Raw genomic sequence first — 144179 nt, forward strand, 5'->3', positions numbered from 1 at the left:
CAGAGTGTGGTGACTGCACCGAGTGTGAACTCTTTCAAGACCAGACTTGACCAACATTGGAGCAAGTTCAGATACATTCAGGAGCCGGCGTATGCCCAGTACTTGTCAACAGTGCGTATCAGAGACGCAGCCGATCGCCCAAGCGGCTAACGAGCCGAACAGTGGTGAAGAGGATAAAAGTGAAAACAGTGTTTTGCGGGTCAGGGATAATGTCCCGTATCGTGGCAGCCACAAAACACACACACACACACATAGGTTGTTGGTAATCTATCTTCCGTTAGCACTTGGCTCATTAACCCAACCTTGCCATTGGCGACTGATATTTTTCGGATCATCTCAAGATCGCCTCGCCCCCTCCCATAGCTTATTTTCATCTTAAAATTGACTACTCTAACGATAATACAAATTAACATAGCATAACCAAGGTAGCTTTATGGTGTTTTAGCATCAGGAGAAATAAACTGGGGAAGAAGGCGAATTTTCAGGTGTTCCTACTTTTCTTTAAAACATTCTATTAGGGTGAAAGTTTGGGAAGTTGGTCAATAGGAGGACTGGGAGGCGTGTTGATGACGGCCAGGTGAATTTTTAATACATATTTTTTTTAATTCTCAACCAATTCAACTAAGACACGTAGGTATACGAGAATAACTGTAGTCTTGGGAACTTCGACGCAGTACACATGGAAAATTAAACACTAGTGTAAAAACAAGCCGACGTGATTTAGAGACACGTGTTACGTTAGTTAATTCCCCAGTTAACCAGGTTGGTAACACATAAAATATAATTGGGCTTTTGGTAACGTAAACCCAATTGAATTTTCTTGTTTTATTATAAAAGTATTATGTTTATAATTCCTGAGTGTATATCAACCGTAAGTTCCACTATTTATGAGTGAATGAGGAAGAGGACGGCGTTTATGTAATATAAACGTGGATCAGCGTCCGTTCGATAAAAGTTGGTGTGAGTGACTGACGAAGGCATCCCACTAGTGCGCGCTTACAAAGAATCCATTTATATAATAATACGTTAATACGTTCTGTTGATGAGACAGGGGCCATTACACACGCACACCTCAATCACTCACCAGTACACACAAACACACACACACACATATGCACACACACATACCCGTACACACAAAAATACACACAACTAATACCACTGCCATTATTTTTTATTTTTTTATTTTATTTTATTTTTTTAACGTGGCCTCCAGCCTTTCCCAATAGCCACACCTTCACCGCCATTTTATTACCTTAAAATTAACTATCCTAATACAAAAGTAGCTACCCTAGCTGTGTTGAGTTAGTTGAGCAGCAGATCTATGCGGCATTCAGTGGCTGTTGCCTCAAAGTCGATATCTGCGACTGTTGTCGGCTTTGGGGCCGATGCTCTCGTTCCCCTGAGGCAAAGCAATGCAGACCTAAGCAGAGAGAAGGACAGTCGACATCTCAACCAGGCTGTAACATAACTTCTGGGCTGCTGCTTCTGTTCAGATAACACCTCCGCGTGTTTGGCGTAGAAGCATCTTGCACTTGCTCCCATCCCGCCAGAGGTTGTGAACACCAGAGGAGTGAAACTGACTTGATCAACGTTCTGAATTCTCTCCCCATATGCCCTAATCTTGTCGTTCTCGTTCCTCCTGTGTGCAGCATCGAGAGCTAAGTTGCGGTGACATGCGGCCATGGGATAAAAAATCCTTATGTCAAAAAAGGCTCGCTGTCCCCGCGTCCAGAATCCTTGACCACTGACGTCCACACGGGCTTCGTTGGATGTGTTTGAAGTCTTGTGACGGAGGTTCTGACCGTCCAATGGAAGGAGGGGCGGTTCCACCATGACGTCGTGGCAGATTTCCCTCAGTAGATTTGCTGTTAGATCCCTTACTTCGTCATGCCTCATGCATACGAAGCCCCCTTTCTTGCACACCATGGCGTGGTCGATGTCATAAGATGAGCCGCACACGCATTGGGAGGGCAAACCTTCTACTGGCCTACCGTACCTTAGAGCAATGGCATCTGTGAATTCTTGTTTATTAAGGATGAAGCCTTTTGCCCTTATCGGTAACGTTGTTAACCAGTTCGAGGCGCCCACCTCCTGCGCTATAGGTACTTTTCTTTTCACGTTCTCTGGCACATGTTGCAACAGTTGTTGCAGTTTATCACTTTGGTTGTGCTGCCGCTCTGTCGTAATGGACCGTCGAATCTTGTTTAATTCGTTGGTATCCACCTGACTTGATGCATTCTGAGCTATTATACAGTATGCTCAGTGAGAGCTGCCGTGAACTTGACAGAGTTCTGATGTTCTGTACGAGGAAGCTCCACTGGATTAGTCAATCCCATTCCTCCTAGTCTCGGTGGTAGTGCAAGGAGTGACCTTTCTGCTGGGGTTAAGTAAGGGGTTTTCACTAGTGTTGGGATAAAAGCGCATTGATGGCTTCTTCCAGAGGGCGGAGGAGGGGTCCGACATCAGGGATAGTGCGCATCAGGTAATTCCAGCGATGCTTGACTCCGTGGGTGAATGCCGCAAAAGCCGCATGTGGCTCTGTTTTAGCAATATCAAACAGAGCTTGGATTTCCTTCACCCACTCATTCGCATTTCCCGTTACGTACTCGGTCTTGAAGTCTTTCGTGCCAATTATCGCACCTAAATGTCTTTGGGCATCTTTTGTTATTTTGGCCTCACTTCCACCGAACACCATTGCCCGTTCATAGTGTTCTGGCTTCACAATGAGGAAGGACTTGCTGGCATTTGGATGGTACCCTATTTGTGGACCTCGTGATGTTACCAGGTCCCACCACTTTTTGATGTCCTCCACTTTTCCTGCTCCTGTTAGGTCATCGGCGTATGTCACTTGCTTGACCTCAGTTGTTTCATATTTTATTGCATGTTGGAACACAGACAGGCCTAGTGCGTACATTGCCATGGCGACAGGGTTCCCTGCGTTGTTCCCTCAGTTGACTGTATGGTGGTATCTCCTCTTAGGGCCTTGAAGCTTGTTATAAAGAGGTCTGATGGGTTCCTATAGGTGTTTTCAACATATATGGCAAAGCTTGGACACTTGATCTTGATGTTGTGCAGTGTAGCCTTGCGGTTGAGTATGTTGAATGCGTTGGAAGCATCGACCAGAAGTACCGTCTCACAATCACGCTGCTCAAATACCTTTTTTCGTGGCGTGAATGGCAGCTTCCCCTCCAGCCTGGTGGCCAGCACATAATTGCAGGTTCACTACAGCTGCCCTGGTATCATCATTTACCACCTCCATTATGCATTTTCCAACGATCCGCCTCAGTACGTCCCCCACTCCTATAGGCTTACATCCTGGATTTTTATCCAGGGGAATGAGGCGGCAGGCCGTCAGAGCATGGAGGTGATGGCAGCACGAGGTTGCTAGCTTTCTTGCAAGGGCGGCGATGGCATTGCAGAGATCACTTGCTACGGTACCAAACTTGTTAGTGCTGAGGATGACTCTCCAACCGTTTGCATCCAGGCCTGAAGGGCCAGCTTCTCCCTGAGTTTTCAGTGCTTTTTTCCAAACCATCCCTCCTGTTATTTTCTCGAACAGGACAGCATTTGGCGGGATATAGGCTCCCTGGAATCTGATGCCTTCCTCCTTATTGCAGGGGGATGTTTTTCCTTAAGTTTTTGTAATGTCTCTGTTTATTGACAGGACACCACCGGAAAATTCCTCTGTGAGCAATCTTACAGCCAAGGACACTTTTCCCTCACGCATCTTGTTACCAAATTTTCTGGCAACATCCTCGGTGTTTTGCTTTCTGTCTCCTTTGAATTTTAGACTCCTGCAGTGTTCTTGCTTCGCGTAGATCATCAAGGGCCCCTTTTTGCCACAGTGTCAATCTCCTTTTAATTGCTGCCACGTTTTCTTTGCACTTAGACCTTGCGTGTGTCCTCTGACAGAATAGATGGGGTATTATGGCCAGTATTTGAAGAGCTAATGGGGCCAGTGGGCTGTCATGATTGTAATTGATTATGACGCAAGTCATCTCCCGGATCATTTCATTGGTGGCCGTGCACTTGGGTGGTTCAAAGAGGTTAGTTGGCGACCACCTGACCGTTATTACTACTATAGACGTCATATTACATAGTAAATTATCGTTCGGCTTCATTGAAAGTTTGAGTAGATAAAAGTGGTGGTCTGTGTCCGTCTCAGAGTGATTCCTTCCTTCGACACACATTAACGGCCATAAACAAGACCATACTCTATATCGGCAGGGTGATCTACACACGCACACACACACAGGTTACTATTTTGGCCGACTTGTTTGAGTGGTATAGCTTAGGTGAGCCAGGTAGGTCGGCTCTCACTAGTCATACCATTATTATTGAGAAAATTTCACATTCAAACATTTTGAGAATCCGGTTTTAGTTAGTACGAATTTCTTATCTGCTTTAAATACGATTTCAAAAAGTTTGTTAGATATTTTTTTTCATGGCTATTAATCCCACGACCTTCTCTTTTCTCTCATAATAACAAAGATCTATTGACAGTAACCCCAGTTTTAATAATTAGGTGCGTTAAAATTATCTAGTATTTGGAAACTTTATTGACTTTTGGTATTTGATTATTTTATTGAACTTGCTGGTGTTTAGTAAAGGTATAATGTATGATCCCCTTCGTGCAGCCTTTGTTTACAGTTGGCTCTTTATTAATGAAAGCGTTTAAAGCAAGACTGTCTATTGTAAGTTAGGTAGAGATTGATGGTGTGTTAGAGAGAAATATAACCCTGCAGTATAATCAACTGATTCCCTTATTCACGAGAGGCCTTTCGTAGACGCTCAATATAAACATAACTTACCAGAACATATGTGTTAGGCCTATGATCCTTATTAATGATTTTCATGTCTTTAGTCCCTTGGTCTGCCATTGCTAGCGTTTTGTAAAGGAACACATTCTCACCCTTTGCGCACAAGTGGTATTGTTTGACCCATTTCCCGTGGAGGTCAGGGCGTGGCTCGTCCCACCTTCTTCCATTGATTTGGTATCGGTAGTTTGAAAGACCTTGTCCAAAGATATGAATAGACTGTGTTAGTGAAGCGAGACTGGATCAATGCTTGACGATCAGTTACTTAAGGGATCATTTCACTGGATAAAAGGACGCTCTATGTTGTTTTGGATCCTGTGTGTGTGTGTGTGTGTGTGTGTGTGTGTGTGTGTGTGTGTGTGTGTGTGTGTGTGTGTGTGTGTGTGTGTGTGTGTGTGTGTGTGTGTGTGTGTGTGTTTGTGTGTGTAGAAACCTTTTATATTGTGTATATGTTCACAAAAATCCATGCCACGCCAAATTTACCTGCAAAGTTTGGGTGACACTGATTTTGGGTTACAGAAACTTACTACAGTATAATTTTTTGTTCACACACACACACACACACACACACACACATTCCCCAATTATGTAACTGCATATTTTCAGCCTTCCGGCTGCCATGCTCTTTCAATAAACCGTTGATTATTATTATTATTACACATACATACAGATTATCGTGCCACTCTGAATCCCCCAAATAATCCCTTTGTAGCGTTTTTCAGGGGTCGAGCGATTACTAAGAAACACTCCTGTATATATCCCTTGTGAATCTTAGAGGGTGATAAAGAGGCTGTATGGTATGAATATAAAAAATAATAAGGGAATTGTGGCATAATAATTAGAGACTATGTACAATAAAGTACCTTTGGGCGTTGTCTCCAGCATACCACCATACCTTACTCCAGGGACTAAAAACATTCTTGCCTTACTCTACCGTTTGTGTTTGGTGAAAATTTACTGTGTCTCGGTAGGTCACAGTTTTAGAGAGTACACAGCAGTAGCTGTGGTGCCTAGTGACATATTTCAACATATTTGGGCATTCGCCAGGCCTGTCTCAATTGACGTTGGAAGGTAGTGCTGTACTGTAAGTGGTGCCTCGATTCAAAGAACCCTGCGCTTCCTCCCCTACCCCACACACACTCTTCTTGCGTGTTGACGTGCCTTTTGATTCTATATTATAACGGTTATTCTTATTATTGGCAGTGGTAGTAGTATATAGCTGATGATATCATTATCGTTTATTATAATTTCTCAGTATTTTTTTCATCATAAAGTTTAATGTGTGTACACTAGCTGCTTTCACACCGAGTAATACTGAGAAAATCAACCTAACTTTTGTAAATATTTGTTTTAATATTTTATAGATATTTACCCAATCATGTCATTATGCTATTACTGAGGTGGTCACCCGAGGAATAACAAAGTGGCATAAAGTATGAACATTAGAATTTTTCTGTACAATGGATCTGTATCATATGGGCTGAAGTCTTTTATTAATAGTGTTTAGTTTAGTTTAGTTTTAGTTTAGTTTAGTTTAGTTTAGTTTAGTTTTTTAGTTTAGTTTAGTTTAGCTTTTTAGTTTAGTTTAGTTCAGTTCAGTTCTGAAGAATCACCTAACTGGCTTACGTTAGTTTCCAGCTAAAGATAAAGTCCAGAATGGCATTAAGTTACATTAAGATTCAATTAACTAGATTCGTCTACGTAATACCAGTTATTAGACATTCTTCCTCTTGGCTCGAATTAATTATCAAAGATTTAAATTTTTGCTTTCCGTGCATCCTAGTTGAAGGTGATCAGAACATCTCCAGTTACAAGAGAAATTTCCGTAATCTTTGAAAAATTTGGGCAATGATTTCCCGGCCCTGGCATATTGTAGTGGTTTAATGTAATTTACCATAATTTTCATTTTTCATAAATTCATTATTTATCATCTTACTAGTCCTGTGGGCGGTTGGTCTGTTCTTTGATAGTTTTGTTATCACCATTATTAACCAGTGTTAGTACAGGAGGAAACCCGTGGTGTTTGTTAGAGTCACACTGGATAACACAACTATGCTTGTTTATGAACTTGTTTGCCCTGTCCAACCATCCGTTTTTCCCTCCGTTCGTCTGGGCGCTCACCGGACACTTTATGAAATTAAGTTTTCTTACAGTTGACCGATAAAGATTCTGAAACTTAAGACAAGTACATGTGTATATAATGATATGGGTCTGTCAGGGTGTTTCTTTGTTTTCATATTTCATTGTCTTTGGAGCTTAGTGGGGGTCACCGGGTTTCCAATCATCCAGTGCTTCTCTTTTCTTGTAGAAGGCCAAGAGACGTAAAGGGATGTCACTATATAAATATAGGCTTACCAAATTTACTTGATTGCCTGAACGATAAAACATTCTTAAAAATGGCCGGAATGACGAAAGTCTCTCCACACTTGGCCCTCGACCTCCTTAGTCACAGTCATACCCATCACCCAGCGTCTATTGCTCAAACATTATGACACTACAGTACACACACCACCGGCTCTCTGTAGGTAATATTGGCTCGTAAGTTTATTTCTTTATATTTTCCTTACTGATTATTATACCATACTGTACTAATTATACCATACTGTACTAATTATATCATACTGTACTAATTACTTTAAGTCATGTACAGTTTGTAAGGAAAATTGTCCTTTGATGGTGCTAATCATGTCACCACATGAATGGTCTTCCCAGTTCACAGAATAAACTACTCTACGTCCGAGTTCTTACAGTAAAGTCTCTTTGGGTCACAAAAATGTCAGACAATTGTACTTTAAATTTTTCATTTATGATGTTGCAAGACTGTATGCCGGTGGTGAGTGTTTAGCTAAAACAACTAATTCATGGATCTTTTGAATGCGTGTAGAACCTATGCGACCCGTCAATCTACCTCCACTAACTCAAGGACGTCTTTGGGTACTCACGGTGCTTTTATAATCTCACCAGGTATGTACCTCTACAACCTTACCGTTCACTTTGAAGTTTTAACATTTGATAAACAGCTGTGGCAAGGGAAAGCCCCTACCTGAACCCAGGTAGCAGTACCGCAGCAGTCCGCACTGCCACAAGTAGCCGTTGTTGTGAGCTGTTTGTTCTCAGCCATCGCAGGCAGTTGCTAGCGGAGTGCACTGATGGGAGTGTCTTGAGAGAGCAGCAAGTATAGTACCACTCCTTAAGGTTTCTTGCACGACACTGACCACGTATTGATCTCAGCTGGTCGACACGAGTAACCGCCGACTGTTAATATCTATCACTTCCAAGATTTATTATACCTCTATCAAGGAATAAACAATTGAAATTGAAATTGAATTGATTTATTATACTGTACATACAGGTATCCTAAATGTCATATACACGTATGTTAGTAGTCAGTTAAACATAGAATTTATGTGTACTGTACATGTTGTGTGTCTTTCGTAAACTCGTAAACCAAACCTGACACATTACGTCACCTAGAAGAGGCTTTGAAAACTGTTATTGTCACAGTAGATCCAAACCCATAAACATACAGCCACCTGGTACTGTTTACCTATTGGAGGAGGGGAAGGGGGGAGATACTAAACTTAATAGCATGAAGAAGCTTCTCCCTCATTTGGCTACGAACGATAATTTCTCCGATGTGGTAAGCTCATGTCCTTTTGTGTCTCCTTTTCCGAATAGCAAACTGGCAGACCAGTTACCGGCCAGATGGTGCTAGAGTGTCCCAATGGACGGCAGAAAATAACGCCTGGAGCTACACTACGACCCTCGAACTAACACTGTACAGTACAGGTAGAAACACTGGACGGACCGTCCTTACCTGGGATAATGTCCTCGTACTTGCCCATAGCCTTGTCCACTCTTCAGAATTCAAGTTACATTAGTTCATCTACAGAGTTATTCCTATAAATCAATTCATTTAATTTAATTCACGATTTTGTCAGTTAGCTTGGTTAAGTCATTAGTTCAGTTTACTCAAATTATCCCTTACCAGTTGTTGTTATTGTCTGATAATGTATCACGTAAAATCAACCATATGTGACTGTTTTTACAAGACATTCATATCATCAAACCCGTGTGGGTAGCACGTAGTGCTGATGTGCTCTAAATTCCCCTATCAAGAAGTACCCGTTATGGATGATGGACCAAACTTGTGCGTCGAAATTTCTGTCCCTGTTGTGAATGATTTTGTGAAGGTTAATGGGCATTCCAAAACACTGAGACACCACTAATAGTGACACTGTAATTTACACAATTATGAATTCCCTATTAAGTACACACACACACACACACTTCTTCAGGTAAACTACGCTCTGCAGAACACCCACTGCCGCCTCTATAACACTCACACACTACACCAACAGCATTTACCTCACCTTCCTAAATACTCCCTAATATTTTACCGTAGGATCAACTAAACACCGTTCAGAAAAAATGCGTGATAAACTTACATATTCTTACGACAAATTTGTGTGACAGACATACATATTGTTCCAGTACTGCCATAACTTAAGGGACAGCATCTTGTAATTGTGGATGAAGCTATGAATTATACTATTTGTGGTCGTGTGTATGTATGCACAGTACAAAGTTCGCTCGTACCGTTGACGTAGTGAAGGAGGTGGCCGGGTGGCAGTGGGTCGGAGGGGCTATGTAATGGCCCCTGTTTCATAAACAGAATGATTACAATATATAAATGGGTTATTACGTATTGATTTATATACGTAATCATCCCCTGTAACTTTCCACTCCACTGGCTATATATAATAAGTCATCTTGATGGCATCTGGTCGGCACTCTTCCTTATAAGGTGTGGCCAGAGACAGCTTAGGTCAGCTTTGAAACGGCCGGGCGATCGGGGCACTTTAAGCAGGCCTATTTACAAAGCCTCCGTCCTTCTCTTAACACTCATAGTTACAGTGATAAGTTACGGTTTATTTACACTTTGAAATTGTCTTAGTCGTTCCTGAATAAATGGATAAGACAACTTGGGTTTTGCTACTAAGACCCAATAAAATATAAACGTTCCGGCCTAGTAAGAAGGCCTAGAACAGCTATACTCTATAGTGTGATAAGTACCCCCTGCTCACCACACAAGCCTGGGGAAGACACTAACTACACCTCGGCCAAGGACACACACCCAGCTTGACCTTCGCCCACTTCAACACATTCTCGTCCCATACTACACATTACACCCATCATGCAACACTGTCACACAACACTACAAAGGAATATAGGAGTACCTGTACATGCACAAGGGTATCCATATCAGCTCTGAAGGTGACATCGTGGTAGTCTCTGGTGGCCTTGTCCCAGTCCCCTTGGGAGATAAGGTTACAAGTGACTTCTGACTACATAATGGTTTCGAGAGTGAATCACTATATTTCCTTTAGATCTTGGGGGCTACGTGTGATCTGGAGGAGTTGAATTAGATCAAGAAGAAAATTCGATGTATCATACAGAACATGATTATGTGGTGCATCGCTCCTCCTCCAGAGATAATTGTATTATTTTTAACAACTTCAATGCGACCACTGACAGTTAAAGAGTTAGTTCTGGGATTTTTTGGTCCCCGTGGGTGTGGTGGCCATAGTGTCATAGCTTACTAAACCTTCGCTTGGAAAAGGTCACCAATATATAAAATACACTTGCCCTGGGTTACTGTAGTACTAGACGTATCGTGAATGAGGTCACTTACATTGTTGTGGACATTTGTTGACCCCGGACTCGTTGACATAACTTTCAAAAGATTACACCGATATAATACGAAGCTGTCACTCTAAGATTTTACAGTTTAGATGACACAAGAGAAAACTATGTGTCCTGACTACAGAAAGGAAGTTTATAGTCCATCTATGGGAAATATCCAACTTGAAGGTCAAGAGGTAACCAACTTCTGGCGCAGTATTAAGCCTAGAGTTAAAGAAGAGTAATTGTCTGTAGAACGATGCTGACAACTGTCCTGTAGCCAGACTGACTGTTATTGTTGGACAACTCATGCTGCTGTTGTATGATGACGTGCACACTGCAGGGTTGACAAACTACTGTATATGGTGGAAGCTGTTGAGCAGTAGATGATCATTTTATCATTGCGGGAATATGGCCGAATATGAATATTCAGGTGTTCGTGTATTATAGAATGTTGTATACAGTAGTTAAAGTGGACTCTGTTGTGATAGAAACTGGTCTATTTGAACGACATGAAGTTTATTGCAGCTCATCTGTAAAAAACGATTGAAGGTTATGTTGTTCTAAGAGTACCAATATTAATGACAAAATAATATCCGCAGGTAAAGTCTCAATGTGAGGTATGGACGGGCGACGCTGACTTGCCTCACCCTAGTCCACACTCACGGTCTTCATTATTGTACACACACCATCGTCCGTGCTGCTGAAATATTAAACTCTTGAGTGTTTTACACACTTGTTTTGTTTTTGTAACTGTAATAAGAGTTATTTCTCATTCCTCTGATAATGGCTTTTTTTTCTCATCTTGACTTCATATGCTAGTAACCCTGAAGAATGCTAACTCGTGCAGGTAATGGTTTATTCAGACCTCCCCTCCCTCCCCTCCCTCCCCCGCAAAAAAAGAAGATATGAAAAACACTACTGTTGAGTTACACGTCATGGACTGGGGAAGTTAAAATGCTCATATTGAACAAAACTTGTGTGTGTTTAGAATATTTGTGTGTACTTCTTCCAATAATACACCAAAAACTTTACCTCAGTATTAAGGTCAGGCGGCGTCCTGGGGGGAGGATGACACTGTGTAATCCACCTCTTTCATAACCACACGTGACCTGGTCTGGTGATAATATTTCTGATTGTGAAGGTGTGACCATGAAGGCGTGGTCTTTATATTGGCGCGTTTTGATGAAAATTGGTTGTTGTAGCAGTCTGCACACTTTGCTCGCGTTTTACCTTTATTACCACTTCACGTAGGCCTATATACGTAGACACCTGATCCGTACTCTTTCTCTCTCTCTCTCCCTCCGCGCCTCCTACACTCCCTCAAAGTTTATCCTTGAAATTCCCCACCTCTGAGATTTCCCCCATATGTTAGTAGGTCCGCCTCAGAAATATCTTCCTCATTTGCCTAAGCACCGCCTACATAACTTTCCTTTTCGTGTCCCTCCGTCTAGCCCACTGCCTAGGGCTTGGGTGGGACACGGCCTTCTGAGGGGGTAGTGTGGTGTCTAGTTGGAGTGGAAGATGAGACATAAGGGAGAGAAAGAGACACATCACAGGGGTGGAGAATTTAACTAGAGATATTTAATATATGTTTTAATACTTACATAATTTAGCAAATATTATACAAGCATATTAATGGGTAGCAATAAAACATTTAAACATCTATCTGAAGAACTTTACTATAAGCGTATGAAACAGGGCTACATCAAACTTACTAACAGGCTTGCTAAGTTGGGAACTTTTGATGATAAACTTCCTAACTGGGCAAATTTTGGTTGCTATAAATATGTTAGCAAGGTTGATGTATGACCAGCCGTGTTTCTTATAAGCTTATGGAACAGTTTATCATGTGTAAACAAGATAGGTTGGTGCATGATCCTATGTTTTAATGAACGGTTAACGTATGTTAAGTGGACGGATTCACAAATATTAGTCAGAGATCAAAACCTATTAAAGCAAATTCAATTACTGTAATCAATTGGATGATTCAACATTTGATATTTGAATATGCTTATCTTATTATCAGTGTGTATGGCCAAGGTCAGAAGAGAGATTCTAGGCACATATTTGTTCATATCTAGGTCAGAATATCATCTTCACACTCATTACATGGAAATTTCTGTGCCTACAATTCAAAACTAAACCCGCATAAACTGATATCTCAGCACCACTGAATCAGCACATTGGCTTCGACGGAAGATGTCAGACCACCTTCAGTGCTTAACCTTGAATGATAGCACCGTGCTTCTAAACCAGTTGATTCCTGTATCTTGGGCGATAAAGTAGAACATGGCCTCGATCACCACACACGGGCATAAAGGAGAATGGAGGAATGTGGCCTGGTGAGCCAAGTGACTAACCCTTTTCCCTCACCCCCTTCGTCCCTTACCCCTACCCGGCTCACACCCTGTTGTAACCTTCCCCCGCCCACGTCCTCACATACATTAAGCCTTTTCTCCCCAGTGACCCTTAACCCTCCTTATACTCCATTCCCTGGGTCCTCTCCCTCCCCGTACCATTCCTCTTACCCCCTTCCCACATTCACCCCCTCCTTCCTCCAGGCGACGACGGCAGACAGCCACAAGGCATTACCACCGGACGCCATTACTTGATGTCTCGGAGTCGTTGTCTTACCCTTTCAACATACCTAGACACCATGAATCCGGGTCACACCAGCGATAATATTATTATTTACAACTGCCGCTTTGTGTTATTATAATTGCAGTTGATACTTGCAGAGGAGAGTGAATCAGAAGACGTATGTATCACTTGATAATTACGCGAGTGTTAGCATTACTTATTTTCTCGTCCTTTGATCTCTGTCTACAGAAACTGAGTCAAGAGTGACGTGGTGTCTACAATTTACTTGACTCTATAAGGCTAATGACTTCCCCCGATACATATCTTCTTCCCTCACGAGATATTGCTTTCTGATTACCCACGCTTGGTTGTGTCTATCTGAAAAGCAGCACCAGGTTATGACGGCCAAAGTGTATTACAGCACCAGGCCAGGCTGACACAACAGAGATAAGTGAAAGTGAGATGCCGGAGCGGGAGGCCCATCTGTCCTCCGCCAGGTAGACTTCCGGTAAAGGTGTTGGCGGCATTGCTTATATACAAGAGACGTTGGTTCCTCCGTGGGTGGTTCACGTGTGGCTGGAGTTAACGGACACACCTCAAACAGCCAGACACTCGTACAGACTATTAAAATGAAAGACTTGAAAATACCCTTACAAACACAACAGCTAAAATAGAAGAAAATGCTGTAAACGTAAAATAGTTTTCGTGAAATTAATTTGTGAATCCCATCGTGAATAGAGGCAACTGATCCCGAATAGTATACTGCACTGTGCTATTTATTGCATGTATCCCCCTCTCTTTTTGTTCTATCTCTCATACTTTCCTCGATTATCCTTCTCCTTTCCTTCGTATACCTTTTTTTCCTGCCCGCCCCTCTTCCCTCTATCCAATTCATTTCTTTTATTTCCAGATTCATAATCATCTCTCATCGCTTACCTTCTTCCTCTTTCCTCCTTTGTCTTATAAATTTCCCGTCCATCCTAGTCTCCTTGTCTCCTATTTTTCTTCTCCTTTTTCCTTAATCGCACTCTCCCGTTCTTTCCTTTCGTTCACCACTTTCTGATTATGCCCTCTCTCTCTTCCTACATTCCTTTTATCTTCCTTCCAGCCCTTTCCTCCTACGTCTTCCACCTCGCCTCCTCCCACTCTTTTCCATCTCCCTCCCTCTACTTTCTCACCTCTCACCATCATGGAAAAGTTCTGGTCTGCCCTCCCAAGCTGTAGAAGAATACATCTCGGTTGTCTTTGAGTTTATTGTAGTCGGTAATATATTGATAAAAAGGGTCAGTTTTGTAATGAATCTTGCTGAAAAGTTGCGATTTTCCGTCAGTGATCCAATACACAATAATGTTACAGGTAAAGGATAATATGTTCAGCCAAGTCCATAGTTTAGTCGTGTCTCAAAGGTTAACACTTACCACTGTTTTTTTTTTTCATCTAATTAATGCCATTTTGGACGATGGCATCAGGGTCGTAGGGTGTTTCTTTCATGAACATTTTAGACAGTAGTCTTTATTTAATTTGCATTAAACAACTGAAGGTTCAGTTGTGATTTGTCCAATCACGCAAACCTTCTTATAAAACAATAGATCCCACAGACATCATTCCCACCACTTGTATTGTGGAAGATAATGTAGTCACGATAATTATCTGTCTTTTGAGGGGGAAGTTAACAAATACATCCTCCCTGATGTAGGACCCGGCACCTCGCTGGTCACGTCACCACTTACATCTTTTATTTTCTCTTCGTAGTTCTAATTGATCTTCTACTTTGTACTTTAGTCCCCTGTCCCCTGAGATTAAAACAGTCAAAAAGTCAGTGCGCTGAGTCTTTTCACTGTTGTTTATATAACACGGTATTTCTGTTTGTCAGAGTGCGTCACTTATTTGTTTCCAACCTTCCCAGATGTAATCCATCTCTCATCTCTTCTGCCCAACCACGCGCGACCTCGAGATAAGCTTACAGTGGTGTGTAGGCCGAGTGGTGGCGGGCGGAGGAGACCCACGTGCTGGGGGAAAACACGAAAGCTGGCGGATTATCCTCCCTCCTAATACAAACCTGAGGGATGTTGTCAACGGGGACTCATCACTCTTCACTGCAGGTTGGCAGAGTTGAAATATTTAAAGGAGTGTAACGTTAGTGCTTGACTGCACGTAAATTTGAGATATGCAATGAAAATACATTCAAGTTTCATGTTATGGGAGGTAATTAGTGACCCTAATCTATCGCAACAACTGACTGAAAAGTTGATTGACTATATCTCAAAAGGGTAATATTTAGGTGCAGGTTGTTGATAATATAACCTATGACATTTGTATGTCTACATCACTGTTTAATCTAAGGGGTCAATTAGCGAGGTGTGCAGAGTATCACCAGATGTTGTTGTGTTGCAGTACCTTTGTCAAAGTAAGATACATTTAATGTGTTTGTTTTATGGGGTTTGGAGTCATAAAGGATAACATTCTTAGTGCTATATTTTTAGGGCCAAAAGCTCAAAGTTCAACGTAGCTCGGCGCCCTGTAATACTTTTGACAACCACGTGGTACAAGAGGTGCCCAACGTTAGTAGCATCGGAGCCTGGCGTGTGCTGACACCTCCTCCTCTAGTGCAGTTTAATTGTGATAAATTATATTCAACCCTTCTCTTTACTGGTGCTACTATTTTTTAAGTTAACAGCAGCTTCTTTTAAGGCCAAGTTGTAGCTACCAAGGATAAGTTTGCTTTGATTGTCGTACATTAGGTAAGACTTTATTAGATTTAGTGTGGTAACAAAGCTTTTTTCTGAGACGTGCTTAATAAACTAACTTTGATTAAACTTCTTCGGTAGTTTAAGTGTTAGTTTATTAATCTAATAATTTATGTAGAGATAGGTCAAGAGCACAGCTTAAGGTCAAGATTAACTACGTCAAAATATTACAGATGGGTGTAAAGTTGACGGAAAGTACAGTAGATCGTAGATGACTGAAATACAGTATATCTCACGCAGCAATAACTCTTTTTTTTTGTAATTGTTATTCTCGTGTTTCAAATCAATCCCACAGTTTCGTTTTGGGAATTCAGAAATATATGAATTGAAGATATAGCAGTGGGTGCCTCATTTATGATCACGACGACAATACCATCTTAGCTTCTCGCAATTTATCATCCATAGGTTCTGAAGTCTCTCTCAATAAATTAAGCAAAGCTTGGTTACATTCACCTTAGTTTCGGCGAAGTTGAGATGTGGTCAAGACTGCCGAGAATTTCAAGTAACTTCATCCTCAGGAAGCTAGATATTATATACTGTATATATATATAATCATTACATAATCAGAAACTTCATTCCATGCCCTCTCCTTGACCTGGCTCTTCAATATCACCTCCCATATCCTACAGCAACCGCCATGTTCGTAGTCCAGGAAAATATGGATTAGGATATCAGATAAAGCTACATTCCCGACAAAATGGTAAGTGGGTACAGCCCTCGGCGGTGAGGATGATGTGTGACAATGTAGGCGAGGTTCCACCAGTGACTACCTATGTAACCTGTGACAGCGGCTACCTTCACCTGGGACCCTCCACCAGCCCGCACGCCTCAGTCTGCTAAGGGAAGACGGCGGCGCAGGTCTTGGGTTACCATACTCTCACATGCTCAAACTTGCTAAAACTCATACCCTCCAATGTTTTAAGTTCGCTTTACAAAAGAAGAAAACCATACTCTTATGAAGACAAATCAGAAGTGTTGATTGGTGTATTACGAAATTGTGATATAGAAGTTTACTTGTACGAAAGTGATGTAAAAAGATAATTCATACCATCATCACATGTAATGTCGCTAACTAATATATCTAATTATGGAACATAACATTTCATAGGTTGTGAAGTTGGAAATATATCTTCAGTGTTTTTTTTTTCAGTGTTATCTTGGCGAGTGGCAGATCAGGGCAGAAAAACAAGACCAAGTTAGGAATTCAGCGAGTTAACTCAGGTAAGAGTACTGAATCAGCTTTACAAAATTATATATGAATGAGTAAATTCATCTAGAGAACATTTGAATATATACTTAATTTATATCTGCCCTTACTGTGTATTGTGCGTTTACGTCCACATACAGTAGATTCAGTGTCGGATTAACCATGAGGCACTGCCCTCAGGCCCCCTGACTCTAAGGGGCCCCCAAATCCAAACATTCTCAAAGTTGAAGCGTATAAAACATGAACTCGTTCAACAATGTCCTAGCAACGTCTCAATCTTCTGTCTCTTGTGAACATTGAATGTATTATTTTGCACAAGCTTAATATTGATGAAATCATTGATAAATTTTGGTATATTTTGTTCTTGCTATATACAGTATATACTGTATACCTTGATGGTAGGGGGCCCCAAGTTGATCTGTGCCTCAGGCCCAGATACATACATACGCCTCACACGCAAGATTTGGCGATGAAAATTTATCCAGTCCTAAACCCACTCTTAATTTCTCAGGTCCTGTTTACTTAAGATTATTTTTTTATCCAATAAAATTTTAATTAAAATCAAAGTGGTAAGTGATAGAAGACTGATTCAGTTTTGTTCATAAAAGAAAATCATCTCCTCCTAATACCACAGACACTTATAATAGTGTTTACAACTTCCCGTCGCGTGTTGTTTGGCCCCGCAGTCAGCAGGACTTCTCACATTCAGTCTCAAATAGTGCAGTTTCTTCATCCCGTTGGGACATATGATACGCCTCCTTACCGTTGGTACGCCCCAGGTGCATCCTCTTACACTTCGTAACATTGAATCTCAGCAACCATTTCTTCGACCATTCTTGGAGCCCACAGAGGTCCTTTTCAAGCTCTTCACAGTCCGCTTGGTTCTTGATTTCCCGAAAGAACTTGGCGTCATCGGCAAACATTTGTATGGAGGAGTGTACAACGTCAGGCATGTCATTTATGAAACAAACAAACAACAGCGGGCCCAATACACTGCCCTGTGGTACCCCGCTTGTGACAGGTACGGATGATGATTTCGTGCCATTAATCACCACACACTGCTTGCGGTCATGTAGAAAGTCTTCTATCCACGCTAGGACATTTACCCGAATTCCGTACCCTGCTCAGACCGAGAGCAGCCAGATTCCGGTACTTCAGAGTCTCCGGCGCGTACAGCACTTTTATCCTTTGCCTAAGCTAATCAATAGCCAGGTGTAAGGCGAGTATACTGTAAGTCCCGAGAAGACCATCATCTCTCAAGAAGCTTGACACTTGTAAGGGCTCCCTACCCCTCCTCACATGTTCCTTCTTCGCCGTTATTACATATGTTCCTCATCCTGTGTTCCACCAACCATCAGTATTGTTCCGCCAGACAATTTGTAAACGTCGAAGTTCTCATCCGATTACAAACTTATGATGACAAAAAAGAAACTTTAGCATCTATACCTTGAGTCCGTTTTCCATGTTATGTATTTATGAGTGTGACTTCTTTGGGTTAGCCAAAAACAAGTTATTACGTAGATGACAGATGACTGAGGCGTGCTGTGTTACACTACAGGTATTGTCTTGGTCGTTATAGTGAAGGTCTCTGGTGTAATTAAATGTTAAAGCATCCGCTTTCTCCTTCACAACAGTGCACATACACTCACCGTCATGCTGAGCGGAGATGCTACTCCTTTCATGTCCCCGGAGAAGAATATATGAAGGTCTACTACAATAATTACCATATCAAAGGGGAAAGTTGGTTGGCAACTAAACAAAAAAAAGAAGTGAAATCTATCAAAGCAACCGAGACACAGGATGTTGTAAATAATGACATGTCTGTAAATATCCTTTATATGCAGACCATTGTCTTATAACCTTTATCTGACATTGTCGGTGAGACTACAGTAGAGGCTCGTGTTGTGTACAGTATGACTTATACCATGCTGTCTCTGAAGGCCAAAATGGGCAGAATCTTACTGTTGCTACTAACGTGTGCGGTCTACCGAGCTGGATGCGGTCTTCCGTGCAGGTGCTACTATATAGTATGTAGTCTACCGAGCTAGAGTTGTGTTTACCGGGATATTTACACTGTAGTATCCATTAACCTAACCTAAACTAGGTTAGGTTAATCGATGCTACAGTGTAAATATTCCGGTCAACCAACTCCAGCTCAGTAGACCACATACTATAGTAGCACCATCTAACCTGACTGAGCGTTACACCTGACCAGCAGATGGTACAATGTGTGATGGTAAATATACTTTAATATTACATATAAGGCGTTTATTGTAAGGCGTTTATTGTAAGGCGTTTTAGGTGCACGGAATAGCTAATGCGTTAGCTATTCCGTGCATCTAAAACGCCTATAATACTCTATCTAGTCTGTAAATGACCTTTAGTTATTAACACTCAATAAACGCCACCGGGAAGTATTCTGATTTTATTTACTTTGATCCTCTTCACCACTGATCAGCTCGTTAGCCGCTTGGGCGATCGGTCACGTCTCTGTTACGCACTGTTGGCAAGTACTGGGCATTCACCGGCTCCTGAATGTACCTGAACCTGCTCTAGTGTTGGTCAAGTCTTGTCTCGAAAGAGCTCACACTCGGTGCCGTCACAACACTCTCTGGTAGATTGTTCCAAGAGTTTACATCTTTCACTCCGAAAAAGTTTACCCTCAGTTTTCTGGACCTGCGGCTTCTTCAATCTTGAGCTGTGACCCCTTGTGGGGCGAGCGTCCGCCAGCTCCAAGTAAGGACACTCGACTAAGTAGTGCCCCTTAAGATGCTTATACACCTCAATTAGGTCGCCCCTTGCCCGTCTGTAGTATAAACTAGGCAAGTTCAGGCGCTCCAATCTCTCAGGGTAGCTGAGGTGCCGAAGTGCAAGCACCAGTCTGGTGGCCCTGCTTTGAAAATTTTCAACCAACTGACAGTCCCTAGCATATCTCGGGGACCAGGCGGGGAAGCACTTCACTCTTGAAGATCGTTCAGATATCTACACGGTCCGTCTAGATATCTGAACGACCTTCTTATAAGACCCAATAATGTATTTGCCTGATTTACCTTCTTCTCGGAATGGCCCGAGAACTTCAGCTCATTGTCAACATTCACACCTAGGTCCTTCTCACATTCAGTCTCAAATATTGCAATTTCTTTATCCCGTTGGGACATATGATACTCCTCCTAACCGTTGGTACGCCCCAGGTGCATCCTCTTACACTTCGTGACATTGAATCTCAGCAGTCATTTCTTCGACCATTCTTGGAGCTCATTCCCAACTTGTTCTAGTTTGGCACCCAGCAAGGATCCAGCTTTATCTATTTTCGTCCTTAGGGAACTCGTTCCCCTATGGTTTGCAATCGCCTCTTTTACCTTGACTATACAGTCAAGGCAATACCAGCAACAGCCTTTATGCTTTACGGGACACTTGCATCGTCCTAAACACTGCATTGGTCAGGCCTGTACCATCTACATCCGTCGCCCCCCTGCGGTAATCACATATCATACCCTTAATTGTTGTTGTTGTTGTAGGGGGGGGTGCAGACTGTGTATAGATCTACACACATTTAAAAATAAAGAGAAAAAAAGTTGTTAGCTGCCCTCTGCTGGTTTTAATCTCCCCTGTTGCCTTTAGAATTGTCTTTTTTTCAGTTCACTTCGGCGATTTGTCGGTATCTATGTGCTATCTCTATGTCCACTGCATTTTGCTATGCATAACGGATTTTATACGCCCACTCAGTCCTTTAGAAACACACAAAAAGAGAAGAAAACTTTCTTTGGGCGGTAATAGAATGCCTTTTAGGATAGCCAAGCTTGTTGATTTTTTTTAACTATTGTTTCCTCATATATGGGGAATCTCAGTACGTTTATCAATTTTAAAATTCAGATAAAAATAGTGAATCTGCACACACTGGGCGTCTCCATCATGGGCAGCGTTAGTGTAGGGATGGAGGACGTTACCCCTAAAATAAATTATCAGAGGCAACCACCTCCCTAAAAAACTAAATCTGAAAATAGGGTAACACTACGATTTTGCACTGATGTTTGTAATATTCCTGTTGCTTTAAGGTGAAGGCATACAGGAGACAGTGTGAACAGAAGCTGGAGGTGACGGCCAGAGAGGCAGCACTGCATCATGAGAGGTTGTGGTGCAGTAGGTGCGTTGGTCGGGTCTCAGCACGCCGCCACGAGCGGCCTTTCCCTCCTCGCCTAAACTAAACTCCGACTCATAAGGTGAACCTCATTGTCACATGTTATAACCCGAAGAATACTTCTACATATCTGTATTCCATTATGTATACCTAACCATTATGTATATGAATTGTTAATAACAAGTGACAGTACCAACAGACGCCAGTAGCGGGAGTGTACACGGCCTCATGAGGATGCAGGTGAGGACGTGGTGGTGCATGGTAACTGTGGTTACCCTGGGCTGGGCTGCCATACCCAAACCCACATATGCCTTCACCCTTGACGGCTATTTCAAGGTAATGATAAGTGCCTGCGTTACTGTTACTTATAGGGACAAAACATCGATAACCATAAACTGAGATGTCAGGAGTACTGTACTCCGTCAGGGCCGCAAGAAGGGAGAGAGTAGGTGCTAGGTGCGTCACTCGGTAAGCCACTCATGGTGTTCATCACTACAATGACTGTTCAGTGGGTGTTAAGGATTATGGTTGATGACCTCATTAACTAGTCCGTGTCTGTTGAATACGAAAATGTCATTCCATCACGTTAAGAAGCCTCTTCATGCGACAAATACTTTTACAGCCTCATAATTCCAGGTACTGGCCTTAGCAGCCAAGAAACGGGACATTTGGAGGAAGATCTTCTTGGGCAAGGATGTAGGTAAGCAAGCTGCGGGAAACTCACCACCAAACCGAGTGGTCAAACACCAAGAAATGCCACAGATTCATAAAACATAAGATGTCATATACCACTAGTTTGTGATGAAGGGGTTACTGTGACGTATGTGTCCTTTAAACAAACTAGAGCGCATCTCACCTTGTTGCCAACCACCAACCTGCTGTTGAGTAACTAGTAATTAAATTAGCTTTCTGTGAGCCACACGAATTACACTAATGGGTTATTTCATGGTTCCAAAAGTGCCACGAAGCTATTTTAGAAAGTGTGTGTGTGTGTGTGTGTGTGTGTGTGTGTGTGTGTGTGTTAAAAAGACGATTATACCTGCACTGTGTTTCTATGGGCACACAAAGTAACATCCAAATACAACTTGAACCTCTGAACTGACATTTAAACAAGTACAAATGTTTAGGTGGTTTGAGTATATATATTATTATCCCAATTTACTTGAATATTTTACACATATTTAGAAGTCATTTCGAGGGATAGCTTCCACGCACTTCCTCTTTCTGCCACTTGTTTATGGTACAGCAAAGAGCAAGTTCTGTTATTGTTGACTGTGTGTGTGTGGTGCTCCCCTCTCACAGGCAGTCTTCGTCTTACTGTGCTCTTGGCTGGAAATGCAAATAATAATGTTATCACTCGCTTTTCCATCTTGAATTTATCAGTATTTGTATCTTCAGGGTTTGCTGTGTCGCCGTGGTTGTTCAAGGACCGCGTGAAGCCTCCCTTCGTGCCCATCGTCACCACCTTCCCCAGGTACCCGGTCCATGGTCACTATCGTAACGAGTACATCCCGCCCCCGACCCTTCCACCCATCGTCCCTGTGGCTTTTACCGGGTCTCCACTTCCTGCCAACACCTCTTGGAGGACGTTCACTTTGACCTCTCTGCCTCTTCGATGACGCATATTTCCCCTCCGCTTACCATTAGCCAGCGGAGAGACAGCCAGTGGTACTCCTCGCCGAACCTATCGTTGATGCCACCACGTTTTCACCACCACACCTACAAGATAAATGACATTTCGCGAGAGGATATGAAATTAAAACCTCCTCGTGTTATCGTTGGTAGAATGATATATAAAAGAAAAACATTACCAGTTACTGCAACCCGGTGACAACACTAGGAAGTAAGCCATGCCTCTTGTGATATTAAGATCATAAATGACTCTTAAGATAAAATGTACTTAGATTTATAAGTAAAGACAGTATTTTAGAGGAGAAGAGTATCTTTAATACTGTGTTTCCCTCATACAAAGGGTTCAAAGTTTTAAAACTTTCCTCGAGTACAGTTGCAATTATACTGTGCGCAACATAAACATTTTGTTTCAGATTTGATTTGTAGAAGGAGAATAAACAGTGCAAAAAATCTTTTAGTACCCTATCCAGGCAAGTATTACGAATTAATTATTTCATAATTCCTTCTCACATAAAGAAAAATACATACAGTACTTTAGATTATTAATAATACACAGTGTTGTGAAGAGAATCGTGTGAGCCGGTCGTCGCAATGTGCTTTCAAAATTATTATTTTGAAAAAGAAAAACTTGAAACATCCTTCCAAGAACTAAATGAGATAAGACATAGAGTTTATAATAGTAAAAAAAAGATGAAGGGCTAAGTAATTCGAGTAACTGCAAACTGAAACATGTAAGTGGGAGGCAGGAGTATCCTTTTAGGGTACAGTATAGTGAACCGAATAATGTCAAAGCAAAACAGGAAAAGTAATAAGTGAAGGAGGTATAAGACCTGCCTTAAGTAAGCTCATGAATGGTAAAGCGCCTAGAGTGGACTGAATCACCGGTGAAAAATAAGGGATGGGTGATGGAAAAGTGATATAATGAATGTCAAACGTGTACAACCTATGAGAATGGTATAGAGGGCAAGCATAGTTCCCTAGTATGAAGGGTGAAATGTGAGTAATATGCCTGGGAACGTGTAGGGTAGAATTACAGTATATTACTAAGAGAAAGAAAAACTGTATATTATGGGAAGAGCAGTATAGGACCAGAAATGTTATAGGATGTTAGATTTGGTAAGGTTTGACCGTTTGAGGTTGAGAGGGTATGTTCTCATTTAGAAATGGGAGTGAAAAGACACCGGTGAAACGAAAAAAAAAGTGTCATTTGTTTATACTACAGACGGACAAGGGGTGACCTAATTGAAGTGTATAAACACAAGAGGTCACAGCTCGAGGTTGAAGAAGCTACAAGTCCAGAAAACTGAGGGGAAACTTTATCGGAATGAGAATTGTGAACTCTTGGGACAATCTGCCAGAGTTTAGTGACAGCACAGAGTGTGAGCTCTTTCAAGACCAGACTTGACCAACACTGGAGCAGGTTCAGGTACATTCAGGAGCCAGTTCATGCACAAAACTTGACAGCAATGCGTAACAGACGTGACTAAGCGCCCAAGCGGCTAACGAGCCGATCAGTGGCTAAGAGGATAAAATTAAAAGTAAGAAGTAAAGAACTGTGTCAAAATGCCGGCTGATAAAGTGTTTTATTTGCACAATATTTGCAGATTCAGCTAGGACTTACCAGTTCTAAAATACTCCCCATCCTTCATCTAAATTAAAATAATGTTAATTATAAGAAGTCAATTTGAATATTTTATCCATTACCTAAATAATTATATTATTATTTTACTTTAATGAGTATAAATAAATTAAATATAATGAATTATATAAAATTATATATAAATAAACTCTTGGATTATGATTTGATATTTTTTTATACAAAGTAATATAGAGAATAACGGACATATAGAACCATGTGGTTATCTTAATGACGTATTAGAGGTGGTGGCGCGAACGTCCCCTGACAACGTGGTGTCTCCTGTGGGGAATCTCATTAAGGCATTTTTTAATAACAATTCCTTTCATCCAACGAAATACCTGCAAACTTTAGGTAATTATATGTTTTTTTGTAGTATGTGGTGTAGACAGTAGATGTTTTTGGTTCCTTTGTGATCAACTGGGGGTAAAGGTTTGGCCTTGGTATGGCGTCCCGATAGGTATTTGAGTAGGTCCGTTAATACTGTTTAGTTAAGAGCATATGATAAAAGAATATATATCAGGATTTATGGTTTCATGTTGGTACTTTGTCTTGCTGTCATGTTTGGACCATCTATACCACTTGTCTTCAGGTATGGGACTTAAAAAGGAATTTAAAGCGTTGTAGTCACGTCTGGGCCAGTATGTCTGCCGCCACCGGTTGATTAAGGCATTAAACTGAATAAATAATATATATATATCTTCCCCCCTTTTCTCCACCTTTCTAGATTTTGGTAAATGTTCAGTTTATGTCTGCCATTATATAGTTTATCTCTGCCATTATATATTTATGTGTGTTGACAATGTCCTTTAATGTGTTTATTTTAATGCATAGATTGCTCGAGACTGATGACCTAGATTACTTAATTTAATCACTTGCAAACATGGTTAGGTAAAATTATCGTTTCAGTCATCCACCTATTTGGAACTGAACCTAATCTAACCTAACCTGAACCTTACCTAACCTGTAAAAAATGGGTCACAGCACTGCTTCTGAAATGCAACCTAACCTATCCTAACCTACTAAAATTCGCTGGATGACTGAAACGATAATAATACCCAAGGTTAAGATATATTAGGTGGTTGGTTTGTTAGTTGTAAAGTTGGTTTGGTTTGCAAATGACCGTATTGAGTAATCTAGGATCAGTGTAATGCGCCTTAATATCAAGTTAAGGTTCGTGAGCAGACAAATAACCACTGATTCATGTGATTTTCAATATGAAATGTCATTGAATTATTGATTTCAGTACTTGTAGTCAGCTGGGTTAATATTCGTCCATTGGCTGTCCGCAGGTTTCCAATTTTCAACATTACAGACACAAGACTGAAAAACCAAACATAAAACTTCGATATCATTTCTATTGTAAATCAATATTAACAGAGTATTTCACAAATTTCTAGGCGTAAATTTCTGTACCCGCTGTGTTGCCCCAGTCATTTCTCTCGTCTCCTCACTTTTCTCGTTCTCTCCTCCTCATTGCGACATGACAACCAATGATCTTCAAGTATTGTGTCATGTGACATGGCTGGCCAATCATTCTGAAGCAGCCATTATGAAGCCTGAAATAGCCATTTTGAAGGATCGTGATGGAGTGCAAAAAAGTGCTCTCTCTCTCTTATCTAGCTGTTATTCAGTGAGTTTGTGGCACTGGGTGTTCTGGTCACTCCGGGGTCACCATTTGTAGAATTATGAGATATTGGTTCACACTCAGGATGGGATGGAGAAAGGAAGCTCACAATGTATACATATTGTATTGTGTTGGAACAGAAAATTATCTCAAGAGTTTCTACAAAAAGAGTAGCTCGGTTATTCAAGTCATTTGGGGTGAACTTGTTTCTCCAGTCGATGTCGCCAAAGTTAAAGTCCCCCCATGATAAGGAGGTGGCTAGGGTTGAGCATTGCCGCATTGTCTATTATGGGTCTTAAGTTCCTTTGATTTAGTGGGTCACAGTTTAGGGATCTGTAGATACACCCGACAATAAGTAAGTGCCTTGAAAGAGCTCACACTCGGTGCCTTCACTGTTTTCTGGACTTGTGGCTTCTTCAACCCTGAGCTGTGACCCCTTGTAGGGCGAGCGTCTGCCAGCTCCAGGTAGGAACACTCGACTAAGTACAGTACTGCCCTTAATATGTTTATACACATCAATTAGGTCGCCGCTTGCCTGTTTGTAGTATAAGCTAGGCAGTTGCAGGCATTCTAATCTCCCTGGGTAGCTGAGGGTCCTTAGAGCAGGCACCAGTCTCCTGGCCTTACTTTGGACATTTTCAACCAATTGACAGTCTAGAATATCTTGGGGACCAGACAGGGCGACAGTACTCCAGATGGGGTTAGCACTTCACTCTTGAAGATCGTTACGAGGGATGGACCATCTAGATATCTGAACAACCTTCTTTCAGACGTACTAGTTTCATTGCTTAATTCACCTTCTCATAGTGTTCTGAGAACTTAAGTTCCTTGTTGACAAACACACCCAGGTCCTTTTCACATTCGGTCTCAATGCAGTGTTTTCGTCCTGTTGGGACATGTGATATGCCTACTTACTGTTGGTGTGACCTAGGTGCAGCCTCTTGAACTTAGTGACAATGAATCTTTGCAGTCATTTCTTCTACCATTCTTGAAACTTGCAGATATCTTTGTGTAGCTTTTCACAGTTTGTTTGGTTCTTAATTTCCCTGAATAACTTTGCATCATTCACACAACATTTGTATGGAGGAATGTGTATAACTTCTGGCATGTCATTTATGAAACAAACAAACAACGGGCCCAATACACTGCCCTGTGGTACCCCGCTTGTCACAGGTACACATGACGATTTCATACCATTAATCACCACACAGCTTGCGATCATGAAGAAAGTGTCGGATACATGCTAGGAGGACATTTCCCCGAATCCCATGCCTTTCCTATTCAATTCTCAGCCTTTCATGGGGGTATTCTTTCGAAAGCCTTGTTCTAGAATTTGAGTCCAAACATCCAGGACCTTGAGTATTTGTGTTAAACAGGAGTGTCCTGTCATAAAACCGTGTTGACTCCTTTACAAGGTTGTTTCATAGTAGATGTTCCATCATGGCATCTCTTATAATGCTCTCTCATACTTAACACACTATGCTGGTCAGGCTCACTGGTCTATAATGATTATTCGTGGAGTGATGATTGCCCTTCTTTAATATAGGACTCACATAAGCCATTTTCCAATCATCCGGGACCTTTTGCTCGTCCAGGCATTTACAGAACAGGATTTTAAGAGGCTCTGCAAGGTCATTGCACAGTTCTCTTTAACACTGGGGTGCATCACATCAGGGCTAGGACACTTATTAATCTTTATCTTTGACAATTTATTTCTTATACCCTCTTCTGAGAACACAATGTGGGTCATTGCTGTGTCAAACCGTCTTTCCTCAAATGCAGTAAGAATGTTCACATCCTCTGTAGTGAACACTGAGGAAAATAATTTTTTCAATGCCTCTCGCAATATTCCTCTGGAATTCCTTTTTTGGCCCTTTTACAATCTGACTTGGCTTGGTTCCTGGGTCGGGCATACATCCTACTATCCTACTTATCATTTATCCTAACCCACATCTCGAAATCCTGAGTTTTCTTCTTAACATTGTCGACCGCCGCATGGTTGCATAACGGTCTCCTTGTATTCCTGGAGGCATTGGGTTTGATCTTGGGTATATGTTTATCGATCTAATGGTTAACTTTGACTGGCTATGATATTCAGCATAGTGTCTGCATTCTTATATCTTAGTGAGTCAGGCCAGTGAAAACCCCTCATCTTGTCCCTCATCCCGTCATAATTTCCTTTGTAATATTTGAACCTAGACCTGCTTTTGTCATGAACCAAGTAACAGTTAAATTTGAAGGACAACATTATGTGGTAACTGGTGTCAATGGGGCTAGGTGTTCCAGATTGGGCACCATACCTTTCTTGTTAGTTATGATGAGGTCCACCAGTTTAGGTGTTTGCTCCCCCTGTAGTGAGTCGGATTTTTAACATGTTGGAATAAAAAGTTTTCTCTCAAGAGTTTCTACAAAAAGGGTAGCGGGATTATTTTGATCATTTGGCGTGGATTCATTTCTCCAGTCGATGGTAAGGTTAGTTAGCTTTATTTGGTTGGTTAAGTCAGGTTCCATTATGTTCTAGTAAATGTCACCTCTTTTGAAATACTTCCTATCATGATAAGAACATTTGTGGAAAAAATGAACGAAATCAAGCAACTCCTTCAGGTACAGTGAGTTCTGCTATAACGCGTGTTTTGATAACGCGAATTTGCTCTAACGCGATTTATGAATTAGGAACGATATTTGTATAACGCGAACGCTTGTTTGCTATAACGCGATTTTTGCTTACTATTTCTCCAATTTTGTGGTACAGTGGGGTATGCTATAACGAATCTAATTGGTTCTAGAACCTTGTTCGTTATAGCATTCGTTCGTTATAGGATTAATCTGTTCCAGGCCCCCAAATACAACCACTTAACACTGAAAAATATAATATAAAATTGTAAAAATTGTAAAAAAGTGCATAAATATGCATCTAAACCCCTGAAATAAAGAATATCATTAATATTTGTAATAAAAAAACAATAAATTAGAAAAAAAAAAATTAAATAAAATGTTCGTTGTAGGAGTTTCGTTCGTTATAGCATTCTCAATTTTATAGGTAAAACCATTCGTTATAGGAATATTCGTAGTAGGATCCGTTCGTTATAGCATACCCCACTGTATTAACTGTGAATATAGTAAAGAAGAATATCAACAAGAAGCGTTCTGGTGATAGAATTCCCGGTGATGATCGTAAAAGAAAGGATATAACACTTGAAGAGAAGCTCGATTTTATCAACCTCAAAATCACCCTTCTCCCCCATCAAGTAAAGTGTTACATTTACTGTATGATTTCATTATTAGATATGAATGTAACATTTATTTAGACTGTGCTATCCTTTGTGTTCGGCTAACTACTAAATTTTTTCGATTTCGAGTAATCTGCACCTAACCCTATTTTCTCCATAAGCCCTGTTATTTCTATTACGCGATTTTCTATAACACGATATTTTACAAGAATACAATTATCGCGTTATAGCAGAACTACCTGTAATAGCGGTGTTCTCAATACACTGCCAAGTTTTTTTTGTTGTACTGTCCTGGTCAAAGGTCCTGTGCCAGGCATTTTTCCCTAACCTGGTTATGTGGCACCGTCAGAGACACAGGCACAAACACAAATGGTTTAAAGGGCGCATTTCATACCTAGTTTGCCTTGTTGCCAGCACTGTCAGGAACAAACCAATGAATACCATTAATAATTATTTAAACCTAAATTGATTGACTAGAACCAGTGTACAAGTATTTACGAGCACAGGCGAATTGCCTCCACACACACACACACTTGTTTGAGAGCGTGCTGTACTTTCCAATTGGTAAAATTGTTTGGGTAAACGATGTTACATCACTTTTAAGTTGAATTGAGTATTAAATATTTGGTGAAATATAAGACTTTAACGTGAGGATAGGAAGAAATCACACACACACACACACACACACACACACACACACACACACACACACACACACACACACACCCACACACACATGTAACCGATCGATATTATTATTGGGGGTGTTTTATGGATGGTAACACAGTGGAAGGGCCTGACAGAATAATGAATCGGCACAAACAAACTTCAGATATTTAATTTAATACTTTCCCTGACCTGGACTGGTGTTTCTGAGATTGAGGTTAAAGAGACAATGAGTAGTGGTTTGACATTTGTTTTAACTCCTTAGCACACCCTTACATTGCTAGAAAAACATTATCTGGACAAATTAGTTCTACTAGTCCCAATGTGAGCTCACACAACCCAATAATTATCCAAGACCTGAGCATTTCCCATTACACACCGTGCATCCCAAAACAATGGATGATAATGACCTCACCACCCCGGGCAGTGCTGAGGTCAGGTGTCGTGCCTCCCAGGGTTAAACCCCACTCTCGTCTCTTTTAAAAACACAACCTCTGACAGGGCCCCTACCTCAGCATCCCCTCAACAACATATTCATAAAATATTATATGGCTTGATAATCATGAAATATTATGCTGTGATATCATTAAAGCCCAATTAACATGCACATACATAAATCATGAAATTACTGTATATGCCGACTAGTGTTGCGGCCGACGAGGAGCCACTCATGGCTTGGCAGGGGGACAGCTCACTAGCTGATTTTATGTAATTTACTCCTGTACTCATAAGTCATAGGTGCATCCTCCACCATACCCATAGCAGTGCACAGCAACTCTAGTCGAGATGTGAACACCTTACGTCTACGCCATTAAAGTCAATACATCACATGCATAGCACCAAATAATTCCCTTAGCATCCCCTGCATCCAGAGTGTAGGATCAACCATGACAGGCTATTGACCCTACACCAGGACTTGGTTAAGCAACCCACATGCACCCATAGTTCATAAAAATGGAAGTTACTTATAGAGAATCAGCATAGTCACTCTTTGAAGCCATGAAGCCAATAGTTATTCGACGCACTAGTAAAGTGGTTCCCAACCTTTTTTGGCTGCGACCCTAAATTTCCCAACAATACGGTGTCGTGACCTTACTGAGGACACCCCACGACCCTGATTTGGGTCGCGACCTGAGGTTGGGAACCACTGCACTGGTACCATGAGATTTCAGTCACCCATAAACAGGCAGGCTTACACTACACCATATTGAGAGTACACTCAGTTGTATACAGGGGCTGTTGATTCCCGTTAACGTTACGTGAGAGTGACAGAGCTAATCCTTCCTCAGTGTGTCAGATCACTGTAAGAACCAGTGGTATGCGATTCCTTGCTGGATAAGATCAGGGATGTTTATCTTTTAAATTGCTAACACAATAGAAAAAAATGTAGATGGTGGATGTTTTCTTCTATTGATCTGGCCAAGGAGGGTGGAGGGGAGGTTCTCACCCAAGAAATGTTCATAAATTTAATATATTTTGATGCATTTTAAGGGTTGTGGGGGTAACAAAATCAGCTTCTCTATTTTAATTTTCCATGTGCTTGGTTTAAGTGAAACTCATGTTGATCATTATCAGCATGGATAGGAGGCAAATATCTTACCAAGCAAAGTATCATGGAGGGTTAATATCCAGAAGTATGTGTCCCCACATTACTTTGCAGATATCTTGTCTTGGTGATGCCTAAATGTTCATTGTTAATGTAAGTCTTGTTAGATTATGTACCATTTTTTTTTGCATTTTCCTTTGCTTTATAGTTTAATTCCACAGAGTTTCTGATAAAGAGCAACTGTAAATTTGTATTATAGTACCCCTGTATAATAAATAAAATCTTATTCTATATTATTTTACAGACAGAATGCTACAGCAAGCAAATGGAAGTGTTGATGCAATGCTGCCAAATTCAACCAGTACTGTCCAACACCAGTCTGCAATTGGTTGTTTTGTACCATCTCCATCATATTCCCTACCAGCAAATGTCAGTCCAGTTAGTTTGATCTTGCCCTATGTTTATCCCCCAAATGATTCAGTTGTGACCAACATGGGGGATATAAACTGTCAAAGTCAACAACCCAATCCTATTCCCATCAGTACACCAATATATTGTGATCCCAATCCTGTTTCCCTCAGTACACCGATGTATTGTGATTCCAATCCTGTTTCCCTCAGTACACCAATATATTGTGATCCCAATCCTGTTCCCATCAGTGCTCCAATATACTGTGATACACATGGGCCTTGTGTCATGTACAGGTATATGTGTTCACCATTGCCCATATCCATGTTGAGTCCCACTGAGTTGGAAAACCAAGGTAACAGTGAGTCACTCATTGATGTGAAAAAGGAATGTGATGGTAGACTGGTTATGGAATATTCAGTCTCTGATTATCCATCCTCACCAAGTCTACTTAAATTGCAAGAGGAAAAGTCTGAGGAAACAGTTGAAGAAATGAATGCATCACCTCTCAGCTCTACAAACTTAGACCCAGAAAGTACTGGAAACAGTGTAGATTCTCCACATGAGACACCAACTGTAGCAGAAGTCCAGAGTAGTGAACCTAAAGTAGAAGAGGAACAAGAGATTGGAGTTTTTGGGATTGATGGGTGTTGGTACCCATTGCCCAAGGATGTTCCCCAGTCTTGTTTAAAAACTGTTATATCTGATTCCTTCCCTCAGGCTCAGGACAATTTGAATTTGTATTCTTCAGATTGGCAGCAATATGTCAGTGAAGCAAAGGACTCCACTTATTCACCTCACAAGATACTGAACCCTGATATTGATATCAGATCATCTTACAGTCAGAAGACACCACCATCCAAGTCTAAGATAAATAATAATCACACTCCTCTTCCCTTCTACAACCATTATCATCATCTGAACCTTCCAATTCACACCTTAGGACGACCCCGACTGCTCCATACTCATCATAAAGATGATAATGAACTGTAAGTTATATTCTTTCTATATTTCTATTTTTTACCCCCTTTACTTCGGTATACAATATGTAAAGTGGAGTTTAGAGTGATTAAAAGAGAAGAAAACAAAATATTTTCTTCCTAATTGCACCTCAGTACTTATTGGAATTTTTAAATTTTAAGACCACTATAGTGCAGTGATGTTATAAGCTCGATGTTTGCCTTTGATACTTCCTGTTCAGTATTGTAGCTCTATTTACTTTACTTTATCCTCTTCGCCACTTGTCGGCTTGTTAGTCGCTTGGGTGGTCGGTTTACATCTTTCTTACACACACTTGGCATGTACTGGCTCTAGAATATATCTACCTGAGACAGTGTTAGTCAAGTCTGGTTTTGAAAGAGTTCACACTAGGCACAGTTGCAACATTGGCAGATTTTTTCGAGAGTTCACAACTCTCACTCCAAAAATGTTTGCCCTAACAATTTTTTGAACATGTAGCTTCATCAACCTTAAGTTGTGACCCTTAGTTGTGCAGGCATATGCCAGTTCCAGGTATGAACACTCGACTGTGTATAGTATAACTTCGGTGGTTTTTATAGACTTCTACTGAGTCACCCCTGGCCAGTCTATAGGATAAGAAGAGCATCTGCAGGCCTTCCAGTCTCTCTGGGTAACCAAGGTGCACCTGTCTGGTGGCTCTCCTTTGGACGTTTTAAATCAACTGACAGTCTCTAGCATATACTGTATAGGACACCAGGTGGGGTGACAATATTCCATACAGGAAACACTGCGCTATTGAGAAGTGTTATGGGGTTCTCACCGTCTAGATGTGTGAACTCCCTTCTTATAAGACCCACTAATTAGTAGCTTGATTCACTTTCTTCTCAAAATATGCTGAGAACTTCAGTTCGTTTTCAGCAAACACACCCAGGTCTTTTTCACATTTGGTTTCGGTCAAAAATGTTTTCACATCTAGTTGGGACATGTGATATACTTCCTTACTGTTGGTATGACCTAGGTGCATGCTTTTGCATTTCGTGAACTTAAATCTTAAACGCCATTTCTTTGAGCATAGTCAAAGCTCACAGAGATCTTCCTAAATGTTTCACAATCTGTTTGATTCCTAATTTTCCTGAATGACTTAGCATTGACCACAAGCATTTGTATCGATGATTATAAACCTTTTGGCATGTCATTTATGAAACAAACAACAATGGTCCCAGTACACTGCCCTGTGGTACCCCGCTTGTCGCAGGTACACTTGTTGATTTCATGCATTAATCATCACACACACTGCTTGCGGTCGTGAAGGAAGTCTTTAATCCATGGTAGGACGTTCCCCCAAATTCAGCACCCTTTCAGTTTAGTTTTCAGCTTTTCATTGGGTACTCTGTCAAAAGCCTTTGTAAAGTCTACATATATATTATCGATATTGTCACCACGTTCTAGGATGTCATTACATACATCCATCACCTTCAGTAATTGCGTTAAGCAGGAGCATCCAGGTATAAAACCATGTTGGCACTCCTTTACGGGGTGTGTTACATGCACACACCATCCATCCCACATACATATTGTGGAAAAAAAGAAGTAAAACAATGATTGTCCTAAGGGTAAACACGTGACGGGAGAACGCAGAGTGAACGGGGAGGGGAGCATTGCTAGGGAATCGGTCTCCCGGCTGGTCTTCGTTAGTGTAGTGAAAGCAAGTACTGTAGTGTATGCAAATGGCGACTTAAACTTTTATTTGCTGAGTTTGCAATACAGAATTTTTTGTTTAACTTATTTAATTTATTTTTATTTGTTCCTGACATTTCCTGGTACAGTAGTATATATATTAATTTAAGAAAACTATGGCTACAGGAGGAAAATACGCACAAAAGTTTTTTCCTAAATACTCCCTGCTAAATTGGGGTGTTTACCTATATCTTATATGCTGTATGATACAGTACTGTATTTTTTGTGTTTTTTATGTCATTATTGATCTTTGTATACATTTAGTATAATCGTCGGAAGATATGGTCAATTGGCTTTTCGGACAGGTGGTCCCCTCTTTTAGTCCGGATCATCGAGGGTTCACTGTAAAAAATAAACCTAATAGGCAAATGCTGTACAGTACTTACAAATTGGTATATGGTGACTAAATGTAATGTAAAAGTACCAAAGCACATATAAAATTCTACCCAGATGCTTATACAGGTACCTGTTTCATTTAAAAAATATATATATACAGTATATGCTAAAGATGACTGCACATAATGTAAACGTATCAAAGAACTGTACAGACAGTTCTAGTGTGATGCTTGTGCCTGCTTCCCATCAACATGTCTGCCAATATGAGGGATAGTAATGGAGAGAGCTCAGCACATAATTTAAAATTTTTGGGCAGTTCCTTGCATATACAGTATTTTAATTTGCAAATGTGTGAAAAAAAAGAAGTATAACCCAATTTCCACGAGTATGTGGAGCTGAAGAGAAGGAATGTTTGTAGGGCAAGTTTTTCCCCTGATCTTAAAACTAGTATTTTTCTGGGTCTGGAACTAAATCATGACCAAGAGAAAATCTCACAAATACTAATTTCTCTCCACTGGAAAAACATGTCTATAAATGATTTTTATTTATTTTTTATTTTTATTTTTTATGGAATAATTGTTTGTACAATGAAATTTGAGAAAGTGCACTGTGAACTACCTCAACACTTCTGCTTTCATGAAATGATTTCCTCCTATTTATGGCATGTGAATGTTCATTTGCTTACACACTTACAAACAAAGTGATTATGGTGGTATATGGAAGTGACAGTTGTTATACAATGATGATAATGTCGCTAATAGTCACTACCACACATTACCCCCACACCACCTTAATACTCACCCAAAACACATGAAAAACAAAATTAGTGGGATATCAGAGCATTTTACTGATGACATGGCAATATTACACAAGGACATTCCAGGTATATCCTCTGGTGTACTGCTTGGTGTTCAAAGATGTACAGTACAAGGTATGTCCTCTGACTGTAAGGGTTAAGACCAGACTTGTCCAATGCTGGGGTGTGTTCAGGTATATTCTAGAGCCCATGTCTGAGCAGTACTTACCAACAGTGCATAACAGGTATATAACCAAACATCCATGCTGCTTGCTAGCCAATTAATGCCCTGCACATCCACAATGTTTCCTTTCCCAAAACAACACCTTCTAGCATCTGACAACCAACACCTCCATCCAATCTCATCCTTAATCTTTGTCGCATGCCCTCCCTCCCTATGTAGGTTCCATCTGCATTTTAGCATTTTATGCCCCAACACATTGATGCACTACTTACTAATTTAGCAAGAGTATGATTAAATATGAAATTATGTATTTCAGATGTGTTGAGGGATTGTGGAAAAAACACATGGTGATGTTATTTAGAAATCTCCCAGATGCTTGGGTGATATTTTCAGCTCGCATTGGCAAGAAGTTTGGAATTAATTGGAATTCCTTCAAAGATCTGGCAAAAGTCCGCTTCTATTGCAGGGTAAGGACTCCATTGTGTGAAACATTTATACAGTAATTTTTCTCACTTTCTTCCCATATGAATGTAGTGGTAATGTATATATATATATATATATACACTATATATATATATATATATATATATATATATATATATATATATATATATATATATATATATATATATATATATATATATATATATATATATATATATATATATATATATACATATATATATATATACATATATATATATATATATACATATATATATATACATATATATATATATATTATACACAGTATATATAAACTCATTTACTTTCTTTACAGAACTGTAGAGATGGGTGGACTAGTATGTATGGGGTAGTCCTGTTCTACTACAAATGGGATAGGAGATCTCATCGTGGTCTGATATTCTATCAGGTTCTTGGTCAGAAATGTGGGAATTGTGACCCAAAAGAGTTTGAACTACCCCTGTGGTACCCAGAGGAAGCACAAAAGGTAAGTTAATATTCAAACATTTACTGTACTGGATATTATGTACAGTATATCATGTATTTGTTGTATTATATCAGTGATGCCCTATATAATTTATGAATTGCAATTATTTCTTTCTCTCTAAAGGGAGACCTACTTGTTTTTGCTATACAGTACTTTTTTTTGTCCTTTTGTCTCTGTTCATCAAAAATTTTGAAGATTTGAAATGGTGCAAAATTAAGCTGAAGGGAAAAAGACTTGCGGGTAACATGGCCAGTCCAGCGCAGCTGTTTATGGATAATGCTGCTCCTACAGTTAGTGTCAGCAAGAATACTGGCATTTGTTCTCTTGTCTTCCCAGCAAACTCGGAGGATGGAACATAGACTACGTTGGTGAAAGTTTTCAAGTGCCTTGAGGTGCTTCCTGTATGTGACCCATGTCTCACTGCCATATAGCAGGGTGGGGGGGGACTACTGCTCGATGTACGTGCAGCTTTGTAGATAATTTCAGCTCCCTACAGCTGAAAACACGGTTTCGGAGTAAACCAAAGGCTTGACATGCACATCTGATTCAGTGTTGAATCTCTTCATCGATGACTGCGGTGGTGGACAGGTGGGAGCCGAGATACCGAAAGTGGGTAACATTAGAGAGGGTAGTACCATTAAGCTGGATGGATGGTGGAGGTGTGGCTGAACCAGGGGCAGGCTGAAAGAGAATCCGAGTCTTACGTACATTCACCTCAAGGCCGAAATTCGCATACGCAACTGTATAGGTGTTTAGGATCTCCTGTAGGTCGTGTTCAGTGTGAGTAAAAGGGTGAGGTCATCTGCATACTGAAGTTCGGTAATGGAAGCTGCCAACACCTTTGTTCTTGTCTGGAGTCGTCTTATGTTAAAAAGACCCCCCCTTCACCTGGTACTCGATGTCCACCCCGCCGGCTAAATTGGCACTGGCACGAGTAAGGAAGGCAGCCAAGAAAATGGAAAAGAGTTGGTGCCAGTACACACCCTTGTTTAACCCCCGTTTGGATGGAGAAGAACTCTGACTAGGTGCCATTGTGCAGGACACTGCCGTTCATGCCATCGTGGAGTTGCCTCACAATGGCGATGAATTTTGGTGGGCAGCCAAAACAGCTGAGGGTCCACCACAGAGCCGCCCTGTTGACCGAGTCGAAGGCCTTGGTTAGGTCGATGAAAGCCATGTACAGGTCACGATGCTGTTCTCTGCACTTTTCCTGTATCTGGCGGGCAGCAAAGATCATGTCAGTGGTGCCATGTGATGGTCTAAAACCACATTGAGATTCTGGTAGGAAATTTTCCTCCTCAGGAAGGAGTCTGTTTAGGAGGACTAGGGCAATAATCTTGCCAGCTATGGAGAGCAACGAGATCCACGGTAGTTGCCACAGTCTGACTGATCTCCCTTGTTCTTATAAATATTGACAATGGAAGTGTCTTTAAGAGCTTGGGGATTTCCTCCTTTTCCCATATATTTTCCGAGGGAGTGGAGACGGCTGGTAAGCAGAGGTCTTCCTGCTTTATACACCTCGACTGAGATTCCATCAGGCCCTGAGGCTTTGTTATTTTCCATCCGTTTGATGGCAGTAACAACTTCATCCAGAGGTGGGTCAGCTCTGGATGTTGAGGGACCTGCTGGGTAGTCAGGACATTATTATTATTTATTATTATTTACACACACACACACACACACACACATACACACGAATTAAGACAACAAGCATCCAATGAGGGTCTTGTTGTGTGACTGCATGGAGATGAATTAAAAGATCAAGGGTTGAGGAGCTTATCGCTTGGCAACACTGGTGCATGTTATCACTCCTTTCCAGTTCATCTCCCTAATCACCCACACCTGCTTTCTCACTTCATATTTTAAAATGTTAAGTAATGTAATGTTGAAGGGATACAACTTTGTTCATTTAAACTTATACTTACCACAATCTCCCTAAAAATACTTTAAGTTTTGTGTTTAGTCAAGATATCTTAAGGTCATGAAACCCACTAATCCCCTGGCCAAGAAAGGGTGACCTGACATTATATCAGAAGGTTAGTAATATGAGACTATTAATCCCCCACCCTACCTCCACCTGACATTGAGGTACGTTTTTTTTTTTTTTCTCCCAAGTTTCTCATACATTTATGGTATATTAATATTTCTGTTAATATATATATTTTTTTAACTGACACAGGTGATCACAAACCTTTACTACAAGATTGCAACCCATTTCTACAACTTGGTGACTCCGCAATACATTCGCACCAGACGTATGGGTCAGCCTTTAACTTACCACAACAAACAGCTATGCCAAGGATGCTGCCAGGGAGTATGCAAGATTGATTGCAACAAAGAATAGTCAGTGCTGCAGTTAGTTGAGTAGACAGCAAGGCTGATAAGATTAAAGTGTTCATGTTTATGTCTTTAAAGGTTTGAGTGATGTTAGTAAGACTACCAGGTACTGTATATAGTACAGTATTACAAAATCTTTACAAAAAAAAATCATTCTTCTTGATGAAACTTCAGGAGAAAAGTTGTCTCTCTGACTCTGTTTCCTTTGCTGCCATACTGCCATGTGTCCAAATGAATACTGTACTACTCAATGTTCATCAACTATTAGATTGATTTGAATATGACATATAATAGAATTGAAAGTCCAGCGATATAAGAATCCTGCCACATTAGGGCTCATTCTATCCCTTAGGTTGTCACATGGGAACTGTTCTGAGTCCCTTTGATAACCTTTTAACCCTTGGGCCCCGGGTGACGTTCCAGAACGTCCTCCTATTGCCCCCCCCCCTTTATTTGATTTTTTTTTTAGTTTTATTCCCACGGTGGGGGTACTGCAGCACCCTAACCCAGGGCTTAAGGGGGAATTTTTTTTTTTTTTTTTTTTTTTTTACTTGTGCTGTAAAACATTTAACCATATTTCAATTACAACTACACTGTATATACAGTACACCTTTGAATATTGCTCACATGATTATTTAGTTTTGTAAAATTATTACAAATAGTTGCATGATGGTGTTGCCACCAGACTCATTTTAATATTGTAATATCATACTCGTGCTAAGTACAGTAGAATCCCAGTTACTGTATCCAGGCAACCAAACGATTCAACTAACCAACACCAAATAAAAACAAGAATTCCTCCAAAATCAACTTGAATTGTAGGTTTGAATACCGCGCCCAACGGGAATGAGCTGCTATATTTATTGCTATGATAAACAATTAAATCAATACTTAGCATATCATAAAATACATATGTTATGTAAAAAAAATTGCTCCTTCCCCACTCGAACCATCCTCTCAGCTGACTCACAGACGTGTGTGGCTGCCGAGCTAGCTGTGTGTATGCCGTGACATCACTTAAGACGGGTCGCTGCCACGCAGTTATAACCCACCGCCTCAATAACACATTCACTTCCCACATATACACACCGATGCTCCTCATTTTTCATATTTTATAGTTCTATATTATATTTTCTTTATTTCTAAGTTGTTTAGAATATTGTAATGATTTTCCACAACTTTTATAGTTTGATATACAGCTCCTCCCCGACTTACGACCTACTCGACTTATGACCACCTGCACTTACAACCTGCCTCAGTTGTACCAAAATTTTGTCAAATTACCTACTTTCGAGTCCCAACGTCAGTACACAGACAAAATTTTCATTTGTAATTCACTTTAAAATGGCTGGCAAGCTTAAAAGTGAGAGCTTTGTGGTGCTGAGAAGAAAAAGAGACCCCCATTTTAGATTTTCTATGTATTATTTAAGCATTTTCGACTTACTACATGGATTTGGGTCCCTAACCCCGTCGTAAGTTGGGGAGGAGCTGTACAAGTATAGTAACAATAAATGCAGCGGCTGGCCTGGCAAGTAAAGTGATGTAGTTATAGCCCACCGCCTCCACACACTTTCATTTCCCACACATACACACCCATGCTCTTAATTTATTTTGCTTATTTTTTCTCTTCTTTTTTTTTAGTTTTATGTAATTTTTTCTCTTATTTGTAAGCCACATCATTTGTTTATATAGGGTGGAAGTGTTAAAGAAGTTCGGTTTTCTGAGACATAAATTTGCGAGGCCAGCCTGTAGCACTGTGCATTGTAGTATTTATTGGGGGATCCTAAAATCGTGTTTTAATCCCTGTAGGTGCCACATAACTGGGATGCTACTGTAGCATGTTTCAGTAAATAGTATATTTATTGAATGTGTTGTAAATTTCTTCTGTTTTGCCAGTACAGCTTATAACATTGCAGCTCTTTGTGTTAATTGCCTAAATTATGGATATACTTTAATATATGTTACTATAATGTGTAAAAACTTTTGCAATTACTGTAAAAGTACAGTGCAGTATCAGTAACCTGAGGTTTACAGGTATTTTACAATCTTTCTAGAAAATATGGAGTGTTTTTATATGTATGTTGGAGAAGAAAATGGACATTAACTTTTATTAATTTATTCATGGATATTTTATCCACTACTGTATATCACAAACTGAAGTGTGAGTCAGTACCCTACAGTCAATGTAAAAGTAAGACCAGAGAGGTGTTATGTCCCTGCAGCTAATTAAGATCATTGCAGATGGAGTGTTGATACAAGTTTATTGTAATTTAATGTAGTGGATACGATGGTAAGTACAGAAGGAAATTATTATTAGGAATTACGCTTGCTGATGCCAATATTTTTATAGCTGAAACATGTAAGAACTGTAAAATATTGTGAAGGAATTGATTGGAAAAAGAAGTTAGCAGCAGGTGATGATAAAGGTAAAATTATATATTTTGGAAGAGAGATCATAACCGCCTGTGAAATATGGTGAGTTACTGTTAGATATGGTGAGTTGGAGAAGAACTATTGAGAATTTTGCTCAAAGTACATACTGGGTAAGTATTTTTAACTAGGAAGAAGGAATGCATTCAGAGAAAACCAAGAGTTCTTATAGTTGTAGGGACAAACAGTGTGATGGTGATGAGAATGAGTTTAGAAGGATAGAACCTCATAAACTGTAGCAGAAGTTGCTCATGCATGGAAAGGAGTAGTATATACTGTAATTCTAAATTACAGAAAGAGTTAAGCAGTGAAAATGGATTTTTTTTATTATTATTTCTTGTGGTGTGAGTACAAAGAATAAGTGTGTAGACTTGAGTTTCCACAATGCTTGATGGTGGAAAACTCACTCACATACTGTACATGTACTCTTTCCAGGTAAGTACTGTATATTACTTGTCAGAGTGCGTAAAATATACAAGTTCTTAGAACAAAGATATTATCATGTTTATTACAGATTCATAGTACAAATTGAGAGTACAAAACATGTATATTAACTTTCTATTATAATGAAAATTTATATAGAAAGTTTGATACCTTAATATGCTACAGCATATACTGTAGTACAGTATGGTACAAAAGGAATATATTTTATAATCATTTAAGATATCTTTTAGATAATTGTACATATGATGAATTAAGATGTTCCATGCACTTTATAATCTTTGCTTCATAATAAATGTGGTATTACGAGTTTTTCTAGTATACTGTATGTGTGCCTTTTGGCTAAAAAAAATCTGTTGATGTCCATAGGAGACTTTTTATTTTTATTTATATATGATTACTACCTTATGAATAATTATGGTTTTGTGATTGGAGACTAAATTGTAAATTTTTCTGTTTTTGGAAGGATATCAGATCAAATAATAGAAGGACTTAAGATTTTGGTAAGGTTTTAAAAAATTGGTTAATACTCTGTAAATGGATCCAAAAAAAAATAATGGAAGAATTTTTTTACTTAACACTACTTTATGTGTATATTAAACTTTAAATTTATTTTTAAACTTGGGTTTGAATTATCTCTTCCTCAGAATTTCCCCACTAAACTTGTTTATATTAAAACCTACAAAGATACCATTGTAACTATTTGTCATGTACAGTACAGTGACCCCTCCGTTAACGAACTCAATCCGTTCCAGAAGGTCGTTCGTTAACCGAAACCATTGTTTCAATGGGTTTTTGGGTAATTGGTTCCAGCTCACCGAAAATTTCCTAAATTCAACAAAAATGGTAGAAAAGTTCACTTACTTTGAGGTGTGTATGTAGAAGGCTCCTGGATGATGATGATGATGGGATTTAGAATGGGGGTGGAGGAGAAGGAAGAAGAGAAGGCATTGGGGTGGAAGAGAAGTCACCCCATGGCGTCATTTCACCCATAAAATTTTAGCTCTCTGGTGTAATTCAAGATTATTTTCTTTAAGTCAACACTGCCCTGCATTATATATTGTCAATATGTAAAATATATTTCAAAATGACCAATAATTTGCTTGGAAACAGAAAAAAAGCATTTAGTTGAAGAGAGTCTCAAGCAAGATGTTACCTCCAGTGAAAACAGAGAGAGACTAACTCCTGTTTGCTGTGTTAAGAGGCTGGATGCCGCGCATTAAACTAGTCACTTTACCTTCAATTATGTTCAATAATTGTTAAAATGACTAAAAATTGAATATTAAACTTTTAAAATTATTGAATAGTATAAACTTCTTGATATTTACTAAAATAGTAAGGAATTTAAGCCCTAGAACCGATTAATGTATTGGCGGACTGATACTAAAGCTGGTTGCCCGGTCAGTGCAAGCGAAAACATGTTGAGGTCGGTTCGTAAGAACTTCGTTAACCGAATTGAAGGTCCTTATGGAAGGCAGTTCGTTAATCGAAATTACGTTAAACGAGGTGTTCGTTAAACGAGGGGTCACTGTATATGCATACAGAAAACCTTCCCATTCTTTTTACTTCTACTCTTAATCATCTTTTTCTCAATGTAATCATTTATTACTTCGAAAATAATTCCTAGATAGTACTGTACGCAGCATGATGCTTTAGAGATGTTTTTGATGGAAAAGAGGGTAGGGTAGAAACCACTTCAAGAATTGAAAACAATATACTGCACAGTACAGTACAGTATTCAATACAAGCAAATTTATTTTCTCAGCCCAACCATTATACCTCACTCTCATCTTTATCCATCCATCTATTATATCCAAGGAGCAATGAGGTGACCATATGAAAGGAAAAGTATACAGTAGTACAGTAAGTCCTCGTATAACGTCGCCCTGCATAACGTTTTGGTACTACGTCGCTAGGGTAGTGGAATCAAGTGTGCCGACACAGGGCCAGGGGCAGCAGCGCACCCGCCACCCGCTCTACCCCCCACCTGGGAGGTGGCACCAGCTACGCCTACCAGACAGGAGGAGGCGAGCGCCGTGTAAACAATTACATTTCTAACCACGCCCTGCAAAATACAGTGTACTTAGCAAATGCTGCAGCTTCTGAGAATGGAGGGGGGGGGGGCGGAGTTACTACTAAGAGCAGAGACGTTACCGAGAAACAAAGTCTGGCTTGAATGTCATGTACACTAATACTGACACGTTTCTTGATAAGAGAGAGGAGTTTGAAACACTACTGAAAGTACACCAACCAGATATTGTAGGAGTTGTAGAACTGTTGTACAAGAACAGGAGAATCGACCCAGAGGAATGTGATTTCAGTATTGCTGGATATGACTTATTTACGAACCTTTCTCAAGAAACTTGCAAGAGGGGTGTGGTTACCTATGCTAGGCAAGACCTTAGAGCCAGCCAAGTGAGGGTACAGGGAGAGGATGTTTGTGAGGAGTCCAAGTGGTGTAAAATTAAATTTAAGGGAAGGGACGTAATTATTGTCGGGTGTATCTACATATCCCCAAACTGTGACCCACTAAATCAAAGGCACTTAAAGACCTTAGAGCCAGCCAAGTGAGGGTACAGGGAGAGGATGTTTGTGAGGAGTCCAAGTGGTGTAAAATTAAATTTAAGGGAAGGGACGTAATTATTGTCGGGTGTATCTACATATCCCCAAACTGTGACCCACTAAATCAAAGGCACTTACGAGCCTTAATAGACAACGCGGCGATGCTCAACCCTAGCCACCTTATCATGGGGGACTTTAACTATGGCGACATCGACTGGAGAAACGAGTTCACCCCAAATGACTTGAATAACCCTGCTACTCTTTATGTAGAAACTGAGAGATAATTTTCTGTTCCAACATGTTAGAGACCCGACACATTACAGAGGAGAGCAAACACCCAGGCCACTAGACCTCATCATAGCAAACGAGGAGGACATGGTGACCAAACTGGAACACCTTGCCCCAGTTGGCACCAGTCACCATATAGTGTCATTCAGATTTAACTGTTACCTAGTTCAAGATAAGGTCAGGCCAAGGTGCAAATATTACAGGGGAAATTACAACGGGATGAGGCAAGAGATGAGGGGTATCCACTGGCCTGACTCATTAAAGCACAAGAACGCAGACACTACGCTGAATATCATAACTAGTAAAGTGACCCATTTGATCGATAAATTCATACCCAAGATCAAACCCAGTGCCTCTAAGAATACGAGGGGACCCCTACACATGAACCACGCGGTGGTCAACAAAGTTAAGAAGAAAACCCAGAAATTCAAGACGTGGGTTGGGTCAAATGATGAGCAGGACAGGAGGATGTATGCAAGAGCCAGAAACCAAGCAAAGATAGAGTGTAGAAGGGCTGAAAAGGAGTTCCAGAGGCTGGTTGCAAGCGAGGTCAAGTCAAACCCAAAGGCGTTTTACCGCTATGCAAAGTCAAAATTAAAAATGCCAGTAGGAATATCAAACCTGAGACTTGAAGATGATAGTTATGCAGATTCTGACCAGGATAAAGCTGAGTCATTGAACAGCTTCTTTTCCTCGGTGTTCACAAGAGAGGATGTGATTAACCTTCCTGCGTTTGAGGACAGACAGTTCTACACAGCACTGACCCACATCGTGTTCACAGAGGAGGGTATTAGAAATAAACTGTCCAGGCTAAAGGTCCATAAGAGTCCTGGCCCTGACATGGTGCATCCTAGAGTGCTAAGGGAGTTGAGCAACGAGCTTGCAGAGCCCCTGAAGATACTGTTTTGTAAATGTCTAGATGAAAGAAAGGTCCCCAGTGAATGGAAAGTGGCTTATGTGAGTCCTATCTTCAAGAAGGGCGATCGTCACTCCACGAACAACTATAGACCGGTGAGCCTGACCAGCATAATATGTAAAGTGCTTCAGAGTATTATCAGAGATGCCGCAATGGAACCTTTTTTACGAAACAACCTTGTAAAGGATCGCCAACATGGTTTTATGCCGGGGCGCTTCTGCTTAACACAATTGCTCAAGGCATTGGATATTTTTACCCATATTCTGGAATGGGGTGGTAATATCGACAATATTTACCTAGATTTTGCCAAGGCTTTCGACAGTGTACCCCACGAAAGGCTGAAAATCAAACTGGAAGGGTACGGAATTCGGGGAAATGTCTTAACGTGGATAGAAGACTTTCTGCATGACCGCAAGCAGTGTGTGGTGATTAATGGCACAGTCACAAATGTTCAAAGGAGGGCCACCAGACTGGTGCCTGCCCTTCCGCACCTCAACTACCCTGAGAGATTGGAGCGCCTGAACTTGCCTAGCTTATACTACAGACGGGCAAGGGGTGACCTAAGTGAGGTGTATAAGTATCTCAGGGGGCACTACTCAGTTGAGTGTCCTTACTTGGAGATGGCGGACGCTCGCCCCACAAGGGGCCACAGCTCAAGATTGAAGAAGCCGCAAGTCCAGAAAACTGAGGGTAAACTTTTTCGGAGTGAAAGTTGTAAACTCTTAGAACAATCTACCAGAAAGTGTTGTGACAGCACCGAGTGTGAGCTCTTTCAAGACAAGACTTGACCAACACTGGAGCGGGTTCAGGTACATTCAGGAGCCGGTGCATGCCCAATACTTGCCAACAGTGCGTGACAGAGACGTGACCGATCACCCAAGCGGCTAACGAGCCGATCAGTGGTGAAGAGGATAAAAGTAAAGTAAAAGCAATATTGTATCCTTGGTCTGGTTTTGAAGTAACAGTTAAATCTGAAGGACAACCCAACGTTGTGATGTGGTTCCCGCTTGCCCACCATACCCTCGTTGTTTATCCCGTTGCCTTATTAGTAGCTAGACCTCGATTTCCTTATCCACAAGTTAAAGTTACAATTAAGGAAACTATTTGGACAATAGAGGTGAGGGTTTGAGCTGTGAGCATTTAAGTGACTTTTCCAGTACGTGTACAAACAAGTTCCAGTACAGTCACACTCTACTTTTATCCTCTTCCCCACTTATTGGTTCGTTAGCCAAGAGAACCATTCCCTGAGTAACAGAACGTCCAACAACAGGCTTGCAAATTGACAAATAGCGAGGAAAATAGCGTCAAATGTTGTTGGGTAGTTAACATGGGATCACAGCACAGTCGATTTTTTTCGAAATATCAGTTTTAATCCGATGTAGTGTAAATTATCGAAAACCAAAATTAATAGTTAAAAAGATGTCAAAACTACTTTACTTATTATTAAAAAAAATTTTTTAATTTAATTTTTAGCGACGTTTCCCCTATGGAGGTGATGACGTCACAGTAAACAACCATGGCAGACTTGTTAGTGAAGAAACTGACAGCTGAGGATTATAACGCTGAAAGATGTGAGTTAAACCTTCTTCCAACGAATGTCATTGGTAGTGATGGATAATTAGGCAAAGAGGTAAATCTACGTGATCATAAGTAGTGTATATGGAGTAAATTTACGTTGGAGGATGTATAAGATATGTTGGGTATCCGCCCCCCTTACCTCAGGAGTCATGATAATGTTATGTCAAGGAAGCTGTAAAATAAAGGACCCATGTTATCCCTATACCATGAGTAAATAAGAGCTGTGGAGAGTGTTTAGCCTCTAGCTTTCTGTACTCTTTTCTGTACGGGATTTTTGGATGGGGGAGAAAACGAAAACTAGTCACCTAACCTAACCCCTAGCCAGAGAGCTCTGCCCCCGGACCCTTGGTAGACCTAGCTTAAACTAATCTAAATGTTTCAGTAGTTTAAAACTTTGGGACGCATCATGTCCGAAAGTACAATACCTTAGTTAGAAATAGAAGGACCAGGAATATGTAAGAATTGGATAAAATGATCGACTTTCTCGTAAAACTCGGCAATAAACTTAAAATAATCATAGGAGCTCAAATAAAAACCAACCTCCACCACGGCCATGTGAGACTGGTCAATGAAATTAAAATCGTAGGCTGCTTGCTTTGAAAAAAAATCATGTGATTGGTAAAAAAAAATTGCGTGATGATATCGATACATCATTGGTCACGACTGGATGATGTCAGTCAATATTGCGCATGCGTGATGCGCTGATAACATCTCCTCACAAAGAGGAAGATTAAAAACTACGTAAAATCAATTAAATTAAATTGTGTCGCTATTATCCATTTCTGCCTGGTATATATGGGGTTCAAAATGCTCAGAATAGGGAGATCTAAATGTTTCAGTAGTTTATAACTTTCGGGCGCGCTATGTCCTAAAATAAATAATACCTCAATATTTTTTGAGTATTTTAACCAACAAAATTACCATTGTTATTGTTTGTTCAAAGTGGGCAAGTCTTTGAAGTTGAGGGAAAATGTGGGGTGAAATACCTCCCCCAAAAACACCAAATAAACTTTTGAAAACCTTATCTAACCTTTAAAGATCCTAAAACTGTAGACGCTTACCTTATTCATGGTTTCGGTGTTCAGAGTGTGTTGGTGTTTTCGGTGTTCAGATGAGGAGGGATCAATAAACTCAAAAGCAGTTCTTAACAATTTTATGTGAAGAAAGGTTTGGTAAGGTTTTCAATGGCTTGTTTGGTGTTATTTTTAGTTTGCAGTGGATATTTTGCCATGACCGGCTAAGTTCCTGCTAATGCTATTTTACCGTGAGTGCTCCCTGATTGGTTAATCATATCCAAACGGTAGTGCACAGAACCTATTAGAACCCTACCTAACCTAACCACACCACACCTCACTTACCTACCTACCCAACCTCACTTACCTACCTACCCAACCTCACTTAACTTCCTAACATGTGCATGGTCATTTCTATTTTCCAACTATCATCCAAACAACATCTCCAGAAAAAATGAACGTAGTGGATATTTTGCTGTTTTGTTCATTCGGTAATGGACAATTAGCCAATCAGAGTGCATTCATGGTAAAATATCAACTGCATTTTTGGTGTTTTACCCCACATATTCTCTTCTATTTCAAAGTGCAGCCTACTTTGAACAATTAATATTGAGGGTAATTCTATCGGTAAAATACAAAAAAAAATTACATTTCCAATGGAAATGTTATAGAATAAATTATTTTTAGTTGTTTCTTTGACCTAACCAACCAACCAAAGAAACCTACGTAGCCTTACCTAACTTCCTAGCTGAGGGGGCATCATGATGTAATTTTATGTTTCTTTGTGATTTTGAGAGTACGTTCAGACTGAGCGGTTTGGTTGTAAACATAAACGAATGTGGTGACTTGGCAGATTTTTTGGAGGAGAAGTTACCAAAAAATAATAATAATTTCTTCACATATAAAGCACTTAGTGACATATGATCAGTTTTTCACCATGTTTTACCCTGCCATTTCCCCTTATCCACTACAGGTGATTTATAAATAAGAAAAAATAAAAAATAAAAAAATACTTATATCATTACTTTTTAGATCTTATAAAAGTTGACGTATTTCTGCACCTAGACGGCTTATTTTACTTTGGTAACTTAAGAGATAGTAGATTGAAGTTATGTCATGCAAACTGATCTAACCTACATAAAAGGTATTACGATGTGAATCTGATGAAGATGATGATGTTTTAATTTTTACATGGGAAATTTTATTTTACTGTTTATTTGAATGTTTTATATATACTTGTGTGAGGTACTGTATTAATAGATCATTTTTTGTGCAGATGTTCAAGATCTCAGTCATAGTAGTGTTGGGGATTTGGAGTTACGGCAGCAGAGACAGAGGATTCAACATCTGGCAGAGGAAACTAATGCTCAACTTAAGAAGAATGTTTATATGAATTACATGCAGTTCATAGACACTGCTAAAGAAATTTCATGTGAGTTAATATGTAGTAATTCTTTTGCAATTTTATAAACTATGTACAGTTCATCAAAATTTACTTATACTCTGCCTTGCTTAAAAGCATATGATTTACAATTCAAACTTACCCTGAGTAGTTACAGGATACAGTACTGTATTTGGACATTTTAGGTAGTCCTATGACTTACAGACTAAATGACTCTCTCAGAACAAATTTACTCGTGCATCCCGTTTTTATAGTACCACAAGGAATAAGATAATTAGACACTAAATAACCTGTGACCAATTCTTTTACATTTCTTAATAAATTAAAAAAAATTCATATGTCTAACAATATAGCATTGCTGTTTTGGATGGGTCATTCAGTCCCTGCCATGCAGACTGAATTCACCACACTTTTAAATTTCTCTGTTACAGTACAGTATGTACAGTACAGTACAGTACAGTACAGTATTAGTCTTTTTCTTTCATAATTTTACTCCTTTCTTGTGTCCTGTCCTACTCACAACTTTTTATTTTGTCTATTTAAAGACTCCACAAAAATGCCATCTATTGATAAGTTTCTTTCCTTATAAGTTTTATATATATACCGTATATACTATATATATTTTTTCCAAACTAAATGTAATTTGAGGAAATGAAAATTAATGCCATGCCTATGTGCCATAATAATATTCCCATTGTATTTATTTATCATTATTAAAAATTGAACTCCAGACTTCATAAAACAAAATGGTTATCTCTTGTTACAAACCCATATACAAGTACAGGTACAATCAAAGACAAAAGTCGTGTCTCGGTTTTGTCCTAAGATTAAATATAACTCGTGAAATATTATGAGAGCCCTATCACAAGGCAGAGCGCACCAAAAGTTTAGCCCTTCGGCATATGTTTTCACCAAATTTCATGACACGACTTTTGTCTTTCATTGTACACCACCGATTTTCCAGGAACTGACGGTCCGGCACCTCCTTTAATCCGGACAATATTACGAGAGGGCACTTAACGTCCCTCCCTCCCTGCCATATTTTATGTCTAGTGCAAACTGTGGGATGTTTGTACTTAAATTAATCACTATCTTACAAGAATTCCAGCAATATAAGTTATATTCTGGCAAGTCAATTCAGTGACATTTTATAAGCACCAAACTTAACTCCCTCTATTTGATAAATACGCACTTTGTTTTCTCCCCAGCAACTGTCAACACCTCACCTCCCCCCCCTCCTCCCAGCCAGTGTGAAGGCAGTTTTAGGCTTAAAGTTTTTGTCTTGTAAAATGTCACTTATTAGACTTAGCAGAATATAACTTGCATTGCTGGAATTCTTGTTAGATAGTGATTAATTTAAGTACAAACATCCAACAGTTTGCACTAGACATAAAATTTTTAGTCCTTTAGTGCAGTACATTTGAGTAGAAAGTGTGTACAGTAGAAGTCCAAAAATCCGGACTGCTTGGGGATTGGGTTGGTCCGGATTTTCGGATTTTCCGGATTCTCAGGCAGTACTTTTAAAATTTAAATTTAAGGAGGAATAAAGAAGAGATGAACAGGTACATTTTGATAGTTTATTAATTAGCAAATATAGCATGCTTCATTTATCAAAACGAGCAGTTTTAAGGAAAAAGCTGTGAATTCTAGAATTTTATTCTTTGCCTCTTTTATATCATAAATTGTAGACTTTCCAATGTCGTATGTTTCCATTAGAACAGTATTGCTCACACCATGTTCTAGTTTCTTAATTATTTCAAGTTTGTCACTCAATTTCAACGTGTTCGTCTTTCTCTTCACACAACGAAGTTTATCTACTTTAGGAGCCATTATTATGGGCTTGTACAGTACAGTACTCTGTAAATGAAAAGAGTAGGACTCAAAATTACATACGTTGTCACAGTTTGATTGCTCGTTTTAAAGTGGCGACCGCGTGGTCGCTTGTTGTCGCTGTGCAGCTGCGGCACTCACGCATGCGCACATACACACAAAAGCCCACTAAAAAAAAAATTGAATTTCCTAAAGGTCCGGATTCTTGGGTGGTCCGGATTTCTGGCATCCGGATTTTTGGACTTTTACTGTACATTAATATGTTGCTCAAAATTATTGCTTTTTTACATTTAATTTACATATAATATTTGTTGAATTTAAGTTTCTAGCAGTCCATGGTGCTTTAGAGACACAGGAGGTGTATAATTAGTGGGTCAGAGGTGTATTGTTGAGTTATTATTTTATGACCTCGGTTGGTCAGGCAAAATGGATAATCCGGCAAGGCTTTGGAACCAAGGGTGCCGGAAAATTGGTGGTGTACCTGTAACACCTAGATGGATGTAAGGTTTAGGGTCTAGACACTATGTCTTTAGGAGATTTCATTGGCTGGGTGAGTGGGGTTCTATATAACAATACAGGTGTACTGTACCTCGAAAACTGAAGTCTTGTTAACCGCCACTTCGCATAACCAACGATTACTTTGTCATATAGGAGAAATATACCCTGCAAGTTTTGTTAATGCCCTGAAGATCCGACGATTGGGAGAGGAATGGCAGAGCTGTTTTAAATTTAGTGGGCGGTGGCGTGGAGCAAATTCTTGCCACAAGAGGGCTCTGCACACTGCCATGACTTATTCCCACCATCTTTGTTCTTGTTTACACTTAACTATGTGTCTCTGACTTCGTGTTTTTTTTTTATTTATTTCCGACTTAGTGTGTTAATCAATCATGCCTAAACGCTCCAGTGATAGTTCCTTTTGTGCTGGGCAGCTTGGTGTTATGTGATAAGTAATAATAAGGTGTAATAAGAAAGGTGATGGACCAGCAGAGAGTGGTAGAGATTTGAACTTGCCACCCTAGACTGTCTCCACCATCCTTAACACAGGTAAATAACTGTCAGTTAAAGCTTTACATTGGTTATTTAAGGCTTATTATGCTTGCTTTCTGTCTGCTTTCTTTTCTTGCGTGACACTGCATGACAAAGATATATCAAGGGTAGATAGAACTTTTGGGAGGGTGGCCGGTACCTAATTCCCTGTATTTGTTATATTCTTATGGGATTAATTGCTTCGATAACTGTTGATTCACTAACCAACTACTTTTCCCTGTTCCTAAATGCGTCGATTAATGGAGTACATCTGTATCACCAAAACTGTAATTGTAAAAATTTCCCATGGCTTTAGCAGACTTGATCTAGAACCAAATTTGGGTCTGAATCTCAAAATGCTTGTGCTGAAGGCCCAACAGTAACTCTTTAAGGCAGTCACTGAATTGTGATGTCTAATTTTTATTAGATAATGAGTCTATTGTCCTCAGTCTTCCTTTCTTAGAAACTAAGATATTAGAGTGCGAAAAAGGATGAAGGCAACTAAAGTAAATACCTTAATGAAAGATTGCCGATAGTCAAGAGAATGGAAGCTCAAAGGATAAATTGCGGTACAGTATAGTACTGTACGTACTTAATATGTTTGAATTGAAAATGTTTTAACAGACTTGTGAGCTTCAGTATAGCCATAGTTAAAGACATCCATCATTATGAGAAATGTTGCCGAAGACAAAAAATGGCCAAAATTAAGAGACTCATTCATGTAGAATGACAAAGAATAATATTGAGATAGGGTACTGTACAGTACAGTATTATGAAATGGGTTAATCATGATTAACTACCATCAGGTAATCATAGCTAACCCTTGCAAGTACGGTAAATGGCTGCCAAATGGCAATGATAATGATATTTTATGTTTTTTCTTCTTTTACACCCAGATCTTGAGAGTGAGATGTACCAACTTTCTCACCTTATCACAGAACAAAAATCTCTCTTAACTTCCCTACTTGAGCTGTCTGTTACAGGTAAGTTATTCCACAGTGATTATTCTCATAACTTATCATGGCTGTGAGCATGATAAAGTCAATACACTTTGTTATTTTGGGTCTGAATATAGTGAGTTTAACAAAGATCAAGATCAGTGTTATATCTTTTTTCTATACAGTACAGTATTAATTAAAGGTGCATGTAATCTTATCCTGTGAGTCTTAAAGTTTTAAGATTTGATGCAGTTTAATGTTGGAATACCTCATCTTAATTATGATTTAGCACTCTAGTCCAGGATCCATTATACTGAAGTACACCATTCTACAAACAAGCAAAAATTAATTTAGACATCTGAAAATGTGTAACAAGCTAAGCATGTACGGGATAGAAGATTATAGATATGGAGAAAGAGTCTTTTAGGTAGTTCTAGCTATTTTACAAAGTTGATTAGCTAAGTATAGTACACAGACACAGAGAAAGTGCCACATAAACATATTTATTAATATCCTCTGTATCACACACACAAGGGGTTGAGAATGATTTGTTTATTAAAATATTTTGTTAGTCTTGCTGTGCTTGGGGTATAGTGTTTGATGGAAGTTAGATAGACATAAAAGTAGGATCACTCGAAGAATCTCCACCCCAGCTTGTTCATGTAAAGATTAACCACTACAACACTACTGTATTTAGGGGGATGAGATTAGGTTTGGGTAAGTTAGCATTAGGATGTTTAATCTTTAGGTGAAATAAGCTAGGGTGGAGATTCTTCAGGTGATCTGAAATACATAATGGTATCAGTGTACAGTAGTAGAATAAATTAGGTGAAGATTGTAGTATTCAATACCTGTATTATGTTTATCCAAGAAGTTGCTCAGCTTTGTGTTCATAATAATTTCATACCTCTTACTATTAATATTTCTGTACTGTACACCACAGAAATTCTATTTTATGCATGTTTTTGGTATTACAAATACTGTGCAAACAAACTACAGTACTCTATTCAGTGTTCTTATGTCTTCAGGAGAGAGAGGACCCGGCAGCGCTGCTCAAGAGATAATAGAGGTAAACCCACATGAGATACGGGAAAAACGAGAACGTGAGAATAGAAAGAAACTGACAGGCCTGTTGGAAAAAATTGAAGGATGTTCGGTAAGCAGTTTTTATGAATTTGCAGTGTATACTTTAAAAGCTTTTTTTGTTTCCAGAGTATTTCATATATTTTTATTTAAGCACAGACCTCAGATATCATAAATTATGAATCATAATACTGTATATGTGCTGTAACATTGGATCTCATTGGGCTGAAAAAATTCAGATGTACAACATCCAACTTTATTCTTGTGGTAATGACGTATACACCTGTGACAAGTACACAAAAACACACAAATAGTCTCCAAACTTGTCCACACTATTTGTTGTGTACAGTATATAGAGAAATGAGAGGTGTGGCCTAGCAGAAATATGGTTAGCTACAAATGCCTCGAAAAGGCATGCATTACTGAACGTTCCGGAATGTCAACCGGGGCGTAGGGGTTAATTTTAAAAAAATCTGTGGTCGAAATGTTGAAATATTTATTAATTGTCCTAGTTGTCCCAAATTATTGGTAATTAAGAATTTCATAATTTCAATCTGCACTTCTGCACCCATACCTGCTCTCGAGATTTTGAGCAAAATTGAATTTTCAAAACTTTAAGCTCCAGTGTAAAGTTAACACTTACCCTTAAATACATTAGCATGGAAAAATAACTTTAAAACTGTATTAACTTAACATTTATAAAACCTAACCATACTAACATGCTTGGGGGTAAGCGTTGACTTTACACCTTGGCAAACACCAATTAATTGCCTGGTTTGTGTGTTTCCGGAGGTGGGGTAGGAATGGACCCAGCGAAGTTGCTGGTTAGGAATTTCAAGGCTGCCAGTCTCTGTGGCTTATAAATGGCGTGAACTGTATTTATGAAACTTCCTTTGACCATCTTAACAATTTTCTAGAATGGTTTCAAGTGACAAAACGAGAAAGATGTTTTTTATGAACTTGGCCAAGTATCTATATTCTTGAATTTAAAGGTGTAGATTTACCCCAACTTTTTAATTACTGTATTTTTTTTAGCATGTAATGGAGGTAGAAGACCGTTACTTGGTGTTTGATGGTGATTTAGTAGAACTCAACCAAGATGATTACACTGCCATGCAGAGGATTCACTGTTATCTTCTGAATGACTCTTTGATGATTGCTTCGTGGTTAAGTGATAGGTAAGTATAATGTAATGATCTTGTTAAGGTTGTAAGTCTATGTCATGCTATGTTTATTGTAATACAGTAATGATTATATAGAGGGATGTAGCAATTATTTTCTCCAAAGTGAGTTAGTCATTTAGCAAGATATTAAATAAGTTGTCTTCTGTTTTCTGTGGACCCATCACTGGAAAAGTAGGAGGATTAAACAAGGGTACGTAGTACTTTGATTAGCAAGATTGAACAAGTAAGAGACAGTTGATATAGAGGTTAGATTTTATATAGGCTGCTAGTGTAGGTTTTAAAAATGTAGGATGATCATCTTTGAGCTTTAACCGGATAACTGCGGTACAGTGATTCACCGATCAACCCTCCAGTGCACAAAAAAACACGTACATTATTTTCTCGATTAACAAACTATAATTCGAGCCACCCCTTTCCTTTAAATCAAATTTCCGTTATTTTCGCTCGATTTAGCAAACTAGTTCACTAAATCTAGCGTTATTCCGTTAAATTCTACTACTGGTGCGTGGGATTTGTTTACATCCGCTCAGTCTTTATCCTGCTGCCACCGCGTGTGTTGTTCACTGCTACCTCTCAGTCTACCTCTCGGTCAACTAACTAGGGTGCTTAGACATCATGCCAAAAGCCTCACAGAGGTCTCAAAAAAGAAGTGGTATGGGGGAGAAAGTCAAAAGAGTGCAGCTATCAATTGGAAAAATGTTTGGAAATAAGAAAAAAAAATGAAAACAAACACCAATCCCCCTAGTTTAAGGTAAGCTATGAATAATGTTTCAAATGTTTCTATGTAAAGTAGTTAAAACAACTGTCTGTGCAGGTGGGGGTCGATATGCTCCGACATTTTACGTGTGACTAGTGACAGCCCTCATATACCAAAATTTATCGTCCATGTTCTCATATTGTTTCCCACAAGTATGCACAGATAGTTGTTTTAGCTACTGTACATATCATGTGTCTGAGGTGCCTTCGTAGATGTGAGCGTATTAACGGAATTAATCTCGATTCAGCAAACTAGTTCACTAAATCGAGCTAAAAAATATCGCAGAAAATTTCTTCCACTAAATCGAGAGTTTGTTACATCGGAGTCCATTAAATCGAGAGTATAATGGATATCGATTTTCTCCGAACATTATTTTGACTCTTGTAGATTAAAAAGTAGTACTGTACTGTATGTAGAAGAAAGTGGAAACCAAATACGAGTCCATTACTTACCTTAGTTTGGCTGCCAGTCTCTCATAGGATGGAAAGGGGATTCTAACCTCTATTGCTTGCCCCAACACTGAACTTATATGAGAATTTAACTAAATGTAATTATAATTGAAGCTTTCAACATTACTCTCAGTGGATCTTGAATGTTTCAGCTATAAGTAAGTACAGTATATATATCTTACACAAACACATTCGTTATTTTTAATATATATGTTGGGCTCAAAGACCGAAACTTCCACAGTGCATTGTGGAAGTTTTCAAAAGAACCAGAAAACTAAATTTTGCTTCTTGGGTTTTACCCAATTGATACAACCTAACCTAACCTGTAGCAAAATTTCGCTATCTGGTTATTTTCCAAACAACCACAATTTTTTGTGGTTTGTTTTCAATCTTTGAGCCCAACATATATGCAACATCAACATGAGATTTTGTTCGGTTTCTGAAACGGAGGAGAGAAAACGTATGTCTCAGTGGGGGACTGAACAAACTGGCTAGTGTAACCATCCCATACTTGATCCCGCGAGATATAAATTTTTTTGTGTGCTTCATTCAAAGCGCTCTGAATTCCAGAATGTATGTCGCACTCCTTCGCTTATCATTCGAGAATGTATGTTGCAGGTATCGGGTTAAAGGCCTTTATTTCTGTATGAGAAGTTTGTTAGCTGAGGTATGCAAGAATTTATTGGGCCAAGGAATGGATTACTATTTTTCCCATAAGATGTTAACTTCGGTAGAGAACAGTTGTCAAAACAGAGAGATTGGAACCTAAGCTCATTTTACATTGAGGCCATTATTTGTAGTTGTATCCCTAAAGCTTAAACAGTATTGTAGGCAATATCAGCCATCCCACTTCCACAATGACAGCAAAATTTTGTACTGCATTGCATCTTATTTTATGCTTGGGCAACACATCTATAATGCCCCAAAACTCTTTTTCATTCAGACGTGGTCCAGTACGTTACAAGTTTGAAGTGTTATACCCTCTGGATCAAGTTCTACCAGTAAATATAAAAGATCGAGGCAATACCAAAAATGCCTTTAAGGTGCTCATCTTCCCCGATACACGAGTCTTCATGGCACCAGCAGCAAAAGCCAAGGTATGGATGGTTTATTCTGTGTGTGTGGTGGATAGAGCGATGTTGCTGGGTATTAGTGGATGGTAGGTGTGTTGGTATTTCTTCAAGCATGTTTTGTATACATATGTGTGAGTATGTGCATGCATGTGTGTTTATGTATGTGTCTGTATGCTTTTACAAGGCTTTAATAAAAACTAAATATTTCTCTCCCAGAGGAAAAAACACATTCTCCAGAATTTAAGAAGAAAATATCACCTGTGACAATTTATTTATGTAAGGTGTTTGCAAATTCCTACACTTCTGGGTAACCAGCCAAAGTTTAGAGAATAAATTCTGATTTAGCTATAGTCTGTCTCATAAACAAAATAAAAACACACTAGGAATATTGTCAGGCATAATTTTTGTCTTATTTCAAAGCAAATCCAGTGGCAAAACTGGTACAGGTAAACAGCAGCATGAGCCCTCTTTTTTTATGAAGCCTCTTTGTATGTACAGTATTTGCATATGGATATGAGTAAGCTGGTGACTGTCAGATATACAGTGAATCCTTGAAGACCCAGACTAAAAGAGGAGACACACCTGTCCAAAAAAGCCAATTGTCCAAATCTTCCGGCGAATGTACTACCGTAAATGTATGAAAAAATTTAATAATTATATTAAAACACCAAAAATACAGTACATATTATCCTGACCACTGGGTTTAGTTATACAGACTTTTTCCTGTGAAATAGCCAGAATTTTGAGCAACATATTACTGGACTCACTTTGTACTCAAATGTACTGCACTATAGGACTAAAATTTTTATCTCTGGTGCAAACTTTATGATGTTTGTGCTCAAATTATTCGCTATCTTGCAAGGATTCCAGCAATGCAAGTTATATTCTGCTAAGTTTAGACTGACATTTTGTAAGATAAAAACGTTAAGCCTAAAACTACCTTCACCCTGTTTTGGGAATGCTCGTTAGGGAGGCTTCTTGGCCCAGAAACCCCCAAAATTTTGTCCGGATCTTCCAAAATCCAGATTTACAGGGTCCGAATCTTCGAGGGTTCACTGTATCGCAGATTATATTTACCCATTTTACTTCTTTTTCCATTGGTGGTCTCCTAAACATTCTTAAATTATCCTCAAAAATATTGTTGTACAGTTCTGTATTCTATCTTTTGTATACCGTATTTTATTGATTCCATTAATTTTCTGCTTATTCTGTTTTACATTGTGGTGCATCCTTTTTTCTTTTCACCGTTGTAACAAGTAGTGTAGTAATTAGTTTTATTTCTTATTTTAAGACTCCACTCTGTGCTATGACCAACCCATTTCAAATACAGGAAGTCACTCTCAATATCTTGAGACTGTTAAGTATGGTACAGCTCTGAATTAGAAATGAAAAATTTGAAATATGACAGATTTGCAACCTGTGATTTTGTAAGTTGAAGAACTAGGTTGATAGAGTGCCCTGTTCATACATTAAAAGGGCATATGGGGTCTGTATATTGAATGAGGTTAATTGGGAAGAGTATAATGGAAGTTAAATGAAAAGATATTATCCAAAATGTATGCAGAAAGGTTACTAAAAGTGCTGATTTTGCAGAGTTCATTTCTTGTGATTATTGCTTAAGCTTATGATTGACACTCTAGCTGTTGGCATGAAACGTGATTTACTGACAGTAAAGAAGTGCAACTTCCATAGCTTTCTTGAAGTATTTTTACTGGGCTTTGAGTATCATTAGTTTTTGTAGATAATTGTTCTTCTACAATCCTGTAACCATGAAATTGTATATACAGTATAATAATTTATGATCTATGCTCTGTTTTTAGCAAGATTGGCTTGATGAAATTGAACGCACTAAGGCTAACAAGGTAACTGTTGACAAACAAAAAGTGGAACGCGCTCACCTACACCAGAAGGAACGGCAGCAGTCCCTTAGTAAAGAAGATTCTCTTGACAGCAATAATCGTAAGTAATGGTGGACACTATACTGTACAATAAACCCTTGTTATTCGCGGGAGATAGGTTCCAAGGAATGGCGTGAACAGGCAAAACCGCTAATAGCAACTTATACTACCTTAGTGCACTACTGTATACCTATACCAAACAACCGACCAGACGTGGCAGCACTCATCCCCTCTTTTAACTTATCTAATAAGTTGGGAGGTGCATCAGTCTATCACAGGTATCCCATGCAGTCACAAGACAGCATTAACCAATTGCAACACGCAAGCCTAGGCCCACGTTACCCAAGCAGCCTTCCCACCCACACACCCAGCATGTGAGGATGTGGCTGAGCATGAATCAATCTTTCTTAACTCCTGGAACCTTTGTCCCAAGACCTGGAGCAGAAAACTATAGAGATTTTCTTAGAATTTTTCCAGAAATTGCACATTATTTCATCTTTGGAATTTGTTCCCAGACCTGGAGAAAAAAATGGAGAGAGTTTCTAGAATTTCTCCGAATTTTTCCAGAAAATGCGCCAGATTTTCAACCTCAGAAACTTATTTGTAGACCCAGAATTGAGAACAGTTTCCTGAAAAAATTCAAGGCCAATTTTAATTCTGTTTATTAGAGAGTTCCGGGAACCTGGGATTCTGACAAACGGAGAGGTTACTTATCATATTGATTGTCTCCACTAACTCCACAAGTCACCTGCCAGTTTGACATTTAAATATTAATTTTTTCCTTTGGCCCCCACCCGACACCAGACACTGTAGTAAGTGAGACAGTCTGCACCACCTCCCCACTTGACACTACAGTCTCTCCTCAACTTACAACGGGGTTCCGTCCCGACGACCAGGTCGTCGGTCGAATTGGTCGTAAGCCGAAAAAGCAAAAAAAAATATAGACATTCTAAAATGAAATACAGTACAGTAAAAGTAATCAATAATGAAAAATGAATAAAGTGTTACTGTGAACTTACCTTTAATGTAGCCAGCTGAATGCACACAGGGCTTCAATAATTTTTTAATTAAGCATGTAGTCTACATTAATTGGATGAAGCAGAGGAGGAGACAGGGCTGGGTGGGTCATCAAGTTTGCTTTCTTCAGACAGGCTAACATACTTGATTGCTGAAGGTATTGGATCATCTTTAGGGAGTGAAGAGGCAGCAGTGGTGGGACGTGAAGAGACAGCAGTGGGGGACTTCTTAAAAAATATATCCAATTCAGACTGCACAGTTTGCCTTTTCTTTTCATTGTAAATCTCCCTGTAGCAAGCAAGTGCATCTTGGATCAGTCTGTCAACTTTTGAAAAACTCTCAACATTTTGATCCATTTCTTCAAACATTTGCATCCCCTTATTAATAGTAGCAAATGCCTCTGCCATTTGTTTCACTGAAAACGTTTGGGGGTGCAGGTTCTTCTTCATTTTGTCTCTCTTCTTCCTCTACAATTTTCTGTGCATCCAGTTCAATAAGATCCTCGTTACTTAGCTCTTCTGCTACACTTTCCACCAACTGCTCAACATCTTCATTATCAATTTCTAACTCCAGCTGTTGACCCAACTCCACTATCTTGTTACTAATCTCAGAAATTGCTTCATCTTCATTAAATCCTTTGAAACTGTTCACATATCTTTTCAGTACCTTTTTCCATATTTCATTCATGCACTGACCTGTAACCTCATCCCATGCTGCAGCTATGTTCTTTGTACATTGCAAAATGTTGTACTCCTTCCAAAACTCTCAAAGCGTTTTCTCACCTTCAGTAGCAGCAACAGCGAAGGTTGTACGTAAATAATACGCTTTAAAAGCAGCAATAGCACCTTGTTCTATGGATTGGATGATAGAGGTAGTGTTAGGTGGAAGGTAGACTACCTTAACATCAAGGTGCAGGTCGTCCAGGTGTGGTGGGTGTCCCGGAGCAGTATCTAAAATTAATAAAATCTTGAACGCAACCCCTTGTTGCAGACAATACTCCTTGGCTCGTGGAATGAAACAACTCAGGAACCAAACCTCAGACAGTGCTAGGGTCATCCATGCTTTCTTATTACTACGCTAAAACACTGGCAGTGTGTGCTTGCTGACATTTTTAAAAGCTACATTCCCCCCAAACAGAAGTGTGATTCGGTCCTTGAATGCCTTAAATCCTGACATGGTGTTCGCCTCTTTGTGGATGTATGTCTGTTCTGGCATGCGCTTCTAGAATAAGCCAGTTTCATCCACATTAAATACAGCTCCTCCCTGACTTACAACCACCCGTACATACGACCGCCTCAGTTGTACCAAAATTTTGTCAAATTACGTATTTTCAAGTCCTAACGTCAGTGATTGCGCTGTGTACTGACAAAATTTTCGTTTGTAATTCACTTTAAAATGGCTTGCAAGCTTAAAAGTGAGAGTTTTGTGGTGCTGAGAACAAAAAGAGACCCCCATTTTAGATTTTCTATGTATTATTTAAGCATTTTCGACATACGACCATTCTGACTTACGACCTGGATTTGGGTCCCTAACCCCATTGTAAGTCGGGGAGGAGCTGTATTTGCTCAGGCAAATAATTTCCTTCCACGATGACACGATCTAGCTCCTTAAAAGCTTCGGCAGCACCCACATTAGCACTTGCTGCCTCTCCACTCACCTTTACACTGTGGAAACTATAATGTTTCTCAAACCTTTGGAACCACCCATGACTTGCTGTGAAGTTTTGGTCGCTCTCATCTCCTGCCTGCTCTTTCAGGCTTTCGAAAAGGCTTCTTGCCTTAGCCTGTATGGTTAGAAGGCTAAAGGGTACCGGTACACGCTTTTGCAGCTGATCTTCCATCCATATCACAAGTAATTTTTCCATCTCATGAAGAGGACCTTGTCTTTGCTTCATTATTATAGTTCCTTTATAGGTGCTGATCCTTTCACTACCTCATGAATTCGTTCCTTGTCCTTCAAAATTGTTGATATCGTCGAGTGAGAGAAGCCAAGGTCGCGTGAAATGGTTGCTACCGTTTTTCCATTTTCATATTGCATTATTATTTTCATTCTCATCTCAAAAGTAATCGACTGTCTCCTTTTCTTATCAGCACCACGAGAACTCTCACTTTTACGCTTGTCAGCCATTTTAAAGGGAATTAGAAACGAAAATTTTGTCAATACACAGCACGATCACTAACAACAACAACGACCAAACACCACTGAGCGAGCTACGGCGTGGATGCTGTACACCACGAGGCGGCCCAGCCCACACTGTCGTACGGGACCGAAATGTTTCAGTACTAGAAAATACATAATTTTGAAAATATTTTATACGACCACGGCAGTCGTATGTCCGGGTTGTCGTAAGTCGAATATGTCATAAGTCGAGGAGAGACTGTATATCAGAACTATAGATTCTTAGAAAACCCCAGATGTATTTGAATTAGGAGAGTTTAAACTCATCTCTCATTGTGTACCTTATGAATACATTACCAATATATCCCCATGGAATCTACTGCCGTAAAATTCATCAGGTGTGCCTTGCTAAATACTAATGGACAACTAAATGTCGGAAATTGTCCTAGTCTCTAAAGTAAATAGAGACTAGACAATTTCCGTCTGGCCGACTAGCTCATCAACTGACACGGAAAATGCCTGAACTCCTGATAAGCCAGTCTGTCAATGTTGGTGTGTGTGTGTGGGGGGGGATAAAGTATTTATATTATAATGATTTTTTAAATATCCCAAGCTTTACAAATCTGCAAATGTTTTAGATGTGAATGTGACATCCATTACTTGACCATATTATATGTAAACAGTGTTTCAGACAATTTGCTTCAGGCAGCCGTTGATATAGGTATATTATTTTGTAGTCAATTGCTTTATTGTCTAAATTTCATATAACATAATGAAACTCAGGTGATGCAACCTTGGATGGTATGGGGAACTGTTTTTCTTTGCTTCCAACTACCTAAAAACTGGCTACATCATTACAGCATTTACTGATGAGGATGAGAGCCTGAATCCCTTCCAAGAGTCACAACCACCTTCCATGGGACCTCCTGAGTGGGTATTAGAACTGCCTGAGGATCTGGATCAAGCTATTGCCCAACGAAACTTTGAGGAAGCTGTCAGCCTCATCGACAATGGCCGTGAATATTTTAACATGGCCCCAAAAACACCTGCTTATAGTGAGATGAGGTGAGGAGAAGAAATATGTTTACAGACAGTCCTTGAGTTACGACCATCCAACTTACAATCATCTGCACTTATGAACGGGATCCCAGTACCACCGCAAAAAATTTAATTAAATTTCCATTTTTTACATTATTTTCATTATTCTGTATTGTTTAGCATCACTTTATTTACAGTATTTTCATTATTTGTTATGTATGGGATAATATTTATGTTTTGTATGGAACTAACACTGCTACAACTTAAGAACAGATCGACTTACGGTCAGCGTCCTAGAACGTATCCCTGTCGTAAGTCGGGGACTGCCTGTACTGTGAATATAACCCTATATTCTTCATAGATATACTGTGCTGTACAGCCTTTACTATCAGCTCATCCTATTTAGTTTTGTTACACAAAAGTTTTTGCTTTTATAAATCTTGTGATCCTCTCTTCTCATCATTCACCTGCCTTTTTTATTCTTTTATTCTTAGCTATTTCTTCTCCCTCTCATTCATTATATCTCCTCCTCTCTCACTGGCAGCTGGTGCTCATATGTCTTTCTTTTCTTTAGGTCATCACTGTGAGTCTCTCTTCTCTTCATTCCCCAGGTTGTTTTGAATTATTATTATGTTGTACCAACATTATGTTGTACCCATTGTTTTACAGTAACAGTTTTGTGACATTAGGTTGCCACTGATGAATACAGTATTATGATGTAAATGACGATGATGATGATGAAGGCAGGGGAGTTACAAGTTCCCCTCCTCTGCTTCAGAAGAGGAGGCAGAGGAGAGTGGAGGGAGGTCAGAGCTGGGAGTGGCAGGAGGAGGGTCGTCCATGTCAGAGTCGGGAGGAGGAGGTGCACGAACAGGAAGCTGAGGCTTTCTTGTTTGGGTGCCTTTCTGCGGCTGGATGAAGGTGGTTGAAGGCGTTTGGGAGCCATAACAAGCACGAAGAGCAGAGTAGCAACGCTTGAGACGTACAAATGTTTATCCTGGGCTGAGGCGGAGCGAGCGGGGCGCGTGGGCCAGCCTCCTTGGACAAGAGAGACACCTTGCGGGACGCCACAAAACTCGCACGCTCCCCGTACTGGCCGTAAAAATGCTGCTAACTTTAAAACTACCCGCAGACATTCTTGGGTACATCCAGGGTGTCATCCGCAAATAATAGAGGACCGCGAAATAAAAATCCGTGAATTATCCGGGTCACAGTGGTCCCTCGGTTAACGAACGGTTCGGTTAACGAATTACCTTCCATAAGAATCTTCAATTCGGTTAACGAACAAAAATTCAATTAACGAAATCCTAACAAAAATCACGTTTTGTTGTGAGCATCAGCTGATCAGATGATGGGGTACTCTGCCAATTCAGTAATCTGTTCTATGTTTACATTCATTTCCAATGGAGTAAATATCAATAAAGTTGTGCTATTTAATACTTTTGCATGTTTTATATTAAAATTATTAGTCATTTTAACATTTATTTAACATACTGATAATATATGCAGTACAATACAGGGAAGTAGTTACAAATGTCATGTTTTGTTGTGAGCATCAGTTGATGCTCACAACAAAACGTGATTTTCATAAGGATTTCGTTAATCAAATTTTTTTTCGTTAACCGAATTGAAGATTCTTATGGAAGGTAATTCGTTAACCGAAATTTGTTAACCGAACCGTTCGTTAACCGAGGGACTATTGTACTGCATTGTTTTATCTCTCATTTAATAATTTCCAATGTTGTAATTTGTAAATTAGTATATGAACATTCACTGGTCTAAATACAGTACAGTAATTGTACTTATATTACTTCCTGGATGAAAAAAAAATATCTAGGTAAACCTGTATTCACTACACTTGTTTGATTAAAGTTGGCCTCTTTTAGGACTGCAACTCATGGGGAAAGTGAAGGTGACTTGTTTATTGAATGTATTCACACTTGTTAAATGTGTAAAGTTTTGGGAATTTAGAATGTTAACATTAAGTTTTATGTGTGAGAATAACATAACAATACTGTGTTCTTTTCTCTTTTAGGCGTGCACTTGAGGGTAGAGTGCGAGGTTTGGTTGAGGTACTACAGGCTGAATTGCGGGTAACTCCAGAAAAGTCTCTCCAAGGTGGTCCTCGAGCTGCTCGCAGAGCCACAACATTACTTGTTCATCTTAACAAGTCAAGTCAGGTGTGTGCTGTAATGTTGTCATGACTGTTAGAGAAAGAAAATATTTGCATTGAGAAATACATGAAGACAGTGAGTTGTGTCAAAGATTTTGAAGCTGGGATATATAGTGGATTTGTTGAGCTGATGTAACAGTACAGTATGGGCATCTGGCATGGTGTCTAGATCACAAAAGGATGAGGCAGCTTAGTAGCACCAGAAATTACATGCTTGAAAGCAGCTGTGGGGTAAATAGGATGTAGAGAAGAAGAAATAATTTGGAAGCCAACAGAGTACAGTGGTCCCTCGGTTAACGAATTACCTTCCATAAGAATATTTAATTCAGTTAACGAATTCCTTACGAATTCCTCTCAACATGTTTTCGCTTGCACACCAGCTGGAATATAAGTCCGCCAATACAGTAATCGGTTCTAGGGCTTAAATTCGTTCCTATTTGAGTAAATATCAAGAAGGTTGTACTATTCAATAATTTTCCAAGTTTTATATTAAACTTTTTAGTCATTTTAACAATTATTTAACATAATTGAAGCACAGGAAACTAGTTTTTGGTGCGCCAAACAGCCACTCAGTTCATCAAACAGGCGTCAGTTTGTATCTCTGGTCAGTAGAGGTAATATCTTGCTTGAGACTTTCTTGAACATAAACTATTTTTACATTTTTACAGTACAATTATTGGTCATTCTGAAATTTATTTAACATATTGACAATATATAGTGCAGTGCAGTGCAGTGTTGATTTAAAGAAAATATATCTTGAACTACACCTCGTGAACTTAAAATTTTATGGGTGAAATGACGGCATGAAGCATGGGGTGATTTCTCTTCCACCCCTACTTCCTTCTCTTCTCCCTTCTCCTCCACCCCCACTTCTAATTCCCATCATCGTCATCATCAACCAGGAGCCTTCTACATATACACCTCAAAGTAAGTGTACTTTACTGCATTTAATTTTACTTTGTATGTAATTTTCGGTGAGCTGGAACCAATTACCCCAAATCTCATGTAAAATAAATAATTGTGTTAAGGGCAAACACAAATGGAATATAAATTTCTTTGTACACAAGTAAAAATGGTCAGCAAATGTTATTCTCGGATTTGGCGATTCGCGGCCATTTTGAGAACCTAACCCCCATGAATTTGAAGGGCTTACTGTACATAGGCTTTGTGGGATGGTGATTTATGTTACTGTTTTCCATTCTCTAATCATGTACCCATTAGTTATATATCCAAGTAAAAATGTCCCCCTCTCCTGGTCAGCAAATGTTATTCTCGGATTTGGTTCGATTCGCGGCCAATTTTTTGATTGAACCTAACCCCCATGCAAACAGGCGTCATTCACTGTAACATCTTGCTTGAGCTTCAACTAAACTGTGTTTCCAAGCAAATTATTGGTCATTTTGAAATATATTTTATATATTGACAATATATAATGTGCAGCGTTGATTTGAAAATAATCTTGAATTAAACCAGAGAGCTAAAATTTTATGGGTATGGGGTGTTACCCCAATGTCATCATCATCCAGGAGCCTTCTACATACACCTCAGTAAGTGAACTACCATTTAGGAAATTTTTGATATATCATTGAAACAATTTTTTTGTTTTTTGTTTTTACAGTATTCCAATTCACTTAGATATAGATGAAGTAGCAATTTTTCTTTCTCAAATTGGGATAATTACCCCCACCACCCCCCAAAAAAATTATTAATACTGTAATAATTTAGGATTCACATACTGTATTTAGGCTCATTTATTTTACATAAATTATATTATCTTTACAGGCTTGTGAATTGTTCTTGGGTCACAGAGGAGCTATCTTGAAAGCAGGCCTCAAACGGTTACGCTTGGAAGGAAAGACAGTGCTGTATGTTCGACAGCTGTGCTCAATTTTTTTCCACAATCTATTGGAGACTGGACGAGAATTTAATAAAGCTTTCCCAGCTAATCGCAGTTGTACTTCAGGTAATTATTTTTCAGATGTACTAATCATTTATTACATATCTGATGTAACACAACAGCCAAAGGATGGTAACAGGAATATAAATTTTAGGAGTGGTTGATATTTTCTGAATCAGTAGTCACTTGTTACTTAGTTGAATGAATATTGTGTGTAAGATTTTAAAGATGTTATTAGTAATGTGCCAATAATCTATTGTATAATAACAATAATCATATCATTCCTATTGTATATTTATTTAGCACAGTAAAACCTTACTGAGGCAGACTAATTGGGGGGAAGTGATGTTCGGGATAAGAGGTTGTCCACCTTAGAGAGAAAAAAAAAAAAATTTTAGGAAAGAAATACATGTCTTTTAATAAAAAAAATAAATAAAGGTAATGTACAGTACACAAAGTACACTGCCTCTTCCAGGTTGTCACTCCCAACCTTCCTCATTCTCTTAATGCCAGATTTTTCCTGGTCCACGTTAAATTTCATGGCACATCTGTGCAACTTATCTTTCAATTTTCGTATATCTGACACTAAATGCTTAGAAATTCCATATTCAGCGTATATTTGCGAAGGAGTAGTACCCTTTTCTAGTTTTTCAGTCGCCTTTAACTTTTTGTTTACTGATAAGGTCTTAGCCGTAACCTTCTCACCACCCTCATGGACATCAAATACTTTCTTCGGGGTCATGATTATTGTCTAATTTTTCAATAAAAATGCAAAAAATATGTATGCTACTACAGGCTACAACATAATCACATTACTGGCAATGTCAAAGTAAGTCTGATAATAAAGTTGGGCACATCTAAATGGCAATAAAACACAATCGATGGAGCGAGAGAGCGGAAGAGATGCTATCATGGGCGACGCTAATTTATGACTGAGCATATCCCTTTGTTTACCAGCATGGGTGGCGTGGGTGAATCACGCAGTCTGTCCACCTTAGTCCCTTGAAATTTTGGCTCAAGGCAGACATTAAACACCTGTTCTGGCAGGTAACCCCCCTCAGTGATGATGTTTGTATCTCTGAAAGTTTGTAAGTTAAACATTCTTAAGTAGAGGAGCACCTGCACAGTATAAAGTCGCTATATATCCCGACCATACTATTGAATACTGTACAGGGTACTTATACACTGTAAATCAAGAAGTATTTCTCTCTCTCTCCCAAGATGGTAATGGTGTAATGTTTGCAGAGTTGTAAAGTACCAGTAACTAAATAAATTTACTTGAGTACTGTACTCACAACTTTCTCAAACCTGGAAAAATTCCTTATCCCCAGAATCTATTCCGATTACTGGGAAAAGTTTCCGGGTGTCTAAACTAGACATCGTGCACAGACACACACTAGCCCACTTCCCCAGAATGTTTCTGGGTGCTGGGGATGTCTTTTAAAGTCTAAACTACCGGAGTCGGTAAATGCAGTTTTAATTACAGTATGTTTGAAACTATACTTCTTTACTACAATAATCCAGAATAGTTTGTCTAAAAGTTTGGTTTAATAAATACAGGTACGTATATTAAAGAAAAAGAAAAAAATTATACGTATTTGGGTGTAAATGAAGTTATGTGTCACAGCAAAGATTGGTATTTTCCACTCCCATGGAGCTGTGGGGGATTAGTGGGTCTCATGTAACTGACCTGACCTGACCCAATATCAGGTGGAGGTAGGGTGGGGGATTAGTGGTCTCATATTACTGACCTTCTGATGGATTGTCAGGTCACCCTTTCTTGGGTAGGGGATTAGTGGGTCTCATAACCTGAAGATGTCTCGAATAAACACGAAACCTAAAGTATTTTTCGGGAGATTGTGATAAGTATACTATAAATGAGCAAAGTTGTATCCCTTCAACATTACATGACAACATTTTAAAATATGGAGTGAGAAAGGTGTGGGTGATTAAAAAAATGGAGTGGAAATGAGTGTTGCCAAGCGCTCCTCAACAACTGATATTTAATTCGCTACCACACAGTTACACACACACACGCAAATTTGTCATACAATAAGACCCTCACTCCTAATGATTGCTGTCTTAATTCCCGTGTGTGTGTGTATTTAATTTAATTTAATTTCTTTTTTCTTTAAGCATTTGTGGTTTGGGCTCACAATGAAATAAACAACTTTGCATCTATGTTCTCCCGTCATGTGTTCACCACTCAATCCTCCATCACCACAGTGGCTGAGTGTGTCAGTCAGGCTAACCGACACTGCCAACAGGTTAGAACAATAAAATTGTTATACATGTTGAAGAAAGGAAATCCCTGTACCTGTAGTAACAAACAAACTAAAGTTTGGTATGTGTTACTTATTTAAAATAATGAAAAAGCTTTATAACACATGAAGTGAGAAAGTTCTATAAGAGCCCATTATTTAAATCTAATATTGTACAATCAGTATATCCACAGAAAGATAAATTGCTCTTTTTACCATTTATATCTAAAACTTAATGTGTACTTATCCTTAAACTTTTTCTCTCTAAGACTGAATGAATGTAACTGCTTTATATTTATATACAGTATGCTGAATAATCATAGATACAATACCACATTAGTATCCCCCCCCAGCTGAGATGACATGGCAACAGTTGTATCTCTGTAGTTATAAGAGTACATATTAATTCTTTTGACAGTCTTGAGTACAGTTTCTTGAATCATTATAAATTATGCTTGTGGGGCTTTAGAAAATCAAACACAGGACCATTAGATTGCTTGCCCAGATTGAAAGCCATTTAATTACTATGTCCAAAGACTTTTAATATTTGTTTGAGTGTTTAATTGGTGTAGTATAAAAAAATTAATAAGCCAAGTTAAATTATTTGATGTTACTACAGTAGGTACAATATTTGATTTACCATAATGGAACAGTATTTATTACTTACAGCTGGCAGTTATAGGTCTAGATGTTACATTCGCTCTTCATACCCTCTTGCTACGAGATGTGGAAAAGTGGATTCGTGATGGTCGTGACAAGATGATAGAGGCAGTGAAGCTTCGAGGACAAGAAGATACCTGGAAGACACAGAAGTTTGAGAATAAAGATCAGCTTAATAAATTCATAGAAGATATGAATGATATTGGAATTGCAAATATTCAGGCATATATAATGGGTAAGGAGCACATAAATAACTTGTTGTTTATAAACCCTGAGGGGAAAAGTTTGATTGCCATCATATTCAGTGGAGCATAATAATTTTTACAACCATTCAAGCTGTTTCATTTTGTATTATTAAACTAACCATATGTGTGTGCGCATGTGTGTGCATGTGCATGCATGCATGTGTGTGTGTATGTGCGTGTAAAATTGATTGGTATAAGGGGGTAGCATGGGATGGGACGTCTACTACTTTGTGGAGGAAGCCGGTCTTCTACACAAGCTTTGAATTTTATTTATTAACGTCCAAATAGGTTTTACGAAAGTTCTATGTTATTTATTACAGTAAACCCTCGATAACTCGGTATGGATATGGTCTCGGAATGTATTTCTGTACAGTATAGTGTAACTCGGGAAATGACGCGATATGTAAAATTATCTGGGAAAATTTCGGCATATCTGACCACATGGGTAAGAGTAACGCCATGCAGGACGCCAGGGGTGGGGGGGGTCGAGTGCCTAGCATGGCAGGGGACATCCTCTCCTTCGTGGAGGAAGCCGGCCTACACAAGCTTTGAGTTTCATCCATTATGGTTTAAATGTTTTTTTACTGAAGTTCTATGTTATTACTTATGTTTTGACTTTGTATTATTTGATTTTAGTCTTTTAAGCCTTTATTTTAATTCGACGACAGATAACCTAGGCTGTTGCATCACCAGAGATGTAAGTACCACAATCAATCAATCAATCCTGTGGTGTAATGATTAGCTTATTTGCCTTGCAAGTCAGTGGTTCCAGTTTCAATCATCAGGCAGGACAAAACTATAGGCAAGTTTCTTTATGCCAGTTGCCTCTTGTCTACCCAGCAGGAATTGGGATTTTGTTCTGGGGAATGGTTAGCCAGTGTAGTTAGCGAGTTTTCTGGTTTTCTTAGATTATTCCTTGACAATGTGTCATACAACTTGTTAGCTATTAGTGTGGTTGTTGTGCTAGTGGTAGCTTCTACACCTTAAACAAATTCACATCTGCATCTTCAGTGAGACCAGATTTTATTACAACCTTATCTAACCAGAATTGCAGATCGATGATAGGCCTGCATAATTGTTCCGAGTACATAAATGATGGTCAGTCATTCATATACAGTAGTCTTAAATTTATCAAGAGTTTTCCAAAAGTTATACAATGTACATTATACCAATTATTATAATGCTTTTGCTTTCTGCATAGTATCATTCAGTTACCATGAATGTGTTGTGAAAAATCTTGTGAATACAGCCAATAAAAACAAGAAAAGAAAATTGGAGTACAGTACTCAGTACTGATGAGGACCTTCTTATTTTTCAGATGAGTTGTGTGTTGGATTAACTAACAATAGCATTCAGTTCAGCCGGGCCTTCTTGGGGTACCTGGAAGATGTATTGCGTCTCTATTGGCCTGAGACAGAGCATCTTATCAATGAGTCCCTCACTGCTCTCTTCTCTGCTCAGCTGCGTCACTGCAAATCTTCTTTAGCTGAACCTCTTTTCAAAAATGAAGTAAATCATATTTATTTGGTTTGTTTTGATGGATGAAAGCATTTTATGTGACTGATGACTCATAACACCTAAAATGGATTTTGTCAGATACGCTGTACTTCATTCCTTTTAGGAATTCTCTCTGGGGCAGATAACCATGAGAGGAAGAATCCAGGTCACCCAATACAGAAATGCATGACCAACCTTCTACATATCCTTATGCTATTACAATACTACCTTCCCTTTACCTGTATATGCTACTCATTTTTTATTTCAGGACATTAACGGTCGTTCTAGTACTCGATCCCCATTTATGTCACTCATGTGCAGTAGCCAACAAAGTACTCTCAGCATGTCTGGTAGCATCTGAGAAAACACAGACAACATAAACTTATAAAGGCCAAAAATCATGCATGTAAGTAACACTTTGTTGTGCTTTGCTTTGTAGAACACAGGATAGGAGACTAAAACACTGTGACATGATCCGAATGTCTGAATAAGTAGTACAGCAGGGGCAGATCCTGGGGGGAGGGTCCTGGGGGTCTGGACTGCCCCCCTTTTTTCATCAGAAAATTCCAATACTTTTTCTTTAATGCAGTATTGTACTCAGGGGTTTTTGTATAGTAAAAAGTAATTACTATTGACCTCAGAATATCTCCTAAAAATCCAGTGCTCTTGGCTTCAAAATGGCATCAAAATGCCCATGATTTTGGTTTATTTTTCCCCAAAAAATTCTGGGGGGCTTACAGTGTACCATCAAAACCCCCAGCTGGGTAGGCTCACTGTGTTTACCAAGTTCTCCCACCCACAACTTCTTAGACCCCCCCCCCCCTTTGATATTCCTGGTACCGCCCCTGTACAGTAGTGCTACCAGACGTGTTGACAGTATTTTGTTGGTGACTTTTTGGGGAGGCATCCAATAATTCATAATCTTATCCATATGCTCATAACACCTGAAGGTATTTCTTCTGATCACTGTGTGAGACCACACACTTAAGCCTTTGGATTTCTTGACAACCTTACTTGTATACATTTACTGTTAACTGCTCTTCCTACATTTTATTGTATTACACACACACACACACACACACACACACACACTATAGCTTTCTCCTTCCATTTTTTATATGACTCCTGCTCTTATAAAAAAAGATCAGGAGGGATTTGCCACTTGTCCTCTATATTGATGATAGTTTTTGTCCTTGTTATAATCTTCTCCAAGGATCCAAAACCTTTCTCTTATTGTACATTTCTCTCTTATTTTTGCTGTCTTATAGTTATGTTCTGATATACACCTTTTGTAGGATAATCACACTCTTATATACATACACTTAACCTGAATTGGCCCACTGCTACATAAATGCCCTCCCATTTGCTTGACCAGTCTTCTGTCTTGAGCCTTCCTAGCCCATTAAGTGACTCTAAATGTGCTGATATCACCTCTCCATCTGATAATTTGCTGGGTTTTTTCATAGCTTCTGGGATTTATTTTAGGATTTTCATTACCCACGTTTCATATGTTCTTGCAGTTTGGCTTGTTTTCTGCTATTTCAGCTCCTTTGGCCTTTCAGTATTATCTCAGACTTTGGTTTGAGAATTGTTAATTTTTTCTTTTCTTATTTCACTGTTTTATATCTAGGATCACTTATTCAGTTTCCTTTGAGTAGTTTACCATATTTATATTTGATTGCCATATTTTACATCTGTGAGTCAACCAACACTCTTAAGATGCATTGGTTAAATTCTATTACTTTTTATTTATGAGTGGTTTATTGATGTTTATTGTATGACCAAGTTATCAAAAATAAATTAATGTCTTTTTAACATTTTAGATTCCTACTATACGACGAAATAGTGCCTTCCTTCTTGACGTGATTCTGACCTTAGGAGAACACCGTTATGCAGAGACAGTGGGGCGAGCTCATCCCACCCTTCCAGCCCTACACTCACACCATGGTGCCCTTACTGGGGAAGCTATCAAAGCGCCCACAATTAGTAAATATGAATCAAATTTCATTTAATGTTGGGAATTTTGTATATAAATTGAAAAAAAGATGTGATATAATTTTACAAAAAAGTTGTTCTATTTATGTGTATATACTGTATGTATTTTTATTATTTTTTTCTTTTTTCTTTTCTTTTTTATTAACTTAGGTTGAGTTAGTAGAGAGGATTATACAGCCCACCATTGAAGAAATTACTCACCTCTTGAGATTATATATTCAGTAACTTACAAGTCCACTTGATTGCAATTACAAATGAGTTTTTCCCTTTATATCTCTGCTCTGGCATATATTACTGACTTGAACTTTTTGAGTTGTGCAAATAGAGCAGTTAAAATTTTGCTAATTGCCTGAGTACTGCCTTTTGGGAGGGGTCAAACAGAAATTCTGGTGTGACAGTAACGAGGGGTGGATCCAGGAATATCAAACGAAGTTGTGGCTCTTTGAAGCCATTTTGAGGCCATGTGCACTTGATATTAGGAGATATTCTGAGGTCAGTAGTAATTAATTTTTACTATGCAAAAATGCATGAGTACATTACTGCATTAAAGAAAAAGTTTTGGAATTTTCTCATGAAAAGGGGGGGGGGGGTGGTGGTCTGAACCCCCAGAACCCTCCCTGGATCTGCCCCTGATAACATGTGTATATTATTGACTCGCCAGTACTTTACTCTCCAGAACCTGCCAAAATCATGACACTGACATGGAGGACAGCTCTGATATTGAGGTTGAGTTTTTACCTCAACTTTAATTGTCTAAGACAGCACCTCCATGCATTAGGTTAGATGGCATCACCAAAACAAGCATGACAAGAGTTCTTCCTTGGCTTGTTTTTGATGAAAGACATTTATAGCTCATATATTTCAAGACCAAAGAAACACTTCATATTTGGTCATTCCTCTATTGCCTGTTGTAATCATTCCTATGTTATAGGTTAAAAATAGATTATTAACATTATTCATCTTCATTTTATGGCCATTTTCTATTCTTACGTCGGTCAGCCAGGATTACCTGTTCACAGTGATCCACACTGTGCAGTCTCTTGCAGCTTATCTCATCAGGTTCTTAGCTCTGTCATTTCATACAACCTCTCCCAATATCAATCTTGACCTACTTTTAGTTCTCTTTTTTTCCAAGTTGGGGATTTCATCTTTACTGAGCAGACATTTTAAAAATGTATTTTGAGTTAAACTCTACAACCACTGAACTAATTTAAGCAAAAGTTAACATGCATCGTTATTAGAATGAAGTAATTCTGAAGTTTCTAAGGGATAATGGTGATAGCCTTAGGCCAATCGAATTTAAAAAAGTAAAATGTACCTAATTTTTTTTTCTTCGTCTTACTGAGCTTTTTTCTGGAAAAGTGATTTGAATTATTTCTGTGATGAAAATATCCTTTCCTTTGTTATACATATGACAGTATTAAATCTTCTTTTTTAATGGTTTGTGAACCAGTCTAATGCTCATTCAGTGTACGCTCTTATTTTATAGTATTTTTTCTTTGGATGGCCTAATTAGTATGTGTGGGCTCACAGCAGTGTGGTGCAAAAAAAAAAATTTTTGGTCATGTCACTGTTTGTAAGGTGTTTAAAAATTACTCTATGAATGTCCAATAATTATACTTACGGGTGGCAAAAGTGCAAATGTTTTTGTTGTGATATATGAAGGTCACGAGCTTAGTATATGAGAACATCCCAAAGTACTGGGTGTCTGGAGGCATTGATTAAACCACTGTGCTTTACAGGAAACCCTCAATTTCCATTGCCTTCAAGTTTGGATTTTAAGATGTCGCAATGAACCACTTTACAGCATAATTTACAATTCTGTGCCACCTTTTGTTATATCACAGATGATACCAGAAAATTATGGCAAAACTAAAGTAATATTGTAGGTACTGGTACTGTACTATTATATCCATGGAATAATTCTCTTAAATACTGTATACAGAGGAAATATATATTAGGATGCTTAATACTATACAGTACAGTACTTCTTTTATTGTAGTTTATTTTAAAGTAGAACTACAGGTTCAAGGGATAATGAAAATTATCATTAGTCCTAAATCAAGAATAGAACACAGGTAACACAATTGGCAACACTCACAATGGCAGTCCTGGAGAACAGTGTACAGTTTACTTTCTCCTCTTCACCACTGGTTGGCACTAGCCAGAGGCTACCTCCATGACATCCTCATCTCTCCACACCATGGTGTATATTATAGAATCATTATATAAATAAGAAATTCTGTATAAGTTTATGAAATATAGGAATAAAGGATAATGAAATGTATAATTAGCTTCATATGAGACATGAAAGCTGACCTGGGAATTGCTGCCTCTCAATCCAGTGTCATAAATTGTAAAATGTTGCCCGACTTATAAATTTCTCCAAAACAATAAAATTCCTTAAATATCTCAGTAAAAATAAAAAAATCAATAAAATCACAAAATAATATGCAACATCCCATGTTGCTAAGCATAAGCTGTCACCACTGGATTGATAAGTCTCTAAATCTGGTGGTAAAATCACTAGTCCTCAATGTTACTTCCCATTTCTGAGCTTGGGAAGCAGACACCATCACACCTGATGGAATTTTTCACTTTACTGGGGACATTTTCAAAGACTGCATTGGATAATTTGCAATGAATATAAAATTTGCTTACAATCTTGCTTTGGGCCTGAAGAAAATCACACAAAGCAGAAGTGACAAATAAGGTATTAGTGACTTAAGGACACCATCCCTACATCATCTGCATGGCAACTACCCAACCATTTATATGTCATCTGCTTTCCATTGTTCAGCACTTCCTTAGAACCATGAATTACAGCCAATTGTATACAGTATTTTGTTAAATTTAACTAGCTGCACTGTTAGAGCAAATATTCCAGATTATAGAATTTAAAAGATATGAGATTTTACTTCATAAATTATGAAACAAATTTGCTCCTGGAGTAAAAAAAAAAGAAAGATATACAGGAAGTCCTTGCTATACAGAACCCCTTTATATGAAAATTTTATTTTACTACCAAGGTTTGTTATACAGCCTAAGATTCTTTAGTTACGTAAAGTTTTGGGGAAGAGGTAACTACAGTACTGTATATAAAATGACCTGCAAGCAAAAAAAAAAAATCTCAACTTCGTTCAAATTAAACTTGACACAAAAAAAACAGAGAAACACCATAAGTCAAATTTACCTTCAGTGCCACCATCACTGCAAGTTATCTACCCGTCAGTTTGTTTATGAAAGTTAAGTGAACCGTACCTACCGTGTCCGAAGTCCTTAAAGCGGTAATACAACATTAAATCATTTACTGATAATAAATGGACCATAATTGTTTAGTTCTTCTTTTTTTTCATAATAAAAATAAATTATCATTTGAATGGTAGATTTAGGAGGGTAAATATGAACATACATTCCCATTATTGAGGTCTAGGAAGCAAACAGGCAGTTACTAGCATTCTAATATCCTAATTTTATGTACTAATTGGAACATGGAGGCATTAGAAAGGGTTGGTGACTTTCCACATACATTAATTAATACGTTATCAAGCCACTGTGAAAGCTTTTCAAATTTAGATATTTAAACACTTCATGAAGAAATGTAAATCTTGAAAGAGAGTGTGTGTGTGTGTGCGTGTGCGCATGCATGCTTGCGTGCGTGCGTGCATCAACAATGGTACGCATTCTGTAAATCAAGGACTTCCTGTACTGGTATTCTAAAAAAATATATATATATAGATAAAAAAATAAAAATATATATATATCAGTGCTAGTAAATGTAACAGCTTTGAGCATCTGTACAGGTGTTGACCGTTATATGATCGATCAGTTTTATGATGTTAAAAATTAACACCATTTGCTGCGATGCGATGGCTAAGATCAGTTTTACAATGGTCATGGCCTCCAATGTTTGTTTACAAAACCTAATAAATACTTTTAAAAAAATTAGAAAATATTTTTATTCATTTCCTTATCTAAGCTATTGTGTATTACTATTTTTTTTTTTTTTAAATTACATGTATACAGTAATATCTCGGTTAGCTGGAATCCCTTAGCCGAAACTCCACAATAGCTGCAATTAAAATTTGCTCGAAAATTTTCCGGAAAATTTCTCTCAATTCCGGGTTTGTGGACGATTTTCCAAGTTTGAAAATCAGGCGCATTTTCTGGAAAATTCTGAGAAAATTTACAGAAACCCTCTTCAAATCACTCCGTTCTGGGTCTAATGCATCCCTACGTCCCAGGTGTGTGGGTGGCTTAGCTGTTTGGATTGCTTAGTTCATATTCTGCTGCCATTGTAGAAGGTTGATCCCTTGCTAGCTGCTGTTTTTGTGTACAATTTATGTTGTGCAGTACTGTACATTACTGTACCAGAACAAAATCAGCCAAGAATACAGTGTTAAAGCAGTGTTAAGAATGTAAAAGGTGATTACAGATATGTATACTATATGTACTGTACATTTAGTAAGTGGGAAACACTGGAGCACCTTAGCTTTCGTCTTTATTTAAGACATCTTCAGGTAAGGAGGCCCACTAATCCCCCACCCCAGATAATGGATGGCCTGATATTGCATCAGGTCAGATCAGTATGAATCACTAGTCCTCCACCCAACCTCCATCACTAGTGTCAAGATGTGATTACAGTTATGTATTACATTCAGCTGAGTGGACAGAGTCTGCCTACTCAAGGATCAAAATGAGAGGATCTGCTGGTGAGTACTGTACTATATATACATTATAGTAGTACAGTAGTAAACATTATTTTGTTTACAATATTAACAATGCTGTACATGTACAGTGGTGATTGCATCATGAACACAGCTCCTGTGATATGCATCATTTAGACTCGGTGAAATTTTCCTGTGAAGAGTGGAAAATACCACTCTGTTTGCTATAACACAGCTTCATTCATGCCCGTATCACATAGATTTTTATTTTTATTTTTAAATCTACAGTATTTTCTCAATTTAACGAACTAATTTGAGCCACCCTCTTCTGTTAAATAAAAATTTCCGTTAAACCGAACTTTCTGTTATTTCCGTTAAATTTAGCGAACTAGTTTGCTAAATCGAGCGTGATTCCATTAAATTCCACGCCAAATGCACCGCTTGGCACATGGGGTTTGTTTACATCCACTCAGTCTGTGTCCTGCCACCACCATGTGTTGTTCACTGCTACCTCTCGGTCAATTAACTTCTGTGCTTAGACATCATGCTGAAAGTCTCTCAGAAAGGAAGTGGTGTGGGGGAGAAAGTCAAGAGTGCAGCTGTTAATTGGAAGAAGTTTGGAAATAATAGAAAAAACTGAAAACATACACCAAACCCCCTAATTTAAGGTAAGTCATGAATAATATTTCTAATGGTTTTATGTACATATCATGTGTCTGAGGTGTCTCCATAGGTGTGAGGTTATTAACAGAATTAATCTTGATTTAACGAACTATGTAGTTTACTAAATTGAGTGAAAAATAACGGAAAAATTTCCTTCCGCTAAATCAAGAGTTTGTCATATCGGATTCCATTAAATCGAGAGTATACAGTACTGTATTTATTTAACCAAACTTTTAGATAAAGTATTCAAGATTATTTTGGTGAAAAAATTAGTGTGTCTAACCTAATTACAACTGGTTTTAGTTATTCTGGTATCAGCATTTCTTATTTATTTATTTTTTTAATAAATGAATGGAATCCCCATCATTATATTATGGCTGAAATATTTTGTTTAAGGATCTTTTATTGGAAAATTCTCATAGAAGAATTTATATAGGATCATCGTGGTATCAAATTCATCTCTCTAACCCAATTAGAAGTTTAGAACATGCTGTGAGGAAGGGAAGTGGGGAAGGAGAGGGACCATTGGAGGGTAAAAGTAATGGTGCAGACCCCCCCCCCCTCCCAACCCCACAAAGGGTCACCTCTCATCAGTGCTTGTCATTGACTCCTGCCTCTCACTGATTTTGTCATTCATGATACAATATTTTTTATTATTCATTAATTAGTAAAGATACATTATTATAATAATCTGTGCTTATTAATAATTGTAACTTTCATGAACAGTACTGTATCTATTTCATACGTAAAAAATAATGTCATCAGGAACACATCTCCATATATGCAATGGTACAAAATTTATTTCTCAAATACAATCAGCAGATGTTGCGAATAGAAGTTTATACTGTACACTCTTTTGTTAGCAGCTTCGCGCCTCAAAAATACTTTAGCTTTCATCTTTATTCAAGACATCTTCAGGTCATGAGACCCACTAATCCTCCACCCAACAATGGGTGACCTGACAGTGCATCAGAAGGTCAGTAATATGAGACCCCTAATCCTCTACCCAACCTCCACCTGACATTGCACCAGATCAGGTCAGTAACATGAAACCTACTAATCTCCCACAGCTCTGTGGGGGAACATGGCGAGCACAGCGAGCCCACCCAGCCATGTGCACTTGATATTAGGAGATATTCTGAGGTCAGTGTCAATTACTTTTTACTATACCAAAATTCTTGAGTACAATACTGCATTAAAGAAAAAGTATTGGAATTTTTTTATGAAAAGGGGGGTCCAGAATCCCAGGGCCCCCCCTGGATCTACCCTGTGTGCACACACACACACACACACACAGTGCTTTTCCTGCATTGTCACTATGAAAAAGTGATGTGCAAATATCTTGGTGATCCCTCAGCTGCCCACTTATATTGACAGCTGGGGGATCGTAACAGAGTACAGTGGTCCCTCGGTTAACGAGATTTTGGTTGACGAGTTACCTTCCATAAGATTCTTAACTTCGGTTAACGAGCAATCCCTCGATTAACGAGTTTCTTACGAGCCGACCTGAACATGTTTTCACTTGCATTTGGCAGTCCACCAGCTGTAGTATTAGTCCGCCAATACAGTAATCGGTTCTAGGGCTTAAATTCCTTACCATTTTAGCAAATATCAAGAAGTTTATACTACCGGTATTCAATAATTTTAAAATTTTAATATTAAATTTTTTAGTCATTTTAACAATTATTGAACATAATTGGAGGTAATGAAACTAGTTTTATGCGCGCCATCCGGCCTCTCAACACACCATACAGGCGTCAGTCTTTGTGTCTTTTCAGTGGAGGTAACATCTTGCTCGCGACTCTCTTCAACTAAACTCTTTTTTTTCTGTGTTTACAAGCAAATTATTGGTCATTTTGAGATTTATTTTACATATTGACAATATATAATGCAGTGCAGTGTTGATTTAAAGAAAATAATCTTGAATTACACCAAGAGAACTAAAATTTTATGGGTGAAATGGCGCCATGGGGTGACTTCTCTTCCTCCCCAATGCCTTCTCTTCTCCCTTCTCCACCCCCATTCTAATTCCCATCATCATCATCATCCAGGAGCCTTCTACATACACACCTCAAAGTATGTGTACTTTTCTACCTTTTTTGTTGACTTTAGTCAATTTTCGGTGAGCTGGAACCAATTACCCAAAAACCCATTGAAACAATGGTTTCGGTTAACGAGCAACCTTCTAGAACGGATTGTGCTCATTAACCGAGGGACCACTGTACTACTGTACACGTACATATTGTGTAAGGTAAATGAAAATAAATCTTTATTTTTGTATAAACTTAATGTTTTTGTCTAAATTGTGTATAAATTTATTGTTTCATGTCTTTATTTGATATAAATTTATTGTTTTTGTATTTATTGTGTAAAATTTATTTTATTTTGTGTTTTATAAATTATTGGAGTTATTTAGACACTTTAATCATTGTAGCAGCAAGATATAAAACTTGTTTGGGCTCATCAGGATCTCATGAACAGAACCCAATTTTTCCCATGAATAATTAATATCGATATATAGGGGGTCCTCGTTATCCAAGTAGTGTACTGTACAGTATTTTCTCTATTTAAAGAAACTAATTCGAGCCACCCCTTTCCTGTAAATAAAAATTTCCGCAAAATCAAATTTCTGTTATTTTTTGCTCGATTTAGCGAACTAGTTCACTAAATTGAGCGTGATTCCGTTAAATTCCACCCCAATTATGCCAATTGGCACGTGGGGTTTGTTTACATTCACTCAATCAGTATCCTGTCGCTACCACCTGTGTTGTTCACCGCTTGTCCTCGTTCTACTTCTTGGTCAATTAACTACTGTGCTTAGACATCATGCTGAAAGTCTCTCAGAAAGAAAGCGGTGTGGGGGAGAAAGTCAAAAGAGTGCAGCTGTCAATTGGAAAAAGTTTGGAAATAGTAGTAAAAAATGAAAACAATCACCAAACCCCCTAATTTAAGGTACCGGTAAGTCATGATATGTACCGGGTACATATCATGTGTCTGAGGTGTCTTCTTAGGTGTGAGCGTATTAATTGCATTAATACTAGGTCTGCTAAATTGAGAGTTCGTTATATCGGATTCCGTTAAATCGAGAGTTCACTGTACAAGGCAAAACAACAAAACATTAATAATTCTATGCATGGGTAAAGAGCAGTCATCCAACAACACTGTAATAACTAAGCACTACACACAAACAGTGTTGGTAACAAAAAATAGTTTCTCTCCATATTGTCTTAAAATAACAACCTCACTATTAAACATACAATATAGGGAGTTCCAGTACCTACCAACTGATGAAGAAATAGTAATAAAAAAAATATTACTGTACACAAAATCTCACAGCCAACCAGGCCATTTCGAGTCTTTAAGGGTGCCCAATCCTGGGTTGTTGCAATATGTCCAAAGTGTCAGGAGATGTCATGAGGGCAAGATACTGGGTCAGGAAGTCAGGAGCACAGTTTTTCTCCCCAAGCAGGTACTTCACTGTGAATATGTACTGCAGAGTTTTCTCCTTTAGGCAAAAAGTCTGGGTTGATGATGTCTATGAGGACCTTGTTCCCCAAAAGCTTCCCTAGGGTTAGGTGGTCCACCACCAAGACAAGATTGAGGCACCCTAGCAGGAATAACCTTGTCTTACAGAAGCACCAGATCACCGCCAGGGCCTCCCCCTCCACAGGCATCAAATGGTGGCTGCTGTACAGTGCGAAGCGCCTCCTCCCCTCCACAGAGGAGCGCATGTAGGACATCAAACCCTATTCTGTCCCTGCTTCGGTCTGTGACAGCAGTAGTGGGTCTTGTCTTGTCAAAAAATACCATTCCATCCCTGGCCAGCTGGCAAATTTCCTTCTGGGCTTGGATGAAACTTCCTCTGTAGTTGATCGTCTCAGTATACTCACTTACCTGGTAACAACAGGCTTCCTGATCAGCTCCCTGAAAGGTTCCATTATAGGGGCAGCAACCAGGAACGGCACCAGTCGGTTTACAAAACCATTCCACGATCTAATGTCAGTACCAGCAATGGTGGGCTGGGTGTGCATTTTAAAATGGTATCCTGGTGGTCATCAGTAGGTTTATAAGTATCCTATCCTAAGTGAAAGCCCATAAACTCAACTTCTCCTGTGCAAAACTTAAACTTCTCTGGCTCGAGTGTTATACCCTGCTTGGCGCACAACTCCAAGAAATAATATACAGGTACTTGCCAAAATGCCTCCTCCACACTGGTGTCATGGAGAAGCATGCTGTCAATGCATTTGTACTTCCTAGGTACATCCTGGATGGTGTTGTCAAACATTTTCTTGTAGGCATCTGGAGTGGAACAGTGGTCCATGGGGTTCCTGCAATACTGGTACAGTTCATAGTGGCCCCATGGCCTAACAAAAGTGGTGAGGCATCTGCTCTCTTTGTTGAATTGCATCAGCAGGGATGTAATTGCCACAATCAATCAATCAATCTTCATCGAGCTCCACCTGGAGGAACCCCCAGTGTGCGTCAGCAGCTGATTTGTACGTGTAGAGGAGAACTCCTGATACCATGTCAAATGGTGCAGGCATGTGGTGAGTCTCCTGGAGACAGCATACATTAAGTTTCTGGTAGTCCACTGTGTATCTGCAATGGCCAGACTTCTTGGGCATTACCTCCATCCTAGCCCACCACTCTGTAGCCTCTCCAGGGATGGGCTGCATCATACCCCTCCTGACATTCTCATCCAGGTATTGCTTCACTTCTGCCTCCTAGTCTAAACTACACATTCCACAGAGACGGAGCTGTATCTATTTACTCAAAGACCACTGTATACATACAATATATTGTATTTAAACAAAATAATGTACAATATTCAACTACTTTGCTGTCACTCAGAATCGAGTATGACGATCATCCGGCTATGATACAATGATATGAGTTATTAAAGATGTCACCTTTGTTGATGAGCTCTGAGGTGATTCGAGAGGCAGATACGGGACCGTAAGAGCTATCCACAGATGTTGCACGTGTGGAGGGCTACATTTAGTGCGGGAGAGGCGGTGGCAGCATCTTTCCAGCACTGGCGCTTGTCTGCTCGGTATGCAGTCAAGTTAACTCGAAAGTGTTGACACCTTCTTGTGTGGTGCTCCTCCAAGCATTAAGGTGTGGAGTAATCGTCTCTCAGGTGAGGGGGTCTATTTGCCACTTTTCAGGTTTGTTTTAAGACTATCCTTATACTTTTTCTGTTGCCCGCCAATGTTGCATTTACCATTCGTTAGGTGACTGTAAAGTAGCTGCTTTGGCAGTCCACTGTCGTCCATGCAGGTAACATGGCCAGTTCAACGTAGTTGCTCATGGATAATGGTAGCCTAGATGCTCCTACAGGTGGTGTCAGCAAGAATACTGACATTTGTTCTCTTGTCTTCCCAGAGAACTTGGAGGATGGAATGTAGACTATGTTGGTGAAAGATTTCAAGTGCTTTGAGGTGCCTCCTGTATGTGACCCATGTCTTGTTGTCATATAGCAGGGTGGGGAGGACCACTGATTGATAATTTGATAATTTCAGCTCCCTACAGCTGAAGACATGGGTACAGAGTCTACCAAAGGCTGACATGCACATCTCATCTGATAATGAATCTCTTCATCGATGTTCACAGTGGTGGACAGGTGGGAGCCAAGATACTGAAAGTGGGTAACATTAGAGAGGGTAGACATATAATACATAAGTCTTATCAATAACGAAATTGTTAATGATAATAATAATCACACACACAAACACATCTCATCAGTCCATATAGCACGAGGACTTCCATATACAAACGATACCTCACTAGTCGGGAATCGATCCATGTTCACAAACAGAGGTCCAGGGTTCGATTCCCGACTAGTGAGGTATTGTTTTTACATACATACAGACATACATACATATATACTTACCCTGAAAACCGACATCCCATAAACCACTGATTCGCATAACCGACTACCTCACAAGTTTCGTTGATACCCTAGAGATCCGACGATTGGGGGAGGAGCGGTAGAGCTGTTTTGAATTTGGCGGGCAGTGGCGTGGTGTGAATTCTTGCCACGAGAGGGCTTTGTGTGCTGTCTCTTGACTCATTCCTGCCTTTCTGCACTTGTTTACACTTATGTGTCTCTGACTTATTGTATTATGCAATCATGAAATGCCCCAGTGATAGTTCCTCTTGTTCTGAGCTTGATGTGATGTGATAAGGCATAATAAGATGTAATAAGAGTGGTGATAGACCAGCAGAGAGTGGTAGAGATTTGAACTTGCCACCCTAGACCATCTCTACCATCCTCAACACAGGTAAATAAAAGTCTCAATTTATGCTTTACAGTCCTTATTTAATGCTTATTATGATTGCTTTATATTTCTGCTTTATTTTCTTGCTTGACAGTGTATAGATATATCAAGAGTAGATGGGAGTTTTTGGAGGGTGGCCGATCCCGAACCTTCAGAATTTGTTATGTTCTTATGGGATTAATTGCTTCGATAACTATTGATTCACTAACCAACGACTTTTCACAGTCCCTATATGCATCGGTTATCGGGGTATACCTGTATATATACAAAAGACAAATACTATACTGTTATTTGAAAAAACTTTATTCGTAAAGAATTATAAAACATTAATACAAAGTGTTTGTCGTATGTATATGAGTCTATGTGTATAGATGCATAAGTACTGGTTTATTTGTGTACAGTACAATAATTTATACCTATGTTATCCAGTATGATGAAAGATACTGTACATGTCCTAAATACACATGACTTTTATACAGTATTTGCAGCAATGTTGATAATAAACAAACTAGGAAGATATCTTCATATATGCTTCAATGTTGTCAAGCATTTTCAGGCACTTCCACTGTGCAAAATGTCTATGTGGAGAACAGGGATACTGTGATTGGTTTAATTAAGATGGATACAGTAGTGCCATATTATAAATAATTAATCCTTTGTGAACTACATAAACTCAAAATAAAAGCATTTGTAGTTTTCTAGAGCACAGTATTTACTTTTTTCAGCATATCCACCATTTTGACAATTTAAATGACCCAACTTGGAACCTTTCAACCAAACCTCATACCCAGGATCCAACATTGCACAACAAAAAACTAAATAAACAATTACTTTACCTCCCCTGTGATTTTCTAGCTGTACTCAAAAGGTTCAAACAACTTTGCCAAAGGAATGTCTCCCGGTTGACAATTTTTTCACACAATACCATTCCAAAATAAGTGAGAATATAGGTTAATTACTTTTGTATATGACTTGAACCCTTAAACATTAATTGATGGTAGGGTGAGCAGCTAACATCAATGGATGTTTCATGGTTCTTACAATCCAGTTTTGTGCATATGGGTACAGTTAGGGAATCTTTAACAGCTGTTTAAGGGTTAATGCAATTAAGTCAAGGAAGGAAATAAATAACCATATACAGTACTGTAATGGAATATAATATATTTTAAGTTACCATTTCAACCACCATGAAGAGTGGAAATAAAGAGAATATTATCATTTTCTTGTATCACATAGTCCAATTGGCCAAGTAACTCCCAGTCAGCATCATTTATCAGCACCAGGATTCCTGGTCGAACAGAATTACCCTGAAGGAACAGCTCAGGTCTTTCTTGGAGGAGGTTATCTTTAATCCACTCTAGCAGTTTGGCAACAGTCCATTTTGAATCATCCAAGTCAACAGAGTGCTGTGATACATTATTAACTAAAAACTCAGCCCCACCTTTGAACTCAACAGTGACCTTCATAATTCACAACCTTTTTTAAGTTTTTGATAAAAGTGGTATGTGTAAATACAAAAGGGAACAGGTACAGTAATCAGATAGCTTTTGGTGTTTGGAAGATGTTCAATTGACAGATGTGGATCCAAAACTAACGCTGCATGTCTCTTACCTGTTGGGTGTGAGAGATATTTTTCATTACTATTTTCATTGATAATTTTTTTAAAGTAATCATGAAACTAATACAATACTAGACTTTGGATAATGTAGTAGATCAATAAAAGAGAATTAATGGTAGTTATGTTTACTTAAGTAACCATTAGTAAACACTTAACATTGAATGTTTTATGTAACTTAAAAAAAGCCAACATGTGCATATAAATGCATTTATAATAGGTAATTGCTTAAACATTAAATAGTACTGTACGTGTATATTTTGCTTAGTCTGGATATTTTTCAACTGCAAGTATACTTTCAATTGGTATGGTATATAAACATGTTTAAATAATATTTAAACATAGTATATGACTTACAATGTATAGTCCCCTGCAGTTCCCTCTGTGGCAGGGGCTAGAGCATGTGTTTGTTTACATCACAGGTAATTAGGTGAATGAATTGGAGTAACCTTGCAATTACGACCCGGCTAAAGACTTAAAATAAAAGTCAATCTTTATTTCTGAATCCAGGCATTTCTAGTCTGATTCTGATTTTATACAGAGTATCATATAGGATGCCATTAACCCCCAGTTAGCTGTCTGTTGGATAGTGGCAGTGTGGTGAGGTGTAAAGATGGGGGGATACTGACACTATCCTACTTGTATCTGTTTATTAAACCATCCTCAATCTTTAAAAGTTAATTATTATTATTATATTTGATTTGATTTAACACTTTCACAGTCAAAGAATTTCCTGTCGGTAAAGATTCGGACTTCCGCTGATTCAAAAGACCATCACAATTCAAAATCTTCATTTCATCTTTGTGTCCAACTAACTCTGCTACCCTTGTTAGGATTGTATACATATTCTGCATCGTATGTTTATATATATTTTATATTAGACTCTGGTGTATATGGTAATCATATAGCTATTCAAGATTTTTTTAGTCTGTCCCCGAGTGATCACTCTCCAGGAAGACACCAGGATTCAAAAAGTGACTGAACACAAACACAATGGTGCCATATCTCTCCAAACGCTCTAGCCCCTGTCACATGTGGAAATGCAGGGGACTGTACGGTTGCCTCCAGATGAACATACCACAGCTCAGGTATGGGTACCCAAGTCATCATCTCAGGGTATGAGATGTGTCAATGCAGCACCTTAGTCAGGGCTGAATGTATGAGAGTGAAATAGTGAAATTACCCTGTTTGTGATAAGATACAAACAATAAAGGAGGTAAAAAGATTAACGAACCCTGTAATATGTGTTATGAAGCATTGTTGTGTAGCCAGCAAACAGGGTAATCCACGGCTTTACGCTCATGACTACTGCGCTGCGCTGCTACGTCTCGTACCCGAGCCCTCACACACTCCCAGGCCGTGGTACATTCATGTGGAGGCAACTGTACATCTGGATTAAGATAATTTCATAACTTTGGGGTTTGTGTGTGTAAATCAAAGCATGGGACAATTTTTGTTTTTTAAGTTTGAATTTTTTTAAAGTAAAGCTTCATAAATCGTGGAATGCATGTATTGTGTTGTATATGCGATATGTGGTAATACCTGTACTTCAATATTTAAAAACTAATTATATATAAGTATTGTACATAAAAATAGTTTTACCTGTTCTTTCACATTTTCAAGGGCATTGGCAGAGCGTTGAATAGATTCCTGTTGATATCCAAGATGAGTTAAAAGTTGTGTCAACTTCTGAAGATTTTCCTCTGAGTTTTTTATAGCATGCTCCTGTAGGACAATAATATATATAATATCAAATAGTATTCATGATATCAAGAGAACTTTATAACCATGACCTTGACAAATTATGTAGAAAATTTTAGGGTGGCTGAGTGTCAACTACCCTGATCAGTGGTGAAAATTTTGTAGACTGTTTATAAGTGCATAGCATACTGTACTGTAATCTTGGAAATACACAGACAAATATTGCTTATAATTGCATAGAGTATTCTTGTTAAAACTGTACATTTTACCAAGCAAACAACTAATTAACTGTATTGATAGAGTATACCTGTATAATTAAATCATCACTGATCTATATGACAGTATTAATATGTCTGATTCCATGAAATGTCCTCTTAGCTGGAATCTTCGATCCTGGAACTTTCCATTGCCCGGAAAATAAAATTTTTGAATTCTGAGAAATTCTGAGAAACTCTTTTCTATTCCACAACATTCAAATGAATTTCAGAGCAATAACATCATGTATCAATATGTGCCAAGCACGTGGGTGGATAGGCTCAGAGTGCTCATGTGCTATGATTGGCTACTACTATCATGTGCCTGCATGGGATGCCTATGATTGGCTGATGTATCTCAGTCCATCTCCTCAAACTCTAGCATCATGACACTTAGTTTATTGTCTCCTGCCATTATACAAGCTTGTTCACTCAGTCACTGCTATTTTTGCATATGATCTGTGTCGTGCAGTACTGTACATTATTATACCAGGACACAATCAGCCAAGAATACCATTAAAGATGTATAGTGTACGGTATATTCAATAAGTATGAAAGTACTATATGTACAGTACTGTAGGCGAGTGTTTAGAGGGTATATTTACAATACAGTTTAGCATATGTTAATCCCTCCTTCATGGAAGGAGAGGAGAGTGACAGCAACATCTGCTACAGTAGGTGGTACAGGATAAAGGCAGGCCATCCTGTATCATCACATCAATATTTGGTCTGCCTGGATCACAAGTTTAAGACGACAGCATCTGCTGGTGGGTACAGTATAGTGTATACAGTAGTATGTATATTCTGTTTATTTACAATATACTGTACATGTATAGTAGTGTTTGCTTAAATAAATACAGCTCTGTGTCTGTCCGACTGCGATTAAGCCTCCATAGTTTAGATGTGGAAACATTCAACAATGCCCAGAAAAATTCTGTAGATGTGCATGTTTTTCTGGGGATAGGAGAATTTTTTTTGATACCAAGAAATCTCCCAAACCCAGAAATGCTTTGCATCACTTGTTCCTGTTAACCAGGATATTAATGTATTTTAAAAAAAATTTAATTATAGAATTATTATAACTTATTCTATAATGAAAAATACACCTGCAAAGGAGGAGGGTAACTGTGTGGTGGGAGAGGGAACTACTTGGGGCTTAGAACACTGAAGATTTTATGAAATTTTTAAATACTGTATGTAAAAAAATGTAGTACAGTACAGTATGAATATAATATCCTTCCAAAGATATTGCCTGAAAGGTTTTTTGGTGGTACAGTACTTTCCACTTCCAACTTCATATTTTTCCCGCCTCTGCTCACAGTCGTGTAATATTTCAATGTGATTCTGATCTTTTAAAATGTTGTTTTTGCATAATGTAGTACTACTGATATGTAATTTGTCTTAGTATGCCTTATTGTGAGCAAAAAGACGTTTTTTTTTCTAAAAACCAGTTTTTGTAATATAGTATATTGAATTGTATATTTGCTACCAGAGTTTAACAGTTAATTCATGTACAGTATACTACTTCTGATAAACTTCCAACATGCTTATGTTTGAAATAATGAATGTATGTAGTATCTATATATAATTTAGCTAAATATCTTTCTCATCAGAAACGGTCATCCTACTGATTATGAATAAACTCATTTAGAAACACATCATTACTTCAGGACAAAATTGGACAGGTTTGCAGCAGCCAATCAGCTGTAACTCTTGAGGAGGGGGCGGGGCCATCTTTTCTCAGCTGAGAAAAAATGCGATATAACAGTGAGCCTCACTACAGGTAATTTATGGAACTAATTCATTCATATGTTTTACATAATCTGTACCTCTGATCTAAATACTGCCAAAGGTAATTAATTCTAACCTGTAGGGCCATATTCCTGGCTGAATGAGTGAGCATATCAGCTGATTGTGATCCACGGTTAACCTGTCTGCAGATGGAGCCCATGTTGTTAATGTTGACTTGCACACGTTCAGCCAAACGATTTTTTGAATCCACAAAAAGATTCTTTGCACTGGTACTAGATGCAGATGCCATAACAACCTGGAACATGTGTACACCAAAAGGCTAGCAAGGCTACAACTTGAACAATTATAGAAAGACCTTTAACATTTGTGAACACCATTGGAGAGATTATAAAAGACAAAATGAGTGTAAACAACCCATATTATCTATCTCTTAGTCAGGTGAATTAATGCAAAAATCGTTCAGAGCTGGCAGAAAGTGTAAAATTTGGCATGAAGTTACCTTTAGCCATATAGAAACAATTTCAGGGTGGGGTTCACACTGGGACCTCACTCTGGTGGCATTTTGAGCAAATTCAAAATGGTTTTCTCAATTCCACAGCCCAAACCATAAAAGGTCATATCTCAAGAACTATTGGGCCAATTTTGATCTCGTTTCTTATATTTTTGAGGATGCACGATCAATCTAACTATGTTTTGAGGTCAAGGCCACATGATAAGTTAAGGTCCAGGTCATTTTTTACCCTAAAATATCTATATAGCTCTCTCTCTGAAACCGCTGGGCCAATCTACTTTATCAATCTATAAATGATTTGGAAACGACAACATAAGTAGACAGCTATATATATAAAACACAGACATTACAATATCGAGTAGGTAGTATTAATGTATCATAAGTTGCAGTAAAATGTGTCCAACGGCCCTGCACTGGAAGTGCACTTAATGTCTATCAGTAGAGAGCTCTTATTGACTAGTGTGAAATGTCATTTCTTATTGATGCAAAAATAAATAAATAAAAAAAAAATTAGATCAAAACTAAAATACATCCCTTCACCTACTAACTCTAGAGTACTGTACTCTTGATATAATCAACCCTATGAACAACTGCACTGCTGTTCTAACTAGCCACAATCAAGCACCAACACAGTGACACCACCTGAAAAATGACTACCATTAGATAGTTATACAGTGTAATCAACAAGTTTTATTTTAATCGTGGGAAACCGACAAGCATAGTACAGTACTGTATATAGGCCACAAAAGTGTTACATATAAATGCAGATAGTGGCAGGCCTGTATCGTAGTGTGTGGTATGAGGTACTGTGGTCATGGCAGTGGTGGAGATTGTCTTCACAGGTGTGCTCACAGCCACCATGAAATACCAAAATGGGATTGAGGAAGATAACTTATTTAACCAATAGTAAGGTGGTGGGGTAGCCCTCACAGTTTTACATTTGAGGCAGGGACACCCCCCACCCCCCCCTGACATCCGACACTCAAACTTGTCCACCAATCAGCTCCATCATTACAATACTACAAGTCATTCATTCATAAATTTGGCATTGTAACATTGCCCCATTTACGTAAACTTCACCACAAGGGGTAAAATAACTGAGACAACTGTACATAAAGCAAATACTCACTGTTTTGGGAGGATGGTGAAATGGGGCATGTGTAAATGTGAATGGAGGGATCCTACACAGGCCATTGGCCTTCTTTTATTGGCATGGCCACTACTAATGGGTGGCTATTAGGTAAATAAGGTATTGGATTCATTTTTCTTGGGCTGTAGTGGGATTGGGGATTTGCAAATTTAAATTGGCTATATATAAGGTGAAAAATAATTGTAGCTTCTTTATAATGTTGAAATCCCCCAAATACACGCATGTATCTTACCTGAGGGGGCTTCACTATTATTGTATTACCGTATGTGTTTTCTTACTTTTTTTTTCTTCCCTGATATCACTCCTGAGATCAGCTGTATAATTCAGACTGAACATCTTGAGAGGTGGTCCAATCAAGCTAATGAAAATTAGTGTTGATATTGTCTGAACTTTCTGAGATGATCACAAAGGGTCATGATTATGTTTATCTACAAGAAGCCCTGTTCATAGTCACATGATATTTATTAGTATGATATTAACACTCTCGGGATCATACACTCATAAGTGGCGTTTTGATTTAATGTAAATGAAACTTTTGCCTTGCGATTAGAGATGCCAGTACAGTGAGTTCTGCTATAACGCGTGTTTTGATAACGCGAATTTGCTCTAACGCGATTTATGAATAGAGGAACGATATTTGTATAACTCAAACGCTTGTTTGCTGTAACGCAATTTTTGCTTACTATTTCTCCCATTTTGTGGTATTAACTGTGAATATGGTAAAGAAGAATATCTCCAAGAAGCGTTCTGGTGACCGCATTCCCGGTGATGATCGTAAAAGAAAGGATATAACACTTGAAGAGAAGCTCGATGTTATCAACCTCAAAATCACCCTTCTCCCCCATCAAGTTATATTCATATTTTTTCAAGGTAAAGTGTTACATTTACTGTATGATTTCATTATTAGATATGAATGTAACATTTATTTAGACTGTGCTATCCTTTGTGTTAGGCTAACTACTAATTTTTTTTCAATTTCGAGTAGTAATCTGCACCTAACCCTATTTTCTCCATAAGCCCTGTTATTTCTATTATGCGATTTTCTATAACACGATATTTTACAAGAACACAACTATCGCGTTATAGCAGAACTGACTGTATGGCTTTTTCTTAAATTTTCTCTGAAAGTTTCTGGTTGAATTTCTTCAAATTGACAATAACACATTTGCTGTAATCAGACACATCTAAGTTGCCTCAACAATTGCAACCCCAGTTGCAATTTCAAATTCTGTGTCATTACTAAGGAATAACGATGTCTCGGGTGCACTCTAAGATTGAGAGAAAACGGAGGACTCAGGCGTCCTGAAGCAATGAGAAAACGGACTCCTCAGACGGGGGACTCAAATAAAGAAAGCATTGCTACATGTTTTGTGGACTACCGGTATACGTAGTATTGAGCGTACCCTTTTCATCACTTTGTAATAAACCTAGCCATACCTATGTGTTTTTCTGATACTTACCATAACATTATGTATGTATTTAGTGGGTCTAAATCAGTGGTGTCAAACTCATTACCTTTCGAGGGCCAATTCTTATTTTAGTTAACCTCTTCAGGGCCAACACAAGTGCTATATCACATATTTGCAGAATTGAAGTTTACAGCTTCACACATTGCCTTACCAGGAATACCTCATTTGGGTTTGTCTGATCTTAAGTACTGTATGTAAAATTCATTTTACTAAATAAACATGATTATATCTATTTCTTTCATAATTCCACTGGATGATAAATTTTACCATCATCCCACGAGCCACACCTGACCATCCCAAGGTGTATTTTGATAATCATTTACCGTTACAGGTACACCACCGATCTTCTGGGAACTGATGGTTTGGCACCTCGTTTAGTCCGGACAAAATTAATAAACCCATTTCATTTATACTGTACTAATAAACCTGTATCATTTATACTAATGTATTTCATTAAATAATTTAACTCACATTTAATTCACATTCAATATTTGTTTAATTAACAATCCTGTTTCATTGACAATGTACTAATAAACTTGTATCATTTATGCAAATGTATTTCATTTAATTCACATTTAATTTACATTTAATATTTGTTTAATTTCAGTTTCTAGCAGTCCATGGTGCTTTCGAGACACAGGAGGTGTATCATGAGTGGGTCGGAGGTGTACTGTTGAATTATTATTACACGAACTCGGTTGGTCCAGCAAAACAGATAATCCGGCAATGCTTTGGAACCAAGATGCCAGAAAATCGGTGGTGTACCTGTAATTGGGTAGCTATATTCCTTTAAAATTAGTTGTCTTTAAAATTATCTGTGTTTTTTTTATTATGTTACAGGCTACTATATGCCATGACAGCTATTATTACTGGGTTTTGATTTTTTATTGCTGAGTTTGTCATTTTACAGGCAATGTATCATGGACTCTTGGGATAGGCAGCGAGTTATTATTACTAGGCTGAACTGTCATTTTTTATAATAATGTTACAGACTATATGTCACAGCATAGGCTGTTGCTGCTGGGTTTAACTATCGAGTGTCAACTGCTTTGTTATCATGTACAGTAATGTATAATGGTCTGAAATATTTTGGACCTCCTCCCCCTGGAAATCTTGAGCCACCTGCAGACACCCCCTCCACTTCTACACAGCCCAGTGACACAGTGTCAAGCTCCCCTGTCCTTTCTACTTCTACACAGCCCAGTGACACAGTGTCAAGCTCCCCTATTCCTTCCACTTCTAGACAGCTCAGTGGCACAGTGTCAAGCTCCCCTGTCCCTTCCACAGTCTGGTGATACATCAGCTAAGTACAGCAAGGCTGCACCTGTAGAACCTGCAGACTAGCCATCTCTCTTGTATAATAAGGAAAAAACAGAGCTTGTTCGAAAGCCAAATCTGATTTAGTTATGAAGCAGCATGTTAGTAAGGTGGAAAGTGGAATGGGCAATCACATTTATTATCTTGGCAAAAGAATTCAAAATGAGCTAATAAATGCCATCAGTGGAAAGATATTAGAAAAAATGATGGAAGAAATCAAAGCATCAAAGTATTTCTCCATCATTTTAGATTGCACACCTGATCTAAGTCATAAGGAACAGCTCTCTGTCATACTTAGGATTGTGTCACTGGAAGACACACCACAAATAAAGGAACATTTCATAGGGTTCCTTGTGACAGAGGAGTCAACTGGGGCAAATTTGTCATCCCTCATTCTTAAAAGGATAGAGGAGTTAAACATCCCCTTTGAGAATTGTAGAGGGCAGTCGTATGACAATGGTGCCAGCATGAGGGGCAAGAATAAAGGTATGCAAGCCAGGCTGCTTCAGCAGAATTCAAGGGCCTTATTTGTTCCATGTGGGGCCCATACTTTAAATCTACTGGTCGCTGATGCTGCTGAGAGCTATCCAGATGCCATTGGCTACTTTGGATATTTGATAAAACTCTTCACACTGTTTTCAGGCTCCACCCAAAGATGGGGTATCCTTTTAAAACACGTCAAAACCACCCTGAAATCATGGTCGGAAACCTGGTGGGAGAGCAAGGTAAAAAGTATAGAGGCAGAAAGATACCAGGCTGTGCAAGTCAGACAAACACTTTTGGAGGCGAGGGAAACTACTGCAGATCCTGTTATTTAGGTTGAAGCCCATTCTTTGGAAGAGGAGGTTGGATCCTATCGTTTTTCTATTTACTCGGTAGTGTGGTATGACATCCTCAACAACATTCAGCATGTGAGCAAGCTAATGCAATCAACCTGCATGCAATTAGATGTGGCTGTAGACCTGTTGAAGAAAACAAGAGATTCCCTTACCAGAAACAGAGACACTGACTTTACTGGTGTACAGACTACTGCTAAGGAGATATACAAAGAGATGAATGTGGAGACAGTACTAAAACAAAAAAGGTTAAGATCAACAAAAAGGCACGTTAGTTACGAATCTGTAGATGAACCTAACAGTGATGCACTCAAGAAAATGGAGATCACCTTTTTTAATGTAGTAGTGGATGCAGCCATTTCTTCCCTTGATGAAAGGTTCCAGACCTTGGGAGAGGTGAATGCCAAGTGTAGGGTGCTACACAACTTCATGAACATGTCCGAAGAGGACCTGATGCAGCAGTGTGACACACTGAGCAACACTCTTACACTTAGATATTGATGGCAGGGAATTTGCGGTGGAACTGCCATTGTTTCCACAATTACCATTAAGTAACATGACAACCATGGAACTTCTGGCTTTCTTGCATGACAAGAAAATGATGGAAATATATCACAACATGTGGGTAGGTCTGAGGATCTCTGCTGCTCTCCCTGTAACAGTGGCCGCTTCAGAGAGGAGCTTCTCAAAGCTTACATTGATCAAAAACTACCTAAGGTCTAATATGATGCATGAACGCCTCAGTGGACTGACCATTATCAGTGTGAATCATAAGCTTTTCAGACAATTATCATATGATGATATAAGAGATGACTGCTGCAAAAAAAATCAAGGGGAGTCAGGCTGCAGAGAAAGTATGCATTCAGTTAACAGTAACTATACCATTAGAGACCACTACAGTACATACTGCAAATTGCTATGGGTACATTTGTCACCAATTTTAAGACTTTTTATTTTTTCTTTAATATTTCTCTAAGCATGACAATAAATGTTTTACTTCTTATTTGATAAGTATTCAGTGCAATGGCCAGTATCTTTTTATGGGGACTGAATTAAAATTCTTTTACTTATTTTATATGTACTGTACAGATATGAGTGTTTGTGTAATTATTTGCTCGGGATAGGCATAAGTATGTGTGTGTTCCTGAAGGTTGGAGTGGATTAGTCAGACCTAGCATGTGTATGTGTGGTGGGGGGACAGCTAAAATTTTGCCGAGAGCGCCAACTTTGCCAGGGCCGGCTCTGCACTAGATGTCACCTTACTATTTCATTTGGCTAACGCCAGCCAATTTTATTCAGCACAGAAAGACCTCTTGTACACAAGGGGTTAAACCAATTTTTTGAGGAGAATTTTAAATGTCAATGAAGGACTTCAAATTTTGCAAAGTCCTGGTTACATTTGAAAAAAGAAAACAAATTCAGGTCTTTCATGAGTGAGAAAGGGATATACTCGTGATAATTATTACACTAAGCTCCAATCTAAAACAAAAAGTAATTTCACAGGTGATCAAAAGAGAAATTTGATAGGCTACTTTATTTTATTACCAAATGAGTATGTTTTATTGTACATTGTTGAAAATATTGTATAGTAATTATCATTTTGAATCTTGTAGCAGAAATATAATTCAACCATCCCACAAAAAAATTAATATAAGCTAATTTATTCAATTCATTCCATCATCTGATACTCTGTACAGGAATCTCACTTCATATAATACTTCAGTACATAAGATATGAAAGATTCTAACTACAGTACAGTACAGTACAGTCCTCCAAGTGCATCCTAGGAACAATCAAAACCTAATGAGAATACGAGTGATCATTTTAAAGTATAAAGTAATCTGGTCTTGGTTGCTAAAGTTTCTCCAAAGCACAGTACAGTACAGTATCATAATGCATGTACAGTGTGTTCCCAATTTTACAAATACTGTATGTACCCTAAATATCATTACAGCACAGAATTAGTCACAAGTACAGTATTTTAGTTGTACAGTACTCTGAATCTCCCAGGTGATAAAATGAATGCAAGAAAAATAAAATAAATAAATAAATAAATAAATGCAGTACAAAAGACATTTCCCTGACACTATCAAGCTGTACAGTAAATTCATATTAATGAACACTGCTAAAAAGTAATAATATCTCCATTAGCCGGATTCCCTGTTAATCTGAACTCTTTGAAAGCCGGAATTGAAATTTTCTCGGAAAATCGTTCCCAAAGCAGGAATTTTCCGGAAAATTACGGATTTGTGAGCGATTTTCCGAGGGGCACATTTTCTGGAAAATTCTGAGAAAATTTTCCCAGTACCAGAAAATTCCGGAGATGGGGAATTTTTTCCGGGTTTGAGAGACGAAAATCAGGCGCATTTTCCGGAAATTCTGAGACAATTTTTCCTGTACCCAGAAAATTCTGGGAATGTGGGATATTTTCCTGGTTTGAGAGATGATATAACGTGCAATTTCTGGAGCTCCCGAGAAAATTTTTGCGTTACCCGGAAAATTCCGTAATGAGTTTTTTTCCGGGTTTGAGAGCTACTACACTTTATTTTAGCCATCTTGTTTTAGTTTGGAACCAATGGCTACAAAAATAGTCCACCAGTGTCACCAAAGACACAACAAAGTTGATAATTACAGTTCTTAGAGCACTTAAAAATAATGTCTGTGGACACAGGCGACTGGTACTGAGCATGCATAGTGCAGGTGAGAAGGATGATCATTAAGAGAATGGGAAGCACCCCAGAATTTCAATCACACAAATGCTTGTGCTCCCAAAGATTGGCAGATTTCAGCCTTGGAATCTTCTTAACTGTGTGGACTTTTTATGTGTAGGTCCACAATTATTTGACTATCTAAGTGGGAAACCACTTATAATGAAGACATTTATTATGAGGACCCCCTGTACTAACCGAATTTTGGTCGTGTTTTTCTGGGTTAGGGATACAGTACAGGTACCTGCATTCAGTGCTGAACCCCAGGCCGGTTTAAGCGATTCCGCTGTCTGTGTGATTGCATTTAAGCCTCTGAAGCAGCTGTGCTCTGTACCAGATGTGCAATTTAGACAAAGAAACATTCACCAATTCCAAGAAAAATTCAGTAGACATGCGATATTTTCCGGAGATAAAAGAATTCCCATCAATACCCGACCTAGAAACGCTCTGCACCAATTATTCTGGCTAAGAAGGAGATTACTGCTACTTATCAGCCCATTAGTAGAATTGATCATTAGTACTATAAAAACAAGAAATAGCTAATAAAAAAAAATAATATAAGTTATACTACTGTATAATACTGTATACTGTAATAATAATACCGCAATAAGATTCAATACACAAATGTGAAAAAAATAAAAAGCTATGCCATGTCAATATGATAAAAGACCAAGTAAAAGAAAAGTAGAAGCATAAATACCTTGTATGGCAACATCATCTTTATTACATACAGTCTAAGATACACAACACACTGCAGCAAAAGAATGTAAAACTTTTCAAATCTTGTTTGGACTAAATTTCAAAACAAAAACTAAAATATTCTCTTTGCCTTTATACGGTACAGTATGCAGAATTAGAGAGATTTCACTAAATTGTATAAGATTAAACATATCACAATCTGAGTATCAATAATCTTCCTTTACATGACTATAGTTATGCATCTCTTCCATGATACAGTAAAATTACAGCATACCCTGACAATTCGCTGATTTTTAATTCGCGGATGACACCCTGGATGTACCCAAGAATGTCTGTGGGTAGTTTTAAAGTTGCCGGCATTTTCGTGGCCGGGACAGGGAGCCATATGGCAACCCAACCAACTCAACTTTAATAACAAAGCACGGAGCTGATTTGAGGGTAGATTCTCGCATTTTGTTCTCTAATTTCTGATTATTTGTGAGAGGATTTTTTCCCATTATTATTTATTTGTATATATTTTGTGTGTACACACACACACACACAAAATGCAGGTAAAAGAAATAGTTGTCCTAAGGGAAAACACATAAAGGGAATATGTATACATTTCTTTGCACATGAGTAAACATGTACTGTACCCCCATCCCCCTGGTCAGCAAATGATATTCGCAGAATTGGCTATTCACATCTATTTTGAGACCCAATCCCCCACAAATTTTCAGGGCATGCTGTACTTACATATTCAAAAGTTTTACAGTACAGTGCAGTGTGTACAGTTTTAATCAGATTATGAATGATCTGTTTTCCTTAGAGTACAATGTTTTTAATATACAATTAAAAATAATTTATATATTTTCCTCTTTTTCAGTACAATATTTAAGCAATGATATTATGGACATTTTTGTTGAAAACGAAAAGAAAAGAAAAAAAAAGAAAAATAATACTGCATAATTTTCAGTATTATAATGTAATCAAGTTGTACAATAGAGTACAGTACTTCAATAAGACATAAGGCATCATTATCATCTCATCTCGTAAAATAAAATCACAATGGTAAGTAAGGCAGCTATCACTAAAAAAGTGATCCCAGATTGCACAAAGAGCTTAAAGATGAGTAATTTCTACAATTACTAAATTCCTCTTTAGGCAATGAGCTTCTGACAGGAAGGAACAGCTCTATGCGAGGTCAGTATAATTTTATTTTAAATTACAAATGCAATATATCCCATAAGAAAATTCTATGAACGTGAAAAGAAGAGATTTGGGAAAAATCGTAAACCTTCACTGGACTCATCTCTCACTGCTTTAGCACATCGTTCAGCCTGTAAAAGTCGTTCCTGAGCCAGAAGAAGGGGCATCCCACATTCTCTTGCCAAGTCTCCAGCTGATACACCATCAACCTCATGAGATTTCAATGTCTCAACAGTTGTTTCAACTACTTTATCTTGATCAAGTCCAGCTGTTTGAACTACTTGGACTCCAGATTCAAATGTGTGAAGATTAAGTGAAAGGTCAAATTTTTTCATTAAGTGACAGGCATGCATGACATCTTCTGGAGACAACAACTGGAGTCCCCTAGCACGGTTAATACGGCAGTACACCTCTGAGAGAAGCATCACACCGCCCACTTCTTTCACTGGTTCTTCTAAGGCTTGGGAAATTTCCTTGGCTAAATGATGATGGTATTGTGTTGCTGACCCATAAGTTTCTCGTGTAACTGGGTCATCAATACCGAGACTTAGCAAGTAAGACCTGAACCGTGTTGTATCGTCTACAGATACTTCTCCAGAGTGTTCTTTGATTTTATTTGAGATACTTTTAGAAAGAAACACCATATCCTTGGCAAGGCCCATTAAATTCTTGAGATCTTCAAAGGCATGACTTATATTTTGGTTTGTCTCTTCTTGTTTTGCTTGGATGGCACGTTCAATACCAAGAATGCCTGTATGGATTGTTTTTCCTCCAGACTGCTTACCATGACTAGCTGGAAGTGATGGTATCACTACTTTCTCCCAATCACGTTCCCCAATAGCGTTCTGTAGAGCTTGTTGAAAACTACTACAACCACCTTGCCTAAATGACAATTTTATGAAAGAGTTGGAGCTTGCAGCGACTGGACCTGCTGGTTTGCTATGTGGTGGCTGAGCTAAGTGCAACAGTAGCTTTGGACTTGAAGTGAAACCACCTGCCTCATCCTCCACTAGCACAACTAAACTAAGGTGTAGCCCTAAAGAAGAAGACTGACTTTCATGCCGCCACAGTAGTCGGTGATTTGTTAATGTCAGATGTCCATCATCATAGCCAGTTCTCTTGTCACCATCATATAGTCGAATTCCATTTGCTGTTGTACAAACTACTTCCCCTGCTGTTAGACTCGAGCCACACCAATACCACCGATCCATTGTCAAGTTTCTTATAACATTTAATTCCACATGTGTTTTAATGACAGATGCTATGCAAGTCCCCAAGTGACTTTACCAAAATAATCCAGAAATGACAACCCTTCTGACATATGGTTCTCCTGCCACCTCCTGAAAAAAGGAAGAAAAACAAATCAGAATTTACTACTCAAAATGCAACAAGTGGGTTCCAGCTTCAGTTGAAGTGGCAGGGAACCAATAGTCTTCCTACTGAATTGGTGTACAGTAAATAAAAACTCAAATTATATCACCCAAGCAATCTCAGCATAATCTCATCCTCACTATGACCATAACCAAAAATCTAACAAATTTGTCCTAGCTGTAACACTATAGCCCCTGTACTGTATACAGTAGCTACTGCATGTGTATGTGTTGGCAAAGTTAATAGGAATTGATCCAGTTTCATTCTTAAATACCAACATGACACACTTGTATATACTACATCTGTATGTTTGTCTGTGTGTCTGTTTGCTATATCCAGCTACACGTTTGAAGACAAGAGAACTGATTTTGGCTTGGAGATGAACATGCATCCCAGAAGTGAAATTTTTCAGGGGTTGGATGCAGTGATCCACCCCTCCAAAGGTGGAACTCCTGCCCCCTCATTAACCCGTTAATGGTCAAATTCATAGATTTATGGATGCGAGTGGCCTTCTCTAAGTGGTCTATTATGTAGATCAACGAATTTTACTTCTTAAAATTCCCACAACATCTGAAATGGCCCGGAAGGATTAATAGTTTTAAAATATGACAAATAGCAACCTTTCATGACACGAGCCCATTTCAGCATCCTCTGTCACCCCAACACCCTCTTCTAAGTCAGATGATACTGTTAGGGGGACGGAGAGTGAAGTGAGACATTTGTGAGGGGAAGGGCAAGGCTTTGTTTACTGATCCTGCCACCGCTACACCCAGCTGCTCTCACCTTACCACTTCCCAAGTTTTCTGCCCCCAACACAGGCTAAGAAATATGCCCAGAGACCTTGTTGCATATACAAGAACATAGTGTTACATGAGAAAGTGCACATTGACACTAGGTATTGCTGCAGCGAGTGTGATTGGTCCACTGTGCTTGATGCCCTGCTTTGAGCAACATACCATCATAAACTACTAAACAGATAAAAAACATTGTAAATACCCGGTATATATTTATAGGTAGTAGGCAGCTATCAAACAGGGAGGTACTACCACCTAAAAAATATTGGAAGCATAATGTGTTGTCTAATGGTAGACCCTGCTGCCATATGGCATCACGAAAATTGTGACCAAGTCCCAGGTTGCTGATCTGACATTCTGCCTCATTTACACACAATTGCTGGATCTCAATTGTTTCTCATACTTTGACAACACAACATAACATACATACAGGTGTACAGTATATCGTTTCTCACTCTTGATCTTTTTTTTTCATTTTTGTATTTATTATTATTATTATTATTATTATTATTTTATTTTCGCCCTCCCTGATGTGGATCAATGACCTGTGCCCAGGTGGGCTAATGCCCCCCCCTCCCCCCCCCAAGTAAAAGTAAGAAACTTTGTTGAAAAACAAAGATATTTATGATTGCAGGGTTGCACATGTGCATAGTAATAAGTAGTAAGTAAACATCATTAGTTAGATGCAAAAAGCACAAACAGGTGTATTTGTATTATGCCACCAGCCCAAACCTTCTGGTGAGTACAGCCAAAATTAATGTTATTCTCAGGTTTCAGACACCAAACAAATAAAGTTCATTTTTTGTCAACCAGTGGGTTTTTAACGTCAACAGATAAAATTTGGAACATTTATCTTTTAAATGTGCAATAAATTCTGGTCAGGGATAGTGTTGATTTATTGTAAAGAGCGGAGAGGATGTAGACTAGATAGTGTAGCAGATGTAGTGTACCTGATAGTATAATCACATACATACCGGTAAGCAAGGAGATGCTCCTCATAGAATATATACTATCAGCAGAATAATTTGAGAAGAGGTGTTTATGTGATCAATGAAACAACGCCTTACTCACCATCCCTATTACCTCACCTCCCCTTGTAATTGAAAGGTACTCACCAGCCCTTTTAGCTTCCTGGCCCAGCCCTCATCTCCACATAATACAGTATGATGTTGCTGCCCATAACAAGTGATGTAAACTCTAAAGCAGATGTCCCATCATCATCCTAACCTCATAGCAATTTGTGTTCCACACACTCCCTACACTAATAGCTTAAGAGCGTTTTACAGTTACAGTATATTGTGCTTTCTTGTTTCTGTTTTCCATAAGGGTGAGTACATTTTTTTAACCAGTTTATATTCAGTCCAATAGAATATCAATAAATGGAGCACAAGTTATTAAAAAATGACAGCACAAAATATGATGAAAAACATTACCATGTGGGCCAAGTGAAATGAGGTGCAAGTTAAGGTATGATATTCAGTTATGTGAAGAGGAAGTTGGAAGAAAGGTGGTAGGCCACTAGGAGTGATGTGCAGATGTGTTCAGGAGTTGGCCTGGTAATGGTTGTGATTGTGAGCATGCAGCTGTTGCTGTGCTTATGAAAGGTTAGTGCAGTGTGACGATGGACTAGTTGGAAGAAGTGTGTGGCCACCGAGCACTAGTCAAATGGTGGTAGAAGGTTGCTTGACCTGTATCAGGGGCAGTCACCATCTTCCATCAATTGGTAACAATCATATAAATTGCAACAACTACTGCTGTGTTGTGTGGTGGGATGAAATATTGTGGCAGTTGCAACTGCTGCCAGTCTCTACCACCTGGTCCACAGCTGCACATCATAACCTCAAATCATGATGGCGTAGCAACTGTAGTGTAAATTGGGATGTGCTCAATTGAAGGGTGGGGGATGTCACCTGCCCTTAAGGAACAGGAGACTCACCATTGTCACACACACAGCCAACCAGTGATAAGCAGTCAATTAACAAAAGTTAAACATCCAATAACACTTCAGTGATGTTGTATGGGTTTTGAAGGCCCTAAAGTTTTGTCTTTTCCAAGTAATGTATGATAATTTCAACCAGCAATACTATTCTCAATACATACATACATATTGGTGGACATTTACTACTCGGTACACTAAATAGCCAGATCACAATTATATGACTTTCAGCTCAAATAAGTAAATACCTCCTTTACTGTATGTTCTTTACTGATCTGTTTCACATTCTGGTATAGCAATATGACAACAGAAATAACACAGTTTTCCAAACTGAATTACTTTCCCACACACACATGGAAATAATAACCTTTGGAAAGATGAGAGGTCCTTACCAAGAGGACCCAAGTAAACCCTTAAAGTATCAAGTAAATGGTCAATATACTGTACTCTGGCTTGGCTCATATACATCAGGAACACAATCAATAAACAAATAAAATCCACAAACAAGCTACCCAAGAACTGCAAAAACTTGTTCAAATCTTGAAAGACAAAGTAAATTGTGTCACTCTAGGAAAAACACTAACATGAAAAGCCAATTTTGCCATGTCTTGAAAATCCTCTTGTAATTTTCCACTTTGATTTTGTGTAAAGCTGGATTCTTCATTGATCTCTATGGAGATGAAACTGAGGAACCATTTCATTTTGCAATGAAGAGGAGACCCATTTTCCAATGGATTTCTGAGGCTGTCCTTGACTACCTGTACTAATTTCACCAAATTTCTCTGTTAATTGAGTTAGCATGGTAAGGTCAATCATAATCTATTTTGAGGTTTTCAGGAGCACGAGTAAATGAAAACAGTAATGAGCATCACAGGTAGGTTAACAGTGTGTATAAAACCTTTTATACAGTAATCCTCCCAGGCTTTGTGTCCTGTATTGAGATGTCATAACAGAGACAAATTTTTGGGCTCAACCAATAACACATGGGAGCAAATTTCCTTCCAGTTCTGTTGTAATTCATAAACCTCTGTCTGTTATGTTTTACTGATAAATAATGCAGGGTTACACAAATAAGGGGTTAAATTGTACTATTTGCTACTGTTATATATAAAGGATGTATACTGAAACCTTATTTTATAGTAAAATCCACAATCAGTCAGCTCCTGGTAGTCAATAAATTTGTCTGGACTAATAAGCAAAAATTATTAGGGGGCGAGTAAGACCGTAATTACTCCCTACAATAATATAGGGCTGATCTTATAATCAACCATGCCTCTCCATCACAGTTTATGCCCCAAAGGGAAGATTGGCTGCAAAGGTTGTCATCTAAAAGTCAGTTACTTGTCAACACAGCACACACATCACATCTGCTTTGGCCATCATTTTGATTCTGAAGTCAGTCTACTACAGTACTTTATATTTTATTCCCTGACTACCCACAAACCCAAGGAAGGAAGGAGAGTATCTGAGCTGCCTAACTACAGGTCTTTGCTAGGAAATAGGATTTCAGAACCAGTCTTCCAATTTTAGCTTCACAGCCTTACCAGGCAGCTCTTGTTAACAAAAGTTAGCTGGAAAAAGAGGTGATGGTACCATCAACACTCTAAGGACTTGGGAGACATGCACCCCATAGAGATTTCATTCTTTTTTCCCAGATACTGTAGTGAAACAATATATAGTTATGATCACAACGGTAATCATAATAAGATCATAATATTGTACAAGTTATATATATAAATAACATCACTGCTAACCTAACTAACCAAGCCTTACTTGTTCAAATTTAAATATACTGTATACTGTAATTTGGTTACGTTATGATAATAAATGATGTCTTAAATCAAAGAGCAAATTTTACATGTGAACCACTTTTCATTAAGTTATAGTAATAAAAACAGTAAGCTATCTCTTGATACTGTACTAGCATGCAGAGTTTGGAGAGATGTCTGTTCTCAGGTAGGTACTGTAACTAGGGATTGGGCACAATCAAAATTCTGACCATAGATGGTGTCATGTGAGTGTTCTATCTAGGTTACCATACCCAACTCTGGTAACCCATGCCTCTTGAAAAAACTTTGCTGCCAATCCCAATTTTTAGTGTGATTATGAATGGTGACACCCTCAAGCTGTGAGTTAGGGGATACTGTACAGTACTCTGCTTTCCGAGATCTCCTCCTAAAATAATGTTTGTGCATATTGAGGATCTGCCTATTAAGGACATCAAGCAAAAAAAAATTCAGGTTAAAAACCAAATCACTGTGACCAAGGCATTCCAACCTAAAGATATTCTTACCTTAAAAGGGTACTGGTAGGTAAAGCAATGTTCCTAGTGGCCAAACGAGTTAGTCCAGTATCAACCACACCTGGAGCAAAGCGAGCCACAGTTCATATTATTGGTAAATTTTCCTCTATGCAGTACAGTATATTAAAAATCGCCACCATGGGGTTATCTTTTTGTAGATCAGAAGCATCTAACTTTTTTCAATTTTATAGATACAATGGAATAAGAGCCAATAACCATTACAAGGTATTACAATTCTCCTGCACATTATACACACATTATTGTAAACATAGATAAATGGGAAATACTTGTACACTGAAGAAAAAAAATACAGTAAGAATAAAACTAACAAATCCACTCCCTACAAGCATTTCACATTCTTAAACTGGCATGGAATAGTGATTTGATGAAGACAAGGAATAGTAACAGATGGGGCCCAAAGTTGGCTCAACGATCACTTTGAGACATGTGACAAGAGCAGAGAGGGTAATCGCAGGGGCAGTTGTTAAACCAGGAGCGACTGATTGCAACAAGTTTCGCGATTTTGTCTGGGATGATTTTTCATACCTGAAAGGCACCTCATCATAGCCAGAAGTGTTTAATAGTGAACAGCGACCAATACCTATCATAAATACAATAAGCCAATTAACCAAATATCACCTAATATATCTATCTTAAGATGGAAGTGCATTAGGTTAGGTTAGGTAGGTAGGTAGGTCGTTTGGTTGGTTGGGGCATTAGGTTAATATTGGGTAGTGACCATTCACGGAACTTTATAATGATTCTTATATAGGGAGATAAAACAAAAATAAATAAATACTGTACACCACTGTACAGGGGTCCATGAATTACGAACGTCAGCCGATGCTTAATGTTTAACCATTTCAGTTACTGTATTTTGTCATTCTTTTTCTTCCTTTGTCTTCAATTAAGTGATTTTAGATGTACCTGTATATAAGGACTTAGACTATGGCAGGTGTTAAGTTATGTTACGTTAGGTTGGGTTAAGTTAGTTTAAGTTAAGGTTAGGTTAACTTCAACTTTTAAATAAACTCTTTAACACATTTGCCATAACTAAGACAGTGTCCACTATAAAACACATATGTGGAAAAATTAACAAAATTGAACAACTCTTAGTGGTAGCCCTGTTCTCATAAATTACCCTAACCTTTACCAAGAACTTTGCCCATTTCTAAAACAGAACAATCATGAGGTACTGGCCGTTGAAAAAGCAAATTTTGGTACATACTGACAGAATTCATTATTACCCTGGAACTATCTATATCTACAATGTGGTTCCTGTTCTTGTATTGCCTGATAATCAGTATACAGCCTTGGCTCTTTACAATTACCAGCTTTGCTCTTACACTATCGGAAATGTTTCAAATTAAAAATATATTTATAGCATGGAATAAAAGTTGCCATTCAAAATTATTCAAAATCAATAATAATTTTGCATTCAACTGTTAAATAAGTGTAAACCTTCTCATGCCCTATCATACTAGGACTCCCAATGACAAAAGGGCAAAATATAAACCCAAGAGGCATCATTGTACTGCAGCCAGACATGCCATGAATGAAAAGCTAAAAACATAACATAATAATGGTGTAGGTGCACATCGAAATACAAATATAAGACTAAAAAACACAAACTAACTCACATGAAAGTGAGACTTGACGACCAACTTCACCTTATGCAGAAAATATTTTATCAATATAGAAAACGAGAGTGAATTTACCAGGAACTTATTCAGTTTTAAATACTTTTTATTTCCATAATTTGCTACAATAAATATAAACTATTTAATGCAAAACAAACGGATTTTTTGGGTGGGTTTCCACAAACAAAACTGATACCATATATTTAAGTACTTCAAAATGAAAAACTGTACAGTATTATATGCTGTACTTAAAACGAAATGCTATAGTAAGATTTGGATAATTCAGTTTCTTATAAGAACATTCTCTTAGAAGCTGAAAAACTTTGTATAATAAGTATCGTTAGGTCACACAGATGGTTCTTTGCTATTATGGACATCCTTAACCTCAAGTTCCTCATCAGTCAACACTAACGGAGGATACTATCAAGAACACAGGCTTTGCTTAGTAAGTAGTCTTACATATATGTTATTATTAAAATTAGTTATCATGTCATTAGGAATAAGATACACACTTTCATTTTTATCTCAATTACACAGAGAATTTTACAGAAATTGGTGTTTTAATAGCAGAGTTTGTTTCCCTTTTGGGCGATCGGTCACGTCTCTGATTACTTTTCCTTTTCATTTATCCTCTAGGTTTACCAGTAAGGCGTGTGATCAAAATACGTGTATAGTTTCCGATTTCTAAATCAATGCCATTAATTATTCATCTATGTTTTACACGCGGAGGTCCAGGGTTCGATTCCCGACTAGTGAGGTGTTGTTTGTATATGGAAGTCCATGTGCTATATGGACTGACGATATATATCAAGGCACCTCCAGTTGCCTCTGAAGATGTCTTGAATAAAGACGAAAGCTAAGGCTCTCCATTGTTTCCCTTTTCCCTGTGTGATTTTATCAAGATATATATAAATACGTGTGTGTGGTTTTTTTTCTTCAGAAGTATGGAACGCCGTAACAGCAAGAAGCAGGGCCTGGTGAGTGAACTCATCTCCGTAGTAAACGAGGAATGCCAGACCTTGCAGAGTGGATTCGCCTCCTTGTTGGATGAAGGACAACAGGATTGCAAAGAGATGTTTCAAAGTGGATTTGATCGCCTTGTAGATAAGGGTATAGAGAAGTGCAGAGAACAAGACTGGACAGAAATACTTGTTTCTTTATTGGATGAAGGACGGCAAGAGTGCAAAGATAGGTTTAAAAGTGGAGGAGATCACCTTGTGGGTAAGAGTATAGAAAAGTGTAGAGAAGGGGACCTGGAGAGTGGACTCAGCTCGCGGAATGAAGAACGACGAGAATATGAAGAGAGGATACAGAGAGGACTCAACTCTTTGTTGGATGAAGGAAGGAGTGAGAACAATGAACAAAGATTGCAGAATGAACTTCTGAGAGAGCAAAGACAGGAGTCCAGGGATCAGAATTGGCATCATGAACTTGCCTATTTCCTGGAAGAGCAAAATCGGGACTCCAGGGAACAGAATTGGCAGAGTGAACACACTCTTCTGGAAGAGCAAAATCGGGCTTCCAGGGAACAGAAATGGCAGAGTGTACTCACTCTTCTGGAAGAGCAAAATCGGGACTCCAGGGAACAGAATTGGCAGAGTGAACTCACTCTTCTGGAAGAGCAAAATCGGGACTCCAGGGAACAGAATTGGCAGAGTGAACTCACTCTTCTGGAAGAGCAAAATCGGGACTCCAGGGAACAGAATTGGCAGAGTGAACTCACTCTTCTGGAAGAGCAAAATCGGGACTCCAGGGAACAGAATTGGCAGAGTGAACTCACTCTTCTGGAAGAGCAAAATCGGGACTCCAGGGAACAGAATTGGCAGAGTGAACTCACTCTTCTGGAAGAGCAAAATCGGGACTCCAGGGAACAGAATTGGCAGAGTGAACTCACTCTTCTGGAAGAGCAAAATCGGGACTCCAGGGAACAGAATTGGCAGAGTGAACTCACTCTTCTGGAAGAGCAAAATCGGGACTCCAGGGAACAGAATTGGCAGAGTGAACTCACTCTTCTGGAAGAGCAAAATCGGGATTCCAGGGAACAGAAATGGCAGAGTGAACTCTTCTGGAAGAGCAAAATCGGGAGAACAAAATTGGCAGAGGGACTCACTCATTTCTCCAGGGAACAGAATTGGCAGAGTGAACTCAACATTTCCTGGAAAAGCAAAATCGGGACTCCAGGGAACAGAATTGGCAGAGTAAACTCACTCTTCTGGAAGAGCAAAATCGGGATTCCAGGGAACAGAAATGGCAGAGTGAACTCAAGAGCAAAATCGGGATTCCAGGGAACAGAATTGGCAGAGTGAACTCACTCTTCTGGAAGAGCAAAATCGGGATTCCAGGGAACAGAAATGGCAGAGTGAACTCACTCGTCTGGAAGAGCAAAATCGGGATTCCAGGGAACAGAAATGGCAGAGTGAACTCACTCTTCTGGAAGAGCAAAATCGGGACTCCAGGGAACAGAATTGGCAGAGTGAACTCACTCTTCTGGAAGAGCAAAATCGGGACTCCAGGGAACAGAATTGGCAGAGTGAACTCACTCATTTCCTGGAAGAGAAAAATCGGGACTCCAGGGAACAGAATTGGCAGAGTGAACTCAATCATTTCCTGGAAAAGCAAAATCGGGACTCCAGGGAACAGAATTGGCAGAGTGAACTCACTCCTCGGCAAAAAGGGGGAAGAGAGGAGTGCAGTGGACAGACCTTACTGAGTGAATTCACACACCTGTTGTCTGAGAGACGAGACAAGAAATGGCTTCGAGGATTCACTCCCCAAATAAAGCGATTCCTGTGTCAGTACGAGTCTTCACGTCTTTGTGATCTCACCCTTACTTTTTCAAACACAAACGTGTCCTTTAAGGTAAGTTTTATACACAACTGACGTAAAATAATTTATGTATTGAAATTAAATCACATAAGTGTGTAGGGATACTTTTTATTTATTAATATATGTATTTTGTTTCTCCACTTTGCTTACTGTCTGCTCGGGCGGTTAGTCTGTTCTCCCGTACGTGCTGAAGTCATGTATAGGCTTCTCTTCAATGTACCTGACCATGTGCTAGTGTTAGTCAAATCTGGACGTAGGGGAACTCATGCTTAGTACTGCTATAACATTCTTTAGCGGGTTTTTGTAAGAGTCCACAACTCTTACTCCAAAGAAGTTTACTCTGGCAGGCTTCTGTACTGATAGTTTATTTAACTTGTGACTGTGTCCTTTTAAGATGCTTGTATTCTAGTACGTCGTCCGTTGTCTATCTGTATCTCGAGATTCGATGATTAGAGCCATCTTGGGAACGCAACATAACATAACCAAGTGAATTTGAAGTTTTGTAGGCAATAAATGAAATGTGGTGCAGTTTTGTTTTTGTTTTTTAATATTCGCATCATTCAGAGAGAAAAAGTATAAGTCTGTACATTCCGTAATCATCATGTATAAATCCGGTTTTACATTTCATTGGCATGTGTACTATTAAGCTACCCTTTTCGCCCACGGGGTTAATGGCAGGTCCAACCGAGGTGTATGTAGGATCCTATATAGACCTTGGGTTCGACAGGGGTGTTAGGGTCTGTGGTGGTTGCTTGTGCTACTGATGCAGTTACTTTTACAGGTTCACAGACGCATCTTGGCCTTGAATTCACCAGTACTGGAGGACAAACTGTTTACACCCGACTCTGAAGTTCGAGAACTGGAACTGTCAGATGAACCAGACGAAAGTTTTCTTTGGGTGTTGGTGTATATGTACAAGGGAAGTAGTACTCAACTGCCCTCGACAAAGATTTGCCTCCGAGTTTGCCAGCTGGCTTCCAAATATCAGATAGATGCCCTCTACCCTGTCTGCTCTAATGTAAGTTTTTTATTTATTTTTTTCTATTTTATTCATTTATCTATTTATTATTTTTTATGTGGATTAGCCCACCCGGGCACAGGTCACTGACCCACATCGGGGCCTGGGAGGGCGAAAATGTAATAATAATAATAATAATAATAATAATAATAATAATAATAATAATAATAATAATAATAATAATAATAATAATAATAATAATAATAATAATAAAGAAATACAAAAAATGAAACAAAGATCAAGAGTGAGAAACAATATATGTATGTTGTGTTGTCAATTGTAAGAGAAACAACTGAGACCCTGCAAGTGTGTGTAAATGAGGCAGAAAGTCAGATCAGCAACCTGGGACTTGGTCACAATTTTCGTGATGCCATATGGCAGCAGGGTCTACCATTAGACAACACATTATGCTTCCAATATCTTCCCAGGCGGTAGTACCTCCCTGTTTGGTAGCTGCCTACTACCTACTACCTCACTGACATACGCTATTTAAATGTAGGGAGTATCTATGATTAATCCTACTGTCTCCTATCTAATCTGATAACTCGTAATGTACCTCACCAACATTTACTTGCTCTCTTTGTTATATATAAACTAATTACTAGTAATTTTGATAACCTGTTAGCAAATTATCAAAATTAGTGATAATTAGTTTATGTTTAATGAAATCTTTGAGACAATTAACGTGAGGTTCTTTTCATGAAATGTGCGTAAGTTTATGCTCAAAATACGAGAATATCAGAGAAGGAAGAGAAAGTATCAGAGGGGAGGGTGTTAGAGGGGGAAAAATGCCCTACGCTCGAGCGTACTGCGGGGGGAGGGTGGGGGTGTCATGAGTAAAGATAATAGTAGCGGTGTCATGTGTGCAGGTAATTGTAATGTCACACACCTTGGTAATAATAGTGTCATGTTTCCTTATCTTAATCCACATACAGAAAATACCTGTCTTATTGAGAGTGATTCCCTTTGTCAGTTCTTGATGGAGGTCCTACAAATGGAAAACCTGCTGGAGATCTACAGTGCTGCTGTCCTCATGAACAGTAGAGCCCTTCTCCACAGATGCCAAGAGGTGATTCAACCATCTTGTTTATTAGACTGACTACAGACTGTATCACCAACTCATTTATGATGTTTTCCATAAAGTTATTATCTTTATCCTCGCAGTCTATTTAGGGGTTTCTTTTACGCTGTATTTCCCATCTTACAAAATAATATAATTTTAGTGGTAAAATACACACATCTATGTTATTGATTCAGGGTTCCTTTTTTTTCAGTAAAACTGGGTAAGCCTATGGATGAAGGTATATACCCCAGCAGTTTCCCCTATAAAAACAAATATATTTCCCATTTATGAATGTTTCGGGGCTCTTTTATGACTTACTTTTTTTTTACATTTTACTTTTATCCTCTTCACCACTGATCGGCTCGTTAGCCGCTTGGGTGATTGGTCACGTCTCTCTTACGCATTATTGTCAAGTACTGGACACGAACTGGGTCCTGATTGTATCTGAATCTGCTCCAGTGCCTCCTTACCGTTGGTACGCCCCAGGTGCATCCTCTTACACTTCGCGACATTGAATCTCAGCAGCCATTTCTTCGACCATTCTTGGAGCTCACAGAAGTCCTTCTGCAGCTCTTCACAGTCCGCTTGGTTCTTGATTTCCCGAAATAACTTGGCGTCATCGGCAAACATTTGTATGGAGGAGTATACAACGTCAGGCATGTCATTTATGAAACAAACAAACAACAGCGGGCCCAATACACTGCCCTGTGGTACCCCGCTTGTGACAGGTACGGATGATGATTTCGTGCCATTAATCACCACACACTGCTTGCAGTCATGTAGAAAGTCTTCTATCCACGCTAGGACACTTCCCCGAATTCCGCTTCCAGGACATTGTCCTTGGCCGACCATTCCGTACCCTCCCATGTTTAATTTTGATGATTTCGTGCCATTAATCACCACACACTGCTTGTCATGTAGAAAGTCTTCTATCCACGCTAGGGAATTCCGAGTTTGAAGCCTTTTGGGGGCGAAAAAATCTAGGTATATGCTGTCGATCTTACCACCCTGTTCCAGAATTCGGGTCCAAAAATCCAGTACCTTGAGTAATTGTGTTATTGTTAAGCAGGACCGTCCCGGCATAAAACTGTGTTGGCAATCCTTTGTAAGGTTGTTTCGTAGTAGATGTTCCATCTCTTATAATGCTCTCAAGTACTTTAAATACTATGCTGGTCAGGCTCACGGGACTCTTATGCACCTTTAGCTTTGACAATTTACTTCTTATAACCTCTTCTGAGAACACAGTGTGGGTCAGCGCAGTGTCGAACCGTCTGTCCTCGCAACAGTTCACGGCCTCACACCCGGTAATATACTTTAAGTTGGTCGCCATCCTTCTTCTGTGTGTCTTATCAGTGTCCATAGCTAAAACACACACAAACACACACACACACACACCCACCCAAAGGAAAGTGTAGTTAAGTGTGTGGAAGATGGAAGACTGAGCTGTTTGTGTAAAACTGCATCATGAAAATATGAACATAAATGACCTAAACAAAGTGTAGTGCAGAAAACAGAATTTGCTAATAAAACAAAAAAACTTCGGTAAACTATACTCTCGTTGTGATGCTCAATAAGTGGTGTTTCGGACTGTAATTAGAGGAATGTTGCAGATGATGAACGTGCATGCCAATGAAGTGTTGTCTTCGAAGCAGGTTGGTGAGCTTAGTCTTAAAGCTTTGAAGCATTTATTGGAAAATCTGGGCGTTGTTTCTTCCGAAGCACTCGTCCTTGTAACTGTTATTACCTGGTAAGTTGTTAATATCCACCAGGGACACAATCACCTGGGTGGTTAATAAGTATAATTTAGTATGTATATAGCTATTAGTTATGTGTGTATATAATTACTGTATATTCAAATATATCTTTCATATTCAGCACATAATTTAGGACGGCATACACATTTAGCCACCCAGATTCTAGTTAATAAATAAAAGCTGTTACTTTAAATTTTCACACTTTTGTGAATATTTATGTGTTTTTTTATAATTTGTTAACTAATTCTTCTGTCCCCGATTTATCAAAACTGTTTAAGAAAAAACATTGCCTAACCCGCCCCTAACTATTACGATGTACACTCGCTTCAGAAAGTATCTGCAAGGTGGGGTCCATTGAATTTCAAAATGAACAGTGAGACTCCCATTGTTTCGGTAGGGTTGTAAAAATCATTTGTCCATTGTGTCATTGTCTAGCCAAAAAATTGCAGATACTTTTTGTTAATTATTTAGCGAGTGTACAGCACTGCATGCTTTCTTCCTCCCACACCCTCCACCAGTCCTTTGCGCCTTCACGTAAGCAATTATCACTTATTTTTCGAATTAAACAAATACCTCTCTCTCTCATTTATTTAAGCGTGTACCTTTAAATACAGCGTAATTTCATATATTAAACAATCATGAGTCATGATTTAAATTTAGCAATGCATGATAGGGCTTAAGTCTATCACTTCACTAATTTGTAATCACAATCTACAGTCTCAGATTATCAAATTCTATAGTATTTTCTTAGAATAGTCAGTGTTCATGCTATTCCTTACTGTTTTTAGTTTTCCTTGTAATAGTGGAAGAAATGTTGTTCGCAGGAGTAAAGCTCAGCTAGCAAAACGGAATCATGAACTCACCAAAACGATTCTTCGTCAAGAAATAGAGGATATCCTTCCACAGGGATGCATATTTAAGTTGTCTGTTGAGACTATAATAAATCTTGTTTTTCCTTCTGATATACCAGCCTCAGAAAAAAATACAGAAATTTCCAAAGTTGCTGAACATCACAGCACACCACTACTACAGCCGAATACCTGTAGCACTCCCACTCCCACCGGGGATCTCAGGTGCTTCCAACTACCAGTCATAGAACCTCTTGGTAAAAGTGTTAGGGTTGTAGGTCGTGAAGTGAAGACACTTGTATCAAATCTGAAGACAAACAAAAAGGTTCTTATCAAGAGTGTTGAATGTCCACACTGGTGCATAAGCACCATCAAGGCGACAGTAGTGGACGCAGAGGGCAAGGTGCTGCAGGTTGCAGAGACGGCTGCAGACAAAGCCTTCGTGAATCCTGTAACACTAGATCCCAGCATGAGCTGCACTTTAACCACCGGTGTTAGAGACAGGTGGTTCAATGCAATGCAACCTTTCCAAGTAACCCTTAATGGAGTTACTTTTGATGGTGAACAAGCATATGTATATAAAAGATGTCCCAAAATATACTTTTGGTGTAGAGATTAATAATGACTTTAAATATTGTACAAAAAAATATGGAAATAATTTAAAAGCATAAAACAAATTATGAACCAAGATTCGTTGACTTACTCATGCTTTGGTCTCAGTAGAAATATTAATAAGAGTTAGTTCTATTAAACCATACTCAACGTTCACATTTTGTGCTGTCAGCTGATAAAAAAACTGTTAACCCATGAACAATAAGAGATATATATATATATATATATATATATATATATATATATATATATATATATATATATATATATATATATATATATATATATATATATATATATATATAATGTACACTATTCTAATTTGGATATAGCACGAGTGTATGGCAGATGTTTAAACAGAATGTTAAAATATGTTTCTTATAAGGGTATAATGTTAACTTGTGTTTCTTATAAGGGTATGATGTTTACTTGTGTTTCTTATAAGGGTATGATGTTTACTTGTGTTTCTTATAAGGGTATGATGTTTACTTGTGTTTCTTATAAGGGTATGATGTTTACTTGTGTTTCTTATAAGGGTATGATGTTTACTTGTGTTTCTTATAAGGGTATGATGTTTACTTGTGTTTCTTATAAGGGTATGATGTTAACTTGTGTTTCTTATAAGGGTATGATGTTTACTTGTGTTTCTTATAAGGGTATGATGTTTACTTGTGTTTCTTATAAGGGTATGATGTTTACTTGTGTTTCTTATAAGGGTATGATGTTTACTTGTGTTTCTTATAAGGGTATGATGTTTACTTGTGTTTCTTATTTAGGGTATAATGTTTACTTGTTTGTTTTTTAGATTATGGTGTCCAACGTGGTTTTTAGGCTTTATTATCTTCTCCACTGATCGGCTCGTTAGCTTCTTGGGCGGTCAGTCACTGTTACGTATTGTTCAAGTACTGGACATGAACTGGCTCCTGATTTCCTGAATATATCGGAACCTGCTCCAGTGTTGGTCAGGTCTGGTCTTGAATTAGCTCACACTCTGTGCTGTCACAATACTTTCTGGCGGGTTCTTCTAAGAGTTCACAACTCTCACTCCGAAAAAGTTTCCCCTCACAGTTTTCTGGACTTGTGGCTTCTTCAACCTCGAGCTGTGACCCTTGTGGGGCGAGCGTCACCCTGTATATTTAAGCCTCTCTCTGTCCATGTAGTCCAGTTGCCTCTGAAGATGTCTTGAATAAAGACGAAAGCTAAGGTGCTCCGTTGTTTCCATTTTCCCGTGTGATTTTCAAGATATATATATATATATATATATATATATATATATATATATATATATATATATATATATATATATATATATATATACTGACAAAACGCTTCTCCCCCTATCTTACTGATACAAGTTTCATCAGGTTGACAAAACGGTGGACGGAAATAAAGTCACATGGCTTGTACACATTGACTACACAATATATATATATGATGGCATTGCACGTAGGTTAGGTTAAGTTAGGTTAGTTTCGGTTTTTCCGTGCCTTTTATGTGACTTTTTTCCTGGATTCGACACCCCCCCCCCCCCGGGAAATAAATACAGAATTACATCATACTTCGTGTTGGTGAATTTTATTGAATTAAATACACTTATCTTTAAACGGTAATTTTATTCAATAATATTTAATTATTATTATCAGATAGTGGAGAATTGCATGGGAAATACTGAATGCATTTTTTCATGTAATCATTGGTTTCAAAATCCTCTTCCTCAGCAATCAATAAATTAAATTATCTAGGATATTAGGAGGAATCTAATACAAGTGTTATTTATCAGATTAATCATTAATTCGTTGACTTAAGATAAGTTTGTGAATGTCAGAGTGCAGTGAGGACGGCGTGTAAGGATGTACCAGCTGGGGGGTAGAAATTTCCCTATTAAACCTCTGTAAGTGTTTATACCACTACTGGTTTTATAATGAATTAATATTATAATTATCCTTGTATGTTTAAAGGTTTGGTTAATGGAGATTTCGAGGTAAAATTTCATATTTCGGTATATTATTATCTGGTTCAATGCTTTGGTAGATGGAATTTTTCAGGTTTTCTCAATAGACTGAATTTACTGTAATGGTAACTGTAGTTCTTCGTTTTAATAATAAGCGAGAGTAGTTAAGTTTATGTTCACAATAGGACATTATCATCATTTATGTATACAGTATATTTAAATACAGGGATGACCGAAACTAAAATTTAGGCTTTGTATCAAGGACTTCATAGCTAACACGTTATTTGTTTTATGTTTATATTCTTACTATATTTTTATCAGTAAAATTATAGTTTAGGTCATCCATGTATTTAGATATCCAAACTAATCTAACCTAACCTAACTTAATGTAACTTAACCTAACCTAACTTAATGTAACTTAACCTAACCTAACCTAACTTATGTAACCTAACTTAATGTAACCTAATCATCCAAACCTAACCTTTACCTTACCATGACCATAATATTTCCTGGATGACCGAAACTATAATAATACCTTTTCATCAATGAGTTGGAAATTGTTTAGTTTGGTAGATAATTAGACGTATAGGCGCGCACTATTTTGTCTTTATCGGCGTGACACAGTGGTGCACAGCCAATCATCTCTGATCGATGCTAGTTGCCAGTGTATGTTTATGAGCCTAATGAACTTGTTGGTTGTTCTTACGTAAAATTATACCATGTAATCGTAAGTTCTTTCTGTTTAATATGCGGGGGGGTCTGGAGGGTTGAGCTTCACGGCTAGGAAGTTAGGTAAGGTTAGGTAGCAATTAGGAGGTTAGGTTAGGTAATTATAGGTCATTTGCGAGGGAAATGTCAAAGGAGAAAAGTGTCCTGAAATTATCTAAACCATCGGAAAACACAGTGCTCAACTCGAGAGCTTTGGTTGGTTGAAACTAATTAACCAATGATTTTAAAAACCGTAGTTTCACTCTGTTTTGTCGTGGACACTGTCGTAGTTTGGGCAAATGTGTTAAAAAGTGGTTATTTCTAAATTAAACCTTAGTGATAAGAAGAAGAAGCAGCAAAAGCTTGAAGATAGCACCAACCTAACCAAAGATACCTACCTAACCTTGCCTAACGAAGCCTTTGCCCAAGAAATGAATATCATAACAGAACTCATGAATGGAAATATAATAAGAAAAGAAACATCAAAACAAATAACACATTGGTGGCTATCCTGTTAATATAAACCAAACAAAAAAATATTGTCAGTTATTAATACAAGTGTGTGAATTTTTTTATTCAATATCTGAAACAAAGTAAAGTCATTTATTGATAGTACGTGACAGGTTAGGTTAGATTAGGTTAGTTAGATTATTTAGGTTAGGTTGTTAGATTATTTAGGATAGTTAGGTTCTAGTAAATGTTGCCTCTTTTAATATACTTACTCTTATGATAAGAACATCTCTGGAAAAATGAACAAAATTGAACAACTTCTCGTGGTAAGTGCTGTTCTCAGACATTACCAAATATATATCCCTCAAACATAGAACATAACATAAGAACATAAGAAAATAAGAGTCTGCAATAGTCCGGTTGGCCTGTGCATGGCAGGTCCTGTCGAGAGTTACTACCACTCTCTATCATAGACCTGTTTTCAGTTGGCCAAGGTGATTTAGCAGTCTGCCTAAGTGGGTAGACCATGACATCATGTGACATCATGGTAGGTTAGGTTAGATAGTTCAGTATTATATGTATACCTTTAGTCCAGGTAGGTGATGATGCGGTCATGGTTAGCAACAATTCGGTCAGCAAAAGTAGGTTTGGTTGGGTTACCTCATATCAAAAAGGAGAATGGGCGAAAAACGAATATTTACCGTGGTGAGAAACATTATATGTATGTTGTGTTGTCAATGGTAAGAGAAACAATTGAGACCCTGCAATTGTGTGTAAATGATGCAGAAAGTCAGATCAGCAACCTGGGACTTGGTCACAGTTTTCGTGATGCCATATGGCAGCAGGGTCTACCATTAGACAATACATTATGCTTCCAATATCTTCCCAGTTTGGTTAGGTCAGGTTCTGTGCATTGTTGTATTGTTTTTATTACTTAATATCATTCAAACAGCATTTGTGGAACTGCTTCTGGTGTTAGCCGTCTCCTCCACCATGACTTATTATTTTAAGATATAGATACATTCTACATTTATCATTCTAGAAATGAAGAAAACTAACCTACCTAACCTTAAATAGTGCAGATATATTTGTAATTTATAATTTTAAAAGATAAAAAATAGAAGTAAAAATAAAATTTATATTTACAGAAACAACCATTCTATAGTCTAAATATATTGTGTGTGACAAGGTCATGTATAGTGTTTAACTGCTGATTTTGGATGTTAGATGAGGTTTGGTTGGCTTTGTTCCATTGAGTTTGGGTCTTTTAGGCCATACGGTACAGTGTAATATTTTAGGCTTTGAGCCTGTTAGGGCATTAGAAGCTTTGGCTGTTAGAAATTTAGATCGTAACTAAGATATTTAAGATGAAAGACGATTAGGTCACAGGAGTCTTTAGGCCAAAAGATATTAAGTACAGTACAGTATAAACCAATACAGTACATTACTCGTATTTAATGTCTATCATAAACAAATTGTATATGAATTCAATTAAATAAAAAAATTACCATATCCACAAAAGAATGATATACAATACTATATACAGAATTAAAATCAGTTAGCTATTGGTTAAGTTATACAGGTTAACCTTTATATTACTACTGTATATCCCCCATAATAAAATGTACTTTATTAAAATCAGTTTTACATGTTATCCTAAACTTAGTGCTGTGAGGAGGCTGCATGCATACAGAAACTGTGATGTCTATATATATTATTCGTATATTGGTCCTGTAAATTGAATAAGCGACCCTAAATGTTTTTTAAATGTTTCTTTAGTAGCACTTTAGCTTATACAGTAGGGTCGGGATATATCGCGAGATAGGGTCCAAGGATGTTCGCTATGTATACTAAATCGCAATATATAATTACAGTACATGTAATCATTGGGGAAAATAGGGTTAGGTTCTGGAGGCCCCAAAAAGTGACTAAACTTGACTTAACGAGTTTATTTTCTTACTAACTAAAGCACCATTGAACACTAGACTCGGGAACAACAGGCTATTTCAATATCATTATCAAGGAACACCAGTCTCAGCAGCTGATGCACCATCCTCGGGACACCAGACTCGGCAGCAGACGTCACACTGCCACACCAACTTGACAATCCCACACCAACATAAACGAACACCAAAAAATATTAGTTACAGTGTTAAATCTTTTCCATTAAGCTTTCCATTACTGTATCTTCATTTTTCACGTCACTAGCAACCCATTTACACTCGCCTTAGAAGTCGTAATCTGCAGCAGAGTCGGCTGCTTTCTCGTCACTAACTCAGAAACACTGAGTGGGCGAGTGTGAATGCGTGAGTCAGCAGCCACGGTGGCGCCTCTGGTGAGCAAATAACGCATTTGTTTGCCATGGCGGTACAATTGAAATATTTCCTGCCCGATTTCCCTTGTGAAATAAAAAAAAATTGTCACTATACTGTATACGTATACGGTAGGATAATTTTGGTGGCCGCGATATTAAAAAATCATTATATACTGTACAGTAGCGATATATCCCGACCCTACTGTACTATACTTCACTAATTGGTCTTGCAGGGGGTACCAGTGAGGCCACTGTGTATAGTAATTCTATAAGTTTGTACAAGCGTTAAGTATTCTGTGCCACCTATCATGATTTATACAAACAATCAATGTATTTGGCCCCCACAGAATGCTGTTGATCCATGTGCTCCTGATACTACTATAAGCAACCAGCTCCTGGAGCGGCAAGCACAGTACGAGCATCTCAAATGCTGACTCTATGTATTGTTCTCTGCTGGAAGATAACAGACTGAAAGTATGGCACTGCCTTCCTCTAAGCTGCTTATTATTATGTGTACACTGGTTGTTTTAGCCATATGGTGTTTAGGCTGTAAGATGTTTAAGCCATTTGATAGTTAAGCCTCTGGGGCTAAATGCCGTATGGCCTAAATGACCAATTCCCATTTCAACCCTTTTTTTTCGTATTTAAGTTGACCGTTTAGAGGGCACAGTTGCCCTGAGGTATTTTATTCTGGTTAATGCTAGATGATTCTATTCAGCTGAGAGCAACACCTGCCCTCTAAAGGGTTAGAACCTATCTTGATTAAGTGGGGCTGCCAGAACTTGGGTTTTTTGCACAAATAGCAGAAAAAACTTATGACCTTGAACATGTATTAGAGCACTGGGTACCCACCAGCAATTAGTGCTTAGGACTTCATGCAGTTATTTTAATTCAAAAGTGGATTGTCATAGTACATACAGCAATCCTGTGTTTTTCGCGGGAATTACATTCCTGAAACCCCCGCGAAAAGCCAAAACCGCGAATACTCTTTTAGTAATCACTGTACCTGTGGCCACCAAGCAGCTCAGGTAGGTCATGCACTTAACCACGCCATGCTCTCCACTCACGGCCCAGTGGTCACACTGATGCACTGTTCCGGTATTTACTAAGATCATTATTTGAAACTAATCATATTGTAGTATAATAATGGAAAAACGTAAACACAGTTATATACAAAAATATTTTATTTACAAGTAATCAAAAATTTATATATTTCGCTGAGGTCAGCAACACCCGCATTGCCAGCCTCTCCCTGCTGTCCCGGCGTCTGCCCGCCCTCACGCCAGCCAGCCAGTCCTCTTCCACCCACATTCCTCCACTTGAAGACTTTGTATTCTGACAAGACGCAAATGAATTGTCAGTCTTCACCACATCTCGAGCCATAGCTCGAGATGTGGTGAAGACTCTTGGTCACTTTAGAGTCTTGACTAGTAATATTTGCCTTTGATGAGGCTGGCTTACGTCCCGGAGCCATGTGGAATGCACGTGGGAGGACAAACAGAAGAGGTAATCACAGTAGCGTTCACAGTACGGTAGGCACGTGTGGACTGAGGCTTCCCGGAGCAGCTGGTGTCTCAGGCGGGAAAGGGTGGCGTCTGTTTGCCGCACTGCACAGGGGAATGTCGAAGATGGTGCGAAATTAAAATTTTTGTTTTTAAGGGATATTTTATATATACCTGTAGTATATAAATTTTTTAGTAAAAAAAATGCGAATGGTCAAACCCGCAAAAACACGGAATTACTGTACCTGTATTGGCTTTCACAACTGACCTGTACAACTTGGGCTTCTCATGTTCTTATGAGTCCAGCTCATTCTGTAGGAAGTAATGGCTAAACAGTGTTATCCTGTTGTCCAGCATTATGCTGTAGAGCTACTTGATAAACTGATACTGTAGTCCCAGATGTATTTATTGAAGCATGAAGCACTTAAAATTATGATCATATAAATGATGGCCTTTCTTAAATATGAATCTTTGCAGATGTAACTGAGAATGCTGTACTTCTGTCCCACGTGTGCAAATCTACTGATTGTGGAGGAGGGGTCAGAGGTAAGATAGCTACTTAAGAATTTAAAGGATAGCTAACAACCCTCTCTGCATGGATACCTTTGTATCCATGTACAATATCCTGGGCCCTCGCTTTACGAGCATTCGCTATATGCAAAATCGCGTATATGTGGTGACCCTATTTCTACCCATAATTCATTTTATTTGGAAAAGATTCCCTATTATGCATTCTGTAGAGGGTATGGCGTACTAGTTTATATTACCGGGTATATTATATTATACAATATTACAGTATATTATATTATCTTATCTTATGTTGATTTCTAAGCTTCATTAGAGTATTTTAATGATTTTGAGTACATCTTTTATAGCATTAATGCTCCAGATATGGTTGTGAAACGTGGCACTGTGCGTGTGTGTGTGTGACATTACAGGATGCGGCTGGAGTGGTGAGTCAGCCACTGCGCACACTCACTTTCCACACAACATCCATGCTCTTTATGTGTCTTAGTTTATAGTTTTATATTATATTTTATAGTTTTATACAGGTATTACAATATATATATATATATATATATTATCTTTATTTCTAACCCACACTAGAGTACAGCATACCATTCAAATTCATGGGGATTAGGTTCTCAAAATGGCCGCGAATCGCCAAATCCGTGAATAACATTTGCCGAGCGGTGGGGGGGGTGATACAGTAGTGTATATATATATATATATATATATATATATATATATATATATATATATATATATATATATATATATATATATATATATATATATATATATATATATATATATACAGTGGCCCCTCGGTTAACGAACTCAATCCGTTCCAGAAGGTCGTTCGTTAACCGAAACGTTCGTTAACCGAAACCATTGTTTCAATGGGTTTTTGGGTAATTGGTTCCAGCTCACCGAAAATTTCCTAACTTCAACAAAAATGGCGGAAAAATTTACTTACTTTGAGGTGTGTATGTAGAAGGCTCCTGGATGATGGTGATGATGTGCATTTGAAGTGGGAGGTGCAGGAGGAGAAGGGAGAAGAGAAGGAAGTGGAGGTGGAGGAGAAGCATTTTACTGCTTCTTGGAAGGTGAGTCACCTTCCATGAAAATGTCAGGAACCTCTGGACTGACAGATTCTCCACCATGAACATCCTCTCTCCTTCTTGAAGTGGAAGGCTGAGGGCTAGCATCTTGTTCCCTCTGCCTTTTACTGAAGAAAGTGTCAATTGTGGTCTGTGGGGCATCTGTCCTCCTCACCATTAACTTATGTTTAAAGAAGGAGACCACTGAGTCCTCAACATGACACAAAGTTAGTTCAGTTTTTCCACTTCTGGGTGCTTTGAAGCCAGTTCCCTGAACTTCTCCCAGTAGTAAATCACATCTTTCAACTGTTTAGCTGACATATGGTCATCACTTTCAATTTCCTCCTCACCACTGTCAGCCTCTACCCGTAACATCTCATCCAGTTCCTTCAAGTCATCAGGAGTAAGTTCCTCCTCATGAGACATCACAAGCTCTTCCACATCCTTCTCCTCCACTTCAAGGCCCAATGACTGACCAATGGACACAATCTCCTTGTCCAACTCTGTCTCATCCTCAAATCCCTCAAAATCATGGACTACTGATGGCCACAGTGCTTTCCATGGAGAATTGAGGGTTCTATTGGAGACTTCTTGCCATGATGACACAATCAATTTTACAGCCTCCAGGACGTTGAATTGTGTCTTCCAGAACTGTTTCAGTGTTAGTTCAGGATCAGTGGAAGTTGCCTGATGACACCTCCTAAACATTTTCTTCATGTACAACTTCTTGAAGTTGCTGATTACATTCTGGTCCATTGGCTGTATGAGTGATGTAGTGTTTGGAGGCAAAAACAACACTTTCACAAAGTCAAATTGATACTCCAAATTTCTGGCAAGGTCAGGGTCATGACCAGGAGCATTATCCATGAGGAGAAGAGCCTTTAAAGGAAGTTTATTGGTGGTTAGGTAGCTCTTGACAGAGGGGCAAAACACATCAACAGCCCATTCATTAAAGAACTGTCTTGTCACCCATGCCTTACGGTTGGACTTCCAATAAACTCCAAGCTTTGTTCTTACCACTTTCTGTTGCTTGAACACCCTGGGGTTTTCAGAGTGGTAGACAAGCATAGGCTTCAGTCGGAAATCCCCTGAAGCATTGGCACCAAGCAGTAGAGTGAGACGGTCTTTCATGGGTTTATGCCCAGGTAAAGAGGCTTCATCTTTGGTGATGAATGTTCTTTTGGGCATCTTTTTCCAGAACAGCCCAGTTTCGTCCACATTGAACACTTGCTGTGGAAGATAATTTTCTTCTTTCATCAGTTTTTTAAATTCAACTAAAAACTTTGCTGCCCCTTCTTTATCAGCACTAGCAGCTTCACCATGCCTACCAACACTTAAAATGTCACTTCTTTTCTTAAATTTTTCGAACCAGCCTTTGCTAGCCCGAACATCTTCAAATTCTGTTCCTGAAGAACCAGGTTGATCTGCCTTTAAATGTTCATAAATCTCCCTGGCTCTTTCACAGATGAAATCACCAGAAACTGAATCACCTTTCATCTGTTTTTCCCTAATCCAGATGATAAGTAACCTCTCAGTTTCTACGATTAGGGATCTACTTTTAAACACTCTTGTAGATTTGTCTCTCACGTTCACTTCCTTAAATTTGTCTTTTTGTGCAAGAATTGTCGACACAGTTGATGCCGACATGCCATATTCTTTGCATAGCGCATTTGATTTAATACCTTGTTCGTGTTTTTTTATTATTTCCTGCTTTATTTGGATTGAAATCGCTTTTCTTGATCTCTTAGGCCCCATGCTGGATTCAAACAATGACAACACGTATTTTTCAAAGTTAAACTAGCTGTAAATAAAGAATATTTTCTTTAAAATAACACTGCACTGCACTATATATTGTCAATATGTAAAATAATTTTCAAAATGACCAATAATTTGCTTGAAAACACAGAAAAAAAGCATTTAGTTGAAGAGAGTCTCAAGCTAGATGTTACCTCCAGTGAAAACAGAGAGAGACTGACGCCTGTTTGCTGTGTTAAGAGGCTGGATGCCGCGCATTAAACTAGTCACTTTACCTTCAATTTTGTTCAATTATTGTTAAAATGACTAAAAAATTGAATATTAAACTTTTAAAATTATTGAATAGTATAAACTTCTTGATATTTACTAAAATAGTAAGGAATTTAAGCCCTAGAACCGATTAATTTATTGGCGGACTGATACTAAAGCTGGTTGCCCGGTCAGTGCAAGCGAAAACATGTTGAGGTCGGTTCGTAAGAACTTCGTTAAGCGAAATTTTTTTCGTTAACCGAATTGAAGATCCTTATGGAAGGCAGTTCGTTAATCGAAATTACGTTAACCGAGGTGTTCGTTAAACGAGGGGTCACTGTATATATATAGTTATATATACTGTATATATATATATATATATATATATATATATATATATATATATATATATATATATATATATATATATATATATATATATATATATATATATATATATATATATATATATATATATATATATATATATATATAAATAAATAATAATGGGAAAATCCCCTCACAATTAATCAGAAACAAATTTATTAAAATTGTGACAGTCTACCCTCAAGTCTACTCTGTGCTTTATTATTAACAAAGCATGGAGTAGACTTGAGGGTAGACTCAACGTTTTCAATACATTTGTTTCTGATTATTTGTGAGAGGATTTTCCCATTATTATTTATTTGTATGTGTTTTGTGACAGACACACACACACACAGATGCTGTAGCTACTTCACTCCTGAGCAGTTGCTTCAAGTTTATAAGGGATTCATTCATCCTTACTTGGAGTTCTGCTCTCATATCTGGGGTGGCTCTTCTGTCCAACTGTTAGATAGGGTGGAATCAAAGGCATTTCGTCTTATTAACTCTCCTCCTTTAGTTGACAATCTCTTTTCCCTTTCTCTTCGTTGCAATGTTGCTTCACTCACCTTCTTACAGGTACTTTAACGGGCAATGTTCGGTGGATTTGGCATCCTGTGTACCACCAGCAAGGCCGTGGGGGCTCGTAACACTCGTCTTGCCCGCGGTGCCCACCGTTTCTTTGTGGATGTCAGTCACACTAAAATAACCCGTTATAGTACATTCTTATTTCCTCACTCAGGCAAACTGTGAAATGCTCTGCCTTCTTCAGTCTTTCCATCCTTTTACAATCTGTTTTACTTCAAAAAGCTGGTTTTCTAGCAGCTTCATGGTAACAAGGTCTTTTTATCCTCTAATTTTATTTTTATTTATTTTTCTTTTACTCCTGTTTTTTCACCCCCCCCCCCCCTAGGCCCTGTTGTGGGTCGATGACCCGTGCCCAGGTGGGCTATTCCCCATTAAAAAAATGACAGAGTATTACCGTTTAGCGATGAATTGCTACCATGCTAAGCCTTCCAGCGCTTTGCCACATCAAATTAATAACGACAGTGTTAAGACTTACTTTGTATTCTTTACATGAGAGAAATAAAACCTGGGTTTCTAATTACCCGTTTTTAAAGGCGGTGTTGCTTTTTGGGAAATAAGCTAATTGTTAAGACTAATTCCAGCCACGTGTCAAAGTCTCCTTGGTCCTTGGCCAAAAGTGTAGTGAATGCACATAATCAAGTCACCAAATTTTTGGCTCTTCTATGAAATGGGATTTCAAGATCAATTCTTCACTTATCATCAGTTCATTGTAAAATATTCAGCAGTTCCAATTGTAGATTATACATCACATTGTGTGCAGGTGGCTTGAATTTACTTATAACTCTAAATTCTATACATTAGTGTACAGTATGTACTTATCCTATAATTATTAATAGCCAACACATTTCATTATATTCTAATCAAGCTTCATAATTTTGCTAAAGTTGATAAAATAGTATGTAGTATTATTGTTATATTAATTTTGTATTTAATTTTTTGCAGGGCATGCGCTTCTCTTGTGTTACCTGTCCATATGTATTCCCAGTCAAGAGATGTGTGTCATACAGGATGTACCCAAAGCTAAAGGCGCTTGACGATGTTCTCGGAGGCTCTGCTGCTTGGAAAAACGTCGACTCCACAGATGAACCTTGTCCAAAGTGTTCTCACCCCAGAGCTTACTTCATGCAGGTGCAAACTAGATCAGCTGATGAACCTATGACTCTGTTCTACAAATGCTGCTCTCCAACCTGTGGTCACCGCTGGAAGGAATAATAGCTTACTGAAAACTACCTTATTTATATATATACTTTACTGTATATAATATAGAAATATAAAGCATTTAAATATAAACATTTATGTTACTGCAAATTGGTGTTGTTTGATGAAGACTATTGGTGTGATTCTACGATCAGCAAAACTAATGAGTAGCGTGGCAGCAGAAGCTGCAACTAACGGTCTTCCAATGAACAATGTAATTCGTTTGGGGGAAGGACCTTCCTTAGCCTCTCATGCTGAAAGAGCTGCTGCTGCTGCATTACTTGCTGGCCATGTAATTTCTGTGCCAACTGATACACTCTATGGAATTGCTGCTTTAGCTCAGAACAATACAGCTATAGAAAGGATTTATGAGATTAAAAGGCGTAGTTCTACTAAACCTCTGGCTATATGTGTATCAGAAGTGGACGAAGTTTACCTCTGGGGTAAAGTAACTGTACCACACTCATTACTTACATCATTGCTACCGGGGCCAGTTACATTGGTGTTTCAACGCACAGCACAACTTAATCCTGCACTAAATCCTGGAACTGATTTAGTTGGTATTCGCATTCCCGATGAGGAATTTATTAGAAGTGTTGTTAAAAGCTGCGGTTCACCTTTAGCTTTGACAAGTGCAAACATAAGCACCAAGGCAAGCCCTCTGTGTGTTGAAGAGTTTCGTGAGCTCTGGAGCAAACTTCATACTGTCTTTGATGGTGGTCCTCTAGGTGAACACTTGAAATGTAGGGAAGGATCAACAATCATTGATCTCTCTCAACCAGGGTCATATAGACTTATACGAAGAGGAATTGCTTTTGAACAAACTTCTGAGATCCTCCAGCGTTACAAACTTTGTTTAATTGATTAACGTTAGAAAGTGTACACAATAATTACTTGAAGATACTATGTCACAATGTTGAGATGAAATAGTTTCTAATGAACTGTTAAAAAAGATTAAAGAGCAAAATGTTTAATCAGCGTATTAAGCGTGAGCGAAGGGAAGCAGCCATTAGTGCCTCCCTGGTTATGAGATTGAAAGAGGCAGTGCAAAGTGTATTACAGCCTGGAGGTACAGGTTGTAGTAGTTATACTGGACAAAATTCCTTCACAGGATCTTTGGGACCAATTCTTGGACATTCAGACAATACAAATGCTTTGTGTAATGTGTTGGAAGCAATATTTATTCATGGACTGCGTGATTCTTTGGGTGAACGAATGTCATCTCTTCTGGGATCTGACCCTGACCGGATGCCTGTCCCAAACTTCTGGCCAGTCATCTTAATCATAAGCCATAGGGACTTAATAGAGCAGGTGGGTACTCACAGGCCTGTTCAAATGATAGTCATTTTTCACAATACAGTAGTATACAAATGTCCTATTAAATAACCATTTGACATGAATGTTAACTATTAGTAGTTTTTTATTGTAGTTGTTCAAAAGGTTATGTATTGATAGAAGAGTGCTATCTATATGTTTTGTTTAATATATACAGCACACCTACTTAGAATTTACCCCTAATTATGCCTCCTAAGGGACCAACAAGCAGAGGAAATGGTTTATACTGAAGAAATTAGACAGTAATAGTACATTTTATGCATTATTTTGCCTTTTTTAACCTTTGCTTTGATGATTCAGAATTTTCGCTAATCCGGAACCGGTCTGATCCCAATATTCACGGATTAGCGAGGTCCAACCTGTACAACTGTCGTGAACAGGACGTATGTATTTACCCCAGACCGGGTCCAGAGAGAGAGCCACTGAGATAAATACACACGTCCTGTCCAAGAGTAAATGCAAAAAGTATGTAACTGGTAACAGTTAGATGTGTAAAACTGCAAATAACTGTACAATATATATATGAGATTTTTGTTTCTTGACTGTAGATCCAAAGTTTTGACGCCCTCCACTATATTTACAATGATAAATGTGGCCCAGAGCCTACAAAAAGTCTGGGACCACTGTTGTACAGCATATAGGAAAAATAGAAAGAGTGCATATAATGCAAAGAGGATTGTTTTATACCAACACAATATGCAGGTGTTAGAATCATTTAATATTATTGCTTTGTAGGCTATTAATAGCAACAAATACAGGTATCCCTCGCTATACGAATGGGTTACGTTACTGTAAAATAATTTGTTAAGTGAATTTCGTTTAGCAAACAAAAATTTTTTTGGGGAAAATGGGGTTTAGTTCCCAAAGGACAAGAAAACCTCCAGTATCATACCTCAAAAACATGAAATCAGTTCCCGAACAACAAAAAAACCTACCTAACTAATGATAGTAGTGCGGTACATAACTACAGGGTGTACTGTGTTGTAATTTACTGCCTAACACATTAGAAATATTATTAAAATACTATCTACAGTATATGGAAATGTGCAGCTAAAACTGTTCAGGAAAAGCTAAATCAAAGTTTAACAAAGCTGCCTGTGGTGTCATTTGCATAGCTGCTGGCTGCTTCATGTTTGGCTGCTCTCAAGCGTTGCCATATCAATGCATCCTGACTACCTCTGCCGAACCTTAGCAACGCTCCCACTCTCACACATGTAGAAATGTTTAGTCCCTTTATATTTTTGACCTTATGATAATTATTTCTTTAAAAATTTTTGCCAATTATGTATGTAGGATTGTGTGTGTGCATGTAACTGAGTAAAAAAAGTGAAGAAAGTTAAGTTTATCTATCCAAAACTATGAGTTAAAAAATAATAATAACATAACTCCTCTCAGCTCATCCTGCTTACTCACTGGTGCACGAAGAAATGTTTATTCACTTTATGTTTTGATATTATGATAGTTAATTTTTTTTTTTATATTTTGCACATTCTGTATGTAGGATTGTGTGTGGATGTAACTGAATGAAAAAAAGCAAATATGAGGGAAGTTATGTTCATATACTCATAACTACAGTATTAAGTTGAAAAATAACTATTGTACAGTATAACATAACTCCTACCTCAGCATGGTAGGGAGAGCACTATTGGGATGTGGTTGCCTCAGCTGACTCCTGGGGGGCACATGATTTGTGTGTTTGCTGGGACCCAAATTCGTATAAGCAGGGAAAGCTTTGTGACATGAAAATGAGGTGGTAATTCAGGAGATTAAAAAAAGTGAATTTTCGTATCTCGAACGTTCGTATAGTGAAGGATACCTGTACTTGTATTATGTTATAACATAGATATACAAATATGCTTTTTCTGCTATGTAGGTAAGCGAGCTGTCATTCATCAGCAGTGAAGTTGGAAGAAGTCGTGCATGGGTACGTGTAACCGTCAATCAGGGACAGATCTGTAGCTACCTCAGTGTGTTGCTGCATGATACTCGTACTCTCAAGGACTACTATAGGTAAGACCTAACACAGGATAAAGCCAAGTTGATGACACCTTCAAGATTAATACTCATAGAAAATGTTAAATTTTTATTTGTGTACGTGTATGACAGAAACTAGTGCTAATAACACTAGTCAAAGATGCTTGACAAGTGGGCACTGAAAAGTGGTGGGCAGGGTGAGAGGTTGGCCATTAGGGCTGATGGCCTGAGCAAGAGGTTGACAGTGAAGGGTAAAGGGCAGAGTAGGGTATTGACAAGTGATGGAAAGGGAATGGCAGCGAGGTTTGATTGGCAAGACAGGACAGTGAGAGGTGGTGGGGGGGGGTTGAAGATTTAGAAGGAAGTATTCAAGTACTGAAAAGATGTGGGATAAATAGGGACTTTTAATGCTGTTCAAAACTATAGAGTTTATATTGTAAGAGATGCATACTGTATGTTCAATGTTTGTCAAGGAGAGAGAAGTTAGTAGAAGTAGGAATTCATCAGTAATGTGTAATGTTACCATGGAATATTAATATCTTCATGGTTAGAGTAGTAAGAGAGGTAAAAGCAGGAGTGATGAAGTGTATTTCCTGGCCCATGAGATGCTTTTTGGCTGTTAAGATGCACCTTAATATAAATAAGGAAATTTGGGCGAAGAAATATTTTTAAACTTACAGTAGAATTGCGATATGTGGCTTTAGGCAATACAGACAGTGACCGCTATACAATGGATCAGTATACGCTTGATCAGTTTTACAATAAAAAAAAATTTAACCATTCACTGCTATCCAATGGCTAAAGATCAGTTTTATTATGGTTACTCCCCGAATAGTCTTCCTGCATTGTCACTGCTATGAAGTAGTGAAGGGCAATAAGTTACAATATTCTGAGATATGATGACGCAATCTTGGAATGGCGTAACACATGCGACTCACGTGGGAGGTTCTGCCCGTGCTCAGTGATTGCCAGGCTAAGCAGTTGAACGTGTCACATCGCCCAGAGGATGGTTTACGTGTGGAAGAAGCTATTCTTTAATCGTAAAATAATATACCTGTATACTGTACTCTACTGGTAAATGTGTGGAATAAAGAAAAATAATAAAAAAAATACTGCTTTGCCATTTGGCAATCTTGTCACTAGTACGGAACAACAGAGCCGTGAGAGAACTCCATTCCCTCACCCTTGCGCCCTTGTGCTAACTCTCACACAAAATAAATATTTAATCCCTTTATGTTTTTATTTCATTTGATTTCTTTTGGACAAAGTCTTTATGAACAATTGTGTGTGCATGAAATCAAGTAAAAAAAGAAAGTTAAGAAAAATACGTACAGTATACCTACCTGAAAATACAATTTGAAAAATAGCAATAATGCAACTGACAGCTTGGGAAGCGGAGATACGTACTGACACTATACCTCCTTCCCATGATTCCTTGGGACGTAAGAAATGTTTATGCCCTTTATGTTTCTGACCTTATGATGATTATTTTTTATTTATTTTTTCACATTTTTATGAATGATTGTGTGCCTGTAATAAAGTACAAAAAAAATTACATATATCTACCCAAAGTTTAAAAATAACAATAATGCTGCTTAAGGCTTGGCTGAGGGCTGGGATACCGAAGCCTCACCTCTCTCCTGCTCCTGTGATCCACACAAACTCATGGGGACTTGAAAATTTTTTTGGTAATTTTTTATCTCGTAAATAGGGAGGTGGTCTTAAATCATCACCATCATTAAAGCAAGATACAGTATTGTAAATAGAGATATCATAAATCAAGGTTTACCTGTACTGTGTGCATTTCAAATCACTGTGGTGGATATTAACTCATAAAAATATAATTTTTACCCCCCAAAAGTTATAATATTATATACAATAGTAAAATACTGGTATACCCCGATAACCGATGCATATGGGGACTGTGAAAAGTCATTGGTTAGTGAATCAATGGTTATCGAAGCAATTAATCCCATAAGAATTTAAGAAATTTGGGAGGTTTGGGACTGGTCACCCCACAAAAACTCCCATCTGCCCTTGATATATCTGTTGTGCACACTGTCAAGCAAGAAAAGAAAGCAAGCATAATAAGTATAATATAAGGAATAAAAAGCATAAATTCAGACTTATTTACCTGTGTTGAGGATAGAAACCGTTTAGGGTGACAAGTTCAAGTCTCTACCAATCTGTGTTGGTCCATCACCACTCTTATTATGCCTTATAACATCACATCAAGCAGCACAAGAGGAACTATCACTGGGGCATTTAGACATGATTTCATAACACGAAGTTGGAAATAATGAAAAAACATGAAGTCAAAGACACAGGGTAAGTGTAAACAAGAGTAAAAATTATGGGAATGAGTCGGTGGCAACTCGCAGAGCCTTCTCTTGGCATAGAATTCGCACCATGCCACTGCCTGTGAAATTCAAAACGGCTCATCTGCTCTTGTCCCAATCATTGAATCACGAGATATCAAAGAAACTTTTAGGTTATTTCCCCAATATGTAATTGTCAGTTATGTGAAGTGATGGTTAATGGGATGTTGGTTTTTGGGGTATAATGTACTTTTATACCCACCCAACTACAAGAGAACACATTAAATTTCAATGTTGGCATATTTTTAGGGCAACTATGGAATACTTCTAAGATTCGACACAACTCTTTGGTGGGAAAAATTGGCAAAACTTGAGCGCGTTGCCACTTCTGTTATGCGGAAGTGGACAAAAACATATTAATGCATCCACTGTGCGGTAAAGGGTTAAGATTTTCAAAGGTGCTGTCAGTCAGCCAACAGTACTTGGGGCTGAGGAGGCAGAAGTGGTGCTTGTCTGAGGTTCAGGTCAGATCATTGTGTAAATAGACCAATAGAAAAAGAAGGAATCAGCTGTAATGTCACCAAGACTGTAACATGCACCTGGGCTTTCCTTGCAGGTCAGGTCATTGTGTGAACATAAAAGTCAGGGATCAGCTCAACTGAAGCCTTTAGAAAGTTTCAAAGCCAAAGCCAAGCCAGAAAATCCTACCTTCCAGAAGCCTAAGCTTCAACCCCATGTCTGATGGAGATAAACAATCATGTTAGTGGAGGAAAGTTATTAAGCTTATTTTACTCTTCACCACTGATCGGCTCGTTAGCCGCTTGGGCGATCGGTCACGTCTCTGTTACGCATTGTTGGCAAGTACTGGGCATGCACCGGCTCCTGAATGTACCTGAACCAGCTCCAGTGTTGGTCAAGTCTTGTCTTGAAAGAGCTCACGCTCGGTGCCGTCACAACACTTTCTGGTAGATTGTTCCAAGAGTTCACAACTCTCACTCCGAAAAAGTTTGCCCTCACGGTGTTCTGGACTTGCGGCTTCTTCAACCTTGAGCTGTGACCCCTTCTGGGGCGAGCGTCCGCCAGCTCCAAGTAAGGACACTTGACTGAGTAGTGCCCCTTGAGATGCTTATACACCACTATTAGGTCACCCCTTGCTCGTCTGTAGTATAAGCTAGGCAAGTTCAGGCGCTCCAATCTCTCAGGGTAGCTGAGGTGCCGAAGTGCAGGCACGAGTTATATTGGTATGAATGAATTGATAGAATGTGATGATATTGTTGGTATGGTTTTGCTAGGATATTCTCAGTTGTTTTTGTAAGTATATATATATTATTTAATCTTGCAGACCAACAGCATTTTTGCGTGATCCAGAACGCGGAGACATTATGTTGAGAGTTCTTCAGCCAATATCCTCACTTACTTTCAACCTAGCTACCAATGCTGCTGTCCTCAACACCTGGACACAGACACCACTAGTGCTAGCTGGACTATGGGCACCAAATGTTCAGGTGAGCAGAGGATTTATCAAAATGGGACAATTTACACTACAATTGGTAATGTTTAAAACCTTTTGAGTACAAGTTTTTGTTAATACTTTTACAACTTTGTAATTGTTGAATTTAATGCTGGTAAAGATAATGCTTGCATTGGTTTGTATTAATGCTATTAGTATTTTTTGTCTTCCTTAGGTTGCAGTGTCTGATCCTATTTTGGCAGCAACAGATGTTGCCAGCACGGTATATGATGGACAAACTACAAATGTGAACAGTAATGTATTTGAAACTCCAATAAGTGACCAAATGTTTGACATGATTATTGGAGGAACACCAGAAACTAGTTTCATAAGTGATTATATGGAAAAACATAAACCTTCAGCAAAATTTGAAGATGTTTCCACTCCTGGTGAAACTGAGCAAGATTTACTTGAGAAACCCAAAGATGCACAAGGAACAGATAAAAAAGAGAAGAATGAATCTACAGTGTCTGGAAAAAGTGAGAGAGATGTACAAGACCATAAGAAACCAGAAGTTGTCTTAGATGAAGACAGTTTGTTGGCAAATCAGAATAATCAGTTTGAAAATTCGTGCACTAGTACGTTAAGTAGCAAAGGCTATGTGAGAGAATGGAGCGAAGATTCCCTCTCTCGAAGTGTGATTGAAGGAGCACCAGAATATGATAAACTTTTTTCAGATTTTGGATCAATTGGTCTTTTTCCCTCAGTGCCAGGATTAGCAGTAGCTGATTTAGAGCCATCTTCATCATCTACTTCAACCCCAAGTGTTGAGGTATCCAATGAGGTAAGACTTACCATAACTCAAAGTTTTCAGTTTATATACCCATTTGGAGACTTCTTACACTTTTTTGTGTAAGAAGTACTGTACTGTATAGTGGAAAATATGAAAAATTTGGGCTTTCATTTGATGTATGTTTTGAGTATGATTTTGGTTCATACACATCATACACCAGGCATTGCTGGCTTGGGCATGCTCGTCCCCTGAGAGTTAAAACCATGTGATAACATGTAATGAATCTTCACTGATCATAGTGGTAGCAAAGAAAAAAGCTAATTACACAGTGAGCGAATTATTTACACCATGAAGTTTTTAGATATGTCTGACAACCTGCTTATGTGGCAGCCACATATTCATTACCTCAAATAGTCTTGTCAGCGTGCTCTCAAGTTATTGAGAGTCTTGGGCGCACTTAGTGGGGTGCTAATCGAGGAACTTTGCTACACCTATACCACTTGCTAGGTAGACCCAAACTGGATTATGGGTGTGAGGTTTATTCCTCAGCCACTGAAGCTAGACTCAATACACTGAACTCTATTCATCATACTGGGGTGTGTCTGGCAACCAGTTGAACCAGTACCTTCAGGTGTAGTGTGAGATGAAGTGGATGATGTGGCTGTGTACAGTATACTGTATATACTCGAGTACAGTTTGAGTTCTTATGATCAATTTTTTATGCAAAATGTAAAGGATTGAACTATATATGTATAGTATTTTTGAGGGGTTAAAATGAATATATAATAAATGTCGGTAAATAAAAGTTACTGTCTTAATTGTCTTATATTTGTCATTGATTCAAACTACTGAACCAGTAGTTAGAAGGTAACAAGTTACTTTTCTTCTGTAATAAAGTACTGTACCTTACTGTACTGTATTACTAAATTTAGTTATTGAAAACCTTTAAAATTTCCTATGCAGAAGCTGTGTTGCACAAGTAAAGGAGTACAATACCTGTACAGTTATACTTGTCCTTATTATTTTAGAGTAGTATTAATTCAAGTGAATTCTCTGGTTACAGTATTTAATTTTTACTCAATACAAAAATCCTGTCACTGAATGATATTCATAACTTTCTTTCAGTCATCACTCTCTGATATTGCTGAAAAGCTGAACTATGAGATTCTTCCACATCAGCTACCAAGTGAAGAGGTAAGACATAGGTTTGGAACTTCAATGTCTTTTATAATTTGTAGTTATAATTAAAGTTTTTGGTGGGGACTATTTTTTACAATAAAAACTGGATGCAGCATACCCTGGAAATAACACAGTTTTGTAAGTCTCACATAATCTTTTGCGTGCAAGTACCTGTACTGTACATATACGTTCTGTATATACTGTATGTGTGTATGTTTATGCATGTTTTTTCTATACTGTACAGTATTAATGCTTATCCTGTCTTCTGTGTATTCTACCTGATATTCCTTTAAATTTCTTAAGTTTTTGAAGCTTAATAGTGGATTTATGGTTTTTGTATTGGGTTGTGGGCCATTGTAATGGTGATGAAAGTTTAAACAATTGCAAAAGTTGAGAGTATAGTTGTTCAATTACAAGACTATGGTGTCGGATCACTTGACAAAATTTGGCGTGAACCTTGTGGAAGGGCAAGGGGAAGCAAAGTAACAGAACAGGCTCATTGTACCAATAATTTTGGATGAAGTTGTAATCCCAATTTATTATTTGATAGTGGTCATCTTAACTGGGTCAGGGTTTTATCCTGAGGCCATAGATAAATTCCTGCCGTTCCTGCGAGGACTGGCGAGTAGGGTTTGCTAATATTGTTTTTACACTTGTCTTAAAAAAGGGGGGAGATATCAACATTGTCAATGAAGGTCAAAGGCAGTCTTAGGTGCCTCCTCAATTTTATTTCTTCCCTCTCTAGTTAATTATAAGTTTGCAGATCTGGTAGGTCAGCAGCCAGCACTAGTTAAGGACGGCTATGAGTTGAAGGTTTTTCATGAAGAGTTGCATCAAGATCTCAGCCCATAAAATTTGACCTTGAATGTCTTTCATGGAGTGACTCAGATGTTCATATGGAGATAGCCTGAGAATATATCTAACTTAAACAATTGATAAATGGTAATCAGTTATGACACAAAAATTCTTTTAATGTCTGAGGTTAATCTTTCACATACTTTTTCATACTATGTCTTCAGTAAGGAGAGGTATGGCCTAGTAGAAAGAGGAGAAAGCAACTCAGATCTTTTAACATTATCAAAGCATTTTCAGTGCAAACACTAGAATAATTTGCTAATTTAAGTAATGTACTGTATTTATCAACACTAAGGATCATGATCCACCAAAATCTAAAGAATTCAATTTCTCATATAAATTTAACCAAACTGTATCTTGATTATAGTATTTTATGAATTTCAGGATACCAGCCGCCTCTTACCATTGCTAACACGACTGACAAGTGAGGAAGGTCTAGATTCACAACAATACCAATGTCATCAGTGTAAATCATATATTGGAATGATTTATGGTAAACCAAGGTAATGTATATATATATATATAGTAACAAAATGTTACATCTTTTTGCATATACGTACAGTATTTTACAAAACTTAAGTTAATAACTTATGCTGTATACAGTATAATATATACACCCAGGAATTAATATTTAGAAGTTGCTCAACTGTGTAGAACAAAAATAAGGAAAATTTACAGTAAAATCATGCTGTAATTTGATACTTTTAATTATGGATGTTCACTATGGATTCATGAAATTCCTTAGGTTCTAATTCAAAATAAAAATTTGAGGATAGCCCAAGAGACATAAAGATGATATCTATATATATACGATGTTTGTTGATATTTTTGGCATATTGTACTGGGTCCAATTTCATTAATGGGTTACAAACTTTGTAAGTGTTTAAGGAGTTCTTATCTCCTGTGGTGGTGATGCACTAAAGAGTTATGGAATCCACAACTTGAAAAGTTACAACGAAAAGTAAGCCTAAAATGGCTGACTTTTTTGTAATTTATGGTGGTTCTGAAATGTCTCGTAAGCTTCTGCAAGGCGGAAATAAGGCTGTTTTCTCTACTTCCTATACCAAAACACACAAAGCTACCAAACGTACTTCAAGCGTGTAATGAGCTAAATACTGTACTCATCTAGAAGATACAGTAGGAATTTATAGTAGTAGAGATAGGAAAGTTGATAGCATGACTCGAGGGTGTAAGGATCATGTCATATATATTAACACAGGCTCAGTATAAGTGTAGTATATAAAACAACAATGCGTGTTACAGCTTTAATTTACTAGTTCAACAGGGGGTTATGTGAGACTCGTACACAATGTATTCCTGATTATGGTATATTCCTGTTAGCTAACAAGAAAATTGGGACTTCCACTATGTCGTTGGGGTGGGGGTTAGGATCACCTCACTACTGTCTACACAGCTAGCACTTACGTTGACACGATGAATAGATGGCACATCATCAATGAACTGGACTGAGACTTCGTTGCACTTGTTGTTGGTCTTCTTCTCCAATACAGCTGATGAAATGACGTGCTGACATCACAGGGGACGACAGGCTGGACTGGGGAGTGAGTGTTGCTGGCCCCTTCAGGGTTACGACTCTCCTTTCTTCTCCTGTTCGTTCTCTTTTAATCAGTTTTCTTGGTCGTGCACCCATACAAGCTGATCTTATATATGTTAGTTTATGGTGATATGACCTGTTAACTGTAGACCGGCTCCTGGTGCGACCTCTCCTTCCTGCTGTCTGGAGGGCAGCTTTTATTGGATTAGCAGGGTCATAGCGCCTGTTCCCTCATCACACGTAGGCAAGAACTCCGTTTCCCTTCATGGCCCTTGTTGGGTCAGATCTTTATCTTATTTGATTACTGTAGGGTGGGTTGACTCAGGTGGGTGTGCTTCACTAGTTACTGCTATATGCATTGTTGCCCTTCTGGGCTGGACACTTTGGTCTGATAGACAATCATTATTAGTGTCACTAGTGAAGATGAAACTAATGATTAGGTCAGTGGTTCCCAACCTCAGGTCGTGACCCAAATCAGGGTCGTGGGGTGTCCTCAGTAAGCCTTCAGACAATTAAAAAAAATATAGTACTTATCATAGTCAAAAAAATTTCTGCTTAACATTCAAGCTATATAATATATTATATGCCTGAGGGTCAAGACACCGTATTGTTGGGAAATTTAGGGTCGCAGCCAAAAAAGGTTAGGAACCACTGGATTAGGTACTACTGGAGGATATGGTTAACACAGGAGGAGTTGTTTGATTTTTTAAATTTTTTCCACATGTTCTTATCATTATAGGAAGTATTTTAAAGAAGGCTGCAACCTTTTATTTTAATTACTGTATAAGTATTTGTTTTAGTTTCTTAGTTTTTCTCTATCTGTGATCATAAGTCACCTGTAGTGCAGGGCATGAAAGATGAGGGAAACTGCGGGGTAAAGCACGGTGAAAAACTGATCATATGACACTGAAATAATATCTTTATGTGCTTTGTATGTGAAGAAATTAATTATTTACCGTAAATACTCCTCCAAAAATTCTGCCGAGTCAGTACATGTTCTTGTCTGCTGTTTGTTTACAACTGACTCGATGCCCCCCCCCCCCCTACCCCATCCAAAGGCACCATGATGCTTCAGCAAAGTTTCTTACATTGGTACCAGATATCAAAATAAGTACTTTCTATTTAATATGGTGGGTCCGTCCCCTGGCTAGGAAGTTAGGTAAGTGAGGTAGGTGTCTTTGGTTGGTTATGTCAGGTGCTATTAGGTTCTAGTAATTGTCGCCCCATTTAAAATATATACTATAATGGTAAGAACATCTGTGGAAACAATGAATGATTTTAAACAACGCCTTCTGATGTTAGCTCTCTCCTCCAGGAGTACCCGGGTGATTGTTTTAACTCGTGACCATGCACTCTGTAGGGAAAGGGTGTTTAGGGATTCTTTGGACCCTCTACAAATTGATGACCACCTACTGCTGTGGTACTACAGAGTACCACTTCAGGATACATTCTGGCTAGATATTGGTCGAGTGGCAATGTTGTTTCATGCAGTCCCAAGACTCCCAATGCATGTGTCTGCATTAATTGTATTGAGGTTTTTCACAAGTGGTACTTTTCAGAGTGTAGTTGATGATGTTACTAGCTTAAGACACTCATCTGTGTCAAGAATTATTGTGACATTTGCTCTAAAATAATAGCATTGTACTGATGGTAATCATATTGCAATACTGTACGCTATTATTATTACAGTGTATATGGCAAAAATTAATTTTTATCCCAATTTCCCCAACTGGTATACAATTTATATATACTGTATATAGAGAAAAAAATACTATTAAGTTTCTGCCGCAAATTGATATTTTTTGGGTATTTTAACTAATAAAATTATCAACAATATTACCGGGTAGTTGTTCAAAGTGGGCAGGGCTTTGAAGTAGAAGGAAAACGTGGGTTAAATAAGTAAAATGAACACCAAACAAACTTTTATAAACCTTACCTAACCCATAAAAATCCTAAACCTCTAAAGCACTTACCTTATTTCTTGTTTTCAGTGTTTAATGGGTTGGTGTAGTTTTCAGTGTTCACTTGGGGAGGGATCCATAAACTCGAAAGCGATTTTTAGTCATTT

General features: G+C 38.5%; 6 protein-coding genes across 11 annotated transcripts in view; 5 read left to right on the forward strand and 1 right to left on the reverse strand.

Annotated features, from left to right (window-relative positions):
• Positions 1–16682: 16682 nt before the first annotated feature.
• LOC121859851 lies at positions 16683–24034 on the forward strand. Its single transcript, XM_042356816.1, has 5 exons — positions 16683–17056; positions 21098–21262; positions 21380–21516; positions 21817–21880; positions 22579–24034. Exons 3-5 carry the CDS (start codon positions 21409–21411, stop codon positions 22797–22799), a joined length of 393 nt encoding a protein of 130 aa, XP_042212750.1. The 5' UTR covers positions 16683–17056; positions 21098–21262; positions 21380–21408; the 3' UTR covers positions 22800–24034.
• Positions 24035–47364: 23330 nt separating this feature from the next.
• On the forward strand, positions 47365–78943 carry LOC121859844 (exocyst complex component 8-like). 2 transcript variants are annotated; one of them, XM_042356808.1, is made up of 15 exons: positions 47365–47435; positions 49732–49887; positions 53610–53696; positions 54680–54807; positions 55770–55912; positions 58068–58221; positions 60018–60156; positions 64091–64295; positions 66304–66448; positions 68224–68404; positions 70475–70605; positions 71269–71494; positions 72823–73013; positions 74825–74987; positions 75147–78943. In XM_042356808.1, exons 1-15 carry the CDS (start codon positions 47381–47383, stop codon positions 75149–75151), a joined length of 2109 nt encoding a protein of 702 aa, XP_042212742.1. In that variant the 5' UTR covers positions 47365–47380; the 3' UTR covers positions 75152–78943. The 2 variants fall into 2 exon arrangements, with proteins under 2 accessions (XP_042212742.1, XP_042212741.1); XM_042356807.1 differs by having other exon boundaries at positions 74825–78943.
• Positions 78944–88084: 9141 nt separating this feature from the next.
• On the reverse strand, positions 88085–109913 carry LOC121859845 (vacuolar protein-sorting-associated protein 36-like). 4 transcript variants are annotated; one of them, XM_042356810.1, is made up of 5 exons: positions 109851–109893; positions 92045–92224; positions 89825–89947; positions 89457–89604; positions 88085–88218 (listed from the first exon to the last, which is right to left on the reverse strand). In XM_042356810.1, exons 2-4 carry the CDS (start codon positions 92216–92218, stop codon positions 89470–89472), a joined length of 432 nt encoding a protein of 143 aa, XP_042212744.1. In that variant the 5' UTR covers positions 92219–92224; positions 109851–109893; the 3' UTR covers positions 88085–88218; positions 89457–89469. The 4 variants fall into 4 exon arrangements, 2 of the variants coding, with proteins under 2 accessions (XP_042212744.1, XP_042212743.1); XR_006087739.1 differs by lacking the exons at positions 88085–88218; positions 92045–92224 and adding an exon at positions 108202–108271 and having other exon boundaries at positions 89591–89604; positions 109851–109913; XR_006087740.1 differs by lacking the exons at positions 88085–88218; positions 92045–92224 and adding an exon at positions 108202–108271 and having other exon boundaries at positions 89601–89612; positions 109851–109913.
• A 9814-nt stretch (positions 109914–119727) lies between these two features.
• On the forward strand, positions 119728–130667 carry LOC121859849 (DNA-directed RNA polymerase III subunit RPC10-like). 2 transcript variants are annotated; one of them, XM_042356813.1, is made up of 4 exons: positions 119733–119862; positions 123742–123868; positions 125374–125442; positions 130398–130667. In XM_042356813.1, the coding sequence occupies exons 3-4, from the start codon at positions 125386–125388 to the stop codon at positions 130665–130667; spliced, it is 327 nt and encodes a 108-aa protein (XP_042212747.1). In that variant the 5' UTR covers positions 119733–119862; positions 123742–123868; positions 125374–125385. The 2 variants fall into 2 exon arrangements, with proteins under 2 accessions (XP_042212748.1, XP_042212747.1); XM_042356814.1 differs by lacking the exon at positions 123742–123868 and having other exon boundaries at positions 119728–119862.
• Positions 130668–130776: 109 nt separating this feature from the next.
• On the forward strand, positions 130777–131520 carry LOC121859847 (yrdC domain-containing protein, mitochondrial-like). Its single transcript, XM_042356812.1, has one exon. The coding sequence runs from the start codon at positions 130777–130779 to the stop codon at positions 131518–131520; it is 744 nt and encodes a 247-aa protein (XP_042212746.1).
• Positions 131521–131618: 98 nt separating this feature from the next.
• LOC121859846 overlaps positions 131619–144179 on the forward strand; it is a 21842-nt gene continuing 9281 nt past the window's right edge. The window contains exons 1-6 of the mRNA XM_042356811.1: positions 131619–131963; positions 133861–133997; positions 137622–137784; positions 137965–138573; positions 139648–139716; positions 140941–141059. Coding sequence (XP_042212745.1) covers positions 131619–131963; positions 133861–133997; positions 137622–137784; positions 137965–138573; positions 139648–139716; positions 140941–141059 — 1442 coding nt within the window. The remainder of the gene's footprint in view (positions 131964–133860; positions 133998–137621; positions 137785–137964; positions 138574–139647; positions 139717–140940; positions 141060–144179) is intronic.

The sequence above is a fragment of the Homarus americanus genome, unplaced genomic scaffold (genome assembly GCF_018991925.1).
Source record: "Homarus americanus isolate GMGI-L3 unplaced genomic scaffold, GMGI_Hamer_2.0 scaffold29703, whole genome shotgun sequence".
NCBI lineage: Eukaryota > Metazoa > Arthropoda > Malacostraca > Decapoda > Nephropidae > Homarus > Homarus americanus.

What these genes read in the sequence shown, in the direction of transcription:
- LOC121859847 (XM_042356812.1), top strand. Translation starts at nt 130,777, where the DNA reads ATGAAGACTATTGGTGTGATTCTACGATCAGCAAAACTAATGAGTAGC.
- LOC121859845 (XM_042356809.1), bottom strand. Translation starts at nt 103,018, where the DNA reads ATGGATCGGTGGTATTGGTGTGGCTCGAGTCTAACAGCAGGGGAAGTA.
- LOC121859851 (XM_042356816.1), top strand. Translation starts at nt 21,409, where the DNA reads ATGAGGATGCAGGTGAGGACGTGGTGGTGCATGGTAACTGTGGTTACC. An exon ending in CCCTTGACGGCTATTTCAAG is followed by an intron (nt 21,517 to 21,816) that starts GTAATGATAAGT and finishes TCATAATTCCAG; the next exon opens with GTACTGGCCTTAGCAGCCAA. An exon ending in CTTCTTGGGCAAGGATGTAG is followed by an intron (nt 21,881 to 22,578) that starts GTAAGCAAGCTG and finishes TTGTATCTTCAG; the next exon opens with GGTTTGCTGTGTCGCCGTGG.
- LOC121859844 (XM_042356807.1), top strand. Translation starts at nt 47,381, where the DNA reads ATGGCAGACTTGTTAGTGAAGAAACTGACAGCTGAGGATTATAACGCT. An exon ending in ACTTGAGCTGTCTGTTACAG is followed by an intron (nt 53,697 to 54,679) that starts GTAAGTTATTCC and finishes TTATGTCTTCAG; the next exon opens with GAGAGAGAGGACCCGGCAGC. An exon ending in AACCTCTTTTCAAAAATGAA is followed by an intron (nt 73,014 to 74,824) that starts GTAAATCATATT and finishes TTAACATTTTAG; the next exon opens with ATTCCTACTATACGACGAAA.
- LOC121859849 (XM_042356814.1), top strand. Translation starts at nt 125,386, where the DNA reads ATGCTGTACTTCTGTCCCACGTGTGCAAATCTACTGATTGTGGAGGAG. An exon ending in TTGTGGAGGAGGGGTCAGAG is followed by an intron (nt 125,443 to 130,397) that starts GTAAGATAGCTA and finishes AATTTTTTGCAG; the next exon opens with GGCATGCGCTTCTCTTGTGT.